The 144,179-nt window shown below is 46.3% G+C and overlaps 1 protein-coding gene and 2 pseudogenes across 1 annotated transcript; 1 reads left to right on the forward strand and 2 right to left on the reverse strand.

The window, feature by feature from the left end:
- Positions 1 to 32,208: 32,208 nt before the first annotated feature.
- Positions 32,209 to 34,592, reverse strand: LOC123058232 (uncharacterized). Its single transcript, XM_044481027.1, has 5 exons — positions 34,419 to 34,592; positions 33,485 to 33,595; positions 33,098 to 33,383; positions 32,786 to 33,000; positions 32,209 to 32,696 (listed from the first exon to the last, which is right to left on the reverse strand). Exons 2-5 carry the CDS (start codon positions 33,590 to 33,592, stop codon positions 32,442 to 32,444), a joined length of 864 nt encoding a protein of 287 aa, XP_044336962.1. The 5' UTR covers positions 33,593 to 33,595; positions 34,419 to 34,592; the 3' UTR covers positions 32,209 to 32,441.
- A 14,878-nt stretch (positions 34,593 to 49,470) lies between these two features.
- On the forward strand, positions 49,471 to 50,926 carry LOC123058233 (ERI1 exoribonuclease 2-like; annotated as a pseudogene).
- A 1,785-nt stretch (positions 50,927 to 52,711) lies between these two features.
- Positions 52,712 to 79,972, reverse strand: LOC123056876 (WPP domain-associated protein-like; annotated as a pseudogene).
- Between the last annotated feature and the right edge of the window lie 64,207 nt (positions 79,973 to 144,179).

Consider the following 144,179-nt stretch of genomic DNA (forward strand, 5'->3'; position numbering starts at 1 on the left):
AACTAAGCATATTCTAGAATATAACCTTGAGAAATTCCTCGATATTGATCTAGAAGAAATTTATATGTATTGTGCGGTGAATTGCATTGAAAATCCTTATATTGCCAATTACATAAAGAAAAGAAAACAAATAGAAGATGAAGAGAATACTAACGAAAGGGAAGAGACTTCCCAATATTCTCCTATTATTTCTTATGATGAATCAGGTAACGAGGAGGAGCCTTCTATTCAACCAATCTCATTAATAAGGAGCTCCAAAAAGAGGATTGAACCCACACATGATGTGAAGAAGAAAAAGAAAAGACAGAGAAGTAAAGGTAGAAAGGTATCTCTCCCAAATGATGTTGCTCCTATTTCTAATTGTGATGATGATAATTGCTATACTATTGGTGCTATCCATACTAGTAATGATGAGAGTGATTATGCTTATGATATGGAAAGGCCCAGGCTTGGGGATGCTATGTTTGATGAATATGATGTTTTTGAGAATATATTTACTGCAATTAATGTTTGTCCCAAGCTTGGGGATGCTACATTTAATGAAGATGATATTTTTAGTCTCCCAAGTTTTGATATGCAAATTTATAATGATGATAGCATGCCTCCTACTTATGATGGTTATATTGATGAAAGTGGGTTTGGAATAGTGTCAACTTTAGGAAGTAATGATCCCATGATACGTATCCAATGTATCTACAATTTTTGATTGTTCCATGCTATATTATATCCTGTTTTGGACATTATTGGGCTTTATTATACACTTTTATATTATTTTTGGTACTAACCTATTAACCGGAGGCCCAGCCCAGAATTGTTGTTTTTTGCCTATTTTAGGGTTTCGCAGAAAAATAATATCAAACGGAGTCCAGACGGAATGAAACCTTCGGGAACGTGATTTTTGGAATGAACATGATCCAGAGGACTTGGACCCTATGTCAAGCAATCAATGAGGAAGACACGAGGTAGGGCGTGTGCCTACCCCCCAGAGGCGCCCTCCACCCTCGTGGGGCCCATGTTGCTCCACTGACGTACTCCTTCCTCCTATATATACCTACGTACCCCCAAACTACCAGATACGAAGCCAAAACCCTAATTCCACCGCCGTAACTTTCTGTATCCACGAGATCCCATCTCGGGGCCTTTTCCGGAGCTCCACCGGAGGGGGTATCAATCACGGAGGGCTTCTACATCAACACCATAGCCTCTCCGCTCAAGTGTGGGTAGTTTACTTCAGACCTACGGGTCCATAGTTATTAGCTAGATGGCTTATTCTATCTTTTTGGATCTCAATACAAAGTTCTCCTCCTCTCTTATGGAGATCTATTCAATGTAATCTTCTTTTGCGGTGTATTTGTTGAGATCGATGAATTGTGGGTTTATGATCAAGTTTGTCTATGAACAATATTTGAATCTTCTTTGAATTCTTTTATGTATGATTGGTTATCTTTGCAAGTCTCTTCGAATTATCAGTTTGGTTTGGCCTACCAGATTGATCTTTCTTGCAATGGGAGAAGTGCTTAGCTTTGGGTTCAATCTTGTGGTGTCCTTTCCCAGTGACAATAGGGGCAGCAAGTCACGTATTGTATTGTTGCCATCGAGGATAACAAGATGGGGTTTATATCATATTGCATGAGTTTATCCCTCTACATCATGTCTTTTTGCTTAAAGTGTTACTCTGTTCTCTTGAACTTAATACTCTAGATGCATGCTGGATAGCGGTCGATGTGTGGAGTAATAGTAGTAGATGCAGGCAGGAGTCGGTCTACTTGTCTCGGACGTGATGCCTATATACATGATCATACCTAGATATTCTCATAACTATGCTCAATTCTGTCAATTGCTCAACAGTAATTTGTTCACCCACCGTAATACTTATGCTCTCGAGAGAAGCCTCTAGTGAAACCTATGGCCCCCGGGTCTATTCTCCATCATATTAATCTTCCAATACTTAGTTATTTCCTTTGCCATTTATTTTACTTGCATCTTTATTTCTCTTTATCATAAAAATACCAAAAATATTATCTTATCATATCAATTAGATCTCACTCTCGTAGGTGACCGTGAAGGGATTGACAACCCCTTTATCGCGTTGGTTCCGAGGAGTTTATTTGTTTGTGTAGGTGCGAGGGACTCATGCGTGGCCTCCTACTGGATTGATACCTTGGTTCTCAAAAACTGAGGGAAATACTTACGCTGCTCTGCTACATCACCATTTCCTCTTGAAGGGAAAACCAACGCAGTGCTCAAGAGGTAGCAAGAAGGATTTATGGCGCCGTTGCCGGGGAGTCTACGCAAAAGTCAACATACCAAGTACCCATCACAAACCCTTATCTCCCGCATTACATTATTTTCCATTTGCCTCTCGTTTTCCTCTCCCCCACTTCATCCTTGCCGTTTTATTCGCCCTCTCTCTCTCCATCCTCCCTCTCTTTCTCTATTCGCCCCTTTTTGCCTGTTTCTTGTTTGCTTGTGTGTCAGATTGCTTGCTTGTCACGATGGCTCAAGATAATACCAAATTGTGTGACTTTACCAATACCAAAAACAATGATTTTATTAGCACTCCGATTGCTCCTCTTCCCGAGTTGAATCTTGTGAAATTAATGCTGCTTTGCTGAATCTTGTCATGAAAGATCCGTTTTCTGGCCTTCCTAGTGAAGATGCCGCTGCCCATCTAAATAACTTCGTTGATTTGTGTGATATGCAAAAGAAGAAAGATGCGGACAATGATATTGTTAAATTGAAGCTATTTCCTTTTTCGCTTAGACATCGTGCTAAAGCTTGGTTTTCGTCTTTGCCTAAAAATAGTATTGATTCATGGAATAAGTGCAAAGATGCTTTTATCTCTAAGTATTTTCCTCCCGCTAAGATCATCTCTCTTAGAAACGATATTATGAATTTTAAGCAACTTGATCATGAACATGTTGCACAAGCTTGGGAGAGGATGAAATTAATGATACGTAATTGCCCTACACATGGTTTGAATTTGTGGATGATTATACAAATTTTTTATGATAGGTTGAATTTTGCTTCTAGAAATCTTTTGGATTCGGCCGCGGGAGGCACTTTTATGGAAAACACTTTAAGAGAAGGTACTAAACTCCTAGATAATATTATGGTTAATTATTCTCAGTGGCACACTAAAAGATCTAGTAATAAGAAAGTGCATGCGATAGAAGAAATTAATGTTTTGAGTGGTAAGATGGATGAACTTATGAAATTATTTGCTAATAAAAGTATTTCTTCTGATCCTAATGATATGCCTTTGTCTACTTTGATTGAGAATAATAATGAATCTTTGGATGTGAATTTTGTTGGTAGGAATAATTTTGGTAACAACGCGTATAGAGGAAACTTTAATCCTAGGTCGTATCCTAGTAATTCCTCTAATAATTATGGTAATTCCTACAACAATTCTTATGGAAATTTTAATAAGATACACTCTGATTTTGAATCTAATATTAAAGAATTTATTACCTCACCAAAGAATTTCAATACTTTGATAGAAGAAAAATTGCTTAAGATTGATGAGTTGGATAGGAACATTGATAGAATTTCTCTTGATGTTGATTCTTTGAAACTTAGATCTATTCCTCCTAAGCATGATATCAATGAGTCTCTCAAATCCATGAGAATTTCCATTGATGAGTGCAAAGAAAGAACCGCTAGGATGCGTGCTAAGAAAGATTGCTTTATAAAATCGTGTTCTTCTAGTTTTCATGATAATAAAGATGAAGATCTAAAAGTTATTGATATGTCCCCTATTAAACCTTTGTTTGTAATATGAATCTTGATAATGATGGGACTGAATATGATCCACCTTTACCTAGAAGGTGTTCCAAAAATTCGGAGTCTTTAGATCTTAATGCTAAAATTGTTAAAAGTGGGATTGAATTAGTCAAAACTTTAAATATTAATGAACCCACTATTTTGGATTTCAAGGAATTTAATTATGATAATTGCTCTTTGGTAGATTGTATTTCCTTGCTGCAATCTGTGCTAAATTCTCCTCATGCTTATAGTCAAAATAAAGCCTTTACCAAACATATCGTTGATGCTTTGATACAATCTTATGAAGAAAAACTTGATTTGGAAGTTTCTATCCCAAGAAAACTTTATGATGAGTGGGAACCTACTATTAAAATTAAGATTAAAGATCATGAATGCTATGCTTTGTGTGATTTGGGTGCTAGTGTTTCCACGATTCCAAAGACTTTGTGTGATTTGCTAGGTTTCCATGATTTTGATGATTGCTCTTTAAACTTGCACCTTGCGAATTCCACTATTAAGAAACCTATGGGAAGAATTAATGATGTTCTTATTGTTGCAAATAGGAATTATGTGCCTGTGTATTTTATTGTTCTTGACATAGATTGCAATCCTTCATGTCCTATTATTCTTGGTAGACCTTTCCTTAGAATGATTGGTGCAATTATTGATATGAAGGAAGGGAATATTAGATTCCAATTTCTGTTAAGGAAAGGCATGGAACACTTCCCTAGAAAGAAAATTAAATTACCATATGAATCTATTATGAGAGCCATTTATGGATTGCCTTCCAAAGATGGCAATACCTAGATCTATCTCCGCTTTTATGCCTAGCTAGGGGCATTAAACGATGGCGCTTGTTGGGAGGCAACCCAATCTTATTTTTATTCCTTGCTTTTTCCTCCTGTTTAGTGATAAAAATTTATCTAGCATATGTTTTGGTTTTGTTTTTTGTGTTTAATTAGTGTTTGTGCCAAGTAGAACCGTTGGGAAGACTTGGGGAAAGTCTTTTTAATCTTGCTGTAAAAAACAGAAACTTTAGCGCTCACGAGAACTGCTGCCATTTTTATTTGGAAAGTGCTATTTAGTTAATTATTTTTACAGATGATTAATAGATAAATTCCTCACGTCAAGCAATTTATTTTAGAATTTTTGGGGTTCCAGATCTTGCGTTAGCTACAGATTACTGTAGACTGTTCTGTTTTTGACAGATTCTGTTTTTCGTGTGTTGTTTACTTATTTTGATGAATCTATGGCAAGTTAAATAGTTTACAAACCATAGAGAAGTTTTAATACAGTAGGTTTGACACAAATAAAAATAAAGAATTATTTCATTACAGTAGCTTGAAGTGGTGTTTTGTCTTCTTTCGCTAACGGAGCTCACGAGATTTTCTACTTTAAGTTTTGTGTTGTGAAGTTTTCAAGTTTTGGGTAAAGATTTGATGGATTATGGAACAAGGAGTGGCAAGATTCTAAGCTTGGGGATGCCCATGGCACCCCCAAGATAATCTAAGGACACCCAAAAGCCAAAGCTTGGGGATGCCCCGGAAGGCATCCCCTCTTTCGTCTACTTCTATCGGTAACTTTACTTGGAGCTATATTTTTATTTACCACATGATATGTGTTTTGCTTGGAGCGTCTTGTATTATTTGAGTATTTATTTGTTAGTTTTCCACAATCATCATTTCTGAACACACCTTTCTGAGAGAGACACTCATGATTCGGAAATTGTTAGAATACTCTATGTGCTTCACTTATATCTTTTGAGTTATATAGTTTTTGCTCTAGTGCTTCACTTATATCTTTTAGAGCACGTTGGTGGATCTGTTTTATAGAAGCCATTGTTCTCTCATGCTTCACTTAGATTGTTTTGAGAGTCCTACAAAACAGCATGGTAATTTGCTTTAATTATGTTAGGCATTCAAGATTAATAATAAAATTTTCTTATGAGTGTGTTGAATACTATGAGAAGTTTGAAACTTGATAATTGTTTTGAGATATGGAGATGGTGATATTAGAGTCGTGCTAGTTGAGTAGTTGTGAATTTGAGAAATGCTTGTGTTGAAGGTTGTGATTCCCGTAGCATGCACGTATGGTGAACCGTTATGTTAAGAAGTCGGAGCATGATGTATTTATTGATTGTCCTCCTTATGAGTGGTGGTCGGGGACAAGCGATGGTATTTTCCTACCAATCTATCCCCCTAGGAGCATATGTGTAGTACTTTGCTTCGATAACTAATAGATTTTTGCAATAAGTATGTGAGTTCTTTATGACTAATGTTGAGTCCATGGATTATACGCACTCTCACCCTTCCACCATTGCTAGCCTCTCTAATACCGTGCACCTTTCTCCGGTATCATACACCCACCATGTACCTTCCTCAAAACAGCCACCATACCTACCTATCATGGCATTTCCATAGCCATTCCGAGATATATTGCCATGCAACTTTCCACCATTCCGTTTGCTATGACACGCTCCATCATTGTCATATTGCTTCGCATGATCATGTAGTTGACATTTTAGTTGTGGCAAAGCCACCGTTCATAATTCTTTCATATAAGTCACTCATGCATCATTGCTATCCCGGTACACTACCGGAGGCATTCATATAGAGTCATACTTTGTTCTAGTATTGAGTTGTAATCATTAAGTTGTAAATAAATAGAAGTGTGATGATCATCATTCTTAGATTATTGTCCCAAAAAAAGAGAAAGGTCAAATAAAAAAGGCCCAAAAATAATAAATAAAAAGGGGCAATACTACTATCCTTTTTTCCACACTTGTGCTTCAAAGTAGCACCATGATCTTCATGATAGTCTCCTATGTTATCACTTCCATATACTAGTGGGAATTTTTCATTATAGAACTTGGCTTGTATATTCCCACGATGGGCTTCCTCAAATGCCCTAGGTCTTCGTGAGCAAGCAAGTTGGATGCACACCCACTTAGTTTCTTTTGTTGAGCTTTCATATACTTATAGCTCTAGTGCATCCGTTGCATGGCAATACCTACTCACTCACATTGATATCTATTGATGGGCATCTCCATAGCCCGTTGATACGCCTAGTTGATGTGAGACTATCTTCTCCCTTTTTGTCTTCTCCACATCCACCATTCTATTCCACCTATAGTGCTATGTCCATGGCTCACGCTCATGTACTGTGTGAAGATCGAAAAAGTTTGAGAACATCAAAAGTATAAAACAATTGCTTGGCTTGTCATCGGGGTTGTGCATGATTGAAAAAGTTTGCGGTGTGTCTGTTGAGATCGATGAATTGTGGGTTTATGATCAAGTTTATCTATGAACAATATTTTAATCTTCTTTGAATTCTTTTATGTATGATTGGTTATCTTTGCAAGTCTCTTCGAATTATCAGTTTGGTTTGGCCTACTAGATTGATCTTTCTTGCAATGGGAGAAGTGCTTAGCTTTGGGTTCAATCTTGCGGTGTCCTTTCACAGTGACAGTAGGTGGAGCAAGGCTCGTATTGTATTGTTGCCATCAAGGATAACAAGATGGGGTTTATATCATATTGCATGAGTTTATCCCTCTACATCATGTCATCTTTCTTAAAGCGTTACTCTGTTCTCTTGAGCTTAATACTCTAGATGCATGCTGGATAGCGGTCGATGTGTGGAGTAATAGTAGTAGATGCAAGCAGGAGTCGGTCTACTTGTCTCGGACGTGATGCCTATATACATGATCATACCTAGATACTCTCATAGCTATGCTCAATTTTGTCAATTGCTCAACAGTAATTTGTTCACCCACCGTAATACTTATGCTCTTGAGAGAAGCCTCTAGTGAAACCTATGGCCCCCGGGTCTATTCTCCATCATATTAATCTTCCAATACTTAGTTATTTCCTTTGCCATTTATTTTACTTGCATCTTTATTTCTCTTTATCATAAAAATACCAAACATATTATCTTATCATATCAATCAGATCTCACTCTCGTAGGTGACCGTGAAGGGATTGACAACCCCTTTATCACGTTGGTTGCGAGGAGTTTATTTGTTTGTGTAGGTGCGAGGGACTCGTGCGTGGCCTCCTACTGGATTGATACCTTGGTTCTCAAAAACTGAGGGAAATACTTACGCTGCTCTGCTGCATCACCCTTTCCTCTTCAAGGGAAAACCAACGCAGTGCTCAAGAGGTAGCATCCCACTATTTTGGACGATGTTTAATCTTATTATGATAATTACGAATGTGGATTTGGAGAGGTCATGACTTTATTTAGTGATGATTCCACTATCTTGGAAGAGGTTTCAATCGATTATGATGAGAACAAAGTTGCTACTTATGATAATTTTTGTGATGATACATATGCTATAAAAAGTAGTGATGATTATATTTATAAAACTTGTCATGATTATGATTACCCTTTTACTGAACATTAATCTTTTAATGTCGAAACAATTTATAGTATTCAAGTCTCTTATGATACTCCCACTATCCCGAATGAGAAGAATTTTGCTTATGTGGAGAGTAGTAAATTTTCTATGCTTGTAGATCATGAGAAGAATGCTCTATGTGATGGTTATATTGTTGAATTCATTCATGATGCTACTGAAAATTATTATGAGGGAGGAATATATGCTTGTAGGAATTGCAATAATATCAAGTTTCCTCTCTATGTGCTTAAAATTTTGAAGTTATGCTTGTTTTACCTTCCTATGCAAGTTGATTCTTGTTCCCACAAGTTGTTTGCTCACAAAATTCCTATGCATAGGAAGTGGGTTATACTTAAATGTGCTATTAATATTCTTCTTGATGTTCTCTTTATGTTTCAATTCTTATCTTTTATGTGAGCATCATTGAAATCAGCATGCCTAGCTAGGGGCGTTAAACGTTAGCGCTTCTTGGGAGGCAACCCAATTTTATTTTTCTTACTTTCTTTTTGCTCCTGTTTAGTAATAATTATTCATCTATCCTCTGTTATGATTGTGTTTTTTATGTTTTAATTAGTTTTTGTGCCAAGTAAAGCCTTTAGGATCTTCTTGGGTGATTGTTATTTGATCTTGCTATAAAAAATAGAAAGTATGCGCTCACGAGAATAATTTTAATTTTTACCAGGGAGCGATAAAATACAAATTCCACTTGCAGCAGATTAATAAACAAAATTCCTAGGACTTCCTAATTTCTCAGGAGTTTTGGAGTTACAGAAGTATTCAAAACTTACAGCTTACTACAGACTGTTCTGTTTTTGACAGATTCTGTTCTCTATGTGTTGTTTGCTTATTTTGATGAATCTATTAGTATCGGAGGGTATGAACCATAGAGAGTTGGAATATAGTAGATATTACACCAATATGAATTTAGAATGAGTTCACAACAGTACCTAAGTGGTGATTTATTTTCTTATACTAACCGAGCTTACGAGTTTTCTGTTAAGTTTTGTGTTGTGAAGTTTTCAAGTTTTGGGTAAAGATTCGATGGACTATGGAATAAGGAGTGGCAAGAGCCTAAGCTTGGGGATTCCCAAGGCACCCCAAGGTAATATTCAAGGACAACTGACGGTGTCCTGGACTAGGGGGGTACTCAACACGTCATCTCCCGGTCTGTTAGATTGTGCCGAGGACCCCCATGGCCGTATACTCATGGGCCAGTTCGGACAGCTGCCGCATACATGGAAGATTCCACAAGACATTTCTTATATTAAATAGTAATATAACATATCTCTCTGTGTACCTTTGTTTATAAAACCGTATGGCCAGATTGCCTTGTTTGTCTTGCCCTCATAAAGGCTTTATAAAGTAGGACAAACACTCCTCGGCTACTAGCCGAGGAGGTGGAAGCCGATGGTCGGTCAACAAAGTTTTGTACAATGCGGATCCGAGCATTAATGACGTAAAGTACTTGGATACATAGAGTCATTACACATAATTTGTGATTTTACTATGGATATTGATCCTTAATTCGGCCACCCGTGCCCGCATTAAGGCTCGGGGGCTACTGGGCTTCGGGCGTATTATTTACAAATATTAAAGGGGCACATCGATCCCCTGATCTGGTGTTGCCACCCGACCAGTGTCTGGGGGGCTACTGCATTGCCTATTCAATGCAGAAAATTTTAAGTGCAATACAGTTTCCGACGAGATTTTGATCCTCGGGTTGGTCGGCCGCAACCAACCTGAGTCTCGAGGACTGAGCATGCTGTTTTTTGTGTCCCGAAGTATTCTGCCGAGCTAGGACTTGATCCTCAGGCCGATTTGACAAATCAACCTGAGTCTCAGCGGCTACTGGGATCAGCGGTCTTACGTCATCCTTCAGGTGCATCTCGGGTTTTAGACCGATACACACCTTGAGGGCTACTAGCTATATACCTCGGTAGAGAATAAATTGCACCAATCAAAAATATTGACAAAAAATCGGCCCACAGTCGGGGTGGTGCACCACCTCGGAAGCAGTCCGGCATAAAGCTCGGGCGCTAGTGGCTGGCTCCATAGAGGGCATTTCCGGCATTAAGCTCGGCTAAACTCCTTTAACTTTTCTGAACCAAGGTGATTTATGATAGTCCAGCGTTGGAGCTTGGACATAGTCCAGCGTTGGAGCTTGGACATAGTCCAGCGTTGGAGCTCGGATATAGTCCGGCGTTGGAGGTCGGATACATTCCGGCGTTGGAGCTCGGAAGTGGTCCGGCGTTGGTGCTCGTCTGCAAAAGATACCTCAAATGCAGTCCGGCATTGGAGCTCGGACGCAAGAGGACACTGCCTCCCGGGAACAACTTCAAACCCGAGGTGTGGCATAAAAATAACAAGGCATTGATAAAGGCTGGAAACTTAAAGGGGCTCCTCGGATACCCAACGTATAAACTCGTCGAATGCATTGCAGCGTTCCTCAAGATCGAAGATGAGAAGATGTGTTGAACCAGTTTTCAAGACCGACAACCGAAGATGAAGAACAGTTCGCAAGAATCGAGGAGCGTCCCTAACTTGAAGACCGGTTCAGGGGGCTACTGACGGTGTCCTGGACTAGGGGTACTCAACACGTCATCTCCTGATCTGTTAGATTGGGCCGAGGACCCCCATGGACATATACTCATGGGCCAGTTCGGACAGCTGCCGCATACATGGAAGATTCCACAAGACTTGGTGATCAAGACAAGGACTCCTCCCCACCGGCGTATTCGGCTAGGACTCTTGTTATCCTAGGCCTTTGGTGCATTATATAAACTGAGGCCAGGCTAGTCGATAGAGAACATATACATACAATCATACCATAGGCTAGCTTCTAGGGTTTAGCCTCCACGATCTCGTGGTAGATCAACTCTTGTAATACTCATATCATCAATATCAATCAAGCAGGACGTAGGGTTTTACCTCCATCAAGAGGGCCCGAACCTGGGTACAACATCGTGTCCCCTGCCTCCTGTTACCATCGATCCTAGATGCATAGTTCGGGACCATCTACCCGAGATCTGCCGGTTTTGACACCGACAACAACCAAGAGCCTAAGCTTGGGGATGCCCCGGAGGGCATCCCCTCTTTCGTCTTTGTTCATCGGTAACTTTACTTGGAGCTATATTTTTATTCACCGCATGATATGTGTTTTGCTTGGAGCGTCATTTTATTTTATTTTGCTTTGCTTGCTGTTTGAATAAAATACCAAGATCTAAAATTCTTAAATGTTAGAGAGTCTTCATATAGTTACATAATTATTCGACTACTCATTGATCTTTACTTATATCTTTTGGAGTAGTTTGTCATTTGCTCTAGTGCTTCACTTATACCCTTTTAGAGCACGGTGGTGGTTTTATTTTGAAGAAATAGATGAACTCTCGTGCTTCACTTATATTATTTTGAGAGTCTTTATAACAGCATGGTAGTTTGCTTTGGTTATGAAACTAGTCCTAATATGATGGGCATCCAAGATGGGTATAATAAAAACTTTCATATAAAGTGCATTGAATACTATGAGAAGTTTGATACTTGATGATTGTTTTGAGATATAAAGATGGTGATAATAGAGTCATGCTAGTTGAGTAGTTGTGAATTTGAGAAATACTTGTGTTGAAGTTTGTGATTCCCGTAGCATGGACGTATGGTGAACCGTTATGTGATGAAGTCGGAGCATAATTTATTTATTTATTGCCTTCCTTATGAGTGGCGGTCGGGGACGAGCGATGGTCTTTTCCTACCAATCTATCCCCCTAGGAGCATGCGCGTAATACTTTGTTTCGATAACTAATAGATTTTTGCAATAAGTATGTGAGTTCTTTATGACTAATATTAAGTCCATGGATTATACGCACTCTCACCCTTCCGCCATTGCTAGCCTCTCTAGTACCGCGCAACTTTCGCCGGTACCATAAACCCACCATATACCTTCCTCAAAACAGCCACCATACCTACCTATTATGGCATTTCCATAGCCATTCCGAGATATATTGCCATGCAACTTTCCACCATTCCGTTATTATGACACGCTTCATCATTGTCATATTGCTTTGCATGATCATGTAGTTAACATCGTGTGGAAAAGCCACCGTTCATAATTTTTTCATACATGTCACTCATGAGTCATTGCACATCCCGGTACACCGCCAAAGGCATTCATATAGAGTCATATTTTGTTCTAAGTATCGAGTTGTAACTCTTGAGTTGTAAGTAAATAAAGGTGTGATGATCATCATTATTAGAGCATTGACCCATGTGAGGAAAGGATGATGGAGACTATGATTCCCCCACAAGTCGGGATGAGACTCCGTACGAAAAAAAATAAAAAAAAGGAGAAGGCCCAAATAAAGAAAAAAAGAGAGAAGGGACAATGCTACTATCCTTTTTCCACACTTGTGCTTCAAAGTAGCACCATGATCTTCATGATAGAGAGTCTCCTATGATATCACTTTCATATACTAGTGGGAATTTTTCATTATAGAACTTGGCTTGTATATTCCAATGATGGGATTCCTCAAAATGCCCTAGGTCTTCGTGAGCAAGCGAGCTGGATGCACACCCACTTAGTTTCTTTTGTTGAGCTTTCATACACTTATAGCTCTAGTGCATCCGTTGCATGGCAATCCCTACTCACTCACATTGATATATATTGATGGGCATCTTTTGATATGCCTAGTTGATGTGAGACTACCTTCTCCTTTTGTTTTCTCCACAACCACCATTCTATTCCACCTATAGTGCTATGTCCATGGCTCATGCTCATGTATTGCGTGAAGATTGAAAAAGTTTGAGAACATCAAAAGTATGAAACAATTGCTTGGCTTGTCATCGGGGTTGTGCACGATTTAAATATCTTTTGTGGTGAAGATAGAGCATAGCCAGACTATATGATTTTGTAGGGATAGCTTTCTTTGGCCATGTTATTTTGAGAAGACATGATTGCTTAGTTAGTATGCTTCAAGTATTAATATTTTTATGTCAATATTAAACTTTTGTCTTGAATCTTATGGATCTGAACATTCATGCCACAATAAAGAGAATTACTTAGAGAAATATGTTAGGTAGCATTCCACATCAAAAATTCTGTTTTTATCATTTACCTACTCGAGGACGAGCAGGAATTAAGCTTGGGGATGCTGATACGTCTCCAGCGTATCTATAATTTTTGATTGTTCCATGCTATTATATTATCTGTTTTGGATGTTTATGGGCTTTATTATGCACTTTTATATTATATTTGGGACTAACTTATTAACCCAGAGCCCAGTGCCAGTTTCTGTTTTTCCCTTGTTTTAGTGTTCCACAGAAAAGGAATATCAAACGGAGTCCAAACGGAATGAAACCTTCGGGAGCGTGATTTTTGGAACGAACGTGATCCAGGAGACTTGGAGTTGAAGTCAAGGAAGCTTCAAGGTGGCCACGAGGCAGGGAGGCGCGCCTGCCCCCCTGGGCGTGCCCCCCACCCTCGTGGCTCCCCTGACCGACTTCTTTCGCCTATATATATCAATATACCCTAAAAACATCAGAGAGCACAATAGATCAGGAGTTCCACCGCCAGAAGCTTTCGTAGCCACCGAAAACCAATCTAGACCCATTCTGACACCCTGTCAGAGGGGGGAATCCCTCTCCGGTGGACATCTTCATCATCTCGGCGCTCTCCATGAGGAGGAGGGAGTAGTCCACCCTCGGGGCTGAGGGTATGTACCAGTAGCTATGTGTTTGACCTCTCTCTCTCTCTCGTGTTCTTGAGGTGATACGATCTTGATGTATCGCGAGCTTTGCTATTATAGTTGGATGTTATGATGTTTCTCCCCCTCTACTCTCTTGTGATGAATTGAGTTTTCCCTTTGAAGTTGTCTTATCAGATTGAGTCTTTAAGGATAAGAACACTTGATGTTTGTCTTGCACGTGCTTATCTGTGGTGACAATGGGATATCATGTGATCCACTTGATGTATGTTTTGGTGATCAACTTGCGTGTTCCGTGACCACGTGAACTTATGCATAGGGGTTGGCACACGTTTTTGTCTTGATCTCCGGTAGAAACTTTGGGGCACTCTTTGAAGTTCTTTGTGTTGGTTGAATAGATGAATCTGAGATTGTGTGATGCATATCGTATAATCATACCCACGGATACTTGAGGTGACATTGGAGTATCTAGGTGACATTAGGGTTTTGGTTGATTTGTGTCTTAAGGTGTTATTCTAGTACGAACTCTATGATAGATTGAACGGAAAGAATAGCTTCATGTTATTTTACTACGGACTCCTGAATAGATCGATCAGAAAGGATAACTTTGCGGTTGTTTCGTACCCTACCATAATCTCTTCATTTGTTCTCCGCTATTAGTGACTTTGGAGTGACTCTTTGTTGCATGTTGAGGGATAGTTATATGATCCAATTATGTTATTATTGTTGAGAGAACTTGCACTAGTGAAAGTATGAACCCTAGGCCTTGTTTCAACACATTGCAATACCGTTTGTGCTCACTTTTATCATTAGTTACCTTGTTGTTTTTATATTTTCATATTACAAAAACCTATATCTACCATCCATATTGCACTTGTATCACCATCTCTTCGCCGAACTAGTGCACCTATACAATTTACCATTGTATTGGGTGTGTTGGGGACACAAGAGACTCTTTGTTATTTGGTTGCAGGGTTGCTTGAGAGAGACCATCTTCATCCTATGCCTCCCACGGATTGATAAACCTTAGGTCATCCACTTGAGGGAAATTTGCTGCTGTCTTACAAACCTCTGCACTTGGAGGCCCAACAACGTCTACAAGAAGAAGGTTGTGTAGTAGACATCATGGAGGGATATACCTTTTGATCCACCACTTTACCATTGGGATTTATGTCAAGTTGGCATTTGACGGGCATTGGAGTGGAAGCTGGCTTGACTTCACTTAGCTTGAATCTCTTGAGCATGTCTTGAGTGTATTTGGCTTGGTTCATGAAGGTTCCTTCTCTTTGTTGCTTGATTTCGAAACCTGAGAAAGAACTTCAACTCTCCCATCATGGACATCTTGAACTTCGAGGTCATGAGAACGGCAAATTCCTCATTGAAAGCTTTGTTAGGAGAACCAAAGATAATGTCATCAACATATAGTTGGCACACAAACAACTCCCAATTTCAAACCCACGATCTTGCAACAACTCGGTAAGGTGGTCATACCATGCACGTGGGGCTTGTTTAAGGCCATAGAGTGCCTTATCGAGTTGGTACACATGATCGGGGAAATAGGGATCCTCGAACCCGGGGGGTTGTTTGACATACACCAACTCATTAATAGGACCATTAAGAAAAGCACTCTTCACATCCATTTGTTGCAACTTGAAGTTATGATGAGAAGCATAAGCAATCAACAGACGAATAATTAAAGGCGAGCAATGGGAGCAAAGGTTTCACCGTATTCTATACCCTCGACTTGGGAGTAGCCTTAAGCTACCAAGCGAGCCTTGTTGCGGACAATAATTCCATGAGCATCTTTCTTGTTCTTGAATATCCACTTGGTTCCAATGATGTTATGGTTCCCCATCGGCCTTGGCACCAATCTCCACACCTTGTTGTTCTCGAAGTTGTTGAGTTCTTCATGCATGGCATTAAGCCAATCCGGATCTTCGAGTGCCTCATAAACCTTTTGGGGTTCAACACAAGAGACAAACGCGTGATGTTCACAATAGTTTGCCAATTGTCTACGAGTGCTTACCCCTTTTGTATGCTTCCAAGCACATTTGTCATGAGATGACCCTTGGTAGATAGCTTGGATGCAATCTTGGCGGCATGACACCCCAATTCCTCCTCAGGAGTGAGTTGAGGGGCGGTTACTTCATCATCTTGAGCATCATCTTGAGCTTGTTCTTGATCTTGAACTTGCTCGAAGGAGAGAACTTGACCTTGGGCATCACTTGGTGGTTCAACTCCATCTTGAGGTTGATCTTGCCCTTGGTCTTGTTCATGAGGTTGAGGGCCTTCACTTTGTTCTTCAGAAGCGTGTGAGTCTTGGGTTGGTGATGGTTCCACTTGAGTGGAACATTGTCCTTCTCCTTCAGCCACAAGGGGTTCCTCAATGGGTAGGATGAAACCAACACCCATTCTTCTTATGGCTTGGGGAGGAATTTCATCACCTACATCACAAGTACCACTTTGCTCCACTTGGGAGCCGTTATTCTCATCAAACTCCATGTTACACGTCTCCTCAATAAGTCCCGTGGACTTATTGAGGACACAGTAAGCATGAGAGTTTGTAGCATAACCAACAAATATACCCTCATGAGCCCTAGCCTCAAATTTAGACAAACGAGCACCTTTCTTGAGAATGAAACACTTACACCCGAACACCCAAAAGTACATGAGGCTGGGCTTGTTACCGGTGAGTATCTCATATTGAGTCTTGTTCAAGCCTTTGCGGAGGTAGAGCCGATTGGATGCATGACACGCAGTGTTGATGGCTTCGGCCCAAAAGTTGTATGGAGACTTGAACTCCGCCATCATGGTTCTTGCCACATCCATCAACGTCCGGTTCTTCCTCTCCGCTACACCATTTTGTTGAGGGGTGTAAGGTGCGGAATATTGATGTTCGATCCCCTCATCACTAAGAAACTCATCCAAGGTGTAGTTCTTGAACTCGGTGCCGTTGTCACTTATTATTGTCAAGATCTTTGCATTTGTGTTGACGTTCAACTTCATTTGCAAAGTCAATGATGGTTTGTTGGGTCTCGCTCTTCCTCTTGAAGAAGTACACCCAAGTGTATCTTGAATAGTCATCCACAATCACCAGGAAATACTTTCTACCCCCAAGGCTATCAAAGGATGGAGGTCCAAAGAGATCCAAGCGAAGGAGCTCCAAAGGCCTCTTTGAGTAAATGATAGTTGTGGGAGGGTGAGCCTTCTCATGTAGCTTTCCTTCAATGCAAGCACTGCAAGCACGATCTTTGGCAAAACTAACATTTGTTAGTCCACGGACATGGTCCCCCTTGAGAATACTTTGCAAATATATCATATTGACATGGGCTAAACGGCGATGCCAAAGCCATCCCACGTCAATTTTAGCCATTAGGCATATCGCGGTCTTACTGGGTCGCCCCGAAAAGTTAATCACATAGAGACCGTTCTCGACATGCCCAACAAAGGCTACTTTAAGAGTCTTGCTCCACAAGAGGGCCACGGTATCAATATCAAAGAAAGTAGCAAAGCCCATGATTGCAAGTTGACGAACGGAAAGTAAATTGTATTCAAGGGACTCAACAAGCATGACCTTCTCGATCGTGAGATCATGAGAAATGACAACCTTGCCAAGCCCCAATACCTTAGAGGATGAGGCATCACCCCACTCGACATAGGTGGGCATAGATGGAATCTTTTGCACGTCCACCACCAAGTCCTTGCTTCCGGTCATATGATTAGTGGCTCCACTATCGAGCAACCATGACCCCCCACCGGAAGCAAACACCTACAAGAGATCAATGCTTGGTTTAAGGTACCTATTTTGTAATGGGCCCTTTGATGTTAGTGAAAAGGGTCTTAGGAACCCAAATAGACCATTCAATGTACTCATAAGGAGAACCAACAAATTTAGCATAAACATGCCCATCACTAGCACGACATAACACATAGGAAGGGTTAAAGTCACGACTTTGTTGGAAGGGGTGGCATTGCCCTTCTTGACACCACCACCCTTCACATTGTTCTTCTTCTCCTTAGAGGCACCCTTTCCCTCTTTGACAAAAGTTTGCATGAGAGGAGGAGGTCGTTTGGCCTTGTCATTCTTCTTCTTGTCCTTGGACTTGGGTGCGAACCCAATCCCTTCCTTGGACACAACTTCCTTTTGATTGCTCAAAAGATCGCTGAGGTTCTTCTCACCTTGTATGCATGACACAAGGCCTTTCTCAAGTTCCTCCTTCAACTTTGCATTCTCCTCAACAAGATGCACATGCTCACAACAAGGGTTAGTAGCATTTACGTTATCAATTAAAACCATATGAGGAAAAGTGGCTTTCTCCTTGGTTAGCCTCACTTGGAGTTGATCATGAGACTCTTTAAGACTAGCATGAGTACTCTTCAAGGCCTTGTGAGCCTTGTCAAGGATATCAAACTCCTCATTGAGTCTAGCAAGATCAACACCAAATTTGGCCTTCTCAGAATTTAGCACACAAGACACAACAAGAGCATGATCAAGATCTTTCTTTAATTTAGCATGGTCATCGTTGTGTGACTCCTCAAGAGCCAAGCGATGACCACACTCTTCCTCAAGAGCATTAGAGAGATCCTATATCTCATCGTCATAGTCACGACTATGCCCCTCCATCTTAGAGATGGTGTCTTCGTGAGCTTCGATCATGTAATTGGCTTCACCAAGTTGTTCCAAGAGAGCAACGAAGTGCTTCTTGGATTTACCCTTAAGCTTACTCATAAAAGACACAAACTCATTTTCCTCCACGTTGGACCCCCCACTTTCATCAATGCAATCCGTCAAACAAGGATGAGTAATGATGGTAGTTTTGATGTTGGGGGTTACCTTGTTGGTGGCTTTAGACATGAGGCACTTGGTCGTGATGTTCTCATTGGGTGAGTCGAAGAGGGATGCCCGTGGGGTTGTCGCAATGGCCACGGAGGCCATGGCAACTGTCTCACCATCTTCATCATCATCCTCATTGTACTCTTCTTGTGCCACCAATCCCTTGGGAGGAGCCTTCTTGGTGAAGTGGTTCTTGTTGGGGAAAGACTTGGCCTTGTCCTTCTGGATGAACTTGCCACCATTGTCTTCCCTCTTCTCATAGGGGAACTCCGCAACAAAGTGGCTCACATTGCCACAATTGTAGCAAGTCCTCACACGTTTCTTGCCCTTGGCGCCACTTGAGTTGCTCTTGTTGAAGTTGGGTCTTGAGTTCTTCTTGCTCCAAAATTGTCTTGAAGTGAGAGCCATGTGCTCATGATAATCATATTTCGTATCTTCGGGGTTGCTCTCCTCTTCTTCCTCTGCTTACACACTAGCCTTGGCTTTCAAAGCAAGGTTGGGCTTCTTTGCTCTTTGAGAACGCAATACCGCATTGTTGGCGGTCTTGTCCAAGATACTCATTGCCACAAACTCATCCAACACTTCACTTGAGGACAACGTGTGGAAGTCCGGCCTTTGACGGATGACGGAGAGGACATGGCCTTATGGTAAGACATCATGGCTTTGAGAAATTTTCGCTTGATCCAATTGTCATTTGATCCTTGCTCCCGTGATCTTGGAGTGAGACCTCGAGTGTGGTTAGTCTCCGGTAGAGCTCACGAGGTTCTTCACCTTAATTCATAGCAAATTCATCGGCTTCATCTTGCACCACTTCATAGTTGGAGCATTGAATGCTTGCGCTTCCCTTGTAAAGGGAAACAACATGGTGCCATGCTCCCTTTGCCATGGTGAAAGGTCGGAGATGCGCAATGTCTTCGGGGGGATTGCATCTTGGATGATGAAGAGAGCATTCTCGTCGAATTGATGATATGCGGCTTCTCTTGGGGTGAAGTTGCTTGGGTCATGCGGATAGAAACCTTGCTCAATGATTCTCCAAAGGTTAGTATTCACATGATTTAAATGACATTTAAAGTGATAGACCCAAGCGTCAAAATCCTCATTTTTCACAATCTTAGGAGGAGAACCGGCAGGATTTAAATGAGTGGAGGGAATCGGTCCTCCATAGGTAAGTGGAGGTTCCACATGGGCAAAGATGCCATTTCCACATTTACCACTAGACAAAGGAATTTATCACTAGAAGCTTCCCCCTTGTCGGAGTAAGCAACCATCACCTTGTTAGTGGGATCAACCGCTTCCAAAGGTGCGATGGATAATTTAAGACCATCAAGAAAATCCTTAAGCACGCCTTTGACCTCGGTCGTCATGGAGGTTTTAAATGTGTCCAAGGCCACATTGAGTTCCTCATGTGAGACCGAGGTTCCCCATCGGCCGTAGACGAGGACGGAATCACACCAGGGTGCTCCTCCTCACCGTCTACGGTGTCAACCATACTCTTTGGATGGCAAAGCCCTTAATAAAGAGACGAGGCTCTGATACCAATTGAAAGGATCGATATAGTTGACTAGAGGGGGGTGAATAGGCAACTGACAATTTTTAGCTTTTCTTTACCAATTTAAACTTTGCATCAAAGTAGGTTGTCTAGATATGCAACTAGGTGAGCAACCTATATGATGCAACAACAATAAGTAAACAAGCAAGCAAGGGATGTAACACAAGATAAGCTTGCATGAGTAAAGGGATGAGATAACCAAGAGTGGAGTTGGTGAAGACGAGGGTGTGTTACCGAAGTTCCTTCCCTTTGAGAGGAAGTACGTCTCCGTTGGAGCGGTGTGGAGGCACAATGCTCCCCAAGAAGTCACTAGGGCCACCGTATTCTCCTCATGCCCTCACACAATGCGAGATACCGTGATTCCACTATTGGTTCCCTTGAAGGTGGCGACCGAACCTTTACAAACAAGGTTGGGGAAATCTCCACAACTTAATTGGAGCCTCCCAACAACACCAGAAGCTTCACCACAATGGAGTATGGCTCCATGATGACCTCAACCGTCTAGGATGCTCAAACACCCAAGAGTACCAAGATCCGCGAGGGATTAGTGGGGGGAATCAAATATCTCTTGGTGGACGTGTAGATCTAGGCCTTCTCAACCAATCCCTAGGAGATCAACAAGTTTGATTGGTTAGGGAGAGAGATCGGGGGGAATGGAGTTTAGAGCAACAATGGAGCTTGGGGTGTAAGAGGTAAGTCAACTCGGAGAAGATGGCTCCCTTTTATAGTGGAAGAGCAAATCCAACCATTATCCACCAACTCAGCATGCGACGCATGGTACTACCGCACTGGAGACGCGGTACTACCGCAAGGCACTGAAGTACTACCGCCCACGCAGTAGTATCCAACACAGCCCTGATGCAACAAAGCAGAAGGCGGTAGAACTGCTGGCGCGATACTACCGCTCCACCTTGCGGTACTACCACAAGGCAGTGATAGTCCAGATTTGGGAAGGCACGGACGTATAAAAATACATCCATGGCAACTTCCGCTGAGTTAAGGTCTATGCAAAAATCCGACACAGTACTACCGCAAGCCAGGAGTGGTACTACCGCGTAGGGCGGCGGATGTAAAAAATTACATCCGCCCCTACTTCCGCTCGTGCTGCTGAGGCCTGGCTCGAGGCCACGGTACTACCGCGTCTGAGAAGCGGTACTACCATGAGCACCTGTGGTACTACCGCGCCCAAGGTCCGGTACTACCGCACCCAAGGCTGGTACTACCGCAGTCCTATGGTACTACCGCTTTGAGGAGCAGTACTACCGCCATGCCCCAGTCAGAAACACTAGAAGTCCTTCCTTTTGTAGAGATACGGAGAAAACGGAGGATGCTCCAAAGAGCCAAAGGAAAGGTGGTGCAAAAGGAAACAGGCGTGTATGTGTTGATTCCACCCAAACCTTTTCAACGCGAACCCCCTCTTAAGAGTACGGCTTTCCTATGACTCAAATCCACCAAAAAGAAACATAGAGAAATGCTGTCTTCAATAGTCTTCGAGGGGCACCAAATTGTCTTGTGCGTAGACATGAATATATTTGAAATGCTCAATGCACACGATTAGTCCGCCAAAGCATTGTCATCAATCACCAAAACTACTAAGGGATAAATATGCCCTTACACACCCGCGGCGGGGAGGGGACTTGCCGGAGAGGTACCCCACTATCTAATGTAGGGTTCAGGGTGGGGGCGGTGGTCGCCGGCGGTGGGGGCGCGGTGGTGGCGTGGGGATCGCTGGAGAAAAAGCTCGGCACGGGGGGCCTAGAGAGCTGGCTGGGGCGGCGGCAGACCGGCGGTGGGGAGTGGTTTCGGGGCAACAAGGTGGCGTGGGACCGCCGCCGGCCGCGGGCGGCGGGGGCCGACAGTTCGGCCGGTGGTGGCTGGAGGCTCAAGGGGTGGAGGTTTAAAATGAACTGCAGGCCCTCCCTAAAATACATGTGAAGTGCCTCTCTGCTACCATTGCGTTCAGTTTTGACAGTAACATTCAGATTCCACAGTAAATTTTATTTTTGACAGTTAAGTTTAGAGTCAATAGTTTTTACCTCATCTGTTGTAGTCAGGTGATTTTTGGTGATGTAAATTTTACATCTATCACTTTTTGGTAATGTATTTTACATCATCTATTGGAGATGCTACTAGAATCCCACTTGAGATTAACGATGTTTGTCTTGTACTGCTTCAGCCTCAACGTCTTATGGCTCGCCGGAGCTGCTCCAATGACGGAACCATCAATCACAATAGAGCAGTGCCCTGAACGCCATCTACAGATTCCTCAAATCTTTCTCCACACCTCCGATAACAACCTCTGCCTCAACTTGTTCAGCGACCAACCCAATGATGCTGAGGTCGACACAGCTACGGCAAAGAGGTTGTACACTTGTCGCATCACTTATTACTCTACATTCATGTCGATCCACTAGGGCTATTTTGGTTCAAAGGAAAAACATAGCAACAGGAAATTTTCCTATGGCACTCTACTATTCAATTATTCATGCATTTTGTTGAAAGGAATGGAGCAAAACATCCACATGGACCTACTTTTCAAAATCCTATGCATGAAAACAAGACCAGGTGCATTAGTGGCAGAATAACATTCTAACTATACACGCTTTCATATGGTTTCACTTTAATTTGGCAATGTTTCTTTCCATTCCTCTGCTCTTCGAATTCCTGTGAACCAAACACCCAAGTTGACAGAAATCATGTGTTTACAAATGCTCTGTTTCCCATGTGCATTCCTATCATATTCCGGTGTTTTTCCTATCCCAGTGTTTTTAGAATCCTGCAAGCCAAAGGATCCCTTACAGAATTACTTCAGTTACAGGTAGGTGTCTAAGAAAACTTTGTGTGGTTTATCCTGCTCCTGCTGCGACGTCGTCCACCTCACTTGAGCTGCTCCATCGACATAAGCATCCACCAAACCAGACATCACGACTCCTGACCGTCTTTCGCCACCTCAGATCTCCTTCCCAAGTACCGGCACCCACCGCAACTACATCACCATCATCAACTCAGCAGACGAACCTAAGGAGTACATGGGTCCACAAGAGATGTTGCACTCTTTTCTTTCTGCTTATGTTATGCATTGCTTAATATTACCTGCTACTTTATCGTCATGTTCACCTCTTAGACTCCAAGTCAGGTCCCAATTAATGTTCAAACCTGAGTTTTAAAATTACTTGTGAGGCACATATCGAGGCAGCTATCAATAGTATCTCTGTCTATTATCTGGTTCACCTATGGTATGCCTATGTTGTTCATCTTGGGTGGGAAACAAATAGTAAAGCAATCACCATCTGTCTTTTTATTAAATTAAAGCTATCATCAGCCTGCTATCATTATTTTTGGATCCATCCACTGGTTGTTACCATCACTCTAGATTTCTACATGCTCTCCTTACATAATCTCACTATATTTTTCGTATGCATGTCAGATATTGTACACAGTCATGCTGAACATGTAGAGAAAAAGAGAAGAGTTTTGCACGACAATACAATGTCATGCAGACATCGCTCCATGGTGGGTTCAATGGCAAACCCCTACCCCCTCTCCATATTGTAATCCAAAGGAATATATCTGTTCTGAGGCGGATTCAGACGCAGCTAACCACTCCCATTTACCCCCAAGGTGTTTGCTCTAACTTGGCATGATGATGTTGGTCATATCATGCATATGTTGCCTTGTAGTGCCTACTTTCGACATCATATATGTCATCTTCTTAGTTCATGCATGTTCTGTAATGCCACCTATTTAGTTTCTATATCATATATGGGAATTATGCAGTCTCATCTCTTTTAGCCAGCCATAATATATGTGAAATATGCAATGCCATCCTGTTTAACCAGGCATCATATATTTGAATGATATCTTGCCCATCCTTTTCTTCATTACATTTCCATTTGTCGACAATGTTTGTACATTAAACTACTCTTCATGTGAATCAGCCATTTGAGTGGGTAATGGAAAAATCTGGAGTGAAAACAAGGTATTCAGAGCAGATAGTGCTACCTGTCAAAGAAGTTCTCTTGATGGGTCCCGATAGCTCTTCAGAGATGGATTCAGGGACAGATGACCATTCCTATTCCCCCACCGAGGTGTATGCTCTAACTTGGCATGGTTATACTGCTCATATCATGCATATGGTGTCTTGCATTGCATAGTTTAGACATCATATACACAATATTCAACACCATGTTCTTAGTTCAGACATCATATATGTGAATGCCCTCTGCTTAGCATATAAATCACATATGTGAATTAAATCATGCGATCATGATTACTTAGATAACATGTATGTGAATTATGTCATGCGAACCTGTTTACTAAAGACATCATATAATTATCTCATGCCATCCTATTTAGTTAGTCATCATATCTTTGAATTATGTCATGCTATGCTATCCAGTTTAGATACACATCATATATGTGAAATTATGCCATGCTACCCTTTTTAGTTAAATAATATACATGTCAACTATTTCATGCCCTCTTTTTTCCACACTATCTATTGCATCTGTCTCTCATACAATGTCTGTACACTCAACTATGTTTCCTGTTTATCAGCCAGTTGAATTAGAGCAAGTGATGGCAGTATTTAGCGGAGTAAAAACACGGTCTTCAAATAAAACAGTGCTACCACTTGGTGGAGATAGCACCCCGGTTGTACATGCACGGGAACCAGCCCTACCACACATACCCCAGACTCTTGCAGATTATACCCCTGATGCGATGGACAGAGAACCAGCTTCACCCAATCTAACCCCAACCCCAGCAGATAGTAACCCAGTTCCTATTGACACAACACCATCTCCACCATAGAGCTCCCAAACAAGAGTAGTTAGTAAGGCAGCTCCAGTGCCCAAAGCGCCAGTACTACCACGGCGAACCCCAACTCCACCAGTTAGTACACCTATTCTTGTGGAGGAAGCACAACCAGCCAGTTGTAGTTTAGCATCTATCGCATTTGATGTTGTTAAATCCTATGTGTGTATCTTCCCATCATGGAAATATTATACTGAAGATGAAGGAAAATGCCAGTTGCAGGTGTTTGTCCAGGAGTTATGTGTAAGTAATGTTATTCATGGCAATTAATTTACTTTGTCCCATACATTCTACCTTCATGATGGTTATAATACAGCAAATTTTCCCATTTTTCTCTATAGAGAAGGACCAATTTGGAAACTCAGGATGGGGTAACCTGTGCTAATACCTCTGCTATCTTCAAGAATGCTTGGTGGCGGTATCAGAATTACCTAAAGAAAACATACTTCACTGGCAAAGAAACTCATCAAATTCCCTTACATTCTCCTGAGACACATTTACTAGACGATGACTGGAATGCCTTGTTCTGTACTGGCCCCGAACCAAGAATGTGGTAAGGTCTATGAGCTCATTTTCTATTTTAAGTACTATATTCTTGCATCTTATTGTACTTTGTTCATCTAGAACAAGTGCTTAAACTTGAAGAACAACTGTTCTCATTTAAGATTCCATTCCTATCGTGCATACTGCTTTGCTCTTGTATCACTATATTTACTCATACAAACTTATTTTTAAATTGAAGGACCCAATCAAAACTCCAATGGCACAATAGGTATGTTTACACATGTTTCTTTAACAGGTTTGCTCTTATAAATAGCTCTGTTGATTTTAATTTCAATTATGTATACAGTTGACTTCTCATATCATGCACATTACTAGCATCACAACAGAGCCAATAGTGTTGTTGTACATGTAGACTCATGGTACCCATCTGAAATCTTGTTGTGTCGTGTAGTTTCCCACGCTTTGTATTCTTTCGGTGCTGCTTTGTCTTGAACTGGTATGATTTGAACCGTGTCTCTATTTTGATTTGGCAAGACAATGCAGTGACCATAGGACATAGATATATGTTTGTTTGATGCTTCTATTATGTACTACTTGGCAATAGAAGACTTGGTAGTTTAATCCTGTCCACCTTACTAATGAACTGGTTCACCGAAATGAGTTTCATATACTAGTACATGCTAAACCTGTTATGTGTCTGCTTGTTTCTTATTTTAGAATGCTGAGAGAATATTGGGGAAGAGTGCCTTATTAAGCAATGGTAAAGGAAGTAATGCAGATAAGGTTCGGGATAGTGAGACATCCTTGTTGGTCTCCAACAAAGCTGATAAAACAGCTAAGGAAAACTATCTTGAAGACAGTGAGACAACCCCAAAGTCCTGTCTTGGTTTAGTGTTCGAGTTACTGGCCACTACTGCTTGCACAAGCTATTCAAACTCACTGTCTGAATCAGTTCGGTTTCTTGAGTCTCAACTACAAGCTGAAAGACATTGATCAACTGTGTTGCGACAAGAAGCGGAAGGACCACGGAAGTCCCTAGAGCATACAGATGCATACTTTCTGGTGCAACAACAAGCGTTGGAGGATTTTAGCGCCAAACAGGACAAAGCTAATAAGATTGCTAAGCTTATTGCCAGCATGGTGGATACCTAGGATAACGTTTCTTGAGCTCTTCTAACGTTGTTTCAGTTATGGACTTGTTTTGCTGCCGCATTTATTTGCACTGGTGTCCAATTTAGACGGCCGGTGTATGTAATATGCTGCTTTGTTCCCTATATTTGCACTGGTGGCGAACTTTGATGCCCAGTGGATGTAATATGTGTAATCGCCGTAATAGCCTAGCATTAGTTTCTTGCTTATTTATTTCCTTATTGTCTTGTTTAGTTGTTTGCTTGTAGTCACTGTGGTTCTTTTTCCGTGTTTTTCTAGTGGCCACAATAACCTATTTTTATAACTAGGCCACAATAACCATGGCAACACACGAACTATTGTGACCATGGTCCTGCTACCTGCTGTAGTGACCATGGCCCTCCACGGGCTATACGATCCATGGGCCTTCTACAGGCCGTAGGATCCATGGCCCTTCTACAGGCTATAGGATCCATGGGCCTTCTACGGGCTGTCTCATCTATGGGCCTTCTACGGGCCGTATAATCATTTCGCCAAAAATGGGCCATACTATTCATGGACCAATAACGGACCGCAAAATGGGCCGTAAATGGGCTAGAGTGGAAATCGTCTGTTTTATGGCCCAACCATAACAGGCCGTTAATAGGCCGTATTTGATGATGCTATGAAAATAGCCCAATGGGTTAACGGGCCACAAACAAACCGACTGTAACCACGGGCTGGATTTGGCCCACAAGCGAAACGGGCCAGTAACTAACCATAAGTAATCGAATTCTGGAAATGAGCCCAAGAATAAATGGGCCCTTAGAAGGCCGGAAGTTAACACGGGCTGGAAACAGCCGACGGACTAATGGGCCGTTAATGGGTATAAAGCGATACATTGTTCATTACGGGCCAGTTTCACCACGGGTCGTGAATGCCAAGAGTTACAAAGGGCCTCATATGGGCCTAAAGACGTCATGGGCCATACATGGGCCGGAAGTTACAACTGGCTGGAATCATATTGGACGGCCAAGATGATGCTACTGGGCCTAATTCGGATAAGTTGTAATGGGCCATGACTTAGCAGGCTGTAAATGGGCTATATGCGAATAGGCCGTTAACAGGCTTTCCATGGGCCGACCCGCTACCTTTTGACCAAGTCAAACGGGCCGGCCTTTTCACCAAAATGGGCCTCTGTTGGGCCGTGCCATGTGTCGATATATCATAGGCGCCTTCGGTCCAATGAGTGGATGTGACGCCCCGAGTCCAATGCGCCAGGTGTCTTCCAGTTATTCGCCGTCATTGCCATGTCTTTTCTTATGTGTTGCATCTCTCCATGACATCATGTGCATTGCATCATCATGTTTTCAAAACTTGCATCCGTTCGATTTCCCCCAGTTCTCTCCGTTGTCCGTTCTGAGCCCAAACACACTTGCAAGCGCCCGCGGCACGTCCGAAATTCTATTTTATAAGTGGCCGGAAAATGTTCTCTGAATGGGTTGAAAGTTGGCAGTGTTGTTATAGTGTAGATAGGCCGCCTGCCAAGTTTCATCGCATTCGGAGTCCGTTTGACGCCCCAACGAATAACTATAGCGACAATATAGTGGGTCAATTCGTCGAACGTTTTCGGTCTCCGGAAACAGTTGTCGGGCTGCACTCCTTCCCTCTCATCTCACCCCAACCCCTTCTACACAGTCACAACCAGCCCACCTAGGCCTACCTATCCCCCCTCTCGATCGGATCCGTCGGATCGTGGTCGGAGGCTCCGATAACCCCCCTAACCCTAGCTCATGTCTATATATAGACATCCCACCTTCCAAATATGGACTAACCCTAGCCTACCCTACCCCTAGCCTTCTCCCACCTCGCAGCCGCCGCCCCCACCTCTGTTTCCGCGCCGGCCACCTCGTCCCTGCCACTTGGCACGTAGCCATTGGCTGCGCGGACACCCCGCACCGCCCGTGGCCAATCGGGCAAGGCCACGTCGCCCCCTCAGCCTCCACCACCACCACCGCAGCCCTCCAGGTGCCCGAGCCCATGCGCGCCGCCGTCCGCCTGATCCCGCAAGCCCGCACGCGCCTGGCTCGAGAGCTCCTCCGCCCGAGCTCCCTCACCGCGAACCGCCGACCGCTCAGTCCGCTCGCAACCTCCCCACCGACCAGACCTCGCCGGAGTCGAACCCCGCGCCGTCTGAGTTTGCCGAGCCCCGTCCAGGCAGTGCCTCGCGCCTCCTCTTCTCCTCCTTTCTCCCATGCTCTCCTTCTACTCTAAGACCTGCGCCGCCGCCATTTTTTTGCAGGAGCCACCGCCGAGCTCGTCGCCGGCCTCCTCGGCCTCGTTCGTTGCCGAATCCGAGCTCCCCACGCACAGATTTGCTCGTTCCCGGCCTTCCCCGCCTTGCCCCGTCGACGTCCTCACCGGACCGCCGCCGCCGCTGCGCCTGTTACTACCTCTGCTTCGAGCAGGAGGACGTTCGCACGTGTCCGTTGACCCGTCGTTCCGCGCCTGGGCCATGAGGGCGCCGAGGCCCAGCAGCGTTTTTCGTCCCCCAGGCCGGCCCTTCTCCCCCGATCTGGGCTTGGCCCATGGTGAGGCCATCCCCAGTGCCTCCTTTTTTCCTTCCACTGTTGGGCCAGCCTCTGTTTCGGCCCGTTCATGTTTTTTTCCAGTTATGCGAATTTTTCTAATATCCAGGAGTTTGGCAGTTTTATAGAAAAGTCCTCCTAGTTCATGCATGTAATAACTCACAAATGGTGCATCGGATTAAAATGATTTATATATGAAAAATGACTAGAATTTCATCTAGTTTCACAATATCCAAATTTCATGCATGTTTGAAATGTTTAAATTGCTATTTGCATTAATTTGCGTAAATGCCATGCTAAAATGTTTTATTTCATAACTTAATAATCGTAGCTCGATTTTATATAAATTATATATGTAAATGGGGTAGAAAAAATGCATAAGTTAACATGGTGGCAGTACTTTGCATGTTTAACAACTCTAAAATTGTGTATAGGGCAGAACAATACCAACTTTAAAATATGCACATGAGGATTTTTCCGGACTTGTTTCTTGTTGTTCTGGCCTCATTTATGCTTCACCTCTTGCCATGTTTAATAACATTTAATATTGTTGGGTACATAAACGAGAGTGAACTAAATGATTGAATGTGGTGTTTCGTCAATATGCAACTCGTTGCATATTGAGGTCCACTTAATTTGTAGTATTGTTTGTGCACTTTGTCATGCCATGCCTCATTAAACCGGACATGCATCATACTTCGTTGTGCATCATGCCATGTTTATGTGATGGTTGTTTACTATGTTGCTTGCTTCTTTCCAGGTTGCTTCTCTCGTTAGCTTCGGTTTCGTTACAGAGTTGTGAGGATTCGTTCGACTACGTTGGGTCGTCTACTTCTTGGACTCGTTCTTCTTCCTTGCGGGATCTCATGCAAGATAACCATACCCTCGATATCACTTCTATCTTTGCTTTGCTAGTTGTTCGTTCTAACGCTATGTCGCGCTACCTACCACTTATTATATCATGCCTCCCATATTGCCATGTCAAGCCTCTAACCCACCTTCCTAGCAAATCGTTGTTTGGCTATGTTACCGCCTTTGCTCAGCCCCTCTTATAGAGTTGCTAGTTGCAGGTGAAGCTGAAGTTTGTTCCATGTTGGAACATGGTTATGTTGGGATATCACATTATCTCTTATTTTAATTAGTGCATCTATATACTTGGTAAAGGGTGGAAGGCTCGGCCTTATGCCTAGTGTTTTGTTCCACTCTTGCCGCCTTAGTTTCTGTCATACCGGTGTTATGTTCCTTGATTTTGCGTTCCTTACGCGGTTGGGTGTTATAGGAACCCCTTGACAGTTCGCTTTGAATAAAACTCCTCCAGCAAGGCCAAACTTGGTTCTACATTTTCCACCTAAGCCTTTTCCCTTGGGTTCCGTGGACTCAAGGGTCATCTTTATTTAACACCCGGGCCAGTGCTCCTATGAGTGTTGGTCCAAACTAGAGCCCCTTGCAGCGCCACCTCGGGGAAACCTGAGCGCTGGTTTTAGTTGTACAGATTGCTCATCCGGTGTGCCCTGAGAACGAGATATGTGCAGCTCCTATCAGGATTTGTCGGCACATTCGGGCGGCTTTGCTGGTCATGTTTTACCATTGTCGAAATATCTTGTAACCGAGAATCCGAGTCTGATCGGGTCTTTCCAGGAGAAGGAATATCCTTCGTTGACTGTGAGAGCTTGTGATGGGCTAAGTTGGGACACCCCTGCAGGGTTAAAACTTTCGAAAACCATGCCCGCGGTTATGTGGCAGATGGGAATTTGTTAATGTCCGGTTGTAGAGAACTTGACACTTAACGTAACTAAAATGAATCAACCGCGTGTGTAGCCGTGATGGTCTCTTTTCGGCGGGGTCCGGGATCGGAAGTGAACACGGTCTTGTGTTATGCTTGAGCGTAAGTAGTTTCAGGATCACTTCTAGCTTCTCGATTGTTGCGTTGCTTCTCTTCTCGCTCTTATTTGCGTATATTAGCCACCATATATGCTTAGTGCTTGCTGCAGCTCCACCTCATTACCTTATCCTACCCATAAGCTTAAATAGTCTTGATCTCGCAGGTGTGAGATTGCTGAGTCCTCATGACTCACAAATACTTCCAAGCAGTTGAAGGTGCCGATGATACCAGTGCAGGTGCCGCAACGAGCTCAAGTGGGAGCTCTATGAAGATCTTGATCGTTGTTATGCGTCTTTTCTGGTTGATTACTAGTGGTGCCTAGTTGGGACGATCGGGGATCTAGCATTTGGGGTTGTCTTCTTTTATTTTGGTTCCGTAGTTGGACCTTGATTGTACTCTGGACGATGTATGTTTAACTTGTTATTTGTGTGAAATGGCGATTGTAAGCCAACTCTTTATCCCTTTCTTATTCAGTACATGGGATTGTGTGAAGATTACCCCTCTTGCGACAAAACCACCATGCGGTTACGCCTCTAAGTCATGCCTCGACACGTGGGAGATATAGCCGCATTGTGGGTGTTACAGTGGATGACATCTGTCCCAACGGTGAGCCGACACGTGGTTCCTCTGGCCATTCCGAATTTTACACGTGGAAAATCCTAATTGGTCTGGGCTGTTAACGGGTTATCGGATCCAAACCGAAACTTGATAGCTTAACGGCGACCCATTACGATGGATGCCACATGTCGGTTACCCTTGACGAAAGCACTTCTATGACGCACGATTTATCGTCATGGAAGTGGACACTTCCATGATGATAATTTTGGTAATGTCATGGAACACTTCTATGACAGCACATGTATGACTATCTTGATTTCGTCATGGATATGCATGCATGACAGAAAACGTGACCTACTGTGACAAACACGTATCATCACGGAAGTGCATTTTTTTGTAGTGCAAGGTTCATGTAGAGTCCCTCCGTGATCGAATCCCCCTCCGACAAAGTGCTGGAAAAGGCCTCCAGATGGGATTAACTTTTTCACGGTAGCATTTTGCTTCCACTGAAGTGTTTCACACACAATACATACATATTATGTTGATACCCATAAGAAATAGCAATACGCTGCAATGTCACATTGCTACCCATCGTTACATGCATGCATTTTGCTACCTTATCCACTAGTTAATTAGTACCATGAATGAACAACACATAATTCAACCATTGAATACTACATATTAAGGTTTAACCTAAAACAATGTTTGATAGGGACTATGACTCTAAAGGTCATTGACAACTTCTAACTAGTCCTCTCTTTTTGGAATGGATGTCAAGAATAGGAAAATCCCCGCACTTCCATGGTGGAGCACAGAGATCAACCTAGCTCCAATTTCCAGGTTGCACTCCTTCAGTATTCTCCTCCACCCATTAACTAGGAGGCGTCCATCTGGTAGGGCTGCAGTCGAGTAGGTGTCTTTGAAATTGGTCTTGTCATCATAGATAAGTGTCATCTCACCATTGCCATCCATAATATCAGGAACAACACATCTTGGGAGCTTCTGTTGCAAGAACACAATAGTAATATAGTAAGCACTATATTTAATTTATGAAGAGTATATGAAAAGATGAAACTGAATACAATTCTTACCAGACATTTGTTTTGAATGTTGGTCTTGTTCAAGGCATGCACTAGTGGCACGTATGATGCATAATGTTTCCCAGCATTGTGAGTGTTCGTAGGCCACTCGATACCATTAACAAAGGAAACGAGGTAATTCTTCTCTTTCCAAGTAAGCGCGCTGTCAGCAGTATAGTAAATGTTGTCAACTATCTCCTGGGTTGTTTTTGGCGCTAGGAAGTAATCTGTCAAAGAATATGAAAACAACATTAATTAGTTATAGATAACAACTTGTTTTGACTAATACAAATATTAATTGCCAAGTATGTTTAAGAAACTTACACGGAGGAAGGATTGGAATGTTTTCCAAATCTACCAAGATGTCAGGATCAGGATCAGAATATTTGCTAAAATCAAAGTGGATAGCCATCCCTTCCTCAAATTTGTAAGCTTTGGCAAATGCCCCCCAATTAGAAGAACCAAAATATGTTCGCTCTTTTTCGTTAAGGATCGTAGTCTTGAAAGAGAAGCCCTCTTTGGTGCGCAGGTAGGCAGTGGTGCTTGTTCCCTTATCCATGGCAACATTAAGCTTCCTTAGGAGGTCAGGCCTTGCAAAACAGGGGATGCACTGAAGCAAAAAAAAGAAGAATGAAATTTAGATTTGTTATGCAAAATCCTTAAGACATGCTTACCAATGAATGATATGCAATAATTGTAGAAGATATATACCACCATCCATTTGAAGCCCTCCAAAAGCGTCAAGTAGAAGCAACCGTTCCCCAATTCAACATTCCCAACGCACAAATCCCTAGTGTGGAAACAATTGAGGCACTCCATTTGCTATGTTCAAAATTGACAAACAATGACAATAAATTATTAAATGACACCAAATATTAGCATGAGTAAAATGTTGAAATGTTGAGTGCCGAAAAATTGAGAAAATGAAAATGAATCAACTTTCGCCAAAACATTGACACTCATTTTGAATCCCTGCAAATTTTAAAGACTCATCCTCAATGGACATTTTGACTAACACTTGTTATCTAGTAGTTGCTATCTATAGGTTAAACAAGGAAGAAATCTGAATACCTGCGCTCGACTACTAGAATATCATTGAGCAAAATAGGGAAGACAATTTCTCTAGGGCCAAACAGGGAAGCATATTTTTAAAAGGGCCAAATAAGGAATCCTATCCATATAAGACCCTTGCCAAGCTAGCGTATCTAGGGAAGAGAATATTACTATCTAGCTATGTGAGTAAGCAATGTAGAATGATTCCATATTCATGCGGATTATGTTGCCACTGATTTCTATTGGGCAACGACAATGAATGGTAAATCTCATAAAATTGTGGCGGCATATATCCAAGTAACTCAATCATTTATCAACCTTATCTGCACTACTTGCGTAGTAGCAACTAACTACTTTGCCAAAAGAACCAAACAACAAACTAACCAGATCCAATCAAAAATTCACCTTTCCTAGCAATTCGAATGACACAATTCATTGTATCTCCAGAGCAAACATCTAGAAACTACCGATGGGAACACAAACTCAACCAAACCTACCAAACATAAAATAGATCAAGAAGCAATGAGAGATACGACTACGAGATTGGATAATCAAATTAGGAAGGAAGCTACCGATAGGAGGAGAAGCAAACCTGGCAGCCGTGGGGCAAGGACTTGAGGCGGACAGAGAAGGACCGGCCGATAGGATCAAGGGTAAAGTGGGCGGTGTTAGACTCAGAGGCGATGGTGGTTGTGGCGATGGCAGCGATGGCGGCGGTGCTAGAGATGTGGGTGAGGGGAAAGGGATCAAATGCGGCCGAGTGGGATCGACTTGGAAATGATAAGGCTGCGTGAGCACATGGTCCGGGCCCACCTCTGGTGTGCGGAGGTTATGGCCCACCACTGGATAGCTCACACTAGGAATCAGACACATACGCTACCTCCTATTGCTTCTATTACTTGACTACTTCACACATAAATGTTGGAAATATGCCCTAGAGGCAATATTGTATTTCCTTGTTCATGATAATTGTCTATTGTTCATGCTATAATTGTATTAACCGCAATACATGTGTGAATACATAGAGCACAACATGTCCCTAGTAAGCCTCTAGTTAACTAGCTCGTTGATCAATAGATGGTCATGGTTTCCTGACCATGGACATTAGATGTCATTGATAACGGGATCACATCATTAGGAGAATGATGTGATGGACAAGACCCAATCTTAAGCGTAGCACAAGATCGTGTAGTTCGTTTTCTAAATCTTTTCTAATGTCAAGAATCATTTCCTTAGACCATGAGATTGTGCAACTCCCGGATACCGTAGGAATACTTTGGGTGCACCAAACGTCACAACGTAACTAGGTGGCTATAAAGGTGACCTACAGGTATCTCCGAAAGTGTCTGTTGGGTTGGCACGAATCAAGACTGGGATTTGTCACTCCGTATGACGGAGAGGTATCTCTGGGCCCACTCGGTAATTCATCATCATAATGAGCTCATTGTGACTAAGTAGTTGATCACGGGATCATGCATTACGGAACGAGTAAAGTGAGTTGCTGGTGACAAGATTGAACGAGGTATTGGGATACCGACGATCGAATCTCGGGCAAGTAACGTACCGATTGACAAAGGGAATTGTATACGGGATTGCTTGAATCCTCGACATCGTGGTTCATCCGATGAGATCGTCGTAGAACATGTGGGAGCCAACATGGGTATCCAGATCCCACTGTTGGTTATTGGCCGGATAGTTGTCTCGGTCATGTCTGCATGATTCCCGAACCCGTAGGGTCTACACACTTAAGGTCCGATGACGCTAGGGTTATAGGGAAAGTTTGTACGTGGTTACCGAATGTTGTTCGGAGTCCCAGATGAGATCCCAGACGTCACCAGGAGTTCCGGAATGGTCCGGAGGTAAAGAATAATATATATGAAGTGAGGTTTTGACCACCGGAAGTGTTTTGAGTGTCACCGGTAATGTACCGGGACCACCGAAGGGTTCCGAGGGTCCACCGGGCGGGGCCACAAGCCCCGGAGGCTTGCATGGGCCAAGAGTGGGAAGGGACCAGCCCCTGAGTGGGCTGGTGCGCCTCCCACCAGGGCCCAAGGCGCAGCTAGGAGGAGAAGGGGGAAACCCTAGGCGTAGATGGGCCTAAGGCCCACCCTAGGGCGCGCCCCCCTCTCTCCCCCTCTTGGCCGCCCTCTCCATCCCATCTAGGGCTGCCGCCCCCTAGGGGTGGGAACCCTAGAGGGGGCGTACCCTCCTCCCCTCCTCCTATAAATAGTGGGGGTTTTGGGGCTGCCCAACACACGAATCTCTCTCCCTCTTGGCGCAGCCCTACCCCTCTCCCTCCTCATCTCTTGCAGTGCTTGGCAAAGCCCTACTGGCATGCCACGCTCCTCCACCATCACCATGCCGTCGTGTTGCTGCTGGACGGAGTCTTCCCCAACCTCTCCCTCTCTCCTTGCTGGATCAAGGCGCGGGAGACGTCACCGGGCTGTACGTGTGTTGAACGCGGAGGCGCCGTTGTTTGGCGCTTAGATCGGAATCGACCGCGATCTGAATCGCTGCGTGTACGACTCCACCAACCGCATTCTTGTAACGCTTCCGCTTAGCGATCTTCAAGGGTATGAAGATGCACTCCCTCTCTCTCATTGCTAGTATCTCCTAGATTGATCTTGGTGACACGTAGGAAATTTTTGAATTATTGCTACGTTCCCCAACAGTGGCATCATGAGCTGGGTCTATGCGTAGATTCTATGCACGAGTAGAATACAAAGCAGTTGTGGGCGATGATTTGTTCAATTTGCTTACCATTACTAGTCTTATCTTGATCCGGCGGCATTGTGGGATGAAGCGGCCCGGACCGACCTTACACGTACGCTTACGTGAGACTGGTTCCACCGACTGACATGCACTTGATGCATAAGGTGGCTGGCGGGTGTCTGTCTCTCCCACTTTAGTCGGATCGGATTCGATGAAAAGGGTCCTTATGAAGGGTAAATAGCAATTGGCATATCACCGTTGTGGTTTTGCGTAGGTAAGAAACGTTCTTGCTAGAAACCCATAGCAGCCACGTAAAACATGCAACAACAATTAGAGGACGTCTAACTTGTTTTTGCAGGGTTTGCTTTGTGATGTGATATGGCCAAAAGGATGTGATGAATGATATATGTGATGTATGAGATTGATCATGTTCTTGTAATAGGAATCACGACTTGCATGTCGATGAGTATGACAACCGGCAGGAGCCATAGGAGTTGTCTTAATTTATTTATGACCTGCGTGTCAATGAAAACGCCATGTAATTACTTTACTTTATTGCTAACCGTTAGCCATAGTAGTAGAAGTAATAGTTGGCGAGGCAACTTCATGAAGACACGATGATGGAGATCATGATGATGGAGATCATGGTGTCATGCCGGTGACGATGGTGTTCATGCCGCGCCTCGAAGATGGAGATCAAAGGTGCAAGATGATATTGGCCATATCATGTCACTTTATGATTTGCATGTGATGTTTGTCATGTTTTTACATCTTATTTGCTTAGAACGACGGTAGCATAAATAAGATGATCCCTCATTAAAATATCAAGAATTGTGTTCCCCCTAACTGTGCACCGTTGCTAAGGTCCGTTGTTCCGAAGCACCACGTGATGATCGGGTGTGATAGGTTCTAACGTTCGCATACAACGGGTGTAAGCCAGATTTACACACGCAATACACTTAGGTTAACTTGACGAGCCTAGCATGTACAGACATGGCCTCGGAACACGGAAGACCGAAAGGTCGAACATGAGTCGTATAGTGGATACGATCAACATGAAGATGTTCACCGATGATGACTAGTCCGTCTCACGTGATGATCGGACACGGCCTAGTTGACTCGGATCATGTATCACTTAGATGACTAGAGGGATGTCTATCTAAGTGGGAGTTCATTGAATAATTTGATTAGATGAACTTAATTATCATGAACATAGTCAAAAGGTCTTTGCAAATTATGTCGTAGATCACGCTTTGGTTCTACTGTTTTAGATATGTTCCTAGAGAAAATTTAGTTGAGAGTTGACAGTAGCAATTATGCGGACTAGGTCCGTGAACTGAGGATTGTCCTCATTTCTGCACAGAAGGGTTATGTGCCTTAATGCACCGCTCAGTGTGTTGAACCTCGAGCATCGTCTGTAGATGTCGAGAAACATCTGACATACACGTTTTGATGACTACGTGATAGTTCAGTGCGTAATACTAACAGTTTAGAATTGTGGCACCAAAGATGTTTTTGAAACATCGTAGAACATATGAGATGTTCCAAAGACTGAAATTGGAATTTCAGACTAGTTCCCACGTCAAGAGGTATGAGACCTCTGACAAGTTTCTTAAGCCTGCAAACTAAGGGAGAAAAGCTCAATTGTTGAGCATGTGCTCAGATTGCCTGAGTACTACAATCGCTTGAATCGAGTGGGAGTTAATCTTCCACATGAGATAGTGATGGTTCTCCATAGTCACTGCCACCAAGCTATTGGAGCTTCGTGATGAACTATAACATATCAGGGATAGACATGATGATCCTTGAGCAACTCGCGATGTTTGACACCGCGAAAGTAGAAATCAAGTAGGAGCATCAATTGTTGATGGTTAAACCACTAGTTTCAAGAAGGGAAAGGGAAAGAAGGGATACTTCATGAGACAGCAAATCAGTTGCTGCTCTAGTGAAGAAACCCAAGGTTGAACCAAACCCGAGACTAAGTGCTTCTATAATGAGGGGAACGGTCACTGAAGCAGAAGTACCCTAGATACTTGGTAGATGAGAAGGCTGGCAAGGTCGACAGAAGTATTTTGGATATACGTTATATTAATGTGTACTTTACTAGTACTCCTAGTAGCACCAGGGTAATAAATACCGGTTCGGTTGCTAAAGGTGAGATGACGATATGTTGGAAGTGTTTCCAAGGTTGATGTGATCAAAAATCACACGCTCCCTCTACCATCGGGATTGGTGTTAAACCGGAATAATTGTTATTTGATGTTTGCGTTGAGCATAGACATGGTTGGATTATGTTTATCACCATACGGTTATTCATTTAAGGAGAATAATGGTTACTCTGTTTATTTGAATAATACCTTCAATGGTCTTGCACCTAAAATGAATGGTTTATTGAATCTCGATCGTAGTGATACACATGTTCATGCCAAAAGATATAAGATAGTAATGATAGTACCACATACTTGTGGCACTGCCATTTGAGTCATGTTGGTATAAAACGCATGAAGAAGCTCCATGTTGATGGATCTTTGGACTCACTCGTTTTTGAAAAGATTGAGACATGCGAACCATGTGTATTGGTAGATATGCATGAAGAAACTCCATGCAGATGGATCGTTTGGACTCACTTGATTTTGAATCACTTGAGACATGCAAATCATACCACATGGGCAAGATGACTGAAAGGCCTCGTTTTCAGTAAGATGGAACAAGAAAGCAACTTGTTGGAAGTAATACATTTTGATGTGTGCAGTCCAATGAGTGCTGAGGCACGCAGTGGATATCGTTATGTTCTTACTTCACAGATGATTTGAGTAGATGCTGAGTATATTTACTTGATGAAACACAAGTCTGAATTATTGAAAGGTTTAAGTAATTTCAGAGTGAAGTTGAAGATCGTCGTGACAAGATGATAAAATGTCTATGATATGATCATAGAGATGAATATCTGAGTTACGAGTTTGGCACACAATTAAGACATTGTGGAAATTGTTTCACAACTAATACCGCCTGGAACCACCATAGTGTGATGGTGTGTCCGAACATCATAACTGCACCCTATTGGATATGGTGCATACCATGATGTCTCTTATCGAATTACCACTATCGTTTATGGGTTAGGCATTAGAGACAACCGCATTCACTTTAAATAGGGCACCACACAATTCCGTTGAGACGACACCGTATGAACTATGGTTTAGAGAAACCTAAGCTGTCGTTTCTTAAAAGTTTGGGGCTGCGATGCTTATGTGAAAAAGTTTCAGGCTGATAAGCTCGAACCCAAAGCGGATAAATGCATCTTCATAGAATACCCAAAAATAGTTGGGTATACCTCCTATTTCAGATCCGGAAGCAAAAGTGATTGTTTCTAGAAACGGGTCCTTTCTCGAGGAAAAGTTTCTCTCGAAAGAATTGAGTGGGAGGATGGTGGAGACTTGATGAGGTTATTGAACCGTCACTTCAACTAGTGTGTAGCAGGGCACAGGAAGTTGTTCCTGTGGCACCTACACCAATTGAAGTGGAAGCTTATGATAGTGATCATGAAACTTCGGATCAAGTCACTACCAAACCTCATTGGTCGACAAGGATGCGTACTACTTCAGAGAGGTACGTAATCCTGTCTTGGAAGTCATGTTGCTAGACAACAATGAACCTACGAGCTATGGAGAAGCGATGGTGGGCCCGGATTCCGACGAATGGCTCGAGACCATAAAATCCGAGAGAGGATCCATGTATAAAACAAAGTATAGACTTTGAAAAGAACTACTTGACGGTCGTAAGGCTGTTGGGTGCAGATGGATTTTAAAAGGAAGACGGACAATGATGGTAAGTGTTACCATTAAGAAAGCTCGACTTGTCGTTAAGATGTTTCCCGACAAGTTCAAGGACTTGACTACGATGAGACTTTCTCACTCGTAGCGATGCTAAGAGTTTGTTGGAATTATGTTAGCAGTTACTGCATTATTTATGAAATCTTGCAGATAGGATGTCAAAACATTGTTTCCTCGACGATTTTCTCGAGAAAAGGTTGTATGTGATACAACCAGAAGGTTTTGTCAATTCTGAAAGATGATAACAAGTATGCAAAGCTCCAGCAATCCTTCTAAGGACTGGAGTAAGCATCTCAGAATTGGAATGTACGCTTTGATGAGATGATCAAAGATTTTGGGTTTATACAAAGTTTATGAGAAACTTGTATTTCCAAAGAAGTGAGTGGGAGCACTATAGAATTTTTGATGAGTATACGTTGTTAACATATTGTTGATCAGAAATGATGTAGAATTTCTGGAAAGCATGCAGGGTTATTTGAAAAGTGTTTTTCAATGGAAAACCTGGATTAAGCTACTTGAACATTAAGCATCAAGATCTATAAGGATAGATCAAAAACGCTTAATAGTACTTTCAAATGAATACATACCGTGACAAGATTTTGAAGGAGTTCAAAATAGATCAGCAAAGAAGGAGTTCTTGGCTGTGTTACAAGGTGTGAGTATTGAGTAAGACTCAAGACCTGACCACGGCAGAAGAGAGAGAAAGGACGAAGGTCGTCCCCTATGCTTTAGACGTAGGCTCTACAGTATGCTATGCTGTGTACCGCACCTGAAGTGTGCCTTGCCATGAGTCAGTCAAGGGGTACAAGAGTGATCCAGGAATGGATCACATGACAGCGGTCGAACTTATCCTTAGTAACTAGTGGACTAAGGAATTTTCTCGATTATGGAGGTGGTAAAAGAGTTCGTCGTAAAGGGTTACGTCGATGCAAACTTTGACACTAATCCGGATGACTCTGAGTAGTAAACCGGATTCGTATAGTAGAGCAGTTATTTGGAATAGCTCAAAGTAGCGCGTGGTAGCTGCATCTACAAGATGACATAGAGATTTGCAAAGCACACATGGATCTGAAAGGTTCACACCCATTGACTAATAAACCTCTCTCACAAGCAAGATATGAACAAACCCCATGGGTGTTGGATTCATTACAATCACATAGTGATGTGAACTAGATTATTGACTCTAGTGCAAGTGGGAGACTGTTGGAAATATGCCCTAGAGGCAATAATAAAATGGTTATTATTGTATTTCCTTGTTCATGATAATTGTCTATTGTTCATGCTATAATTGTATTAACCGGAAACCGTAATACATGTGTGAATACATAGACCACAACATGTCCCTAGTAAGCCTCTAGTTGACTAGCTCGTTGATCAATAGATGGTCATGGTTTCCTGACCATGGACATTGGATGTCAATGATAACGGGATCACATCATTAGGAGAATGATGTGATGGACAAGACCCAATCTTAAGCGTAGCACAAGATCGTGTAGTTCGTTTGCTAAAGCTTTTCTAATGTCAAGTATCATTTCCTTAGACCATGAGATTGTGCAACTCCCGGATACCGTAGGAATGCTTTGGGTGCACCAAACGTCACAACGTAACTGGGTGGCTATAAAGGTGCACTACAGGTATCTCCGAAAGTGTCTGTTGGGTTGGCACGAATCGAGACTGGGATTTGTCACTCCGTATGACGGAGAGGTATCTCTGGGCCCACTCGGTAATGCATCATCATAATGAGCTCATTGTGACTAAGTAGTTGGTCACGGGATCATGCATTACGGAACGAGTAAAGTGACTTGCTGGTAACGAGATTGAACGAGGTATTGGGATACCGACGATCGAATCTCGGGCAAGTAACGTACCGATTGACAAAGGGAATTGCATATGGGATTGCTTGAATCCTCGACATCGTGGTTCATCCGATGAGATCATCGTGGAACATGTGGGAGCCAACATGGGTATCCAGATCCCGCTGTTGGTTATTGGCCGGAGAGTTGTCTCGGTCATGTCTGCATGATTCCCGAACCCGTAGGGTCTACACACTTAAGGTCCGATGACGCTAGGGTTATAGGGAAAGTTTGTACGTGGTTACCGAATGTTGTTCGGAGTACCGGATGAGATCCCGGACGTCACAAGGAGTTCTGGAATGGTCCGGAGGTAAAGAATAGTATATAGGAAGTGAGGTTTTGACCACCGGAAGTGTTTCGGGCGTCACCGGTAATGTACCGGGACCACTGGAGGGTTCCGGGGGTCCACCGGGAGGGGCCACAAGCCCTGGAGGCTTGCATGGGCCAAGAGTGGGAAGGGACCAGCCCCTGAGTGGGCTGGTGAGCCTCCCACCAGGGCCCAAGGCGCAGCTAGGAGGAGAAGAGGGAAACCCTAGGCGTAGATGGGCCTAAGGCCCACCCTAGGGCGTGCCCCCCTCTCTCCCCCTCTTGGCCGCCCCCTCCATCCCATCTAGGGCTGCCGCCCCCCTAGGGGTGGGAACCCTAGAGGGGGCGCACCCTCCTCCCCTCCTCCTATCGATAGTGGGGGTTTTGGGTTGCCCAACACACGAGTCTCTCTCCCTCTTGGCGCAGCCCTACCCCTCTCCCTCCTCGTCTCTTGCAGTGCTTGGCGAAGCCCTGCTGGCATGCCACGCTCCTCCACCATCACCACACCGTCGTGCTGCTGCTGGACGGAGTCTTCCCCAACCCCTCCCTCTCTCCTTGCTGGATCAAGGCGCGGGAGACGTCACCGGGCTGTACGTGTGTTGAACGCGGAGGTGCCGTTGTTCGGTGCTTAGATCGAAATCGACCGCGATCTGAATCGCTGCGTGTACGACTCCACCAACCACATTCTTGTAATGCTTCGCTTGGTGATCTTCAAGGGTATGAAGATGCACTCCCTCTCTCTCGTTGCTAGTATCTCCTAGATTGATCTTGGTGACACGTCGGAAATTTTTGAATTATTGCTACGTTCCCCAACAATAAAATCGTATGCATGCACTTCTACCAACTACTACACAACTATTTTTACATTTGACATGTGGTGTCACCCTTGTGGAGGCACACCATATTTAGGAGCATGATCTTGACATGTAGGCGGCAGTAGTGATGGCGGTGACAAGCAAGCAATTCATATAATCACCATATGTGGCTACTACCGGGATTTCCACCACTCTCACCGATAGATCAACAAAGCACGGGTCACTCTTCTTCCTCTAACTAGTAGACTTATAAATTTGTTATTATTTTTAATTGAAGTAAATCATCGAGATTTTGTTGTTACGAAGACAACTCATATTTTAATTGTTGCGATTGTACTAGTACTATATTTTAGTGTTTTTATTATCACATCCTTTGGTTTTGTATTAAAAACACGACCAAATGTTCTTCTGTAAAAAGACTCAGATGGTTGATCTCGTGGGCTGCGGAAATCTAGTTGTGTGAACGATTGAGAATTGGATCAAGAGTCAAAACTCGTCAACTGTTCTCCCGAAAGTATCGAAGCACTTCATAAGGTTGGTTGTCGCCAACCGTGCAAGCCCAAACATGACAAGCCACTTCTTTGGACACCAACACGATCTTGCTGCAACGGTAATCTGGCACAGTCGCGCTCTGCTCTGCTTCAAGTTCTTTGCATGGCTGGCTATGAAGAATAGGTGTTGGACCTCAGACAGACTTGCTTGGCATGGACTCTCGCATTAGGCGACATGCCCTCTATGCCACCAAGAACAGAAAACGACTGATTACGTCTTGATATCATGTGTGTTTGCCAGATCAATTTGGTACTTGATTATGTCAACATGCGGCAAGGTGGTCTGAACTCCATTGGTGAATGACTTGTTGCTACCTTGATGTGTACCACTATTGACATAACCACATAGCTGGAAGGATTTGTGCACCTTGTTGTTATTGCAGGTTTCGTGAAAACGGTGGAAGCACTAGAATGCTATTGTTTTATGACGCCACATTGTCTATGCGTGTGACCGTTGAGAATTTCCAATGAAGGGAAGATATGGATGGCGACTCACCTACTTAGGGGAGAGAGCCATGGTCTATTTGGCGAGTTGTATAGGCGGTCTAGTAGCCATTAGATCACTTGTATATTATGAATGTGTGTGACGGCGCACGAGATGTAATTTGGTGGATGAGTTTTCTCCCTTTCTTCTAGCAATATAGAAGGAGAGGATACGCACAAAAACCAAAATCAATTAAACATGTGAAGGTCCAGAAGAGTCGAACGAATCTTCTATCACAGTCATTGTGTTTTTTCGTCAATCACAGTGTAAGCAACGAGCTAGGGTTCACTCAATTTAGGCCACCATCGTTGTTCCTCCCATCCTCCCTCACAACCACGAGCTACAGTGTTGGCCGAAGCCACCAACTCCAATCCCAACTCCACACGCTATCCACCCACACGCATATAAACTACTGTTACATCCCTTAACGGGCCCAGTTCGGGCCTGCAATCCACTAGGGAAGGTTACGACGACGAGTGGGCCGCAGCTGAGACCCACGAGTTGAATTCTTCTTGCCCCGCTCCTGGTCATCCTCTTCAGTGTCGCTCGCTGGCACGCAGACACTGACATCCCCCTGTCCTTGAGAAACGGCTTGTCCCCAAGCCGGTGCTCGCGGAAACATCTGTCGAAGAGAATCCTTATCTTCCCAGGTTGCATCGTCTCACGTTGCACCACTCCATTCCACAAGCACCTGCAGAATAGATTTCTTGCCCAGCTGGCAAACTCTCTGCTGAAGAACACGAACTGGGATCTGCAGATGAACGTCAGCTGATGGTAAAGACATAGATACCTGATGGTGAGGTCGGATGAATTGTTTCAGCTGAGATACATGGAAGACAGGATGGATCCTGCTGGAATCTGGTAGTTGTAGACGATAAGCCACTTCCCCAATCTTCCCAAGCACGGTGAATGGCCCATAATACTTGAAAGCCAATTTATGGTTCGCCCTATGAGCAACAGTGGCCTGCACATATGGTTGCAGCTTCAGAAAAACACTATCCCCACCAGCGAACACCCGCTCATTTCTCTTTTTGTCAGCTTGGTGTTTCATCCTCTGCTGGGTTCGGAGCAAATGCTGTCGCACAGACTGTTGGACTACTACTCGGGCATCAAGCCATTGCTGCAGATCAACTGGCGCCAAGGTATCATCAGAAGTATTACCAAAGTACCGCGGGCTCTGGCCATAGAGCACTTCGAAGGGAGACTTATTTAGAGCAGAATGCCAATTTGTATTGTACCAGAATTCACAAAGAGACAACCACTTACTCCATTTTTTGGATGAGCACTGATAAAACAGCGAAGAAAGCATTCCACTTGCTGATTCACACGTTTTGTTTGGCCGTCAGTCTCAGGATGATAGGCTGTACTCATATTTAGTGTAGCTCCAGTCCTCTTCACCAGAATTTGCCAGAACCGACTTGTGAAAACCGGGTCTCGATCAGACACAATGTAGCTAGGCATGCTGTGCAATTTATACACATTATCCAGGAAGAGCTCGGCAATCTTTTGTGCATTATAAGGGTATTTGACTGGTATAAAGTGGCCATACTTCGTGAATTTGTCAATGACCACCATAATATAGTCAAACTGATCTGATGGAGGTAAGCCTGATATGAAATCCATGGTGACTGTCACCCAAGCTTGAGTTGGAACTGGTAATGGTGATAGAAGACCAAGATAAGCTACCCTCTCAGGTTTGGCCTGTTGACAAATCACACATGACTGAACAAATTGTTTGACAAAAAGCTTCATGCTAGTCCATTTGAACAAGGAGTGAACACGCTTGAAGTCATAGGAAATCCAGAATGGCCCCCAATGGGGCTGTCATGGAATGCTTGACAAATCTTGAGGTGAAGAGCAGGATTATTCCCAATCCAAATAACACCCTTATATCTGATAAGTCCTTGCAGCAACTGATAGTTGGGTTTAGACTGGGGAGCCACAGCTAATTGCTGCAGCAGATCTTGAGCTTTTGCATCCTGCGTATAACTGTTTAGAACTTCCTCCAACCAAGTAGGTTGCACACAAGAAAGGGCCAAAACCAGCTCTCCTGAATGGGGTCTCGTGGATAGGGCATCAACAGCAGAATTCTCAGAGCCTTTCTTGTACATAATTTTGTAATTGAGCCCCATTAACTTTGTCAAAGCCTTCTGCTGCCAAGGAGTGTGGATTCTCTGCTCTGTCAAATTAGACAAGCTTTTCTGATCTGTTCTAATGATGAACTCTTGGAACTGTAAGTAAGTCCTCCAATGTTCAACAACAAGCAAAATAGAAAGATATTCCTTCTCATACACCGATAACGCTATGTTCTTGGGGCCCAGAGCTCTGCTGACAAATGCTATAGGATGGCCTTCTTGCATCAAAACAGCTCCGATGCCCACATCACAGGCATCGGTTTCCAAGATGAATTTCTTTGAATAATCTGGAATAGCCAAAACTGGTGCATTAGTGAGTGCCCGTTTGAGTGTTTGGAAGGCAGTGTCCACTACAGAAGTCCAACAAAATGGCACTCCCTTCTTGAGCAATTCTGTCATGGGTTTGCTGATAATCCCATAGTGCTTAATAAATTTGCTATAGTATCCTGTCAAACCCAAGAACCCTCTCACTTCCTTGACATTCTTAGGAACAGGCCATTCCTGAACTGCCACAATCTTGGAGTTGTCAGTAGAAACACCCTTGCTGCTAATGACATGGCCCAAGTAAGCAATCTCTTGCTGTGCAAACTCACATTTGCTCATTTTAACTCTCCACTATTTCTTCAGCAATATACCCAATACCTCTTCTAAGTGTAGGAGGTGATCCTGGAAGGTTTTGCTGAATATAAGGATGTCGTCAAAAAATACCACTGCACATTTCCTGGTGACCGGGGATAAGTCACAATTCATAGCTCCTTGGAATGTGCCAGGACCCCCTGACAATCCAAATGCCACAACTAAAAACTCAAAATGGCCAAAGTGAGTTTGGAATGCAGTTTTATACTCTTCACCTGGAGCTAGTCTAATTTGGTGGTATCCAGCCTTAAGATCCAGTTTGGAGAACTAGTAGGCTCCAGCCAATTCATCTAAGAGTTCTTAAATTACTGGAATAGGATACTTGCCCTTGACCGTGAGAGCATTAACATGCCTGAAGTCTATCACCATTCTCCAATCACCCTCTTCCTTCTTCTTGCCATAAGTGCAGACGAAGAAAAAGGACTGTTGCTAGGCCTGATCATGCCTTTCTGTAGGAGTTCAGTGACCTGCTTCTCCATTTCAGTTTTCAGATGAGGTGGAATTCTGTAAGGTCTGATGGAAACAGGTCTGGCACCTGGCACTAATGGAATTTTGTGGTCATATTGCCTTCTAGGAGGTAGCCCAGTGGGTTCTGAAAAAATTTCCTTGTACTTGTCCAGCACTGCTTGTATCTCAGGCTGATGCACCACTTGTTGTGTTGTGTCTGCAGAATAGATGGCAATAACTATGAAAGCTCATTCCTCAGGCATTTCCCTATGCAAGGTAACAGTGCCCTTTTTGTCTTGGAAAGTAAGCCACTTTTGCTCCCAATCAACTCGCATTGGACTGTGTTTGGCCAACCAATCAAGTCCCAATATTCCATCATATGTACCTAATTGCAGCAGTTTAAAATTTGTTACAAAAGTGTGTCCCTGGCAAGACCATAAACAGTTTTGGACCTGGTGGGTGCATTCCAAGGTTCCTCCTCCCGCTACTGACATAGAAGATTTCTTAATTGTCTCCACATTGCTTAACAAAGTGATCCAAGCCTCGTTAAGGAAAGAACGGGTACTCCCCGAATCTACCAGGAACTGCAGCAGTGTGTTATTGAGTTCAACATTGATTTTAAAGGCCAATGCAGACTTGCCTTTATCACACGCAGCGGCTGACAGCAACATCAAATTGTCAGAATCACTGTCAGAGTTATCAGTGATGCTATTGTTTGGGCCCTGAAGATGTTCAATGAGTTCTTGTACAATGTGCAGTTGCATAGTGGGTTTACATTGGTGATCCTTGGACCACCTTTCTCCATAAATGAAACAGAGCCCCTTGGCCTTCCTATAATTCCTCAGGGCAGTCCACCTTTCCTTTGTGTTCCCTTGTTTGTTGTACTCAATTGACCGTTTATCTTCAGAAGTACGCCCCCTTGAGACATTGGAGAAGGAAACACTGGAGGTTCTTTTTTGAGAGGTAGTTGCTGGAGGTTGCAATCTCTCCCCCAATTCCTCATGCAGTAATGCTAACTCATATGTTGTGTCTAGATCCCGAGGTTTTTGCATGGCTATGGCCATTCTGACGCCCGGTTTCAAGCCATCAATGAACCTAGTAGTATAGTGCAAAGCATCTGGATTATCTTCATATGCCGTCAGCTGGTCATACAGTTATGCAAATTGCTCTACATACTCTTCTACACTGCCAATTTGAGCAATTCTGAACATCTTCCTCAACAAATTCTGATGTTGGTTGCGCCCAAATCTGCTCTGCAACAGCTGACAGAATTCAGTCCAGTTGAGATTCGGTGATCGCCTCTGAACTGACTCCAACCATCTAGCTGCAGCTCCCTCAAATTGGGTTGTAGCATAAGAGATCCATCTGCTGTTGGAAGTGCTGGTCATGGATTTGAGGAGATCGTCACCGTGTACCTTGAATCGCTGGTCGAGGTCGTCGGAGATCGTCGTTTTTAGGATCTCATGGATGCTCCTCCCCTCCACCGAGAGACTCTCCATGGCCTCCCGATGGCGACGGAATCGAAATCGCGTAGCGTGATGGTGGTGTGGAATCTCCAGGATCGAAACAACTCTGATACCAGATGTAAGCAACGAGCTAGGGTTCACTCAATTTAGGCCACCACCATGGTTGTTCCTCCCATCCTCCCTCACAGCCACGAGCTACAGTGTTGTCCGAAGCCACCAACTCCAATCCTAACTCCACACGCTATCCACCCACACGCATATAAACTACTGTTACATCCCTTAACGGGCCCACTTCGGGCCTGCAATCCACTGGGGAAGGTTACGACGACGAGTGGGCCGCAGCTGAGACCCACGAGTTGAATTCTTCTTGCCCGATCCTGGTCATCCTCTTCAGTGTCGCAAGCTGGCACGGAGACGCTGACACACAACCTTTGTTTTGTTGATTAGATTATAAAAATAGCGCCAACCACGTAAAAAAGGCGCCAACTATTGTTCCGAAGAGCATCGGATTGAAATTGGATTGGAAATCCCGCCCGGATCGAGCTGCGGGATCCAGCTGTGCCTGCCCTAACTTTCGATCCCAACTTTCCCCAATCTGCCCTAGTTTTGGATCCCAGCTTTCCTCGATCTCGACTCTCGGTCTCGAGTTTGCGCACACTCCGGCGGCCATGGCGGCGCGCGGGCAGGGGCTTGAGCAAGATTTTGATTTCTTCGTGGTGGTCGACTTCGAGGCAACGTGCGTCAAAGACGCGCGGATCTTCCCCTAGGAAATCATTGAGTTCCCCGCCGTGCTCGTCGACAGCGCCACCGGCCGCATCGAGTCCGCGTTTCGCAGGTACGTTCGTCCAAAACATCACCCTGTGCTGACCCAGTTTTGCAGGGAACTCACCGGCATCCGGCAGGAGGACGTCGACGGCAACGTGGATCTCGGCGAGGCGCTCTGGTTCCACGACGCTTGGCTGAAGGCGGCGACGGCGGGGGCAGGGAAGAAGAGACGCGTCCGCTTGGCCATCGTGACCTGGGGTGACTGGGATTGACGGACCATGCTGGAGTTCGAGTGCCGCTTCGAGGGCATCGAGAAGCCCTCCTACTTCGATCAGTGGATCAATCTGAGAGTCCCCTTCTAGGAGGCGCTCGGCGGCGGAGGGAGGGTCAACCTACAGGAGGCGATCCGGGCGGCGGGGTTGGACTGGGAGGGCCGCCTGCACTGTGGACTCGACGATGCGTGCAACACGGCGCGGCTGCTTGCTGAGATCATGCGGCGCGGGGTCAAGACGACCATCACCGGCTCGCTGGCGCCGCCGCCGCCGATCCAGCAGCAGCAGCCGCAGCTTCTCACAAGCCGTTGCGGTGGCTCATCTGCGCTGGCGCCGCCGCCGCCAACGAACCAGCAGAAGCAGCAGCAGCCACAGCCTCACATGATAAGCCCCTGTGGTGGCACATTTGCGCTGGCGCCGGCGCCGATTCAGCAGAAGCAGCAGTCGCCGCAGCCTCACATAATAGGCCCCTGCGGTGGTAAGCCCCTGCGGTGGCTCCTCTGAGACGTACTGCGGGGTGGCGACCAGAGGAGGCATGTGCCAGGGCCGATGCAGTCTGGATGCGCCAACTGGACGCCGGCCATGGGAGCCGTGTGCCCCTAATTCCTGTGGACCAACTGAACCAACGATCCACGACATGAGACTCAGATTCAGAATGGTGCTAGCCATTAGAATCAGAGTGTAGCTCAGCTGTCAGTGTTAATCGTGCTAGCCATCAGAATCAGAGTGTAGCCCGGCTGATTCTAGCCTATTCTAGGAGTGAATTTGGTATTTAGGGCTATACGTGTCCGAATTATTATATTATCAATAGAAATTTCATTTTAATTATGTTCCTTCTCCGTGAATTTGCCTTCATTTTCTCTGCAATGCACCGAGCACGACCAGGAAGCCATCATGCTTGCGTGATGCTGCCGGCCGGTTCAGAGGGATGGTCAGTGTTAGACAACTGCCGTCGCCGCATATCACCATCATATAGGCAATCTTATATCAAGAGTGAAAGAAAAGACAGCCAACTGTGGATTTCTGAGATAAGAGCTAACTAAAATTGTTTCCTCGAACACAAATGCCTCATCATATTTGATATTGAAACCCCAGGTTTAATATCATCAATAGAAGATTTGTTTATGAAGTGAAATTCTATGGCCACATCAAGAATCTGCTGCGGCAAAGGGTTTGGGACGTCAAGGCGGAGGGGAAAATCAAATTCTTTCTTTGGCTTATCCTACAAAACATAGTTTGGACAGCTGACAGACTTCCCACGGTTGGCCACATCAGTTCCCTGTGCGACCAGAAAATTGAATCGGTTAACCACCTTTTCTTGGACTACCCTTTTGCAAAGGAGGTTGGTTCTCCTTCAACTCCTCCCACCCCCATGGTTTGGGATCGCTGTGCGTTGTTTCTTCTATCAATGGATGGTGGAGAATGATCTCCAGGAACATCAGAAAGAAGGAGGCCAGAAAGAAAATCACGATGGCGGTAATACACAGTTTGTCATATATGGAAGGGGAGCAATAGGAGAATTTTCGAGGGTAAGAAGGCCAAGGTAGAGGATGTCGTTTGTTTGATCCGAGACGACATGATGGTTGTAGGTCCAATCTTCTGCGAGTAGTTTCTCCTCTGTGTGTTTAGTATCTTTTTTCTTTCCCTCTGTAACTGGGTTTCCAGTTAATGTACAGATTTCCACCCTGCTTTAATGAAATAGGTAGAGCTCCTGCCGTTGCCCGTCAAAAAGAAGATTTGTTTAGTTGCGTTCCTTGTCTGCAAATTTCTTCAGTATTGATCGACTTGTTATTAAAGTTTATTAATAGCTGACGAAAGATAAATGGATGTGTTCAACAAAAAAGAAAGATAAATGACAGTTAGAGAATTCAGATCATATATGCCACCTTGTATATCAAGATAAAAGAAAACAGCGAGTCGTAGTCCTGAGACAACAGCAAATTCAGACCATTTCCTTGTCAAACTCTTACATAAACGGAATATTTGGTCAATCAAGTCTCACCTTTGCAGAGGTGACACAGCCCCATACATCAGAGTGTAGCTCAAAGACAAGCACAAAGAAGGACTAACCATGGTTTGGGTGGGTCAGTTACATGGTGCTCAAAGACTAGCAAAATCTACTGCCTACGGAGGGGAACAAGCTACTTTGCACTACCTAGCCCTTGGTTTCTACTACAAGGGCTATATCAACCACCTAGAGAAGTTGTCGCAGACCACCTGAAGTGCGCCTTCATGCCAATAAAACCAAGGTTGCTGTTAGCGTCACACCAGCTGATGTGAATGTGCATAGGCATTTCGCTTTGTTGTGCTTATGTGTTTCCTGATCATGTTTAAGGTCTCCATAACCTGTGAAGCAAGACTACAATAAGTACCCGACAAAAACATCAAAATCATAGTAATTTGTAAGGGTGCAAGAAAATCATGCTGTCCCGATGGATACCAGCAATTCCTAGCACACTAGCCTAATATGGAGCAATAGATAATCAGACGAGAAAAATCCACTTTACAACCCTCAACTTGCCACTCGGTGTCTACAGCAAGGCTGCCTTCAGGCCAATAAAACCATGGCTGCTGTTAACATCTCACCAGCTGATGTGTATGTGCATTGGCATTTCACTTTGCTGTGCTTATGTGTTTCTTGATCATGTTCAAGGTCTGCATAACCTGTGAAAGAGGCTACAATTAGTTTTTTTTAAAAGGAGGATGACCCCTGGCCTCTGCATCTAGGCGATGTATGCAGCCATCTTATTAATTATTCACAAAGACCTTACAAAGTAATACATCAGTAAGTCTGAAGCCACCATCTTGGCAACATCTATCGCTACTCCTATCCACTTGATGAAGGGGTGCCGAATTGTCCGAGCCGAATGCCAAACAGACCTCGCACCAAAGCCTAACATCTAAAGCCGAAGGCCCCAACCAAGGCGTTGCCGGGTCTGGGGCACACACCGGTCTGGCACACTCTCAAAGGCCGCCGCCGCCGTCTTCCACCAATCCATCTTCAGAGAAGGTACTGACGCATCGGCCTTGCAAGGCCTGGCGTCGACGCCACCATAGCACCAGACAGCGCCACCTCCCTACACGTGTCCATCATCACACATCCATCGCCGAGGCCCTGCAGTGCCACGCCGCCAAGACTCCACGTCGTCGATGCGTCACATGGAACGCCGCTCCACCACTGGTCCCTTAGGCCAATGCATACTTCCAAGAATGACGCCCCCACTAGAGGAACAACACCTTAGTACCGCCATCATTTGATCGACTGATCAAGGGTTTCCCCCAAAGGTAGTGGAAGGAGTCGGGAACTTCACCTTGATGATGCCTCCAAGAAGGAAACCACCTAGGGTGTCACCATCACCTGCTCCGGCCACCTGCCGTAGACAAGGTTTTCACCCGGATCTTGTCCCAAGAGCATCCATCTGACATCATGTGCATTGGCCAGACCACCTTCAAAGCCCCAGATCTGGCCTCCCAGATCCGACGACCACCCATAGCAGCATTGCCACCGTGGGAGCCCTGGCACACCAGCCACTTCCTGTGTGTGCCATCATTGGAGTTCGAGGGAGGGCTGCCACCCCACCTCGACAAACCACGAGAGCTGCCAGGAAGGATCCCGCGCGTGCTCGTCACCGTCACTGATCTGATCTAATCCGGAGCCAAAGCCACCGGATCGCCAGTGGAGTTCCGCCTTGGCCAGGGAAATCACCATGCCATGCCGTTGCGGGTTGCTTGAGCTTCACCCGCCGCCACCTTCCAGGGCCGCCGCCCCAGGATCCCGATCTGGCCAGCCCAAACCTCCACGCCGCCGCACGGAGCATGCTATCGCGCCGCCATCGATCAGATCGCGGTCACGCCGTCACGCGTGAGGAGGTCCCGCCCCACCCCCTCCTACGCGATCCAAGGAGGAGAACCCCCGCAATCGCCGTCGGCCACCGAGCTTAGCCCAGCGGCATCCTCCGGCGGCGGCGGAGGGAAGGGAGGGAGGTGGTGGTGACCCTGGCGGCTAGGGCTTGAGGAGCCGCCCGAGACGGGGCGACGCGGGGGATTGGCCTATTCTCATTCGTGGCTCCTGACAGTTAAATAAAAACCAAAATTTGTATGGGTGCAAGAAAATGATGTTGTCCCAGTTGGAAGCCTGCTATGGAGCAGTAGGCAATCCTAGGCACCCTCAAACTTGCATGCAAAGAGAAAATTTATTAGTGAAGAAATATACCAGTAGATTGGAATTTCTGTTACCATCCATGTTATATGAATTCGTGCATTTAGCAAATAACTTTTGCCAACGTCAATCAGAGATGGACCATTTTATTGAGACTTACCCCAGTACAGTGTTACAAAACTGGAGAATAGTGGTCCAGCGCAATATAAATTTTTGCAAGAAGATCCGTTAAGGCCTCAACCTCATCACCAAGTAAATCCACCTGCAGAAAAATTCAGAAATCCTAGCTCATTACATCACTCGCCTCCCATGCTCCCACTTTACGGCATTATCAGGGCTATAACCTTGTTGCATTTTGCAGGCAAAGCAATATACAAGGAACATAAGCAATAATTAATTAATAGTCGTTAGGATCTGAAATTATATTTACCTCGAGCTCAGCCTTTTAAAGATTAGAGCCTCTTAACTCGGATATCTCCTTTTATCACAATGTCTTCCTTTTTAGAACATTGCCTTCCGTGAGGTGTTTACATTGGTCTTTCAATAAACAGAACATGTGAAAGAAAATGATACCATCCTTATTCACAGAAATACAACATAGAATAGTCATAAGTAGTTAAGTACTATAAACTACTCCCTCTGTTTCTACATATAAGCCCTTTTAGAGATTTCAGTTCTGACTACATATAAATGTATATAGACATATTTTAGAGTGTAGATTCACTCATTTTGCTCCGTATGTAGTCCGTATTGAAATTTCTAAAAGGGCTTATATTTAGGAACGGAGGGAGTATAAAGGTAATCATATGGCAAGATTCGTTAAGATAAAACTAATTATCATCAAGAAATCTAGTTTTACAAAAATAAAAAGATACCCCCATTACTGAATGCAATGCAAATACAAGCACCTTGATTCACTGTGGTGAATTTTGTTTGCAATGTTAGTTTGTTGATCTGTATACTACTAGGAAAAGGCCTACTAATGGTGCACCGGTTTTGCCTACTAATGGCGCATCACCGGTGCGCCATAGTAGCACGCCACTAGTAATTTTTACTAATGGCGCACCAGCTAGTGCGCCATTAGTATGTAAAAGCATGCGCCATTAGTGTGCCTCCCGGGGGGCCATACATAAGCATGCCTTTGTCATACTAATGGCGCATTCTCTGTTGATGCGCCATTAGTATCCTTTGGCATACTAATGGCGCACCTGGTGGTGATGCGCCATTAGTATGAATATTTGTTTTTTTTCCTTTTCTGATTTTTGCGCAGGTTATAAAATATATTATTAGACAGAATATAAAATATATTATTAGACAGAATATAGACAGCAACATCAGATTCATCGAATACAATAGAAGATTAGTCTCCGAATACAATTCATCATATTAGTCTCCGAATTCAAAAAACCGAACAAAGATAAAACACTATAAGTCTCAAGACCGCGAGTATCGAGTTTGTCGGAAGTAATACTAATCATAACAAGTCATACTAATCATCATCATACAACTTCTACTCGTTATTCATAACAAGTCATACGATCATCATCTTGATAGTCTTCGAACCAACCCTACTTAATTGTTCATCAGCACATGATCATCAGTATTAGGCAGGACCTAAATACCCTATTTAAGCTAAAATAGCATAAAACAATATAGACCCTGACTCTCCATTATGGAGAATGGAGAACATCCTGTCTCCAATTCTTGCGCTTCGCTTCCTTTTGCTTCCAAGAAGCTCCTTACGACTGTCCATACATTTTTTCCATCCTTTGATTTTCATGTCTCCACTTCTTTTAGAAATCTCGTATGGACAGTTGAGATTCGTAGGACGACCTGGCTGTATGTTCAAAACATTAACACTACCTTTCAGATACATCATATGAGGCACACAATTCTCTAGGATTATCTGTTGAAAAACATAGTAATAACTTCATAGTTAGCAATGATGTACTAGTTTTAGAAGTATGCAAAAGATGCACGGATGTCGTAATAGTAAAAATCTTACCAGGGTATCTCCATGGTAGTTATCGTAGTTGAACACATGCACTAGTGGCACGTATTTACCATAATGTTGAGGAGTTTGTTTATGAATAATGTAATTTTTAATGTCAGTACAAAATTCGACCAGATGATTTTTCTCCTTGTAAGTTGTTAATTCGGAGCCATCGGTGTAGTGGGTTTTGTCTACCATTTCCCGCACATTCTTTGAACAATAAAAATAAGCTGTCAATGGAAATAAGCTGTCAACTATTTTGAAATAAACAATATAAATTAGCTAATAACTATGTTTGAGAAACTCACATAGCGGTAGAACTGGAGACGTATCAACAAGGACCCAAATGTCCATATTGTCTTGGTTGATGTCAGGATTACCAAGATCCATGGTGATAAGCATACCCTCATCAACACCATACATCTTGCAAAATGCTTCCCAATTTTTGCAACCAAAATGGGTTACGCTCTCAGAATTATATAGATTTACTTCAAAGTCCACATCGTGATGAGTCCTTAGGTGAATTTTCTTTGTTTTAGAAATTTCATGGTCTTCAAAATCCATCCTCTCCAAGACATAGCGTCTTGCATGGCATGGGATAAGCTATACTCGAATTGTAAAAGATGAAAATTACACGTTGAAATAGTTGAAGTCATGCTTAATTATGAAAATAACACTTGTCGTCGTTGTGTACCGTTCCAACTTTGAAGGTCTCCTCAAGCTTAATGCTGAAGCGCCGATCATCGTCCAGGTGAGGCATGTCGCACAGACCTCGATTGTCGTGGCACCAGTCGCACTCCGCCGGGAGACTTTCGTCGTCCGATGATGATGACGACATATCCTGGGACAGCTCCCAGAATTTCTTGCCGCCCGAACCACCGGGCTCATCGTTGTGGGCCATGTTTCGCTCTAAATAGGAAAAAAGTTTGGTCAAAAAGTTGGTTATTGTCAAGGAACAAGATCATGGTCTCATCATTTAGGGTTTGTCGACACCGAGGCACCCTAAAAGCCTAAGCTTTCATCATTTAGGGTTTGTCGACGCCGAGGCACCCTAAAAGCCTAAGCGTACATCATTTAGGTTCTCATCGACACCGAGGCATCCGGGGCAGCCAAGTTAAGTTTTCATCATTTAGGGTTTATCGATGCCGAGGCACCCTAGGTTGGGCCTAATCACTTGGTGAAGGAAATATGCCCTAGAGGCAATAATAAAGTTATTATTTATTTCCTTATATCATGATAAATGTTTATTATTCATGCTAGAATTGTATTAACCGGAAACATAATACTTGTGTGAATACATAGACAAACAAAGTGTCACTAGTATGCCTCTACTTGACTAGCTCGTTAATCGAAGATGGTTATGTTTCCTAACCATAAACAAAAGAGTTGTTATTTGATTAAACGGGATCACATCATTAGGAGAATGATGTGATTGACATGACCCATTCCATTAGCTTAGCACCCGATCGTTTAGTATGTTGCTATTGCTTTCTTCATGACTTATACATGTTCCTATGACTATGAGATTATGCAACTCCCGTTTGCCGGAGGAACACTTTGTGTGCTACCAAACGTCACAACGTAACTGGGTGATTATAAAGGAGCTCTACAGGTGTCTCCAAAGGTACATGTTGGGTTGGCGTATTTCGAGATTAGGATTTGTCACTCCGATTGTCGGAGAGGTATCTCTGGGCCCTCTCGGTAATGCACATCACTTAAGCCTTGCAAGCATTGCAACTAATGAGTTAGTTGCGGGATGATGTATTACAGAACGAGTAAAGAGACTTGCCGGTAACGAGATTGAAGTAGGTATTGGAATACCGATGATCGAATCTCGGGCAAGTAACATACCGATGACAAAGGGAACAACGTATGTTGTTATGCGGTCTGACCGATAAAGATCTTCGTAGAATATGTAGGAGCCAATATGGGCATCCAGGTCCCGCTATTGGTTATTGACCGGAGACATGTCTCGGTCATGTCTACATTGTTCTCGAACCCGTAGGGTCCGCACGCTTAAGGTTACGATGACAGTTATATTATGAGTTTATGCATTTTGATGTACCGAAGTTTGTTCAGAGTCCCGGATGTGATCACGGACATGACGAGGAGTCTCAAAATGGTCGAGACATAAAGATTGATATATTGGAAGCCTATGTTTGGATATCGGAAGTGTTCCGGGTGAAATCGGGATTTTACCGGAGTACCGGGAGGTTACTGGAACCCCCCGGGAGCTATATGGGCCATAGTGGGCCTTAGTGGAAAAGAGAAGAGGCAGCCCAACATGCGCCGCGCGCCCCTCCCCTCCCTTGGTCCTAATAGGACAAGGAGAGGGGGCCGGCCCCTCTCTCTCTTTCCCCCCTCCGCGAATCCCAGAGGGAGTAGGACTCTCCTGGCGCGCCTCTCCTAGGCCGGCCGCACCCCCCCTTTTAGTCCTTTATATACGGAGGCAGGGGCACCCCAGAAACACACAAGTTGATCCACGTGATCTTATTCTTAGCCGTGTGCGGCGCCCCCAGCTACCATAGTCCTCGATAATATTGTAGTGGTGCTTAGGCGAAGCCCTGCGACAGTAGTACATCAAGATCATCACCACGCCGTCGTGCTGACGGAACTCTTCCCCGACACTTTGCTGGAACGGAGTCCAGGGATCGTCATCGAGCTGAACGTGTGCTAAAACTCGGAGGTGCCGTAGTTTCGGTGCTTGATCGGTCGGGCCGTGAAGACGTACGACTACATCAACCAAACGCTTCCGTTGTCGATCTACCAAGGGTACGTAGATCACACTCTCCCCTCGTTGCCATGCATCACCATGATCTTGCGTGTGCGTAGGAATTTTTTTGAAATTACTACGTTCCCCAACACTTGGCACTAATCACTTGGCTCTATTGCCACCTATGGTTTAATGCAGCAAGAATAAAGGGGCAGTTGATCCTACTTAATTAAGTACTAAGATACCCCGGCCCATGCATTAGTAGCAAGTACCTCATATGTCCGATTTTTAGCAAAGTCATGCTAAAATTCACGGAAAATTTCAGCACGACCTTTGCTGAAAATAGGACATATGGAGTACCCGAATTTGCCGGAACGGAAGTTAATCGACATTCTGGCAAACTCAAGGGCCTCTCGGGGTACCTGCAAAATCATCACGACACGACGGTCGGAGACAAAACCCAGCAAACTAGCACCACAATGTGCCTCTACTTTCATATGGATGAAAAGGCCACAGACCATATGGTCCTCTGCTTTCATATGGACAAAAATCAGCTCAACTTATACATACATATCAAGTGTGGTACTACCGAACACATATCAAGGGTATAAAGTATGGACTGTGACTATTGTCAAGTGTGGTACTACCGAACACATACATATCAAGATTCAAGAGCACATAGCTATTAGTCTTTGGACTAAGGGGCACTAGCACACTAGTAAGTGATAGGCAACCATCCTACATGGAAATGTGAAGAGTTACATGGATGAGTACCAGCTCTAAGTGAAGGCTCAATGGATTCAAGATCAACCGACTGAAGTTGCCCAAACCTGCAAGGAAAAGAGAGAATAATGATTTCGAACTGCTTCTGATGGCATACATAAGCATAAGTTCAGTCCCCCAAATCAAGCATGGTTTCTTACTGCCCACCTAAACAACCACCACCACAAGGAGCAGATGCAGATAACTCACTCAAAAAGACTAATAAACACCAGTTGCAGATGGAACACTTCCTTTTAACCTTACTAATGATATATATGTTCCCTTATTGCAACATTGCTAATAGAGGATGACATCAATTTGCTGAAATAGCTATAACAGAACACGCATAATCAATCAGCTAGAGAGCTTTTTGCCCTTTCGCTCTCGGGGATAATTCAATGATCCAGTAAAACCATGAGGAGACTTACTTCTAGGCTAGCAACAACTAAAGGCAGAAGGGTCGACAACTCCCAGGATACTTGTCACTAAATGGCCAGTAAAATGATCTAGTTTTGAAAACTCTGCTGCTTTGACACTCCATCAGAAACAGAACATCTAAAACTCGATTCAGTTGACTAACTAAAACATCTGTACATGGAAACATGAACTAAAACACCTGAGTCAAACAAACCCACAAGCAAACCATCACAACTAAAACTAGAACAATACCAGCATCTAATAGCACATAGATATCATTACCAGCATCGGTCTGAGGGTGAGACCAACCTAATGCATAGCAAGTTAATTCAAGAAACTATAGTTGGACAAAACATGAAATTTAGAAGCATTCTACAGAGAGCACAAGGAAGCAGAATGAAATCTCAATCTACTTCAGATGCATTTGCAACTGAACAATGTCCAGAGGTTGAGCAACTTGCATGCTTATAGCCTCCTGAAGAGTTGTATCACACACTGCCATGTAAACAGTTTAAATTCTTCCATGAAGCAATTGCAGCAAACCATTCGTGGTAGTTTAAGCTGGAAAAGAAAAAGCATTTGGAAGCAGCAACTTCCTGCCTACTCAACTAAACTCATCTTTCACCATGCATAGGTTGGGGAGGGAGGAAGGGTGGAGAGGGAGGAAGGAGGAAGGAGGAGAGGTACCTGGGCGGGCGCAGGGCAGGGGCCGACGCGGGCAGGCGATGCAGTCAGAGATCCGGGACGGTGAACTGCGCGCGAAGGCCAGGGGAGTCGAGTCAGTCTAGGGGAGGGAGCTTATGGGCGGAGGGGGACGGGCGGAGGAGGAGGGGGCTTACGGGCGGCGGCGAGACGGTTGCGGGTCGGCGGCGGTCGTCGTCCTGCACCCCGTGCGGTCGTCGGCGGCGGGATGGTTGGGGGCCGCGGCGGCTTGCTGTCCGGTGGGCGGCGGAGGAGCTTTAGTGGTGGGGGCGCGGGGGCGGCGACGCACGTAGGGGCAGCGCGTCGTGGGTTGTCGTGGCTGAGAGATGTGAGATGGGATCGGCCGGGGATTGGGGCCAAGATTTTAGTCGGGGGAGGTATAGCAATGGCGCACCACCTAGCGGTGCGCCATAAGTAAGTTTTTTTTTCTGATAACAATGGCGCACCCACCTCTGGTGCGCCATTAGTAACTTTTTTCCTGACAGCAATGGCGCACCCTCCTCTGGTGCGCCAGTAGTAACATTTTTTTCATTATTTCTTGTTGCATCTAATACTTTGTTTTTTATCAAATTTGTTATTTTCATGAGGACTAGAACAGAAGATATCATCAAATATCATCAATTTTTTTTTAAATATCATCAAATTTGTTTTTTATTTTTAATTGAAAATATCATCAAATTTGTTATTTGAAGATATCATCAAATTTCTTATTTCAAAATATCATCAAATTTGTTATTTAAAAATATCTTCAAAAAGTGGGGGAGGGTGCGGGTGTCGCGGCGGCGGCGGAGCGGGCCGGGGGAAGGTGCGGGGTGTCGGCGGCGGTGGTGGAGCGGGGGAGGGTGCGGTGGGTCGGCGGCGGCGGTGGAGCGGGGGAGGGTGCGGTGGGTCGGCGGCGGTGGAGCGGGGGGGGGGGTGCGGGGGGTGCTCGGCGGCGAGGGGGATCTGGCGAGGGGGATAGCTATCGAGAGGGAGGGGGATCGAGATCGAGTGTCCTCATGAATATTCAATATTTTTTCATATTGAATACAATCGATCTTCTGTAGGCCCGAGAAATATTTTTTCATATTGAATACAAAAATATTCATGATATCAAAAAGTGCCTGAGAAATGAAGGCTACAATTTAAATACAATCGATCTTAGCTAGCTATCTGTTCACAGTCTTCTTGCCCTTCTTTTTCGCAAATGGAGTTCTTCTGTGGAACGGACGTCCTTTAGATAGGGTGGTCCTGCTTCTTCTTGTGGTGTATGCTGCTACTTCATCGTCGTCGTCATGTTCGATCTTCGGGTCGCCGTACTTGTCGAAGTCTTGCTCATTGGCTACTCCATCCATTCCGATGATCTTCCTTTTGCCTCTCCTCACGACAACACGACTGTGCTTTGACGGATCGGTAATGAAGAAGCATTTGTCCACTTGTGAAGCCAGTACCCATGGCTCATTTTTCGCGGTGACGTTTGCGCCCGCGGTCTTGGATTTGGCTTCGGGTATAACCATGGTGGTGAAATACCAGTCTTCTTTTAGGACGCTCTTGGCCCATCTGACACGGAACATCGGGACCTTCTCTCCAGCGTAGCTCAGCTCCCAGATCTCCTCGATCCTTCTGTAGTATCTGTCCTTGTCGTTACCGGTGTAGGATTCCATTGTTACCCTGGAGTTCTGATAACCATCGCTCTTCATGTCCTTGTCCTCGGTGTAGAATGTGTAGCCGTTGATATCGTACGCCTCATAGGTCATCAGGTTGTGCTCGGCGCCCTGTGACAAGGCGAATATGAGTTGTTCTTCCGCGGAAGAATCCTCATGTAAAGGGTACGACAGAAGCTTCTGCTTGAACCAACGCGTGAAACATGAGTTGTGCTCTTTGAGTATATCTCCGTCCGTCCTCTATTGGCCTCGGTCATTGTACGTCTTCTCAATAAAGGTTTTGTGCTCTACCACCCAAGGATCGACCACGTCTATGTGTTGTAGCGCGACTAGGTTTGCTCTTTCAAAGTCGGCGAGTCGACCCTTGAAGTCGACATGCATTTCGCGGCGACCCTCACGGTGACCCCATCCAGCGAGCCTGCCGAGGTGCCTATTGACGGGCAGACCAACGGGGTTCTCGATGCCTAGATAATTCGTGCAGTAGGAGATGCACTCTTCGGTCAGAAAGCCCCTGGCTATACTTCCCTCTGGACATGACATGTTGCGAACGTATCCTTTAATGGCACCATTCATCCTTTCGAACGGCATCATGCTGTGCAGGAACGTCGGCCCGAGTTGGATGATATCCTCCACGATATGGACCAGCAGATGCACCATAATGTCGAAGAATGCGGGCGGGAAGTACATCTCAAGATCGCATAGTATCACCACGATCTCTTCCTGTAGCCTTCTGAGTTGCCTCACACCAATCGACTTCCGAGAGATGACGTCGAAAAGGTTGCATAGGCCAAATAGCGTTTCACGGACGTGCGCGTCCATAATCCCACGGATTGCAACTGGAAGTATCTGCGTCATCAGCACGTGACAGTCGTGAGACTTCATTCCGCTGAACTTCTGCTTCGCTGGGTCTAGGTATCTGCTTATCTTCCCCGCGTAACCGTAAGGAAGTTTTACTCCTAGGAGGCAGGTGAAAAACTGCTCGATCTCCTCCTGACTTAGAGTGAAGCACGCGGGAGGGTAGTCATTTCCGGTCTTCTTGGCCTTTTTGCCTTTGCGACGACTTTCTGTGTCCTGCTTCGCCTCATCATCATCATCATCATCATCATCATCATCATCATCATCATCATTAGCGTGAAGCTCCTGCCTGATGCCCATTGATTTCAAGTCTGCCCTTGCTTTCGGCCCATCTTTGGTCCTCTCTGGCATGTTGAGCAGGGTACCAAGCAGACTCTCGCACACATTCTTCGTGATATGCATGACATCAAGGCTGTGAGGCACATGGTGGATCTTCCAGTACAGCAAGTCCCAGAAAACAGACCTCGTTTTCCATACCTTCAGCAGCGGCTCTGGTGCCTTTCGCTTCTTTCCCGGCTCTGGCGCCTTTTTCTTCTTTCCCGGCAGTGGGCAGTCTTTCCAATTTTTCAACAGCTCGTCTATTTCCTCGCCGCTCCTCGTACACGGGCGTTTTCGGGGTTCGGTTTCACCATCGAACAGATCCTTGCGTTTCCTCCACGGGTCATTGTCGCGAAGCCACCTTCGATGTCCCATGAACACGGTTTTCGAAGACCCGGGATCTCTATCTAGCTGGCGATACGTTGTGTCATCCATGCACCTTACGCATCCAGAAAATCCGTGGACTACCTGCCCCGCGAGATATCCGTAACCGAGATAGTCGTGCACTGTCATGAGCAGTGCGGCTCTCATAGGGAAATATTCTTTCTCTGCGACGTCCCACGTATTGGCTGGCGTTTTCCACAGCGTGTCTAGCTCCTCCTTCAGCAGCCCCAGATACAGATTGATATCGTTCCCTGGTTGTTTCGGCCCTTCAATTAGCATACTCATGTGAATGTACTTCCTCTTCATGTACAACCAGGGGGGAAGGTTGTACATCCACACAAACACAGGACAGGTGCTATGTGTGCTTCTCTGGCTGCCAAACGGATTGACTCCATCGGTGCTCGCGCCCAGCACGATGTTCCTTGGATCCTTCCCAAATTCTGGGTATTCGAAGTTCAACGCTTGCCACTGGCTCGCATCCTTAGGGTGACTCAGCATCTTGTCTTTTTTTATCTCCGGATCATTTCCGTCATCTTCCCGCTTCTTCTCCTCCCTATCCGCGTGCCAACGCAGGAACTTTGCTACCTTAGGGTCCGCAAAATACCGCTGCAGACGAGGAGTGATCGGAAAGTACCACACCAATTTTCGAGGAGCTTTCTTCCTCTTCTTGTATCGAGTGACGCCGCACACCGGACATATGGTAGACTCCGCGTGCTCGTCCCGATAAATGATACAATTGTTCATGCACACATGGTATTTCATGTGCGGTAAATCCAGAGGACACACGATTTTCTTCGCCTCCTCGAAATTGGTCGGGCACTTGTTCCCCTTGGGAAGATGTGACGCCCGGATAATTAAGCTACAGTAACCCTCTGCTAAGGATGCCACGTCCCCTCGGTTACTGTTGATAAACTCGAGTTAGTTCAAAAACGATTCAAATTCAAATTTAAAATATAGGCAAACAGTAAAAGTTTTCAAGCATTAAAACTAAATTGTTCATCATGTGGCAAATAATCCCTAGCAAATTGAGGTGAAGAAACCACATTCTTATAGAAAATTTAGATGCATTTGAATAATTGAAACAGTAGGTAAAACAATGAAATAAATGTCTTTTGCATTTTATAAAATAATAAACTGTTTATTTAGTTGCCCCTAAGTTAATGGGACAGTAGCATAATTATTAACTCTAAATTAGTGACTGCTTTTATAATTTATAAAACTAATACAACTGAGAAATTAAAGGAAAACAAAAAAATAAATAAATAAAAGAAAAGAAAATACAAAAGAGAAAAACTAAACTAACAAAAAAACAAAGAGAAAGCCCCCCCCCCCCCCCCCGCTGGGCCAAGTGGCCCAGCTGGCCTTCGCCGCCCGAACGGGCCGGCCCAACTGGCCCAGCCGGCCACACCTTATCCCCACACCCCCCGCAAACCCTAATCCCCAATCTCCCCCACTCCTCCCACCCCCCCCCCCCCTGATTGGATCGGGGGCTCGAACCGCCCCGACCCCGTCGCCTCAATGCCGCGCCGGCGCCTGCCCGACGCTGCCCTGTGCCCCGCCGCCACCCTGGCTCCGCAGGGTGTCGTGTTCGGGCCCCACGTCACCCGACGACCCTGCTGCGATGGACGAGCCGCCCGCCGGCGATGACCCCCCGCCCTCGCGCCTGTGCCACGGCCTCCTCCTCGCCTCGACGCCGCCGCCGCACACCGTCGCCGCTTCGTCCCGCCACTGCTTCGCCGGAGCCGCCCACAGCCGTCGTCGCCTCCTCGTCCTCCTCCTCGAGCACGCTGCCGATTCCCTGCACCATAAGTGAGGCACTGCCTCTCCTCCTCTCTCCCCTGCTGTCGCTCGAGCTCGCTGGAGCCCGTAACCCCACGGCGCTGCACGCGTTCTGCCGTGCCACCGCGCGCGGCACCCCCTCCCAACCGTGCCCGCGTCGCCCTGCTCCCGCTCACGACCACCGTCGCCCTGTGTCGTCCCACTGCGCCCCGCCACCGCCATCCGTCGCCGTCCGTGCCCAGCACTACTGCAGCTCGCCGGACTCGCGGCTCCGCCCCGATTCCAGTCGCCCGCTGCTTCTCCTCGCGCGTGCACGTCATCCCGCTCGCCGTCTCTACTCGGGGTCACCCGCAGCGACCCCGTCGGCCACCGCGGCCATCTACGCCGGCCTCCCGCTCCAGTTCCACCCCTCCGCCGCCTTCCCTTGCCCTGGCTGCCGGCGTCGGCATGCGCCGTGCGCGCCCAGCCCCCTCGGGCTCGCGCTGTTCGGGCGCCCCGCCCCTTTGCTCGCCCGTAACCGCTAAGCCCAGGGGGCCACAGACAACTGGGCCCGCCCCCCTGTACCTATGACAAATGGGGCCCACCCCTGGAACAAAAAATTTTTTTTATAATAATAATTAAATTAATTATAAATAAATAAACAATAAATTAAAATATTAATTAATTAATTAATTAAATTATTTAATCCTAATTAGATTAGCCTAATTAACTAGTTTCACCTAATTAACTTTGATTAATTAACATAACTAATCTGATTAACTAAACTAATTAACCTGGTTAATTAGATAACAGACAATGACATGTGGGTCCCACTGGACCCACCTGTCTGTTTGACTGGTCAACCGACCAGTTGACCTGCTGACATCACTCTGATGTCATGCTTGCGTCATCATTCACTGTTCTGGATAATGTTGGGTTTAAATAAATAATTAAAATTAGAAAATGATTTAAATCTTTAGAAAATCATATCTTTTAATCCGTAATTCGGATGAAAATACTTTATACATGAAAGTTGCTCAGAACGACGAGACGAATTTGAATACGCAGCCCGTTTATCCGCCGCGCATCCCTAGCATAGCAAACACGCAACTTTCCCCCTCCGGTTTGTCTGTCGATAACGCGAAACACCGGGGATACTTTCCCGGATGTTATTCCCCTTCACCGGTATCACCTAATACCACGTTAGGGCACCCCTAGCACCGTTACTTGTCTTGTCATGCATCGTTATGCATCTGTTTGCATTATATTCATTGTTTCTTCCCCCCTCTTCTTCCGCTAGACACCGAGACCGACGCCGGTGCTACCCAGTACGACTACGGAGTTGACGACCCCTCTCACTTGCCAGAGCAACCAGGCAAGCCCCCCTTTGATCACCAGATATCGCCTACTCTTCTCTATACTGCTTGCATTAGAGTAGTGTAGCATGTTACTGCTTTCCGTTATTCCTATCCTAATGCATAGCCTATTCTTGCTACTACTGTTGATACCATTACCTGCTATCCTACTGCTTAGTATAGGATGCTAGTGTTCCATCAATGGCCTTACACCTCTTGTCCGTCTGCCATGCTATACTACTGGGCCGTGATCACTTCGGGAGGTGATCACGGGCATATACTATATACTTTACACAGTTACATTACTTATGATACTGTTCGGAGATGGGGGCTGAAGGGGCAGGTGGCTCCATCCAGGTAGTGGTGGGCCTGGGTTCCCGACGCCCCCCCCAACTGTTACTTTGAGGCGGAGCGACAGGGCAGGTTGAGACCACCTAGGAGAGAGGTGGGCCTGGCCCTGGTCGGCATTCGCAGATACTTAACACGTTTAACAAGATCTTGGTATTTGATCTGAGTCTGGCTACTGGCCTATACGCACTAACCATCTACGCGGGGACAGTTATGGGCACTCGACGTCGTGGTATCAGCCGAAGCCTTCGTGACGTCAGCAACGGAGCGGCGCGCGCTGGATTGGACTGGAACGCCTACTACGCTAGGTCTGCTTCCGGCCGCCCACGCAACGTGCAGGTGTGCTAAGGGCGATGGGCCCAGACCCCTGGGCGCTTAGGTTTAGACCGGCGTGCTGACCTCTCTGTTGGTCTAGGTGGGGCTGCAACGTGTTGATCTTCCGAGGCCGGGCATGACCCAGGAAAGTGTGTCCGACCAAATGGGATCGAGCATGTTGGGTTATGTGGTGCACCCCTGCAGGGAAGTTAATCTATTCGAATAGCCGTGATCTTCGGTAACAGGACGACTTGGAGTTGTACCTTGACCTTATGACAACTAGAACCGGATACTTAATAAAACACACCCTTCCAAGTGCCAGATACAACCGATGATCGCTCTCTCACAGGGCGTCGAGGGGAGGATCATCGGTTAGGATTATGCTATACGATGCTACTTGGAGGACTTCAGTCTACTCTCTTCTACATGCTGCAAGACGGAGGCTGCCAGAAGCGTAGTCTTTGAAAGGACTAGCTATCCCCCTCTTATTTTGGCATTCTGCAGTTCAGTCCACATATGATATCCTTATTCCATTTGATACCCATGCATATGTAGTGTAGTTCCTTGCTTGCGAGTACTTTGGATGAGTACTCACGGTTGCTTTCTCCCTCTTTTCCCCCTATCCCTTCTACCTGGTTGTCGCAACTAGATGTTGGAGCCCAGGAGCCAGACGCCACCTTTGACGACGACTCCTACTACACCGGAGGTGCCTACTACTACGTGATGTCCGCTGACGACGACCAGGAGTGGTTAGGAGGATCCCAGGCAGGAGGCCTGTGCCTCTTTCGATCTGTATCCAGTTTGTGCTAGCCTTCTTAAGGCAGACTTGTTTAACTTATGTCTGTACTCAGATATTGTTGCTTCCGCTGACTCGTCTATGATCGAGCTCTTGTATTCGAGCCCTCGAGGCCCCTGGCTTGTAATATGATGCTTGTATGACTTATTTTATTTGTAGAGTTGTGTTGTGATATCTACCCGTGAGTCCTTGATCTTGATCGTACACATTTGCGTGCATGATTAGTGTACGGTCAAATCGGGGGCGTAACAAGTTGGTATCAGAGCCGACTGCCTGTAGGAATCCCCCTTCCACACTCCTTGGCCAAAGTCGAGTCTAGTCATTACAAAAACTTTTATTAACATGGCTGTGTGTCTTACGGGCCCACGTCGCCATTGGGTGATATTAGGATCCTTTATTTCTCGTCTATGCTCTGGGACTCTAATCTCTCTTCTATTCGGGTTAAATGATTTTACGAACTCTGACTCTAGGATCTCGTAATTACTTCCTCCCGGAGAGCCCCTCACTCCAGATGATTGCATGGTGCGCCGAAGGATTCCGTGGCTACTCTCCGATGTTATCCTGAGAACTTTTGTTCATCATGTTTGCATTTCCCCTTCCACCGTCAACCCTTATGGATAACTACTTGCAGTTGTTATTCTTACTTTCATCCCCAGTTGGTCTTGTTATTACAAGATACCCAGAAATACTCGTCGTTGTTTCGATAATCCTTTAAGCTTACTGCCTTGCTGTTCTTTGTCACCTGAATACCCCTATGGGTAATTGTCGCACTTATCGAGTATCCGCTCATCCCCCAGTTGTTCATGTGTTTCACAATGGTCTTCGAAATACTATTCGATCCTCCAAAAATCCTTAGTAGCTTATTGCTCTGCAATACTTGTCTGCTTGCATTATGGATGCTTTCCATATGTCTGACAATATTCATCAGTATCCTTAGAAACCGTCATTTTGATCCTATTGATTCAACATGAGTGCGAATGCACGCAATCATCAGTTGATCCTTTCAAATTATCTTTCTGGCTCAGACGTCATTTTTGAACATGAGCTTGTTCTCGACCACTCTGTTTGCCGTCAATTGTAACCTTAGGACTATTGAACTTATCCACCCTTGATCAGAGCGTCTGCTTCTGATCCTTCTATTTGGAAATCATAATTCCTTTGATATCTAAGCATCGAATCATTCAGGTGTTCTATAATCTGATGCCCTTGCATCCTTTCTTCAACTGATTGTGTGCCAATGCTCACATCAGCTCCTCTATGGACTGTCAGATCCTTTATTGGATTATTATTCGACAGTGTCCCCCTTAATCAATAACCTCGTGAGCCTTTCCTCTGATACATAATGCTTTTGGTAAATTGTATCCTCTGTTTTATCAACCATGCTCTGTTTTTGAGCTGGTGGTATTTACGATTGAAGCTTGTGGTATATGTTTCCATGATACCCTGACGGGTTGAACCTATGCCTTACTTAATCTGTGTGAACCCGAAAGTTTTCACGGGTCATACTCCTCTGGTAATTCACCAAGTAGGTTTTGACACTGAAATCATTTTTATCTAGAGCAGTGAATGAAAGGTTATGCATTGAAGAATGGGAGTCGACCTTGAACTTTGTGTTCATGCCCATGGACACGATGTAGATCTTATTGTTAAAGCTTCTCTTAAATTAAATTATTCCTTTGGTATAAGTTCATCTTATATCTGGGATCTGACCTTTTGCAATCGTGGTTCCGACCATGTTCTCCTTTAAATACCGTTTCGCGTGCAAGTTTAAGCGCTTGTCTTCTGTAGAGAAATACCCCAGTCCAACCTCTACTTTGATCTGTCATCAAGTATTACCCCCATTGGTATCTCGAGATTATCACGGAACTGCATAACTTCTTATGAGTTCTTCTTCAAGTATTATTTGACTTCCGCTGCACCATCATTTGACTTGATGTCATCGCCAACCGATTACATCTTCATGAAATCTCTCGACAATTGTGTCGTGGTCATCATCAACATCCTGAGCTCTTACAAGATATCTATCGAATTCTTGATGAGAAATACAATCCTCGCCCCTCAATGGTTTGTGTTATCACCGACCACTTTATTGCCTTCCGTTCAACACAAACTTATTCGTGTTTTGTGTTATACCTTGAGATCCTTGCTATCCAGCATTTGTTCTTCTTTACCTTGGAATATTACCACCTTTTATGTCAAGAATGTCGTGGTAATTTTACCACCTCTTGAGAATTCTTGATATAGTAATATCTCTCGCCTTTTGCGTTCATTTCTTGGTCTCCGTGTTAATTCTAACCGGAATACCGACAAATGGTCTGCGATGTGTAAATTCTAAACTTCTAGCAACCCTATTGCTTTGAAGTTATTGGTCTACAGTTCCATTCTAAGTCTATTGCTTATTGAATCATCATTCGAACATTGATCGTGCTACCTAGTCCAGATTCCTGGGTGCACCCTTCTATCATTGTTCAGTTGTGTATGTTTCCCTCGAGCATACATCATTATATCATATGATCCGACAAATGATATTTCCTTGTTCACATAATTGTGGAAATCAATCCTTTGGAAATCTCGATGATTTGTTGCTGAGCCTATCAGCCACCTCATCCTGTCCTGGGTTTAATGATGAACTCCTTTTGCGGAACTCGCTTCCATAGTTCAATTCCCGAGAATCTTAAAATGTCATCTTGACAATTTGTGTTGCACTTTCTTCTCAGGTATCCTGAAATCTGAGTTATCCTAACACCATTCAGATCTGAATCTCAGTCAGATATGATGGTTGGAACATATTTTCAAGAGTTATAACATTGGTCTTTATGTGACCCAGTAAGGTGATGTCATGCCTAGCACACCTGCCCCGAGGCCCTATTGTTATAATTTCCTTTTTGGCAAGGTTAGTCATTCTTCCGTGAGGAAATCGTAAGACTTATTCTATAAGTTGTCCCTGATGGATCCATTGTGTTTCCAAAGTCTGATCTTCACCTGATGACCATGTTAATGCTATCTCATAGCATGTCTATGAGACTCCGATTCTCAACAAGAACATCTGAAGCCCAATGCTAAATGTTTCCTGCTCAGTTATCCAAACACCGCTGTATGTGTAATGTCATGAAATTCTCTCCCCTACCTAAAGAGTTTTCTACATTATATCCTGACATGGATATCATGCTCTGATTGTCCTTGGGGAGGATATACCCTTGAAATATGTGTTTAAACACATTTTCCTTTCCATTGTTCTGTTAATCTGATGCTCACATTTCCTTTACATTGGTTTGTTTAGCCTTTCCGGTGATCTATATGATCTAAGCAGCAATATTCTACTGCTTATGTAAACACATAGGTGCCCAACCGTGTCGGTAAGACCCTGTTACTATTGTTGATGACTTCCCGGTAGCCACCGATGGACGAGAACTTTGCCTATTGGTCCGCCTCGTATCAACGAGCAGGGAAAATGGTTCTCTTCGTCCCTCGCCCTTGGTACCGACGTTGTTGCCGACATAATCGACAGGTTACCCTCTGACAGGCCTTGCTATCATGACCATGCAAGATGTCACCACTCCTCCTACTTTTAACCCACATGGTGGGCCCATAACCCACAGTTCCACAGGATCGAAACCTGACTCTCTTGTACACCCTGTTTCAAAGTTATCCCTTGCACTTGGTTTCGTGTGTAATTCGTGAGCCACCTTCCGAGTGATCTATTCTGGCATCACACACAATACTTGGTCCCATTGCTCTGAAACCTTTCACACTCTATTTCACGCAATGAAAGATTGCCTATCCGCCCGAAACTTTTCATGATACCTTCTTACTTCGCTCTCGATATTTTCTAAGGTTTGAATTCGAGAGTTACTTTCCGCCACCTTCACTGGTGTTATCTACCAGATAAGCAACACTATAGTGGCCGTTCTTCCAAAATGCCCCTTACCTATTCGTAAGTACGTTGGAGTTCCCGAGAAAAGGACGACATCACCATGATGACCTGAAGCAGAGAAATGAAGACGTCAATGTAACGGATCGACCTCTTCAAGAAGAGCAACCAAGACTGAGAAGATTCGTTAGCATTTCATAACCAGACCTTTCCCCCCTTAGTCCCCCTCTTAAATCTCGGGACGAGATTTCTTGTAGTGGAGGAGAATTGTGACGCCCGGATAATTAAGCTACAGTAACCCTCTGCTAAGGATGCCACGTCCCCTCGGTTACTGTTGATAAACTCGAGTTAGTTCAAAAACGATTCAAATTCAAATTTAAAATATAGGCAAACAGTAAAAGTTTTCAAGCATTAAAACTAAATTGTTCATCATGTGGCAAATAATCCCTAACAAATTGAGGTGAAGAAACCACATTCTTATAGAAAGTTTAGATGCATTTGAATAATTGAAACAGTAGGTAAAACAATAAAATAAATGTCTTTTGCATTTTATAAAATAATAAACTATTTATTTAGTTGCCCCTAAGTTAATGGGACAGTAGCATAATTATTAACTCTAAATTAGTGACTGCTTTTATAATTTATAAAACTAATACAACTGAGAAATTAAAGGAAAACAGAAAAGTAAATAAATAAAAGAAAATAAAATACAAAAGAGAAAAACTAAACTAACAAAAAAAACAAAGAGAAAGCCCCCCCCCCCCCCGCTGGGCCAAGTGGCCCAGCTGGCCTTCGCCGCCCGAACGGGCCGGCCCAACTGGCCCAGCCGGCCACACCTTATCCCCACACCCCCCGCAAACCCTAATCCCCAATCTCCCCCCCTCCTCCCACCCCCCCCCCCCCCGATTGGATCGGGGGCTCGAACCGCCCTGACCCCGTCGCCTCAACGCCGCGCCGGCGCCTGCCCGCCGCCGCCCTGTGCCCCGCCGCCACCCTGGCTCCGCAGGGTGTCGTGTTCGGGCCCCACGTCACCCGACGACCCTGCTGCGATGGACGAGCCGCCCGCCGGCGATGACCCCCCGCCCTCGCGCCTGTGCCACGGCCTCCTCCTCGCCTCGACGCCGCCGCCGCACACCGTCGCCGCTTCATCCCGCCACTGCTTCGCCGGAGCCGCCCACAGCCGTCGTCGCCTCCTCGTCCTCCTCCTCGAGCATGCTGCCGATTCCCTGCACCATAAGTGAGGCACTGCCTCTCCTCCTCTCTCCCCTGTTGTCGCTCGAGCTCGCTGGAGCCCGTAACCCCACGGCGCTGCACGCGTTCTGCCGTGCCACCGCGCGCGGCACCCCCTCCCAACCGTGCCCGCGTCGCCCTGCTCCCGCTCACGACCACCGTCGCCCTGTGTCGTCCCACTGTGCCCCGCCACCGCCATCCGTCGCCGTCCGTGCCCAGCACTACTGCAGCTCGCCGGACTCGCGGCTCCGCCCCGATTCCAGTCGCCCGCTGCTTCTCCTCGCGCGTGCACGTCATCCCGCTCGCCGTCTCTACTCGAGGTCACCCGCGGCGACCCCGTCGGCCACCGCGGCCATCTACGCCGGCCTCCCGCTCCAGTTCCACCCCTCCGCCGCCTTCCCTTGCCCTGGCTGCCGGCGTCGGCATGCGCCGTGCGCGCCCAGCCCCCTCGGGCTCGCGCTGTTCGGGCGCCCCGCCCCTTTGCTCGCCCGTAACCGCTAAGCCCAGGGGGCCACAGACAACTGGGCCCGCCCCCCTGTACCTATGACAAATGGGGCCCACCCCTGGAACAAAAATATTTTTTTATAATAATAATTAAATTAATTATAAATAAATAAACAATAAGTTAAAATATTAATTAATTAATTAATTAAATTATTTAATCCTAATTAGATTAGCCTAATTAACTAGTTTCACCTAATTAACTTTGATTAATTAACATAACTAATCTGATTAACTAAACTAATTAACCTGGTTAATTAGATAACAGACAATGACATGTGGGTCCCACTGGACCCACCTGTCTGTTTGACTGGTCAACCGACCAGTTGACCTGCTGACATCACTCTGATGTCATGCTCGCGTCATCATTCACTGTTCTGGATAATGTTGGGTTTAAATAAATAATTAAAATTAGAAAATGATTTAAATCTTTAAAAAATCATATCTTTTAATCCGTAATTCGGATGGAAATACTTTATACATGAAAGTTGCTCAGAACGACGAGACGAATTTGAATACGCAGCCCGTTTATCCGCCGCGCATCCCTAGCATAGCAAACACGCAACTTTCCCCCTCCGGTTCGTCTGTCGATAACGCGAAACACCGGGGATACTCTCCCGGATGTTATTCCCCTTCACCGGTATCACCTAATACCACGTTAGGGCACCCCTAGCACCGTTACTTGTCTTGTCATGCATCGTTATGCATCTGTTTGCATTATATTCATTGTTTCTTCCCCCCTCTTCTTCCGCTAGACACCGAGACCGACGCCGTTGCTACCCAGTACGACTACGGAGTTGACGACCCCTCTCACTTGCCAGAGCAACCAGGCAAGCCCCCCTTTGATCACCAGATATCGCCTACTCTTCTCTATACTGCTTGCATTAGAGTAGTGTAGCATGTTACTGCTTTCCGTTATTCCTATCCTAATGCATAGCCTATTCTTGCTACTACTGTTGATACCATTACCTGCTATCCTACTGCTTAGTATAGGATGCTAGTGTTCCATCAATGGCCTTACACCTCTTGTCCGTCTGCCATGCTATACTACTGGGCCGTGATCACTTCGGGAGGTGATCACGGGCATATACTATATACTTTACACAGTTACATTACTTATGATACTGTTCGGAGATGGGGGCTGAAGGGGCAGGTGGCTCCATCCAGGTAGTGGTGGGCCTGGGTTCCCGACGCCCCCCCCCCGACTGTTACTTTGAGGCGGAGCGACAGGGCAGGTTGAGACCACCTAGGAGAGAGGTGGGCCTGGCCCTGGTCGGCGTTCGCAGATACTTAACACGTTTAACGAGATCTTGGTATTTGATCTGAGTCTGGCTACTGGCCTATACGCACTAACCATCTACGCGGGGACAGTTATGGGCACTCGACGTCGTGGTATCAGCCGAAGCCTTCGTGACGTCAGCAACGGAGCGGTGCGCGCTGGATTGGACTGGAACGCCTACTAGGCTAGGTCTGCTTCCGGCCGCCCACACAATGTGCAGGTGTGCTAAGGGCGATGGGCCCAGACCCCTGGGCGCTTAGGTTTAGACCGGCGTGCTGACCTCTTTGTTGGTCTAGGTGGGGCTGCAACGTGTTGATCTTCCGAGGCCGGGCATGACCCAGGAAAGTGTGTCCGGCCAAATGGGATCGAGCGTGTTGGGTTATGTGGTGCACCCCAGCAGGGAAGTTAATCTATTCGAATAGCCGTGATCTTCGGTAACAGGACGACTTGGAGTTGTACCTTGACCTTATGACAACTAGAACCGGATACTTAATAAAACACACCCTTCCAAGTGCCAGATACAACCGGTGATCGCTCTCTCACAGGGCGACGAGGGGAGGATCATCGGTTAGGATTATGCTATACGATGCTACTTGGAGGACTTCAGTCTACTCTCTTCTACATGCTGCAAGACGGAGGCTGCCAGAAGCGTAGTCTTTGAAAGGACTAGCTATCCCCCTCTTATTCTGGCATTCTGCAGTTCAGTCCACATATGATACCCATATTCCATTTGATACCCATGCATATGTAGTGTAGTTCCTTGCTTGCGAGTACTTTGGATGAGTACTCACGGTTGCTTTCTCCCTCTTTCCCCCTATCCCTTCTACCTGGTTGTCGCGACCAGATGTTGGAGCCCAGGAGCCAGACGCCACCTTCGACGATGACTCCTACTACATCGGAGGTGCCTACTACTACGTGATGTCCGCTGACGACGACCAGGAGTGGTTAGGAGGATCCCAGGCAGGAGGCCTGCGCCTCTTTCGATCTGTATCCCAGTTTGTGCTAGCCTTCTTAAGGCAGACTTGTTTAACTTATGTCTGTACTCAGATATTGTTGCTTCCGCTGACTCGTCTATGATCGAGCTCTTGTATTCGAGCCCTCGAGGCCCCTGACTTGTAATATGATGCTTGTATGACTTATTTTATTTGTAGAGTTGTGTTGTGATATCTACCCGTGAGTCCTTGATCTTGATCGTACACATTTGCGTGCATGATTAGTGTACGGTCAAATCGGGGGCGTAACAGAAGACGTTCGTGCGAGAATGACATGTTCTAGTCGAAGCATGCGTCGGTCATTTTGTGTTTTACCTTCATCTCCAGAGCCATGAGCGTTATTTTTAGGCGGGTATCCTCGGGCCTGCATCCTTCATACAATGGAGTAACCGCGTCTATCTCCAGTTGATCCAACTTGGCTTTCTCTCGGGCGGCAGCTCTTGCGTTATCCGTCTGCTTGAGAAGCAGCTCTTGAATATGAGGGTCCTGCACCCAGCCTCCATCATCGTCTGCTCCGGCATCTTCATCTTCATGATCATGCCCTTCGTCTTGATCTTCCTCATCATCATGTACGACATCTTCTACATGATGACTGTGTACAGCATCACCGTCGTGATCATGTCCTGGAGATTCTTCGTCTTCTCGCCCGCCCTCGCCGCGGTGGTACTTGTCTTGTTGCCCTTCCTCATTTCTTGCCCGGCCCCGGCCATGGACGACTTCATAGTCATCTTCATCACCTTGCCACCGATAGCCATCCATCAAACCACGCAAGAGCAGGTGGTCCCGCACCTTCCCGAAATCCGGGTCCGCAATAAGGCTCTTCAGATTGCATCTTCGACACGGACATCTTATCTCTGTCTCGTTCTTTTGAAGCATCTCGGCCTTCACAGAGCTCAAAAACCTATTCATGATGCCTTCAGTCATCGTGCGGACCATGGTCGCCTGCGGGGTAGAGCAAAACGATATTTTAGAACCAAGAAATTTTTTGGCATGACCTTCCCTAAAAATAGGACCAAAAAGAATGCATAGTGCCAAAATTCTCGCCGAAACGGAAATGAATCAAAACATTCCGGCAAAATATTGGCAACTATCGCATTTCAAATACCGGTACCTTCAAACATAAATATATATGCAACACCACAAACACATGCAACACCACAAACATACATAGATCTAGCTAGGCCACAAAAAGTGCATGTGCACGTTGTTGGAGCGAGCTAGGGAGAAAAAAAGTAGATCTACACCATGAAGATAGCTTTCCCCTTACTTACCTATCAAAAAAGGTAATTTTACCACTCAACTTTGATGAATCTATGGTGCAAATGAGGTGAGGAGGAGGAGGCAGCCGAAAGCTTGGAGAAGGAGGTGGAGGGAATGAAGTGGGGAAAGTGAGTGGGTAGGTGTGGGGCTGTCCAAAATATCTTGTTGGGGTCCCAGGTTACTAATGGCGCACCACAAGGGAATGCGCCATTAGTAACCCTGGTTACTAATGGCGCACCTGCAGGTGATGCACCATTAGAAGTTTTGCAAAAAGTAAAAAATATAAATATATATACTAATGGCGCACCGTCTAATAGTGCGCCATTACTAGTTTAAACTAGTAATGGCGCACTGTGAGACGGTGCGCCATTAATAGTTTTGCAATAAAAAGAATAAGAAAAAAATTACAGTAATGGCGCACTCACTGCCAGATGCGCCATTACTAGTTAGAACTAGTAATGGCGCATTGTCTACCTGATGCGCCATTAGTATGTATGGAAAAATGGAAAAAATGTAATACTAGTGGCGCACCTTGTTTCTGGTGCGCCATTAGTGTCTTCCACACTAATGGCGCATCACCAACAGGTGCGCCATTAGTATATAGTAGTGGCGCACTGCTTCCCTGGTGCGCCATTAGTATCAATCCTATCTATAGCCCTTTTCCTAGTAGTGCGTAACAAGATTCTAGAACTCTCTAATAGACCCAACAAGATTTGTCATGCATTCTTTGAACTCCTTTTCTTTATAAATGGTTGATGTGAATATTTTCTCCCTTTCTTCGACGACGTTATGTAAATACTGATTTTATTTCTCCAGCACCTTTAGAGAGTCTGTAGCATTTCTAAATCTGTCATGTAACTCACTGAAATTGATCTCATTTTGACGTACATGCTGCAGAGCTTGCTCCAGCCTGCCGACAATCATATCAAACTCCTTGTCAGATATACATGAGTCTTGCTTTTCCACTTTGTCTGCAAGTAAATCAAGTTGATAGAATAATAAATCCATATGACCCTTCATTGCTCCGAATTCGATCTGACAGGCCTGCTTTTCCTTCACTTACTGTACTGAAAGAGTCAACAGCTCGCTTCAGATTCTCAATCTCCTGCTTTTGTAGAGTCGATGCCGCTTCAGAGCAGCTCTTTTCCTCATTGTACTTTAACAATTAAGAATTGAGGTTTAACACTGCTTCCGCTACAGCTTCATTCTGAATGACTGAGCAAATCTCTTGCTTCATGTTATACCCCATCTCATTACCAAGCTATTTCGTTAACGAACTCTCTTAGTTCAATCATCTGTATCTCTTCTCTAATGATGGTTGCCATCCTGGCATCTTCGATATCAGATTCTAACATTCCAATTGTCTTTGCGTGATCTGCCTCTATGGATGCAATGTGTGATGTCTGGGTAGGAAAAGCACACGCTTCTACTTGACTATTAGTGGCAGCACCTTGTATTTGCTGGATTTCAGAATCTAAAGCATTGCTCTTGTCTTGTTGGCCAGCAAATGTTTCTGCCTTGATGCCATCCAATCTTGTCATTACTTCCCCGGCTTTATTTCTAATTTGCTCGAAATCTTTGTTGTTCCGTAAATTTCATGGGCTGGATCCTTATTTTTTAGGAGCTTTCCCTTATGATTATCTCTTCTGTGTTTTCTTGCACGACCGTGTCATGCTGCCTTTTCATACGGTTCATCTCTTTATTAAAACGGTCTATCAGAGCTTCCCTATCCAAGTGCTTCAAACATGACGCATCAGCGAAAGCCTCAGGAGAGGCTTCAGGACTTTCATCCTTTGCAGGACTCACATCTTCTGCACCATCAAAGTTATACTGGGACCCTGAAAACCCCCACTCAGAATTTTCTATCCCGACCCCCGGACAAACTTAAGCTGTCATTTCCAAGCTGCAGCAACCTTTTTTTAGCAACTTTATCTCTTCATCTTTGTAAGCAAGCTGCTGAACTATTTCATCCAACAGATGGGCGCTGTAAATTGATGATGCAGTGGTTCTGCTTGATCCCCCGAAGGCTTCTGCGGCGCACAACAACTTTGATGTGCATTTTACCAGACAGTTTTAATCAAAACACTATCCGGCTTTATTCATTATAATCAAATTTTCCACTGTCAATATGACGACCCCACGCAAAAATACCCCAGCAATGTTGTGAACTTTGAAATTATTCTCCCGTCTTTCATGTAAAAGGAGACCGTACAACGCAGCCATGTGGGTTAAGATCTCCTACAAAAATGGCACCATAAGGACATGAGTTGTTCAGATTTATATCGACCAGTACTCTACCGACGGCCATTGGTTCATCGTGACACCGCTGGACATGCTACAACTTCCCTGCATTCCATTTCCTCGAAGCAATTCTATCCACGACAACGACCAAGACTCCACAAAGTGTGGCCTTAGACGACACTTTACTTTCCAAAAGGGAATCTTTGCCATTTCTGATGTGAATGAGGGAGGTTGTCTGCTCAAGTCATCGCTCAAGAAAGCATCAGTCACATGAAAAAGAGTTTGGACTATGACGAAGACGAGCAAGCCTTTGTCAGGAGTGATCGAGGAAGATTGAATGATGGTAGTAGAATGCGCCCTGAAGAATCTCAACTATCTTTCTTTCTTACTACAAGTTGATTTACCACAATTCCAAGAGAAATATGGTTTGAAGCAACATGGAGGCCAGTTCATCATTGACAAGTTCAACATGGAGGCAAGTTCTTTTCTAGTTTTGTCCACCATAAACTGTTACTTGTTGGGAGCTAGCTTGAACAGACATGTTTTGATCAAATTGACAGGCTTCTTGCGTGGCTCAATCTGATGATTGCGTGCTTTGTGCATGTGTATTGGCACCCGGTAATCCATCACTAATTTTCAGGTGATGTTCTGTTAACTTATCTTGGGTTCGTTTAAGCTGCAAATCAAGATAAGAAATGTGAGCTCCTTTCATTAGATTTGACAACTGAAATGATTTTTCCAAGAATACCTGGCATCCGCAAGGCCGGTGGTGCCAGGGATGATAGTTCTAATCGAAGATTTTGCAACCTGAAGAGCTCTGAAATTTTCATCTCAAACCTGCCAAAATGCTCATCTCACAAGCTGATTTCAGGAGAGCAAAATATAAAGGCTTCCTCATAACAAAAGACCAAAAACAGGAATAAGCTAGTTAATGTCATATGTCATACAGTGCCGTAAGAGTCATCCACAATCTAGTAGTAACCATGGATTGCACACCCAACATGAATTAACTTAAGTGCCTATCCTCCCGAGTCAACATAGCAAACTACATAGATGATGCCCTCTGGTATCCGAGTTACTCCCATACAACTGCAATGGGTCTCTATGCCGTCTTCCCTGGTGAATGTTAATGGCCTAATGACCATGCTCACAAACAGTTCTTCAGGCACTGAGAGATGTCCTCGGGAACTCGAACAGGCAGCATATGTCCAGCAGGGCGTCATCCATGGTCTTCTTTGGCCCCTTGAAGAGGTCATCATCTTTGCAAATTATTAGTGCACTGCAGCATAGGAATTCGTGTCTGTAAACATCTACGGTAACCAGTGCACAATTTGACTTACATGACTTAGTTTGTTGCATCATCTATCAGCATGAATAGAAGAGTTTCTTGACATGTTTGTGTGGTCTGACTTCAGTGGGTACCTAAAGTTTTAGTTATCAGTATTTTCGCTGGCTGAATTCAATAGATAGGTACCACTGTCACGACTAGGATTTCATGCTTTTTGCAATGTGATCACACTTTTCTACTGAATATTCTTTTCTAGCCATTCGTAATTATTTTTTCTCTGCTGAGCAGAAGCACAATTTAACTTACAGGACTTTGTTCTCTGCAGCATCTATCAGCAGGATGGAAGTGTAGTATGGCAGAGTTTCTTCAGACGCTTGATCTTTTGCTTAGTCTGATTACACCTAAAGTTTCAGCTATGTACCCTGTGTTACTGTAACAACTAGGATTTTATGCTTTTTGTGATGTGATCACACTTTTGTACTCCTTCTGTCCCAAAATATAAGAACGTTTTTAACACTACACTAATGTCAAAAGCGTTCTTATATTATAGGATGGAGGGAGTAGTTTCTTAAATGGTAGAATGTACCTTTCTTTTTTCCATGTCAGTTCAAACAGATAAAATACTTTCTATAGTGCGAGACACCATTGAGTTCTTTGACTTTTAAAAATAAATAAATTTATGTATGTATTCCTCTTCGTTGTTAGCCAGATAGAATTAACTTAACTAACATTTGAGGTTTGGTTCTATCAACCAATTTGACTAAAAATAAAAAATCCACTTCTACTCTTGCAACCCATTCCCTTCCAACGTGACCTAATAATTTAATTTCATGCATGGATGCGGAATACATCTTTTAGTTACGGAAATGTTAACGCTCACACGTGTGGGCGTTTGCATCTCGCCCACACGCGTGGATCCGCGTCCGTTCGTGAGCGCATGAATCTTGGCATGTTTCTAGTGCCACGTAGTACTGGCCTGGTGTGTGTGCGTTCAGCCGGTCGCCCACACGGCCGTTTCACCACACAGGAGGGGCTGGTGTGTGGGCGTTCAGCAGTTCGCCCACACGCCACTTTGCACGCACACACAAGGGCTAGTGTGTGGGCATTTGGCATCTTGCCCACACGCCCTTCTCCTCTCCCACACCCAAGCTGCTAGTTGCCATGTGTTTTTGCACTGCACATGGCAACTGCCCCTAGTGTGCTTTTATAAGCAGGTGGCAACTCTTTTTTTTACCTGAGTTTGCCATGTGTTTTGCAGGGTACACGGCAACTGCCTAGTGTGCACGTAAGCAGATGGCAACTCTCTTTTACTGAATTGCCATATGTTTTTGCATGGTACATGGCAACTGCCCTAACGTGCATGTACATGGCAACTGCCCTAACGTGCACGTAAGCAGATGGCAACTCTTCCTTTTTACATGGCAACTGCCCTAGCATGCTTGTGAGCACATGGCAACTCTCTCAACTGCCTAGTGTTAGTATGTGGCAACTCCTAAAATTATGAAATCATGGCAACAACATTAGATCAGACCATACATGGCAACTGCAGTTGAGCAACCATGGCAACTGCAGTTGTCCGACATGGCAACCGTAGTTCAGCGACATGGCAACTGCAATTAAATGAACATGGACGAGGGTCTGGACCATGGCAACTGCGGGCGCGCGGTGACCGTCACGCGTGGCGTGCGGGACCAGGAGGTACGAGGCCTGACATACGGGCGTGTGGGCGTTATCAACTTCGCCTACACGCACGCGTGTGAGAGGGACCGGGAGAAAAAAAGAGAGGCGTGTGGGCGCTAATTGTTTTGCCCACACGTAGGTGTGTGGGCTGTTCCTCTTATACACCACACAAAATGTGTGGGCGGACTCCCTAACGCCCACACGTGTGGCACTTATCGGCGTCCTTTAGTTATCTCAGGTTGCTATTTCACCCTGTATTATTTTCTTTTATTCATTCATATTTTTTCGGCGCACTCTTTTTATGATTCATTTTCATAAAAGAGAAAAAAGAAAAGAAAAAAAGAAAGTGGTTTCAGATAAACTGGTCCTTCTGAGGCACACACATGAAATAGATATTTGGCCTGGTCCACAAACAGAAATATAAAAGGACTAGCATGAATAAAAAGAATCTGCAAAACAAAAAACAGAGCCAAGAAATAAGCAGATTAATCTATGTTGAGATAAATATAGAAGACTTGCATGAACCGAAAAAGGAAACAGACTAGCGCTACCAACACATCGCTAAACCCACTAACTCCATTTTTTCTTGTTAAAACAACAAACAGCATACAAAGACGGAAACAAAAATCAGGACGTGCGCGGCGTGTCACCACGCTTCCGCCTACTAGTGAATGTTAGTGGCCCAATGACCATGCTGACACAGTTGTTCAAGCACACTGAGAGATGTCCTCGTGCACTCGAACATGCATCATCTTCCCTACTCCCTAGTGTAGTGAATGTTAGTGGCCCAATGACCATGCCGACAGACAGTTCTTCAAGCACATTGAGATATCCTCGTGCACTCGAACAGGCAACATATGTCCAGCAGGGCGTCCTCCATGGTCTTCTTCGGCCCCTTCAAGAGGTCATCATCTCTGCTCTAGTCCTCCTGGTTCTCTATTTTTCGGGATTTTTGCATCGTGCGGTTTTGCGTTCAATTCGATTCAGCTCTAGTGGGCCGGCCCAATCGTTGACCCCCTGTGCGGCGCCTGCTTCATTCGAAATCCCGGAAAATAGAGTCGGGAGGACTTTTTTTTTGGTGAATACGCATTGTTGCGTACCGTTTCATTGATAGGGGAAGAAAGTACATGGTGCAACTCTAGGGGTCGTGCGCCGAAGGCGACCCGAAGAGTGCAGCATGAGCGCCGGGGGGGGGGGGGGGGGGGGGGGGAGGGGTTCGCCTTATACTGCAAACACTTAAGAATAGAAAGCAGTGGCAGATTTGAGACATTTATTGAAGTTTTTAATATTTCTTGGAAATAATGAACAATTTTCAGATTCTCACTCTTTTTTCAAATGCAAACAATTTTTTAAAAAACAAGAACAAATTTTGTAATTCCAAAGATATTTTGAAAAACAGGAAGAAAGGGTGAACAATTTTTGGCATCCAGAATAGTTTTCTAAAATTTGAACAATTTTGAAAATTTCGAACATTTTTCTAAAAACATGAACAAATTTTGAAATACTAACGTTTTATGAAAAAAGCGAACAAAATTTCGTAAATACGAAAAATAATTGAAAACATGAACAATTTATGAATCCTGAACATTTTTTGATTAAGTCAATTTTTTCAAGTTTTTGAATTGTTTTGAAATATGTGAATTTTTTTAAAAATTATGAACACATTATGGAAAACGCAAACATTTATTGAATTTGAGAACAAATTTTATAATCACGAATAGTTTTTTAATTTGAAAAAATAGTACCCCTCATCTTATATAGGGACCGGGGTAACTAGGGTTACATGTAGGCCAGTTACATCTAGGGATAAACTCTGATTATGTGCCAAGTCTTCGAAGGATTCAATCTTGAGCACGCCTAGGGGTATTGGCAGTCTTGGCCCATTCGTTGATGATCCAGGTGTCCTCGGCCAGCCCACTATACGGGGCCAACGGTTATCACCCTAGTCCAGGACACCATCACCAGCCCCTCCAACACCTCATCACCACCGGAGGAGCGGCCGGTGAAGCCCACCGGCTCCCGGGATGGCGGCGGCGGCCTCCCTGCCGGCGGGCCCGTCCGCTGGCAACTGTGCCCTCTATCAGCCGCTTCGCCCTGCGACAGTGCAACTCCACCTGTGGCCTGCTCCCTACCCCTCCCGGCCTCCCTACCACCAGCCGCTACAAGCTCCTACAATCGACGAGGTTTGTCCTCCCCCCTCTCCACGTCAAATCTCTCTTCCCGACGAGGTTCATCCTATCACCAGCTTTTCCTCTCTGTCGGCGCTGAACTCGGGGTTGGGGTGGTGTGCGTGTTGGGGGACGTAGTATTTCAAATTCCTACGATCACGCACGATCTATCTAGGAGAAGCATAGCAACGAGAGGGAAGAATGTGTCCATGTACCCTCGTAGACCGAAAGCGGAACCGTTTAGTAACGCGGTTGATGTAGTCGAACGTCTTCGCGATCCAACCGATCCAAGTACCGAACGTACGGCACCTCCGCATTCAGCACACGTTCAGCTCGATTACGTCCCTTGATCTCTTGATCCAGTTGAGGACGAGGGAGAGTTCCGTCAGCACGACGGCGTGGCGACGGTGATGATGAAATTACCGGCGTAGGGCTTCGCCTAAGCACTACGACGATATGACCGAGGTGTGTAACTGTGGACGGGGGCACCGCACACGGCTAAGAGAAGACTTGGTGTGCCTTTGGGGTGCCCCCCTCCCACGTATATAAAGGGGAGAGAAGAGGTGGCCGGCCCAAGGGGGCGCGCCATGGGGGGAGTCCTACTTGGACTCCCGATCCAAGTAGGATTCGCCCCCCCCTTTCCTATTCCCACTAGGAGAAGGAGGGAAGGAGGAGGAGAAGAGAAGGAAAGGCCCCCCAACCCTAGTCCAATTCGGATTGGGCTTGGGGGGGTGCCACCACCTGGCCGCCGCCTCCTCTCTCCACTAGGGCCCATGAAGGCCCATTAACTCGTGGAGGGGGGGGGGTCCGGTAACCCCCGGTACTCGGGAAAATGCCCGAACCTTTCCGAAACCATTCCGGTGTCCAAACATAACCTTCAAATATATCAATCTTTATGTCTCGACCATTTTGAGACTTCTCGTCATGTCCGTGATCTCACCCGGGACTCTGAACAAACTTCGGTTCATCAAAACACATAACTCATAATACAAATCGTCATCGAACGTTAAGCGTGCGGACCCTGCGGGTTCGAGAACTCTGTAGACATGACCGAGAGGGCCCAGAGATACCTCTCCGATACACAGAGTGACAAATCCTAATCTCAATCTATGCCAACTCAACAAACACCATCAGAGACACCTGTAGTGCATCTTTATAATCACCCAGTTACGTTGTGACGTTTGATAGCACACAAGGTGTTCCTCCGGTATTCGGGAGTTGCATAATCTCATAGTCAGAGGAACATGTATAAGTCATGAAGAAAGCAATAGCAATAAAACTAAATGATCATTATGCTAAGCTAACGGATGGGTCTTGTCCACCCGTTCATCAAATGACAACACATGTCTACGGCTAGGAAACATAACCATCTTTGATTAACGAGCTAGTCAAGTAGAGGCATATTAGGGACACTCTGTTTGTCCATGTATTCACACATGTACTAAGTTTCCGGTTAATACAATTCTAGCATGAATAATAAACATTTATCATGATATAAGGAAATATAAATAACAACTTTATTATTGCCTCTAGGGCATATTTCCTTCAGTCTCCCACGTGCACTAGAGTAAATAATCTAGATTACATAGTAATGATTCTAACACCCATGGAGTCTTGGCGCTGATCATGTTTTGCTCGTGAGAGAGGCTTAGTCAACAGGTCTGCAACATTCAGATCCATACATATCTTGCAAATCTCTATGTCTCCCCCCTTGACTTGATCGCGGATGGAATTGAAGCGTCTCTTGATGTGTTTGGTTCTTTTGTGAAATCTGGATTCCTTCACCAAGGCAATTGCTTCAAAAGATTTTCATTGGACCCGATGCACCAGGTATTACACCTAGATCGGATATGAACTCCTTCATCCAGACTCCTTTATTTGCTGCTTCTGAAGCAGCTATGTACTCCGCTTCACACGTAGATCCCGCCACGACGCTCTGCTTGGAACTGCACCAACTGACAGCTCCACCATTCAATATAAATACGTATCCGGTTTGTGACTTAGAGTCATCCGGATCAGTGTCAAAGCTTGCATCGACGTAACCATTTACGACGAGCTCTTTGTCACCTCCATAATCGAGAAACATATCCTTAGTCCTTTTCAGGTATTCAGGATGTTCTTGACCGCTGTCCAGTGATCCACTCACTACTGCAAGATGCTGCTAACGTGACACTATGATCAGAGGCCCTTCGACGAAACTATGTGCGATGCAATAATCACAAACGGTGGTGTAAAAGAACCGTCAAAAAAGGTGCAAAACGTTTGCGATGGTGGAGCCATCAAACACGGTTCAGATTTTTGTTGCGTGTGCGATGCAGGGCATACTGTTCAATCCAACGAACTGTATGCGATGAGGCGGAACAAAAGAAACGGGCAGCCTGATGAAGGCGTGTGCGATATACAGCATACGGTTCACTCGAATGAACTATTTGTGATTAGGCAACGCAAAAGAAATGGTCAGCCAGATCAAGGTGTGTGTGATTGAGGGCATACTCTTTAGAAGGATTAACTGTTTGCGATTAGGCAACAGAACAGAAATGGGTCAGCTAGATCAAAGTGTCTACGATTGATGACATACACTTCACATGGATGAACTGTTTGCGATTAGCCACAACAAACTAAAACAGTTAGATAGATCAACGTGTGTGCGCTAGACGGGCACACACATTCTAATTAAAAGAAGCGTGCGCGATGGTAATAACGAGCGCGCATGGTTGTTGGAACAAGACGTGTGCTGACATTGCCTATTGCGGTGCACCCTATGGTGCAAACGCCATGTACGCGGCCGAGAAGGCATAGGTGCCCACGTTACGCCTTCTGGAAATAGTGCCGCATTTATAACTGTCAGTAAATTTTGAGCATGCTTCCCGTCACATTCCAAATTGCAAACCTGTTCACACCGATCAAAACCTAAACGGTTTCCCACTTAGGAGCGTATTACTACTCGGTTATAAATACTAGTACTCCAAGATGACTGCACATTCCTCCTCAACTCCTCATCCACAAAAACAAAGTCATTCATTATAGTTCCCTTTGCGTCTGCCATGGCCAGCGTGAGTTCTGGGTCGAGATATTGCCACCAGGGAGATGCGAGCATGGAAGCAGAATCACGAGAGATGTCCCGCCTCGCCGCGAACCCAGTCGGCATGTCCTGCCATGTCGCCGAAGCAGCACGCAGGTCCTGCCGCGCCGTCAATGCGGCAGACTGGTCCGGCCGCGCCGCGGAAGCAGAAGAGATGTCCCTCCGCGCCGCGAATGCAACAGAGATGTCCTCCTATGCTGCGGCAGCCTGGGAAAATGTCTCATGGGCAGGCGAGGACTCTTACAGGCGCATGCATGCGATCGTCCATAGCTAGATGGATCAGATCTCCGGCTGGGCGAGGTTGTAGGACGACATAAAAGCCTCTTTTGCCGGCGTCATTCGGCAACTAAATGAGAGCAATGCCAAGCTCTAGGCCGAGCGCGACCTGCTGAGGGCGAAGATCGCCGAAAGTGCAGAGTAGCAAGAGGAAACCGCTGCCTTGTTGAAGAGGACCGGTGTCATCGTCGAGAAACTTATGGACGAGAATGCCATGTTGCGCATCGATCGCAGAAGGTTGGTGGAGGAATCCGTGGATGCTCTCAATCAGCATCTTGGGGACAAGAAAGAGCTCATCGCCGCTCGCCGCGGAGACTAGTTCCCGTGGCCTGCAGCAACGTAGAGATCAGCGAGCCAGATCGTTGTCTTCCTTCTTCTTTTGCCCTTGTGTATTTCGGGCGTTGCCACATGTGGCTTTTTTAATTATGTTCCTAAATATGTAAGACAATTATTATCCACTTTCATCGTCCTTATATTCATCATGCTTGCTATAAGTCGCAGTCGATGCTATATAGGTCCGTCAGATCTTACATCAACATCCGTGTAAAATTTTCTTTCCAGATTTTCATTTTTCTCTCTTAAATCTCAGTTCAGTGAGACATATAGCCACGCCGTAGAACAGGGGCTCGAGCGCCATTAATGGAGACGTTGGGCGGTTGGGAGGGAGGTGCGCGACGGGTAGCGGTCAAAGGGCTCTCCTTCCGATGGGCATGCGCAGGGGTCTGATCACATGCCTCCCGTACTCAAATAGCTACCCTGCACTGCACCTCCTAGCCAATAAAAAGGGGATGCTTGGCGGCACGTAATTGGTAAGTAGAACGCCCACAGTTTCAATAATACATGTGTTTCCGATTTGTAACGTGACAACACTTGTTCCAAAATGACTTTGTTGATTGTTAATGTGTGCGCCTTCGCAAATCGGATAGAAAAATTACCACAACATGTTGGTGCCATGTCATGACACCATGCCAAGTTTCATGATTTTCAGGCGTGTTTTTGATTGTCACATCCCTAGCTTTACCTTGCACCAGGCTAGCACTTGTTTGTTGCATCATGTTTAAATTTTTTGTAAAGCTGAATGGGGATTGATCAAACCCTAGCACCAGTAAGAACTCAAATAGGTTCAAATAAAATCTTTTTTAGAGAACCCAAAATTCCTTTGAAAATGTTCATGATTTCTGATAAAGGTGAAAACCTCTACCAAAAATGATGAGCATATTTCTTGGCCATTTATGGACTTTTGAGTTAAATCATATTGTATTTGAATTGGAGCATTTAGTGCCTATAAATATTTTAAATGATTCAATACTTCTGAAAACAATTGGGAGCTGTTGGAAATAATTCAAATAGTGTCACAATTATTTTTAGGATTTTACAAAAATGCTTTAGTATTTTTACTAAAGCCAAAGCAGCAGCAAAAAATAGAAAACAGAAAACAAAATAGAAAAACCAGAGAGAGAGAGAGAGAACTCACCTGGCCTCCTAGAAGCCCACTAGCGGCCCAGTAGACAGCCGGCCTGCTAGGCCCAGCCCCTCACGCGTCGTCTTCCTCGCGCCTACTGGCGTTGCGCATGGCGCGCGCACAGCCGAGCCGCGGCCACCTCCTGCTAGCCCCACAGCTGCTCCCCCTCGCCCTGGACGTTGCCACGCGACCCCCTCTCACTTTCCTCTCTCTCCCTGGACCTCTTCCCCTCCTCTGGCTCTCTCTCCCGCTCAGCCCGAGAGGAGCCCGTCGCCATCGTCCACCACTCGTGTGGCCACCGGCCTCCACACGCCTCTCCGACGAGCCAACAAGCTCCGACGCCGACCTCTACGCCATCTCCGTCGATCCAGTGAGCGGACGCGCCCTGCAGCAGCTGCCCCGACCTTTCTTCCCCGCCCACGGCCATCGGACGCCGTCGTCCGATTCGCTGTCTCCGCCGCCTCCCCGAGGCCACTGAGCTGCTCTACGACCTCCCTGTGAGATCCCTCCCCGTCTCTCTCTCCCCATGGTCGTTTGCTTTCCCTAACCGCACCAGCTGCCACACCCATCGGCCGTGTCGCCGCCGTGGCCACACCCACCGCAGCACACTTCTGAGCGCGGAACCGTGCTCCGTACCTCACCAGGAGCACGTAGCACACACCAGCGCCTCCCCTACTGTACCGCAACGACGAACCTGTCATTGCCCGAACTCCGGCCGCCACCACGAGCTCTGCTCCGGCGAGCTCCGACCACCCTGCGACCTCCCACCTGCTTTGTTGGATGCGAGCGAGTGAGGGCTTCCTCCCAGTGCCCTTCTCTCGCCTAGCCGCCTCCTGTAGCGCCGCCCCGTGTGGACTCCGCCGCGCTAGAAGGTCGCCCGCGGCTTAACTCCGGCCGTGCCGATGTGGCAACGCCATTAGCGGCTAATGGCACCACTTTTTGAACGCACACCCACTGACACTATGCCCCACACGCTAAATTAACCCCTGGCTAATTTAGTTTAACAAAACTAACTCTCTGTTAGTACATAGCCTATGACATGTGGGTCCCAGTGTCAGGTTCGACCTGGGCTGACGCTGTTGACCTGATGACGTCACATGATGTCAGGCTGACACAGTAAATCATTTTCTGGGTTAAATTTAATCCAGGAAATTCCAGGAGATGTTTAAACTTCTAAAATCCATAGAAATTCAACCGCAACTCCAAATGAAATAATTTATATATGAAAAATGATTAGAAAAATCCAATCTATCCATCTGTACCTTCTCCATGCATGTTAGAAAAACTTTTGGCTACTGTTTAGGACAACTGAACTAAATGGCATTTAATAAATCACATGTGGAGTTTGAATTTGAACTACGAGTTCAAACTAACTTCATTTAAACTGCTGATAGCTGCATAGCTCAAACCACAACATTTTGCCATGTCATGATCATGCATCATATTGTTGCATTGCATGGATTGTGTTCTTTCTCTATTGCCGGTGGTTGTTCCCCCCTGAGTAGACGTATGTTCCAAGATGAGTTCGATGACACCGATGAAGAGCTATACTATCTTCAGAAGTGCCAGGCAAGCAAAAACCCCTTGTTCATTCCGATACAAACCCACTCTCTCGCTTCTGCTCTCTTTTACCACATTGGGACAACAATGATTCAAGTGTTACATGCTGCGGTAGTTGAACCCCTTTCCTCTGCATGACCTGTCATTGCCACAGTAAATAGATGAAACCCACTAGCATGAGTAGGAGTTATTTGAGCCATGATGTGCCTACTCATTCATGCTTGTTTGCCATGCCTGCTACTGCTTAGAGTTGAGTTGGATCTGATTCATCGGGGATGAATAGGGGGTGTGTGAACTTGTCCTACTGTTGTGAGCTAAGTGTGTGAACACGATTTGGTAAAGGTATCGATGAGAGGCCATGTAGGAGTACATGGTGGGTTGTCTCATTGAAGCCGTCCTCAGGAACTGAGTTCTGCGTTTGTGATCCATGAACAGCTACTACCACGCATTGGAATGCTTAAGTGCCCCTCTCGACTTATTAATCAACCTGATCTCTGTCCAGGAGTTGCAACTTGTTTCTGGTGTTTGTAGGTTGTGTTAGTAGTCTACCAAGTGGTACCCGGTGCAGGTGGGCTTGGGAGAGACTAGGCACCGTGGCACGGTGTTGTAACGCCCCGAGACCGATGCGCCAGGTGTCTTCCAGTTATTCGTTATTTGTTGCCATGTCTTTCGCTTGAGTGTTGTATCTTGCCATGTCATCATGTGCATTGCATCATCATGTTTTCAAAACTTGCATCCGTCCGGACACGACCCAGTTCCGTCCGTTGTTTGTTCTGAGCCCAGACACACTTGCACGCGCCCGTGGCATGTCCGAAATATTATTTTATAAGTGGCAGGAAAATGTTCTTGGAATGGGATGAAAGTTGGCATGCGGTGTTGTTTTGTTGTTAGTAGGTCGCCTGCCAAGTTTCATCGCATCCGGAGTTCGTCTGATAGCCCAACCGTTAAACTATAGCTGCATTATAGCCGGTCTAACGTCGGACGTTTTCGGTCTCCGGAAACAGTCGCCGAGGCTCTCTCTCTTCTCTTCTCTCAGCTCGAGACCGTCTTTACATTCCACTACTCACCGCCAGGCCCTACCTAACCTCTCTCATCAGCCCGCGACCCTCCTCGCGCGCGCGCCCGAAAGCTGTTCTGGACCCGACCCGGGCAGTCGTCACCGTTGGATCCGGATCATCCCCAAACGTTTACAAAACATCACCGTTTTGTTTTTTGGACTACCTAGTGTATTTTTCTCGACCGCTCGATTTTAATTGGAGGGACGGATTAGCCCCTAAACTCTCTCTCTTTCCTTATATATATAGTCCCTAGTCTAAATCTGGACAAAACCCTATTTTCTAGGGATCCTACCCTAGCGCCGCCACCACTCTCTCTCGGGATTTCCCCCAGATCCGGTCCATCCAATTCCCCCAACCAGCGCAATCGTCTCCCTCCTCGATCGCCCACGACCCCGAGCCACTTCTCCCGCCGGCAACCGAAGCCACCGACTCGGACCCCGTCGTCCTCCGGCAGCAACCAGGAGCTCAAGCTCCCTCTCTCGGTCCATGGCGCCCTCGCCCCGAGCACGCAGGACCGCGCCCTTCCTCCCTGCTCTCCCTTCCCTTTCTCTATTTTCTTCTCTGTTCCCCGCTATCTCTCTCTGTCGCCTCCACAGGACGCCATGGCCGGCCTCTTCTTACGATCCATCGCCGCGCCTCCGTCTCCTTCAAGCAGCAGCAGCGTCCTCATGTCGTTCGCGGCCTCATCGACTCCAGCAAGCCTCGCCGGAGTTCTTCCGACGACCACCTAGGGCATCACCATCATGAACCAGAGATGCCGGGCCATGGAGCCGAGCTGCCCGATGCCTTCCCTTCCTCCATCGGGTCTCCTTACCTTGCCGCCCGGACCCGCCGTCCTGTGCCTCGCCCGTGCGCCGGCGTCGTCAGCTTCGCCCTGCACCTCCAGTCCAGGTCGCCGCCGCCTTGCTCTGTTTCCGTCGATGACTTCCTCTCTGCTCTTTCTCCTCACCAGCTCTCTCTCTCCCTCGCAGCAAGACGCTGCCGCTGGTGCTCGTCGTCGTCCTAGTCCCGACCCCCGCCGGATCCGGTCGGTCCCCCGCCTCGCCTCACCGCTGCTCTGCCTCGTCGTCGCCAGAGTCCATCGTGCGCCTGCTAGCTCCCTCTGCTTCAAGCAACAGGACGAGTACCGCCCCTGCGTTGACCGGTTCCAGTGCCAGCGAGAACGAGCGACCGGCCCAGCCGCAAGCCCCGCGGCCCGGCTTCCTCCTCCACAAACTGGGCCTCAGCCCAAAGTGAGCAGCCCCTCTGTTTTTTTCCTGTTGTTCGGCCAACAGTTTTGGCCCGAGGTGTTTTTTTCCTGCTGTGAATTTGTCTAATTTCGAGAGAAAGACAGTTTTGCAGAAAAGCCCCTGTACATCATGCATTTTATAACTCAACAACCATGCATCGGTTTAAAATGATTTATATATGAAACTTGCTTAGAATTTTGTCTAGTTTAATATTATTCAACTTTCAACCATGTTTAAAATGTTTAAAATGATGTTTGTTTAAATTTGTCCCTATGCCATGTTAAAATGATTTAATTCATAACTAAATAACCGTAACTCCAAATTTAATAAACTTTATATGTAAATGGGGTGGAAAAATGCCTAGTTTAACATGGTTGCCTCACTTTGCATGTTTAATAACTCTAAAATATGGTTTAGGGCAGAACAGTACCAAACCTTAAAATATGCACATGAGGATTTTCCGGACTTGTTGTTTTGTTGTTCCGGCCTCATTTAAACTTGCCTAGATAGGTAATTTTGTTTTGCTTCACCCTCTTGCCATGTTTAACAACATTTAATATTGTTGGGTACATAAACGAGATCGAACTAAAAACTTGTCGTGGTGTTTCGTCAATATGCAACTTGTTGCATATTGAGCTCCACTTAATTTGTAGGATTACTTGTGCACTTTGCCATGCCATGCTTCATTAAACCGGACATGCAACATACTCGATTGTGCATCATGCCATGATTATGTGACGGTTGTTTATTATGTTGTTTGCTCCTTTTCGGTGTTGCTTCTCGGGTGAGTTCCGATAACGTCGTGTTGTGAGGATTTGTTCGACTACGTCCGTTTGTCTTCTTCATGGACTCATTCTTCTTCCTTGCGGGATTTCAGGCAAGATGACCATACCCTCGAAATCACTTCTATCTTTGCTTGCTAGTTGCTCGCTCTTTTGCTATGCCTATGTTGCGATACCTACCACTTGCTTATCATGCCTCCCATATTGTTGAACCAAGCCTCTAACCCACCTTGTCCTAGCAAACCGTTGTTTGGCTATGTTACCGCTTTGCTCAGCCCCTCTTATAGCGTTATTAGTTGCAGGTGAAGATGAAGTTTGTTCCTTGTTGGAACATGGAGATGTTGTTCCTTGTTGGAACATGTTTACTTGTTGAGATATCACAATATCTCTTATTTAATTAATGCATCTATATACTTGGTAAAGGGTGGAAGGCTCGGCCTTATGCCTAGTGTTTTGTTCCACTGTTACCGCCCTAGTTTCCGTCATATCGGTGTTATGTTCCTGGATTTTGCGTTCCTTACGCGGTTGGGTTATAATGGGAACCCCTTGACAGTTCACCTTGAATAAAACTCCTCCAGCAATGCCCAACCTTGGTTTTACCATTTGCCACCTAGCCTTTTCTTTCCCTTGGGTTTTGCAGACTCAAGGGTCATCTTTATTTTAACCCCCCTGGGCCAGTGCTTCTCTAAGTGTTGGTCCAACTAAGCGATGTCCGGAGCTACCAGGGGCAACTCTGGGCTGGCCCACCTGACGTCTTGCTCATCCGGTGTGCCCTAAGAACGAGATATGTGCAGCTCCTATCGGGATTTGTCGGCACATCTGGGTGGCTTTGCTGGACTTGTTTTACCATTGTCGAGGATGTCTTGTAACAGGGATTCCGAGTCTGATCGGGTCTTCCCGCTAGAAGGAATATCCTTCATTGACTGTGAGAGCTTGTGATGGGCTAAGTTGGGATACCCTGCAGGGTTTTGAAATTTCGAAAGCCGTGCCCGCGGTTATGGGCAGATGGGAATTTCTTAATGTCCGGTTGTAGAAAACCTGAAATTGATCTTAATTAGAATGCATCAACCGCGTGTGTAACCGTGATGGTCTCTTCTCGGCGGGGTCCGGGAAGTGAACACGGTGTTGGAGTAATGCTTGACGTAGGTTGTTCTAGGATCACTTCTTGATCATAGTGGTTCGACCGTGCTTTTGCCTTCTCTTCTCGCTCTCTTTTGCGTATGTTAGACACCATATATGCTAGTCGCTGCTGCAGATCCATCTCATACCTTTTACCTTACCCATAAGCTTAAATAGTCTTGATCGCGAGGGTGTGAGATTGCTGAGTCCCCGTGACTCACAGATACCTCCAAAACCAGTTTGCAGGTAACGATGTTACCGAGCAGGTGACGCAGCCAAGCTCAAGGAGGAGCTCGATGAAGATCTTGTCCTTTGTGTTGTTTCGTTCTAGTTGATCAGTAGTGGATCCTAGTTGGGGTTGATCGGGGACCTTGTCGCATTTGGGGTTCTTCTTTTATTTTGGTTCCGTAGTCGGACCTTGATTGCATTTGGATGATGTAATGCTTTATTCATGTATTGTGTGAAGTGGCGATTGTAAGCCAACTATGTATTCTTTTCCCTTATGTATTACATGGGTTGTGTGAAGATTACCTCACTTGCGACATTGCTTTCAATGCGGTTATGCCTCTAAGTCGTGCTTCGACATGTGGGAGATATAGCCGCATCAAGGGCGTTACAGGTGTACCAAGCATAGATCCATCCGTCGAGGCGGGATTGGGAACCCTGCACACATCGTTTGGGGCTGTAAGCGACACCCCGGCCGGATCTCCTTGCGGATGGAATCCGAATAGGCGATAAACCTGGACTAGAGACTTGTGTGGTTAGTCAGGTTGTGGCCGACTCCCTTGCCAGGCTTCCGCTTGAAGGTTGCCGAGATACATGATGTGTACATGGTGGTAAGTGGCGAGAGCGTGTGTGAAGAAGTACACCCCTGCAGGGTTAACATCATCTATTCAAATAGTCGCGTCCGCGGTAATGGACTTCTGGGTTGCCTGTACAGTTCATAGATAACTTGAAGTGGATACTCTAAAATGCGCAAGATAAGCGTGAGTGCCATGGATGGTGTTCTCATAGGGAGACGGGAGCGGATCCATAGTGGTGTATTGATTTGGTGAATATGTGGACTCGTGTGCGCCACCTCAAAAGAGTTACTTGTAGTCGTAGTTCAGGATAGCCACCGAGTCAAAGCTGGCTTGCTGAAGTCAAAATCCACCTCCCCTTTATTGATACTGATACATATGTAGCTAGTTCTGATGTAAGTCTTGCTGGGTACATTTGCACTCACGTTTGCTTAATTTATGTTTTTGCAGAGAGACTTCAGTCTCACTAGTAGTTCCGCGTGGACTTCGACATTTAGCTTGTTACCTCAGCTACGATCTTGTACCCTTGGGAGGGTCTTGTAGATAGTCAGGCTTCTCAGCTTTTCATTTGTAGTTGCCTGTACTCAGACATGTTTATGCTTCCGCTCGATGCTTGTATGCTCTGTATGTTGGGTCATGAGACCCATGTTTGTAATACTTGGCTCCTTGGAGCCTAATGAATAAATACTCTGAGTCATAGAGTCTTTTTGTGATGCCATGTTGTACTTGCACATATCGAGCATATTGTGTGTATGATTTTGAAATGCTTGGTATGTGTGGGATCCGACAACCTAGTTGTCTATCCTTGGTAGCCTCTCTTATGGGGAAATGTAGTCTGGTGCTTCCACTGAGCCATGGTAGTCCGCTACAGCCCGGATTACTGGAGTCCTGCTAGCCCAGTTACTACTGCTCCGGAACACTTAGACTGGCCGGCATGTGTTCCACTTCGTTACTATGTCTGTCCCTTCGGGGAAATGTCACGCGGTGACTTCCGGAGTCCTGCTAGCCTACTACAGCCCGGGTTCTTAGAGTCCTGTTAGCCCAGTTGCTACAACCCGAATTCACCCGCTGATGACTGACACGTTCGTTACTGGGTCATGTATGCCTGTCCCTATAAGTTAGTGCCACTTTGGGTTCACGACTAGTCATGTCGGCCCGGGTTCTCTGTCATATGGATGCTAGCGACACTATCATATATGTGAGCCAAAAGGCGCAAACGGTCCTAGTCCAGGTAAGGTGGCACCCGCGGGGATACCGTGCGTGAGGCCGCAAAGTTATATGATGTGTTACATGCTAGCTCAATGTGGCTTAGGATCAGGGTCCTGACAGTTTTGGTATCAGAGTCTGACTGCATGTAGGATTACTAAGCCAAACTGGTCGAAGTTGAGTCTAGAAATGCTTTAGTTATACAAGGGAATTGATTGTGGAAGGGAACGTAAGGCTCTTTTTACTCCTTTACCTTATGCCCTTCTGATCTAAGTCAACCTCTTCTTTTCTACAGGGATTAATAACTAGGCTTCTCATCTTTCTATCAGGATCACATGTTACTAATCCGTAGACTCTTAGGATTGACGGATTCAATTCCCAGTTTAGTTTCTACTACTTCCGTATGTTCATAGTTGGCCTCAGAACCTTGATATTGTGATGTGGAGTGGTCATGCCACTATTTTGCAGGATGCCTCAAATAATTTTGAGCATTTACAGCCGTTATGCTGTCCGAGTCATCCAAGGTTTCTAATTAGTCTCATGCTTTTGCAAATCCCTTCTTTCCATTCCCGATGTTCCTTTGGGCCAGATTAGGCACACTAAACGGTCTGTTGAGGTACTTCATTGCCTCGACATATATGTTGGAGCTATTATTACGACCCTAGGTGTCTTAGAGGATCACCTAGTAATCTAGCCATGTTTTGTGTTCCCAGTGTGATGATTCTGGCCATCATTCACGGAAGCATCCCGTGATGCCATTTAGTTACTAGGCATTCTATTTCTGGGTTCTTGAGCCTGAGATTCACACTACTTACTTCGTGTAGATAGTGTTTGCTCGTTCCTTTAGGATATTAGTAACCTTTTGTGACGCCCTCGATTTGACCGCACACTAATCATACACGCAAACGTGTACGATCAAGATCAAGGACTCACGGGAAGATATCACAACACAACTCTACAAATAAAATAAGTCATACAAGCATCATATTACAAGCCAGGGGCCTCGAGGGCTCGAATACAAGAGCTCGATCATAGACGAGTCAGCGGAAGCAACAATATCTGAGTACAGACATAAGTTAAACAAGTTTGTCTTAAGAAGGCTAGCACAAACTGGGATACAGATCGAAAGAGGCGCATGCCTCCTGCCTGGGACCCTCCTAAACTACTCCTGGTCGTCGTCAGCGGCCTGCACGTAGTAGTAGGCACCTCCCGAGTAGTAGTAGTCGTCATCGACAGTGGCGTCTGGCTGCTGGGCTCCATCGTCTGGTCGCAGCAATCGGGTATAGAAAGGGAGAAAAAGGGGGAGCAGAGCAACCATGAGTACTCATCCAAAGTACTCGCAAGCAAGGAGCTACACTACATATGTATGCATTGGTATCAAATGGAAAAGGGGTATCATATGTGGATTGAACTGCAGAATGCCAGAATAAGAGGGGGATAGCTATTCCTATCGAATACTACGCTTCTGGTAGGCTCCATCTTGAAGCAGAAGAAGAGAGTAGTTGGTAAGTTAACCAAGTAACATCGCATAGCATAATCGTAACCGATGATCCTCCCCTCGTCGCCCTGTGAGAGAGCGATCACCGGTTGTATTTGGCACTTGAAAGGGTGTGTTTTATTAAATATCCGGTTCTAGTTGTCATAAGGTCAAGGTACAACTCCAAGTCGTCCTGTTACCGAAGATCACGGCTATTCGAATAGATAAACTTCCCTGCAGGTATGCACCACATTTCCCAACACGCTCGATCCCCTTTGTCCGGACACACTTTTCTGGGTCATGCCCGGCCTCGGAAGATCAACACGTCGCAGCCCTACCTAGGCACAACAGAGAGGTCAGCACGTCGGTCTAAATCCTATGGCGCAGGGGTCTGGGCACATCGCCCATTGCACACCTGCATGTTGCGAGGGCGGCTGGAGAGCAGACCTAGCAACCTCCATTACAAAGGAAGTTGCGTTACATGGTCCAACCCGGCGCGCGCCGGTCAGTCGCTAACGTCATGAAGGCTTCGGCTGATACCACGACGTCGAGTGCCCGTAACTATTCCCGCGTAGTTGGTTAGTGCGTATAGGCCAGTGGCCAGACTCAGATCAAATACCAAGATCTCGTTAAGCGTGTTATTTTGAAATAACCGCGGACGCCGACCAGGGCCAGGCCCACCTCTCTCCTAGGTGGTCTCAACCTGCCCTGTCGCTCCGCCACAAAGATCCACCCAGAGGGCCGTCGGGACAAAGGTCCTTTCAGCCCCCAATCTGTGAATCACTCGCGGGTGCTCCACGAGCCGACCCGTCTTTAGTCACCACATGTATCATGTATAAAGTATATAGTATATACCCGTGATCACCTCCCGAGTGATCACGACCCGATAGTATAACACAGCAGACAGACAAGAATGTAGGGCTTCAGATGGAATACTAGCATCCTATACTAAGCATGTAGGATTGCAGGTAAAGGTAACAACAATAGTGGCAAAGACATGCTATGCAGCAGAATAGGATTAATGGAAAGCAGTAACATGCTACACTGCTCTAATGCAAGCAGTATAGAGAAGAATAGGTGATATCTGGTGATTAAGGCGGGGGAGGGGGGGCTTGCCTGGTTGCTCTGGCAAGAAGGAGGGGTCATCGACACCGTAGTCGAACTGGGGTCACCGGTAGTCTCGGGGTCTACCGGAAAGAAGTAACGGAGGGGGAATACAATAAATAAAAGAGCAATCAAAGTATCACGAAGCATAACAAGACGAAACGCGGTGCTAGAGGTGACCTAACGTGGTACTAAGTGATACCGGCAAAGGGGAGAAACATCCGGGAAAGTATCCCCGGTGTTTCGCATTTTCGGGCAGATGAACCGGAAGGGGAAAGTTGCGTGTTCGCTATGCTAGGGATGTGTGGCGAACAAACGGGCTGCATATTTGAGTTCGTGTCGTCGTTCTGAGCAACTTTTCATTTATACAACTTTTTCATCCGAGTTACGGATTATTTTCTATGATTTTTTAAAAGATTTAAACAATATTCTGGAATTATCTTAATTCGAAAATAAAATATAAATTGCTATGTGTACCCAGCTCTGTGTACACAAGGGTACACAGAGGATGACATGTGTGCCAGGGGGACCAGTTGACCAGTCAACGTTAACTGGTCAATAGGGGTTGGGGCCCTCCTGTCATTAACTAGGTCTAGCTAATTAATTCCAGTTTTAACTAATCCGGTGATTAGGCTAATTAATCCTAGTTAATTCAATTAATTAATTAATTAAATTATTATTTTTAAAACCCTTTTTTATTTCTCCTTTTTTCATTTTCTTTTAAAGCCAGGGCGCTAGGGGCCCCACTAGGGAGTGGCCCAGCGCCTTAGCGGGTGTTGGCTTCACGGGCGCGGGTGTAGGCGCCCGACGCGGCCAGCGGGGGAAGGAAGGGGGCCGACACATGGCTCGGGGCTGCGGCCGGAGCAGCGGTGCGGTGGGGCACCGGTGGGCGCGGCCAGCGGCGGCCGGAGACGCGCGCCCGACCAGAGCGACGACAGTAGGAGGCAGCTGCAGGAGCGGACGTGGGAGGCGGGCACGGTCGGGGGCGGCTGCAGGGACAAGAGGGAGGCAGCGCGGGCGTGCGTGGGTGCAGGCGGTGTGTGCCGGCGTAGGCGAAGTGCGGTGGTGTGCGAGGGTGCCGGCGGCAGCTACGGAAGTGGGCGAGGCGAGGGAATGCAGCGGAGCGGGCGGGGCAGGGTAGCAGGCAGGGCGGCGCGTGGGGACCTACCGAAACACGTGCAAACGGGAGGTGGCCGGGGCGCGCGGGGCTGGCGCGGCCCTGCCGCAGCCGGGCAGGGGCGAGTGCGCAGGGAGGCGGCTGCAGGGGAGCGCCCGACGGTGAGCTCGACCATGGGGAGGGGGAGGGGCGCACGCAGGGAAGGTAGGAGCGGGGCGCGAGCGAGCAGCAAAGTGGCGATAGCGCGGGCGACAACGTGAGCAGCTTCAGGCGCAGGCGGGGAGTGCTGGTGCAGCCAGATGCGAGCGGGGAAGACGCGGGCGTGGCCATGGTGGCCAGCGTCAGGCACGCACGTGGGGGTGGATGCAGGCACGAGTGGTGTGTGAGCGTGCGAGGGAGCAATGTTTCAGGCGCGGCCACGTGAGGAAAAGGGCGGCGGCTACGGCGACTGAACGAGAGGGAAGCAAGGAGGTTCGAAGGGGGGGCTCACTTTGGATTCGAATGAAGTGCTCGGGGAGCCAGGGGGTGCCGGAGTTGAGGGGATCGACGACGAGGTTTCGGTTGCCACGGGCTTTGACGAAGACGACGAGGTCGATGCACTGCTCCCCGAGACGATGCAGAGCACCAGCTCGACGGAGGTGAGCGAGGCGGAGCTCGTGGACACGAGCTGCGGTCAAGGAAACGACGGTGGCCGCGGGATCTCGGAGTGCACGGCGACGGCAGCGTCCGGGGAGGAGCGAGCATGCGAACGTGAGGGGAACGAGCGAGGGGGGAGGGAAAAGATCTGGGGTGCCGATGAGGCTGAGAGACGGGGGCCTTGGCCTTATCCCCTCAGCTGCGTGGGTTGGCTCAGGTGGGCTGAGGCCCATGGTAACAGGGAAAGGGGGGGTTTTTCTCCTATTTTTATTTGGTATTTCCTTTTTAAACTTTTCTGTTTTTTTCAAAAAGCAAAATATTTTTATAAAATACAAAGCTTGCATCTAAAATATCATTATAACTATGGCCACTGCTATAATTAATGTGGCAACAAAATAAAGTAGTTTAGAATTTCTACAATTTAAAATGCAATTAAATTATTAATTAGGCCACAGTTTTATTTATTTTAGGTCAATTAAACAATTTAGAAAAATGTGGGTTCACTACCAATATTATCAAAAGATTATTCGCAACAACTCGGACATTTTAGTTTTATTGTATGAAAACTTATGTTGTTTGCCTTTAATTCAAATTTGTATTTAAATCGTTTTGAACTAACGTGAGTTTAACAACACTAACGCTGCTGACGTGGCATCATTAGCAGGGAATTACTGGAGCTTAATTACTCGGGCATCACAATTCTCCTCCACTACAAGAAATCTCGTCCCGAGATTTAGGAGGGGAGTAAGGAGAAGGGATTTGGTTACGAAATTCTAACGGGTCTTCTCGGTCTTGGTTGCCCTTCTTGAAGAGGTCGATCCATTACGTTGATGTCTTCATTTCTCTGTTTCAGGTCATCATGATGAAGTCGCCGTCCTTTCTTCGGAAACTCCATCGTACTTATGAAAATGATAAGGGGTAACTTTGGAAGAACGGGCCTCTACAAGGTTTATTAACTGATAGATATCTCAGGGGATGTGGCAGAAAGTAACTCTTGAATTAATCTTAAGAAAACATCGAGAGCAAAATAAGAAGGTACCACAAGAAGTTTCGAGCGGGTAGGCAATCGTTCGATGGCCTAATCAGAAGGTGAAATGGGTTCAGAGCAACTAGTATAAGTATTGCGTCTGATACCAGAATAGATCACTAGGAAGGTGACCCGTCAATTACATACGTAGCCAGGCTCAAGGAATAACTTTGGCAACAGGGTGTACAGGAGAGTCAGGTTTCGATCCTGTGGAACTGTGGGTTATGGGCCCACTATGTGAGTTAAAATAAGGAAGGGCGTTGACATCTGGCACGATCATGATAGCAAGGCATGCCAAAGAATATCCGGTCAGTTATGTTGACTGCATTGTTGGTACCAAGGGCGAGGGACGAAGAGAACCATTTTCCTGCTCCTTGAACAAGGCGGACCATTAGGCAAAGTTCTCGTCCATCAGTTGCTACCAGAATGTCATCAACAATAGTAACACGGTCTTACTGACAGAGTTGTACACCGAGGTGTTTACCTAAGTAGGAGAATATTACTGCTTAGATCATATAGATCACAAGAAACGTTAACCCAACAAATGGAAAGAAAAATATGATTATCAGATTAAACAGAACAATGGAATGGAAAATGTGCTTAAACACATATTTCAAAGGTATATCCTTCGGAAAGACAAGCAGAGCATGATGTCCATGTCAGGATATAATGTAGTAAACTCTTTAGGTAGAGGAGAGAATTTTCATGACATTACCCATACAACGGTGTTTGGATAATCAAGCAGGAAACATTTAGCATTGGGCTTCAAATGTTTTTGTTGAAAATCGGAGTACCATGGAAATGCTTCGAGATAGCATTGACATGGTTTTCAAGCAAAGGTTAGACTTTGGATTCACAAAGGATCCATCAGGAACAACCTATAGAATAAGTCTTACAATTTCCTTATGGAAGAATGGTTAACCTTGCTATAAAGGAAACTATAACAATAGGTGCTCCGGCCAGGTGTGCTAGGCATGACATTAGCTTAACTGGTCATGTAAAGATGTTATAACTCCTGGAAATATGTTCCAACCATCATATCTGATTGAGATTCAGATCGAATTGGTGTCGGGATACCTCAGACTCGGGATGCCTGAGAAGAAAAGGTGCAACACCAATTGATGAGATGACATTGCAAGATTCTTGGGAAATGAACTATGGAAGCGAGTTCTGAAACAAGAGTTCATCATTAAACCAAGGAGAGGATGAGGAGGTGGCTGAGGGACTCAACGTCAATTCATCGAGATTTCCGACAAGATGGATTTCCACAATTATGTGAACAAGGAGATAACATTTGTCAGATCAAATGATATAATGATGTAGGTTTGAGGAAAACATTCAAGATTAAACATTGGTTGACAGGTGCATCCGAAATATGGGCTGGGTTGCATGATCAATGTTACAATGGTGACTTAATGAACAAAATATTAAAATGAAACTATCGACCATTCACTTCAAAGCAATAGGGTTGCTAGATGTTTTAAATTCGCACATCATAGTTCAATTGTCAGTTTTCCGGTTTGAAACAACACGGGGACCAAGGAATGAACGGATATGGTAAGAAGTATCACCTGTATTAAGATCTCTTAAGAGGTGGTGAAATTCTCACGACTTTCTTGACATAAAAGATGGTAATACTTCCTAGGTAAAGAAGAACAACTGCTGGTTAGCAAGCAAGTCAAGGTATTACCTAGAATACGAACAAGTTTGTGTTGGAGGGAAGGCAATAAAGTGGTCGATGAGTACAAAAATCATCGAGGGCAAGGATGGTATTTCTCATCATGAATTCAATTGATATCCTGGAAGAGCTCAGAATGCTGATGATGATCACGACACATTTGTCGAGAGATTTCATGAAGATGTGATCGATCGGTGATGACATCAAGCTAAAGCAATGGTGAAGCGAAGGGTTATTGGAACCAACGGTACGACACAAACTCGAAATCAAGCTTGCTGTTTAAGGCGAAATGATATGATGAGGAAGATCAACGTAAGGTTAGCTCATCGTTAAAAATTGTGCTCCGGAAAGAAGGACCAGGTAGCATAGTTAAAATTTAGTACAACAATGATATAGCCGACCGGGCAAGGAATGACCTGACGGATTATTAAACTCATAAGCAACGAAAAATTACTTAGAGTTAATGAATCGGATTATGGACTCGATTGACTATCGGTGTCCCTCAGTGTCTAACAACTCAGAACCTGGGGAAAAAATGGAATCGGTGAGAAATAATACTTGAAGAAGAACTCATAAGAAGTAATATGGTTCTGTGATTTTATCAAGATACCACGGGGTAATACTCGAAGGTAGAACATAATAGCGGTTGCAGAGGTGTATTGATCTGCATAAGACAAGTGCTTTAGATAGTCAAAGAAATGGAATCAAGGAGAAAATATGATCGGAACCACGATTGAAAAATGCCAGATCCCAGATATAAGATGAACTTATACCAAGGGAATAATTAATTTAAGGGAAGCTTCCATGATAAGGTATACATCGTGTCCATGGGCATGAACACAGGGTTCAAGGTCGACTCCCACTTGTTCAACGCATAACCTTTCATTCACCTCTCGTACTTCGAAAATGACATTAGTTGTTGAAAATTTTACCTGGTGCAATACCAGATAAGTATGACCCGTGAAATCTTTCGGGTTCACACGGATTAGGAAAGGCATAGGTTCAACCCATCAGGGCATCTTAGGAACATGTACCACAAACTTTGGAGTAATAACACAAGCTCGAAAGTAGAGCATGGTTGGTCAATCAGAGGATAGGATTTACCAATGGAAAAAGAACTTCCAAAGTGATTGAATATGAAGGACGCTATCAGATAAAATCCAACAAAGGATCCGGTGGTCCTCAAGGGATCTGGTGTGAGCATCGGTACTCAACCAGACGAAGAAATAATGCAAGAAGATCATACTTTAGAAACAACTGACTAATTCGAGGCTCAAATGCAAAGGAATTATTAATTCCAAGACAAGGGATCAGAAGCAATGCTCTGATCAGGGATGGATAAGTTGAATAGCCTTAGGGGTACGATCGATGGCAATTTGATTGGTCGAAATCTAGCTCATGCTTAAAATGACGTCTGAGCCAAAAGGATGAATTCTAGGATTTTATTGAGGATTGCGAGCATTCGCAACACATTGAATCAATGGACTCAAAATGATAGTGACAAATGCTGCCAGTAAGATTACTATACTTATGGGATTAACCATAATGCAAGCAAGCAAGAATTTCAAGAGCAATAAGCTGCTAAGGATTTTCGGAAGATCGAATACAATTCAAAGACCTTTGTGAAATACATAAATCAACGGGGGTGAGTGGATACTCGCTAAGTGCGAGAAAATTATCCGTAAGGGTATTCAAGTGGCAAAGAACTGCAAGGCAGTAGGCACAAAGTATTCTTGAAACCATAGAGAAAATTTCGGGGTATCTTGTAATAACAAGATCAACGGGGAATGATTATAAATGGAAAGTGTACGTGATTATCCATAAGGGTTTATCAATGGAAGGGAATTGCAAAAGCGATGGGCAAAAGGGTCTCGGAGAAACATTGAATAGCATCTTCAGAACCTTCTAGTGAAGCAGTCGATCATTTGGAATGAAGGAGTTCTCCGACAGGAAGTGGTAACGAGAACCTAGAGTTATAATTAGTAAAATCATTTAACCCGAAGAGAAGAGAGATCAGAATCCCAAAGTATAGACGAGGAATAAAAGATCCTAATACCACCCAATGGCGACGTGGGCCCATGGGCCACACAGTCATGTTAGTAAAACGGTTTTCATCGACTAGACTCAACTTCGGCCAAGGAGTGTGGTAGGGAATTCCTACAGGCAGTCGGCTCGGATACCAACTTGTGACGCCCCTGATTTGACCGCACACTAATCATACACGCAAACGTGTACGATCAAGATCAAGGACCCACAGGAAGATATCACAACACAACTCTACAAATAAAATAAGTCATACAAGCATCATATTACAAGCCAGGGGCCTCGAGGGCTCGAATACAAGAGCTCAATCATAGACGAGTCAGCAGAAGCAACAATATCTGAGTATAGACATAAGTTAAACAAGTTTGCCTTAAGAAGGCAAGCACAAATTGGGATACAGATCGAAAGAGGCCCATGCCTCCTGCCTGGGATCCTCCTAAACTACTCCTGGTCGTCGTCAGCGGCCTGCACGTAGTAGTAGGCACCTCCCGAGTAGTAGTAGTCGTCATCGACAGTGGCGTCTGGCTCCTGGGATCCATCGTATGGTCACAGCAATCGGGTATAGAAAGGGAGAAAAAGGGGGAGCAGAGCAACCGTGAGTACTCATCCAAAGTACTCGCAAGCAAGGAGCTACACTACATATGTATGCATTGGTATCAAATGGAAAAGGGGTATCATATGTGGACTGAACTGCAGAATGCCAGAATAAGAGTGGGATAGCTATTCCTATCGAAGACGACGCTTTTGGCAGCCTCCATCTTGAAGCAGAAGAAGAGAGTAGTTGGTAAGTTAACCAAGTAACATCGCATAACATAATCCTAACCGATGATCCTCCCCTCGTCGCCTTGTGAGAGAGCGATCACCGGTTGTATCTGGCACTTGAAAGGGTGTGTTTTATTAAATATCCGGTTCTAGTTGTCATAAGGTCAAGGTACAAGTCCAAGTCGTCCTGTTACCGAAGATCACGGCTATTCGAATAGATAAACTTCCCTGCAGGGGTGCATCACATTTCCCAACACGCTCGATCCCCTTCGTCCGGACACACTTTTCTGGGTCATGCCCGGCCTCGGAAGATCAACATGTCGCGGCCCTACCTAGGCACAACAGAGAGGTCAGCACGCTGGTCTAAATCCTATGGCGCAGGGGTCTGGGCACATCGCCCATTGCACACCTGCACGTTGCGAGGGCGACCGAAGAGCAGACCTAGCAACCTCCATTACAAAGGAAGTTGCGTTACGCGGTCCAACCCAGCGTGCGCCGCTCAGTCGCTGACGTCACAAAGGCTTCGGCTGATACCACGACGTCGAGGTCCCATAACTGTTCCCGCATAGTTGGTTAGTGCGTATAGGTCAGTGGCTAGACTCAGATCAAATACCAAGATCTCGTTAAGCGTGTTATTTTGAGATAACCGCGGACGCCGACCAGGGCCAGGCCCACCTCTCTCCTAGGTGGTCTCAACCTGCCCTATCGCTCCGCCACATAGATCCACCCAGAGGGCCGTCGGGACAAAGGTCCTTTCAGCCCCCAATCTGTGAATCACTCGCGGGTGCTCCACGAGCCGACCCATCTTTAGTCACCACATGTATCATGTATAAAGTATATAGTATATACCCGTGATCACCTCCCGAGTGATCACGGCCCGATAGTATAACACAACAGACAGACAAGAATGTAGGGCCTCAGATGGAATACTAGGATCCTATACTAAGATTGTAGGATTGCAGGTAAAGGTAACAACAGTAGTGGCAAAGACAGGCTATACAGCAGAATAGGATTAATGGAAAGTAGTAACATGCTACACTACTCTAATGCAAGCAGTATAGAGAAGAATAGGCGATATCTGGTGATCAGGGGGGGCTTGCCTGGTTGCTCTGGCAAGAAGGAGGGGTCAGCGACACCGTAGTTGAACTGGGGTCGCCGGTAGTCTCGGGGTCTACCGGAAAGAAGTAACGGAGGGGGAATACAATAAATAAAAGAGCAATCAAAGTATCACAAAGCATAACAAGACAAAACGCGGTGCTAGAGGTGACCTAACGTGGTACTAAGTGATACCGGCAAAGGGGAAAAACATCTGGGAAAGTATCCCCGGTGTTTCGCGTTTTCGGGCAGATGAACCGGAAGGGGAAAGTTGCATGTTCACTATGCTAGGGATGCGTGGCGAACGAATGGGCTGCATATTCGGATTCGTGTCGTCGTTCTGAGCAACTTTCATGTATACAACTTTTTCATCCGAGTTACAGATTATTTTCTATGATTTTTTAAAAGATTTAAACAATATTCTAGAATTATCTTAATTCGAAAATAAAATATAAATTGCTACGAGTACCCAGCTCTATGTACACAAGTGTACACAGAGGATGACATGTGGGCCAGGGGGACTAGTTGACTAGTCAAGGTTGAGTGGTCAACAGGGGGTGGGGCCCTCCTGTCATTGACTAGGTCTAGCTAATTAATTCCAGTTTCAACTAATCCAGTGATTAGGCTAATTAATCCTAGTTAATTAATTAATTAAATTATTATTTTTAAAACCCCCTTTTTATTTCTCCTTTTTCCTTTTCTTTTAAAGCCAGGGCGCTGGGGGTCCCACTGGGCTGTGGCCGAGGGCCTTAGCGGGTGTTGGCTTCATGGGCGCGGGCGTAGGCGCCCGACGCGGCCAGCGGGGGAAGGAAGGGGGCCGGCGCATGGCTCAGGGCTGCGGCCCGGAGCAGCGACGCGGTGGGGCACCGGTGGGCGCGGCTAGCGGTGGCCAGAGACACGCGCTCGGCCGGAGCAACGGTAGCAGGAGGCAGCTGCAGGGGCAGCAGCAGTAGGAGAGGCACAGCGAGCGGATGTGGGAGGCGGGCACGGCCGGGGGCGGCTGCAGGGACGAGCAGGAAGGTAGCGCGGGCGTGCGTGGGTGCAGGTGGTGTGCGCCGTCGTAGGCGAAGTGCGGTGGTGTGCGAGGGCGCCGGCGGCAGCTACGGAAGCAGGCGTTGCGGGGGAATGCAGCGGAGCGGGCGGGGCAGGGCAACAGGCAGGGTGGCGCCTTGGGACCTGCCGAAACGCGGGCGAACGGGAGGTGGCCGGGGCGCACGGGGCTGGCGCGGCCCTGCCGCAGCCAGGCAGGGGTGAGTGCGCAGGGAGGCGGCTGCAGGGGAGCGCCCGACGGTGAGCTCGGCCATGGGGAGGGGAGGGGCGCACGCAGGGAAGGTAGGAGCGGGGCGCCAACGAGCAGCAAAGTGGCGATAGCGCGGGCGGCAACGTGAGCAGCTTGAGGCGCAGGCGGGGAGTGCTGGTGCAGCCAGATGCAAGCGGGGAAGACGCGAGCGTGGCCATGGTGGCCAGCGTCAGGCACGCACGTGGGGGTGGATGCAGGCACGGGTGGTGCGTAAGCGTGCGCGGGAGCAATGCTTCAGGCGTGGCCACGGGAGGAAACGGGCGGCGGCTACGGCAATTGAACGAGAGGGAAGCAGGGAGGTTCGAAGGGGAGGCTCACTGCAGATTCGGATGAAGTGCTCAGGGAGCCAGGGGGTGCCGGAGTCGACGAGATCGACGGCGAGGTTCCGGTTGCCGCGGGCTTTGATGAAGACGACGAGGTCGATGCACTGCTCCCCGAGACGATGCAGAGCGCCAGCTCGACGGAGGCGAGCGAGGCGGAGCTCGTGGACACGAGCTGCGGTCAAGGAAACGACGGTGGCCGCGGGATCTCGGAGTGCACGGCGACGACAGCGTCCGGGGAGGAGCGAGCATGCGAGCGTGAGGGGAACGAGCGAGGGGGAGGGAAAAGATCTGGGGTGCTGACGAGGCTGAGAGACGGGGGCCTTGGCCTTATCCCCTCAGCTGCGTGGTTTGGCTCGGGTGGGCTGAGGCCCATGGTAACAGGAAAAGGGGGGTTTTCCTCCTATTTTTATTTGGCATTTCCTTTTTAAACTTTTCTGTTTTCTTTTTTTCTTTCAAAAAGGAAAATAGTTTCATAAAATACAAAGCTTGCATCTAACATATCATTATAACTATGACCACTGCTATAACTAAATTGGCAACAAAATAAAGTAGTTTAGAATTTCTACAATTTAAAATGCAATTAAATTATTAATTAGGCCAAAGTTTTATTTATTTTAGGTCAATTAAACAATTTACAAAAATGTTGGTTCACTACCAATATTATCAAAAGATTATTTGCAACAACTCGGACATTTTAGTTTTATTGTTTGAAAACTTTTGTTGTTTGCCTTTAATTCAAATTTGAATTTAAATTGTTTTGAACTAACGTGAGTCTAACAACAGTAACCGTGGTGATGTGGCATCATTAGCAGGGAATTATTGGAGCTTAATTACCCAGGCGTCACACCTTTGTGATAGTCCTCGAGGTCCGTGGTATTTCTTTCTTCCAAATACCATGAACTGCTTATGGCAGAAGTTCTTTTGAACCAAAAGATCACAACTAGAGTGCTCTTGATGAGTTCTCCATTCTACATTGTTAATCTGCCAGTTCTACTTTTCTGCACGGGTTATCCAGAAGAAATGTTGAGCTTTGCTCGACATACTAATCTATGCATCCACAACTCAGAAAGATATATGTTCCTTGGAGTTGTCCCTCTCTTTAGTTGTATCCCGATCTCCGTCTATCATTTGATAATCAGGAGCATGTCATGCATTCATGTTCATCGATACCTCATATCCTTATGGTTTGTCAAGCCATTCTATTCTGGAATGACTAGGAGAAACAAACTCCCGTACCTTATCCATATCTAGGATTGGGTCAAAGTAGTTGTATTCCGCAAATCAACATGCCAACCCAACTTTGTTCTGTTCTACCCCGGAGTGTCACCCTCTTTCATATCAAGAATGACGTGAGAATTGCACAATCTCTTATGAATTCTTGATGCAGTGATACTTCCGCCATCACTATTCATTCCTTGGTCCCTGTTGGTGTCAAAACCGGCGGATCTCGCGTAGGGGGTCCCAAACTGTGCATCTAAGGCGGATGGTAACAGGAGGCAGGGGACACGATGTTTTAACCAGGTTCGGGCCCTCTTGATGGAGGTAAAACCCTACGTCCTGCTTGATTTATTCTTGATGATATGAGTATTACAAGAGTTGATCTACCACGAGATCGGAGAGGCTAAACCCTAGAAGCTAGCCTATGGTATGATTGTATGTTGTCCTACGGACTAAAACCCTCCGGTTTATATAGACACCGGAGGGGGCTAGGTTTACACAAGGTCGGCTACAAAGGAGGAGATATCCATATCCGTACTGCCTAGCTTGCCTTCCACGCCAAGTAGAGTCCCATCCAGACACGGGACAAAGTCTTCAATCTTGTATCTTCATAGTCCAACAGTCCGACCAAAGGATATAGTCCGGCTGTCCAGAGACCCCCTAATCCAGGACTACCTCAGTAGCCCCTGAACCAGGCTTCAATGACGATGAGTCCGGTGCGCAGTGTTTTCTTCGGCATTGCAAGGCGGGTTCCTCCTCCGGATACACCACAAAAGAGTTCGAATAAAAGGATAGTGTCCGACCCTGCAAAATACGTTCCACATACCATCGTAGAGAGAATAATATTTCCACAAATCTAATCTGCTGACACGCTTTGGCAACATGACATCATGCCATGGCTTGGTGATTACTCGAACCGTTTTTCTTTAACTAGCCCCGCACATAACGGGAGGCAGTTTCTTGACACATCTTGTCAGAGGAGAGATCGTGTCCCCCTTATCACGGGATTCTCATCAATACGGTCGTGGGTAACCCAACCGCGCCTAGGACTCCTAGATTTTAGGCAAGTCCCAAACGGCCACGAGGAGGACGCTTGATATTCACCCTCTTTATAAAGGGTCAAGGTTTTTACTTTTTTCCTCTTGTGCTCAATCGAATCCTTCCCCCGCCTCGAGTTCTAACACTCAAAGCCCAAGTCAGGTGCTTCAGACCTTCAATCATGTCCGGATCCAGCCTCCAGGGCCGGTGGATGCCCTCCTCCGTCATGGAAGAGGATATCAAGAAGTTGAGGGAGGCAAGATACCTGACCGCCAAAGTATCACATCGGCTTCCCGCCCGAGGGCAGGTCGTCCCTACTCCTGAACACAATGAAGACGTCGTGTTCATTTTCCACTTCCTCAGAGGACTAGGCCTCACTCTGGATCCCTTCATTAGGGGTTTGATGTTCTATTACGGGCTTGATTTCCACGATCTAGCCCCGGATTCCTTTCTCCACATCTCGACATTTATTGTCGTATGTGAGGCCTTCCTCCGCATTACCCCTCAGTTCGGCCTGTGGCTCAAGACCTTTGATGTGAAGTCGAAGATGGTCGAGGGAAGTATGCACCGTGCGGGGGTGCATTAATAAGCAAGATTGCTGGAGCTCCGTGCCAAAAGGTTCCTTTCCAGAGGTGTTCGGATTATGGCAACGGGAGTGGTTCTACATCACCGCTCCCAGAAGTGCCAAGTGGGTAGCTTCCCCCGCCTTTCGCTCGGGCCCTCCACCACAACTAATGTTCCCATACTGCAGAGCCGCATCCGGGATCTCTTCGAGGGAGATTTTAGTTTGGTTATGGTAGTGCAAGTCATGCTGGTTTGTCAAGTCCAGCCTTGCAAACGCCGGCCCCTCCGCTTGTGGGAATTCAACCCAGAAGGACCGCACGCTATTCAGAATTTCCTCGGCCTGACACACGAGGAGATGTACAAGTCGTTCTTCGGACCCCAAATAGAGTGTCCGGACACCTCCGAGGACGTGGGCCTGAGCAGCAATCGCACCGCGACCCAAGTAAGTAATCCTCTAGCCGAACACACTATATTTCATCTATCATGACGTTATTCTGAAGAATTGCTTTTTGACCAGGACTGGATAACAAAGGCGAAGATGATCCGGTGTTCGGCCCCCCTTCCCGAAGGCTTGGACAATCCGGTGCTGGAAAAGATGCTCGAGCCAGCACCTTGTCCGGTGCCCTCAAAGGAAGATGAAGGGGGGAATAAAGAGGGCGAAAGCGGGCTTCCACCACTACCTATTCCAACCGAGGGAACGAGCGCCTCCATGAGGGAGGATAGCCAAGGGAAGGAATCTGACATTCCCTCACCCCGGGGGAGGAAGAGAACTACATCTGATGATCCGGAAACCAAGGTTTCCAAACGGGAGAAGAAAACTCCACCAGAGGGTCCCACCTCGGAGGGTGCTCTTGCCACACAAAGTCTGTGCGGGGATCAGCCCTCTAACGAGCTGTAAGTAATCAAAAAGTACTTAATAGTGAAGATATACTACCTTATTTCTGAGGAAGATAACCGAAGCATTTATCTTGCAGTTCAGATCTGAGCCCTTCTCAGCAGAGCTCGTCTTCGGGGGATCTTCTTCCGGAGATGATGGAGAGCGAAACGCCTCCCTCGGACTCCCTGGCTCAAGAAGCGGGCGACCTTGAAGTGTCATCACGGAGAGTTTCTCCGCAAGGCCAGAAGGTAATCCCATGGTCACCCGAAGCCCTCAGTATCCGACTCTTGAAGAGAGCAATCAAAAGAGTCCGGCACCATCTGGTATGCGGTCGGATGTACTGAAGGGTCTGTTAGAGCCTGCGACTATCTTAGAAGAGCACCGTACATTAATGTGTACGGTGATTGAAAGGATTTCGTCTGCCGAAAACGGTTGCATGAAGCCTTTATGATTCTACTGACGGGCTTTGAGGTACGTGAAATGATATACATTTGTGATGGTACCGTGCATTTTAGGTGTGCCCTGTGTAGATAGTAGCCCCTGAGACTCTGGTTGTCGTCGAGAACGGCGGCGAATGGAGGATCATATTCCCAGGTAATAACCAGACCGCCTTTATGTGCACGTGTCTGAAGCTCCGGTGGCTAGCCGGATTGATGGGGTTGCCGAACTAAAGCGACAACTGGATGCGGCGGATGCTGACATCGAGCTTGTTAACAAGCGGCTTGACGAGGTCCAGGGTAGGTGATATTTATAGTGGATGTCACATAGTAAGAGCAGCGTGATGCCAGTATCTTTAATATGTTGTGACTGCAGATGGAGCTGCCACCATGGAGGCCTTGCGGGCGGAGATTGCCTAAGCCAAGGAGCAAGCAATGAGTAGTAATGTGGCCGCTTTGAAGGCGGCCGAAGAGTTGAGAGCCGAGAAGGCCGCTCATAGTGAGAGCAAAGAGAAATGGCCAAAATGGCTGTGAAGTTAAAAGACACTGCCGACCGCTGCCAGTTTCTTGAAGAAGAGAACCGGGTGAAGGCTACGGACCTTGAAAAGGCCACAATGGCTACCAAAGACACCCCTCTGCAATGAGAGCGAAGAAGGAGGAACTGCGTGAAGCTGGGGACATTGTGGCTGGGAAGCCCTTTATGCTGCGGAGGAAGTTCAGCGATCCACGGTATGCCCCTCTGGATCGACTGTGGAGTTCGGCCGACACATATATGGACTTAGCGGTGAGCGTTATCGATGCGGCCGAATACTTCCGAGATCAAACAGATCATGAAGTGGACAAGCTGTTCTGGTCGCAATTTAACGTTCCAGAGCATCCGCTTCCATTAACTGATCAACTTGCAGAATGGGCCGAACTCAATAGATTGTCCAGACTCGCCATGAGGTCATTCGTGGATCATCTGTGGCCGGAAAGGCCAAAGCCGAACATTTATTTTAGTTTGGTGCATCAGTTCCTTGGTGCGGTGCCACACATTAATGCGATGAAGAGGTCGGCGTGCATAGAAGGCTCGCGGATGGCCCTTGCCCATGTCAAAACATACTGGGCGGAGATGGATGCCACCACTGACGTGGCGCCGGGTTTGGCCATAGGCCGAGTGGCTGCCGAGCACTATTTTGAAGAAGTTCTTGAGGGCGCTCGTTCGATAGAGGCCCAGTGCTCAAAGAATGTTATGTTTGAGTGACATGTATTGCCATTGTAAAAACAATGTTTTATTGAATTTATCAAGGCTGTATTTATACTTTTGCCCGAAAGTATTGTGATGCCTCCTGTGCGACCGTTTATGTATACATGTATATAACCTGAAAGATTGCAGTCGTCGGCTTCAGCCCCCATGCATATAATGCGGGGGTGTTCGCAGAAGACGCGTATTCACACTTAATCCAACGTCTTGGTCCTAATAAGGAGGTGATAGCGCAGCGAACTAGGCAACCGGACTATAATGCTTTAACACTTTCACTTAGCCATAGGAGTTTGACAGTGGGGCTACTAGATAGCCCCTGGTGGCTCCGCACTCGTCCGGATTCGGGGTGCGTACATGCCTGGCCGGGAAACGGCCCTTCGTTAATGTGGAGGAATCCCGAAGATTCCAATAAGTCATCGAGTGGTTGACCAGTCTCACGCTATATCATGACAGTCAGTTTTCGGCTTTCTCTACTGAGGTGCTCGTCCGGATGAACCAGGGCACAATCGCAGTAGTTCTCCTGGTGCCGCCTTAGCCGATAGAGCGGAACGTAAGGCAGCAAAACACAGGAGCCGGGCAAACCCAACATTTGACCAAAGACATGATTCGGAGCTGATGCATATAAGGCCAAACTCGCGACGCCGAACACTCCCTAAGGTATTCAGTCTTTATGGTGTAAACCGGGTCTAAACAATACCCTTTGTAATAAGCCCCTGGTGTCCAGGTACGTGCATTATTCTGGCGTGGCCACATGCCAAGACGTCAGCATCCTTCTCGATTATACTAAGAATCCGAGGGATGTAAATCAACAAGAGACAGTAAAAAAGGTTTACGCAGGGTCTTAATCTACAAAGAATCCTTGGAACGGGTCCCTGCTACACGTCTGCGCCTGTGTCTCCATTGTGCCGTATCCTGGACGGGTGTAGCACAATGGTCATCTGAAAAAGAGAGGAACTTAATTGAAAAGTTGCCGTGCAAAAGTTAATTTATACTAAATAAATAGTATATAGTTGAAAATGAGTAAAGGTGAGCCTTATTGCCACTTTTGCGCGCGCGTTGAGCCCCTTGTATTATAATAGGGGTATAGCCATCAAACCTGTATTAATTACATATAGCTGAGCCGGACTCATCTAGCCGTGTCCGTGGTCTTAACGACCTGTCAAATGCTTGAGTTGGTGAGGCCGCTTAGTGTGCAGCGGCCAAGGCGGCCGCACCATCTTCGGCGTGCAAAGGGCGCTCAATATTTCCATTTACTGTAATGATGCCGCATGGACCGGGCATCTTGATCTTGAGGGAAGCGTAATGCGGTATTGCGTTAAAGCGAGCAAAAGCTTCGCGTCCGAGTAGTGCTTGATAGCCACTTTGGAACGGAGCGACGTGGAAAGTTAAATTTTCACTGCGGAAGTTATTGGGGAAGCCGAATATAACCTCTAGTAGCAAGGAGCCCCTGCAGTGAGCCTCCGGGCCTGGCGTTACTCCTTTAAAGGTAGCATTGCTGCGACAAATTTTTGTTGTGTCTATCCCCATTTTGTGGACTGTGTCCTGATATATCAAATTTAAACTGCTGCCGCCATCCATTAGGACTCGGGTGAAGTGTTATCCATCAATCATTAGATCTAATCCAAGGCAGCCCATCCTGCATGCCAGATACTTGCCGAGTAATCCCGATGGTCAAAGGTGATCGGTTGGGGCAACCAGTGGCGGAGCTCCACGGTGATAGGCCCTGGGGCATGTTCCTCTAAAGATGCCGCCTTGTTTCTCCCTTTTATCACGTGTAACACATTGACTGTTTTGACTTTTGGTGGGAATTTCTTCTGCTCCCCTGTGCTTTGCTTACGAGGTTCGTCCTCGTCTTCACTTGGTGTATCCTGCCCCTTGTGTTCGGCGTTGAGCTTGCCGGACTGTTTGAAGACCCCACATTCTCTGTGGGTATGATTTGTAGGTTTATCAGGGGTGCTATGGATCTGATATATTTGGTCCAGAATTTTGTTTAGGATGGACAATTCATCTCTGTTGCCTTTGGAGGGCGGCTTCTGCTGCCCTGGCCGAGAGCTTCTAAATCCGGCGTTTACCGCCGTGCTCTTCGGGCTGTCTTCTTTATTCCGGCGCTTATTCTTGCTGCGTCGTGATTTCCCGTTTCCATCCCTGACTTCGGATGTACTTGGGTTGCTGGTGCTGCATCTGGCTAACCAGCTGTCCTTGCCCGCGCAAAAACGGGTCATGAGGCTTGTTAATGCTGCCATTGTTCTCGTCTTTTCTTGACCAAGGTGTCTGGCAAGCCATTCGTCTCGGACGCTATGCTTAAAAGCTGCTAAGGCTTCGGCGTCCGGACAGTCGACTATTTGGTTCTTTTTAGTGAGGAACCTGTTCCAAATTTTTCTGGCTGACTCACCGGGCTGTTGAGTTATATGACTTAAATCGTCTGCATTCGGTGGTCGGACATATGTCCCATGAAAAGCCCGAAAGGCATCTTCGAGCTCTTCCCAGCTTCCGATGGAGTTTTCAGGGAGGCTTTTAAGCAAGTGCCGAACTGGCCCTTTGAGCTTGAGGGGTAAGTACTTGATGGCGTGGAGATCATCTCCTCGAGCCATATGGATATGGAGGATGTAGTCCTCAATCCAGACCCCAAGGTCTGTTGTTCCGTCGTATGCCTCTATGTTTACGGGTTTGAATCCCTCTGGAAATTCATGATCCAGCACCTCGTCGGTGAAACATAGAGGGTGTGCGGCACCCCTATATTTGGGTGTACCGTGGTGTTTGGATGTTTGTTGTGTTGTATTGTATGTTGGAGCGCGCTTGCGTGGTCCATATATGGATCTAGTTGCACCGTCCTTTTGATGCGAGCCCTTACGCGGATCGCATACTGGTTTATGTGCAGCGTCGTTTGCTGCTTTATGTTGGCAATGAGGTCGTCTATCCGGCCGAATGTTCGTTTTTTTAATTGTGGAGGATCTAAGGCCTCCTCATCAAATTCAGGTAGCAACTTTCGCTTCAGATAGCTCTTGGTGTGGCGATTACTGTCGTACTTCGCTGCAGTGTTGAGTACTTCACTCCATTTGATTTTGAGTGTGTCTTGTGCAGCCTTGAGCCTTTGCTTCTTTTTTCAGGCTCCTTGCCGTAGCGACAAGCCTTTGGTGGGCGTTATGTTGCTCCTGGCGCATGTCCGGTGTGGTGTCGTCCGGACTGTTATCTTCGACGGAGTCGGATTGTTCGGTTTGATTCCCCGTGTTGCCTTGGTCGGGCGATGGTTCACCCTGCTCTATCGCTGGGTCCATATGAACGTTATTTCTGCTGAGGCGGGATTTGGAGCGGCATCTACGCTGCCGCTTTGACTGCTTCTCGAGGGAACAACCCTTTGTTGCGTCCTTCCGTTCCTCGTCGTTGCTTTCTTTGGGTGTGTCCACCATGTATACGTCATGTGATGAAGTGGGCGTCCAGTGCACTGTGGGCAGTGGTTCCTGTTCGTCTCCTGCATCGTCGTCCATACCGTCGATGTCTTCGGAGTCGAAGTTGAGCATGTCGGTTAAGTCATCGACAGTGGCTACTAAGTGGGAGGTGGGTGGGTGGAGAATTTCTTCGTCATCCGCATCCCAATCCTACCAGACATAGTTCGGCCAGGACCCTCCTGACAAGGAGAGCGACCTTAATGAGTTCAGTATGTCGTCGAAGGGCGAGTGCTGAAAAATATCCGTGGAGGTAAACTCCATGATTGGCGCCCAATCGGATTTGACAGGAACGGGCGCAAGCGGTTTGGATTCCGTGGCCGAAGAAGGATCCGACAGTTTGGAAACACGGCTCTCGTGAAGGGTAAGGTCGATATTCGGCTCGATCGCCGCTGATGATACGGCCTCTGTGGCGGGGTCTATCCACCCGTCCATGGATGGCGCAACTGGCTCCGAATTGAAGGTCGGAGCGGCTGCCGGTGCGATTTCTCGAACACTGTCCGATGGTAGAGCTAAATTGTACTCATCGTGACCGCGCGGCGCACAAGGCAGGGGCTCGAATCCGTCGAAGATCAAGTCTCCGCGGATATCGGCTGTGTAGTTTAAGCTTCCAAACCTGACCTGGTGGCCAGGGGCGTAACTTTCGATCTGCTCCAGATGGCCAAGCGAGTTGGCCCGTAGTGCGAGGCCGCCGAACACAAAGATCTGTCCGGGGAGAAAAGTCTCACCCTGAACTGCATCGCTATCGATGATCGTAGGAGCCATCAAGCCTAACGGTGACGACATAGAGGAACTCTCAATGAAAGCACCAATGTCGGCGTCAAAACCGGCGGATCTCGGGTAGGGGGTCCCGAACTGTGCGTCTAAGGCGGATGGTAACAGGAGGCAGGGGACACGATGTTTTACCCAGGTTCGGGCCCTCCTGATGGAGGTAAAACCCTACGTCCTGCTCGATTTATTCTTGTTGATATGAGTATTACAAGAGTTGATCTACCACGAGATCGGAGAGGCTAAACCCTAGAAGCTATCCTATGGTATGATTGTATGTTGTCCTACGGACTAAAACCCTCCGGTTTATATAGAAACCGGAGGGGCTAGGGTTACACAAGGTCGGTTACAAAGGAGGAGATATCCATATCCGTACTGCCTAGCTTGCCTTCCACGCCAAGTAGAGTCCCATCCGGACACGGGACGAAGTCTTCAATCTTGTATCTTCATAGTCCAACAGTCCGGCCAAAGGATATAGTCTGGCTGTCCGGAGACCCCCTAATCCAGGACTCCCTCAGTCCCCGTGTTATTGTAACCGGAATGCCGACAAGTGAATTGTGATGTGCGAAATCAATACTCCTAGCAACTCCGTTGCTTGGTAGTTAACGGGCAATAGTATCGTTCTTAGCGTGTTGGTTATTGAATCATCATTCTAAGATTGATCGTGCTACCTAGCCCATCTTTCCTAGTGCACACTTCGATCAATGAGTTAGGGTTGTGCCAATCCCTCGCTTATTTGATCATATCGTCTTGCCCCGAAAGACAAGATTGTTCTCGAGCTTAGTAACATATCGGTGGTTCGTGATTTTCTGAATATCCTCTTGGAAGTATCACCTGGTTGTCCCCTGACCGTTATATTGAGCTCGCGATCAAGTTGGTTTTCTTGTAAGCCACCCCTTCTCCAAGAATATGTGTTGGATATCCCTGAGCTAGTTGGTTGAGCTTTATTTGACTTAGTTCATTCCAAAGGTATATCTTTTGTGTGTGTGTGTGTTGAAGCAAGATTAAATCTTCATCCATTGACCTTCGTGTTTAGTTGTTGGATTTATTGTCTTGTTGAAACTTTGATTTGAGTATGGGCTATTTTCAAATCAAATCAGAACCAATGATATTCGTAATGTTGTCTTACTCATGGTTGTTTCCTCGAGCATACACCATTATATCCTTTGAGTCTGACCAATGCTATCATCTTGTTCACATAATTGTGGAATTCCACTTATATGGAAACCTCGATGAATTGTTGTTCATCCCATCAACAACATTTTTATCTCCTCCATGATTCGTGTTAAACATCCAACTAGTGTTGGAAACTTTTATAAGCATTATCTTCGTGTCCCGTTCATGAAGCATATGTTCGGATGAAAGAAGTGACTTCTCCTAATACATGTGCATTTGATGCAAGTTGCCGCCGTGAATTCGGGAAAGTCAAAGTTGCTTCCTCTGGAATCATCCCAAGCTAGCCATGCATGTGCGAAGTATTCTATGGTCTGATAGACTGATCATCTTCATTCCATATGCATCCCTAGCACACCAAGCCACTGATTGATTTGTTCAAGATAAAGGAGTCTGTTCTAAGGTGAATTCTTTGGACTTCCACACATGGAGACTTCGATGTCATTAATGATGGTTCCCCACCTGAACTCGGTAGCGTTTTGTTGTAAGACTACTATGTGGTCATGCTTGTCTTGGACAGCGTGTTCACCGGTTTGTAGTAGAACCAGCTCATGTTTTGGAGCTTGATATCATAGTTCATTTCCCGAGAATCTCGCAATGTCATCTCATCGATTTGTGTAGCAGCCTCTCCTTTTCAGACATGTTGTCTGAACTATCCTGTTACCAACCAGATCTGAATCCCAGGCAGATAGGATGGTTGGAACTTTTCCAAGATCTATGATGTAGGTTCCGGCGAGGTTGATGTTTTGGCTGACACACCTAGCTGGAAGATCTATTATTGTAGCATCTTGATTGAGCGATTTGGTCATCTTCTCCATGAGGATTCTCTGTAACTCATTTTAGAAGTTGATTCCATATGGATCCTTTGTGCTCCCGAAGTCCGACCCTTACTTGATGGCCATGTTGATGCTTTTAGGCATGATCGTGGTACCTAGAACATCAAGGAGAACTTTTGAAGCGGAGTGCTAAATGTCTCTCGGTCGATCATCCAAATTATGTTTCGTTGGCATTGCTAAGGTGAAATCTGACAAAGTAGTGTCTTCCTTTCCATCTGCACCTTCCATCACTATTCATCATGGTAGTATGATGTGTTGCAAGGATCCTTGGCACGGATGTTGGTAAGACCTTGATGAATATGGAAATGCTCAAGTTCTTGAAAGCACGCTCAGTCACTAGGTTATATCTTTGGTATCAATGGAATGTGCCTTCCATTAACCGAGTTGTTCTATAACTGTAGTTTCCTTTTCAAACTGAGTTTGCCATTCCTTCCAATTCCTTCAAACGATCGTTTGCGAATTGTCTTAGGATGGTATAGAGAGTTTCAATGATCTTTGTATCAAAAGTAATTCTTTTTGCCACTTAAGGGAATAATTCTTCGAGTCACCTCCCCTAAGGTGCCCCAATATGGAATCATTGCAATTATTTCATTGCTATCTTGAAATCATGCACCATCCTTTTCGGCATGGAATTTTTGCTTACCCATTAGAACCTTGTCATCTACCTCTTTCCATCACTCTTGATCTGTATTTCATGTCTCGGCTCAAGAGATGTTCTAACGACTCACTCCATGAGTTGATCTTGAGTGCTCGATCTTCGAGGAGATCATTTCCTATAGAGTTTTCCTTCTGTCGTCATCGTGTTGGATGAAGATCTCGAAAGCAAAGACGTCAAGATCAATATGAAGCAATGAATCAACATCTTCGAGAAGGGAAGGTGGATCATGAGATCGTGTTAGCTTTGTGTCCCCTCTTTCTACTTACCTCATGTCTTGAATCTCGGGACGAGATTCTTGTTTAGTGAGGGTGAGTTGTCACATCCCTAGCTTTACCTTGCATGTAACACCCACGATGCGGCTATATCTCCCACGTGTCGGAGCACGACTTAGAGGCATAACCGCATAGTAGGCATGTTGCAAGAGGGGTAATCTTTACACATCCCATGTACTGAATAAGATAGAGATACAGAGTTGGCTTACAATCGCCACTTCACACCATACATAAATATAGCATTACATCATCCAGATACAATCAAGATCCGACTACGGAACCAAAATAAAGACAACCCCTAATGCAATAGGTCCCCGATTGCCCCAACTGGCCTCCACTACTGATCGAAAGGAAAAGAAACAACACAACGAACACGGTCTTCATTGAGCTCCTCCTTGAGCTCGGTTGTGTCACCTGCACGGTTATCATCGGCACCTTCAACTAGTTTTGGAAGTAAACTATGAGTCACGAGGACTCAGCAATCTTACACCCGCGAGATCAAGACTATTTAAGCTTATGGGTAGGAAAGGGTAGTGAGGTGGAGCTGCAGCAAGCACTAGCATATATGGTGGCTAACTTAAGCAAATGAGAGCGAGAAGAGAAGCAAAGCACGGCCATGAACTAGAATGATCAAGAAGTGATCCTGAAACTACTTACGTTCAAGCATAACACGAGACCGTGTTCACTTCCCGGACTCTGCCGGAAAGAGACCATCACGGCTACACACGCGGTTGATGCATTTTAATTAAGTTAAGTGTCAAGTTTTCTACAACCGGACATTAACAAATTCCCATCTGCCCATAACCGCGGGCACAACTTTCGAAAGTTCAAAACCCTGCAGGGGTGTCCCAACTTAGCCCATCACAAGCTCTCACGGTAAACGAAGGATATTCCTTCTAGCGAGAAGACCCGATCAGCCTCGGAATCCTGGTTACAAGACATTTCGACAATGGTAAAACAAGACCAGCAAAGCCACCCGATGTGCCGACAAATCCCGATAGGAGTCGCACGTATCTCGTTCTCAAGGCAACACCGGATGAGACTAGCTACGAGTAAAACCAACCCTCAAGTTTCCCCGAGGTGGCCTCGCAGGCAGCTCGGTTCGGACCAACACTCAGAGGAGCACTGGCCCGGGGGCGGGGGTTTAAAATAAGATGACCCTTGAGTCTGCAAAACCCAAGGGAAGGTATATGGTGGTGGGTAGGCAAAGGGTAAAAGCAAGGTTGGGCCTTACTGGAGGAGTTTTATTCAAGGCGAACCGTCAAGGGGTTCCCATAACACCCAACCGCGTAATGAACACAAAATCAAGGAACATAACACCGGTATGACGGAAACTAGGGAGGCAAGAGTGGAACAAAACACCAGGCATAAGGCCGAGCCTTCCACCCTTTACCAAGTATATAGGTGCATTAATTAAATAATAGATATTGTGATATCCCAACATATCCATGTTCAAACATGGAACAAACTCCATCTTCACCTGCAACTAACAACGCTATAAGAGGGGCTGAGCAAAGCGATAACATAGCCAAACAACGGTTTGCTAGGACAAGGTGGGTTAGAGGTTTGACATGGCAATATGGGAGGCATGATATAGCAAGTGGTAGGTATCGCGGCATAGGCATAACAATAGAGCGAGCAACTAACAAGCAAAGATAGAAGTGATTTCGACGGTATGGTCATCTTGCCTGAGATCCCGCAAGGAAGAAGAACAAGTCCATGAAGAAGACAACCGGACGTAGTCGAACGAATCCTCACATACACGACGTTATCGGAACTAACCCGAAGAAGCAACACCGGAAAGAAGCAAACAACATAGTAAACAACCACCACATAAACATGGTATGATGCACAATCAAGTATGATGCATGTCCGGTTTAATGAAGCATGGCATGGCAAAGGGCACAAACAAAACTACAAGTTAAGTGGAGCTCAATATTCAACGAGTTGCATATTGACGGAACACCACATCAATTATTTAGTTCTCTCTCGTTTATGTACTCAACATTATTAAATGTTGGTTAACATGGCAATAGGTGGAGCATAACAAAACTATACTATCTAAACAATTTAAATGGGTCCGGATATAACAAACAACGCATCCGGTAAATCCCCATATGCATTTAGCAATTTAAAGCAAACAACAATTTTAAACATTTTAATTGTTGTTTTCATGATGTGGATGACATGAACAAGTTTATGCAATGTTTATTAAAAGTTGACAAGAGCATTATGAAACATTTGTCACTGTGGTGGAAAGAAAGGGTGCCACATCGACGAATCCGAAAATGACGCCACGGCAACATATCGGTTCCGGTAGCTCATAGAGATACCGGTGTAAAGGAAGGGTGGAGGGAGCGTGCAAAAGATGGTGGGGAGATCCCGGTTACCGGGTTCCCACGGATGGACGGCATGGCAACGTGGAGGACCGAGCAAGTGACAACTCGGACACGGTGCAAACATAGGGTGCAACTCATACATCGCAAGCATTCATCCACGGGCGTCGTCTCGATGTTATACCTTTGAAGCGTGCAAACGGGACGGTTCTTGTTCGGTGCAAAGTAGATGAAGTAGACGTTCTCGGGACGTTCATAGTGGAAGTAGTCGTTCTTGCTTCGTAGTTGTACACACCCCGTAGGTGTTCGGGGTCACAACATGGATGTTGACGTCCATGGGGTCTTCGAGGGTCAACGGTAGTGGTACTCGGTCGTTTCGAAGAGGTACTTGGGGTCTTCGAACTTTCTGGTCTTGTCAACTCGAAGGGGTACTTGGCTTTTCTGCTACCCGGATCGTCGGCGACGGTAGTTGTTCTATGCATCGGGCGTCAAGGTACTTGTCGTTCTTAGCGATTCCGAAGACGGCGGTAGTCGTTCGGGCGGAGAGCATCGTCGAACTTGGCGGGCATCATGTAGTCGTACATCTCGAGGGTAGTCATCCACGTTCGTACTGGTACTTGGCGCCATTGTGTCTCGAGTACTTGATGGTTCCGGTCGGGACAGCAAAACGTAGTCGACCTTGAAGATGTTTCGGTGCAGAACTTGGCGAACCCAAAACAAGGCAGCACAAGGCGGTCTTGGCGGACAACGAAGAGGGCCGTCATGCCTCGGTCTTGCGGGCAGCGAGGGAAGGAGCATGGGCTCACTGGGCCTTGGCGCAAGCTGCAGCCAACAACGAAGCAGAGAGGAGGCGAGCGGCGCTGCGGGGTCGAAGCGGAGGGCATAGTGGCGGCCCGGCGCGATGACGAAGCACAGTGGCTGCAGGTCTTGGCCAGCGACGGGGAGGTCCATGGCGTATGCTTGCCTCCTGGATGAGGCAGAGGGAGGCAGCAGCGCTGAAGAACCGCGGCGGCGGTGCTAGGACTCCGGCGATGAGCAGGGTGTGGGAGGAGGAAGGCCATGGTGCGGCTGCTTGCCGGAGGCGAACGGCGGCGAGGCAGGGCAGCGACCTGCTGGCTCGAGGGGCACATGGCCATGGCAAGGAGGTGGGGAAGAAGACCAAGTCATGGGGCTTCAAGTCCAGGAGGAGGCCACGGCAGGAGGTCGGAGGTGGGAACGAGCACGAGGGCTGTGGGGGAGAGGTGTGGCGCCAGAGGACTAAGGGGAAAGATGGGGATCGGGAGATGGGGTCGTTCCTCTCTCTCTGGCGGCGCTGGAGAGAAAGACGAGAGAATCGGCCGCGTCGTGCAGAAGATGCAGCGTGAGGGAGAGAGCGAAGGGAGAGAGGGGATCGAGCAGGGGAGAAAAGGGTCACGGGCGAGAGGAGAGGTCGAGCGCGGTGCCTCCTCTCCTGGCGGCGCGAGGGAGGGATCGAGAGGGAGAGGTGCGCGAGGGATCGGGCTAAGGTAGCGCTAGGGTTAGGATTAGGTGGGCTTTGGTGCAAATGGGCCTGCAAGGCTGGTTGGGCTGCGGGGAAGGATGGCCTGGACTCTCTCCTCCCTCTCTCTTTAAAGACTTATTCCTTTAACAGAAAAGAAATTAGAGAGAGGAAAAGAAAGAGAGAGTTAGGGAAGGATTTTGAGCATGGGGATAATTTTCCCGAACTCACTTATGCTCGTTCTGAGAAAAATAGAAAAAGCCAGATCGAACAAAAGATTTCAAACTCATTTGAATTTAATTCAAATGGGTTTGAACTGGGACGAGGTTTTTGGAGTGACCAAAATGTTGAAATTTTAGGTGGAGCTCAGGAAAATGATGAAACGATATAAGGCAAGGTTAGAGAGTCAACACTTGAAGAAGAAAAGGCCAAAGGAATTAATATGCAAGTGCGTTAAGGTAAATTCCAAAAGAATGGAAATATTTATAATAGCTCCCTAATATTGGGAGGATATGTTATAAAGAGAATCACCATGTGAATTCCCTCAGTTTAAATGGACCGAAGATCCATGCAATTTATTTAGTTGAGTTTTAAAACGGGTTGCATGATGACATGATGCAATGCACATGATGCAAAGATGAATGCAACAGACGAAACAAATCACACAACGAAACCCGGAAACCCTGGAAGGCATTCGAAGCTCCGGTCTTGGGGCGTTACATTGCACTAGGCTAGGACTTGTCTGTTGCATCATGTTTAAATTTTATGTAAAGCTGAATGGGGATTGATCAAACCCTAGCACTAGTAAGAACTCAAATAGGTTCAAATAAAATCTTTTTCAAAGAACCCAAAATGCCTTTGAAAATGTTCATGATTTCTGATAAAGGTGAAAACCTCTACCAAAAATGATGAGCGTATTTCTTGGCCATTTATGGACTTTTGAGTTAAATCATATTGTATTTGAATTGGAGCATTTAATGCCTATAAATATTTTACATGCTTCAATACTTCTGAAAAAATTGTGGGTTGTTGGAAATAATTCAAATAGTGCCACAATTATTTTCAGGATTTTGCAAAAATGCTTTAGTATTTTTACTAAAGCCAAAGCAACAACAAAAAAATAGAAAATAGAAAACAAAATAGAAAAACCAGAGAGAGAGAGAACTCACCTGGCCTTACCTGGCAGCCCACTAGCGGCCCAGTAGACAGCCGGCCTGCTAGGCCCAGCCCAGCCCCTCGCGCGTCGTCTTCCTTGCGCCTACTAGCGTTGTGCGTGGCGTGTGCACAGCCGAGCCATGGCCACCTCCTGCGAGCCACGCAGCTGCCCCCCCTCGCCCTGGACGTCGCCATGCGACCCCCTCTCACTTTCCCCTCTCTCCCTGGACTTCTTCCCCTCCCCTGGCTCTCTCTCCCGTGCAGCCTGAGAGGAGTCCATCGTCGCCGTCCACCATTCGCGCGGCCACCGGCCTCCACACGCCTCTCCGACGTGCCAAGAAGCTCCGACGTCGACCTCTATGCCATCTCCGTCGATCCACGTGAGCATACGCGCACTGCAGCAGCTGCCCCGACCTTTCTTCCCCGCCCACGGCCATCGGATGCCGCCGTCCGATTCACCGTCTCCGCCGCCTCCCCGAGGCCACTGAGCTGCTGTACAACCTCCCTGTGATATCCCTCCCGTCTCTCTCTCTCTCCCCACGGTCGTTTTCTTTCCCTAGCCACACCAGCCGCCGCACCCGTGAGCTCGCAGACGCCGGCCGTGTCGCCGCCGTGGCCACACCCACTGACGGTGTCCTGGACAAGGGGGTACTCATCGTGTCGTCTCCCAATCACTTGGATTGGGCCGAGGACCCCCATGGCCGTACGCTCATGGGTCAGTTCGAACAGCCGATGTATACACGAGGAAGATTCCACAAGACTTGGTGATCAAGACAAAGACTCCTCTCCACCGGCGTATTCGACTAGGACTCTTGTTATCCTAGGCCTCTGGTATGTTATATAAGCCGAGGCCAGGCTAGTCGATAGATTATGACATTACTCATCATACTTGTAGGGTTTAGACCACAACATTACGATCTCGTGGTAGATCAACTCCTGTAATACTCATACCCATCAATATCAATCAAACAGGACGTAGGGTGTTACCTCCATAGAGAGGGCCCGAACATGGGTAAACATCGTGTCCCCCGTCTCCTGTTACCATCGATTCTAGACGCATAGTTTGGGACCCCCTACTCGAGATCCACCGGTTTTAACACCGACATTGGTGCTTCCATTGAAAGTTCCGCTGTGTGATTAGCAAAGGATCAATGGCTCGCCCATAGATCAACTAAGACGCCGGTATCTTCGTCGCCGGCTCGACCGGCCACCTTGGCTCGACCAAGGACCGCGCTCCATCTCCGATCATCATGTTCAGACAGGGGCCTTCATCAACATCAACTCCGATCTCTATCAAGATCATCATCCATGGAGCTCGGGGGCTCAACGTCAACATTGCTCTCGGGCGACCGTGCTGTTTTTCCAAACAGCAAACTAGTATCCGCTGCCACCACCTCCTCAAGCATCGCTTTGACGATTACTTTGGTGGAATTGTGGGGAATTGAGTCTACAACAACCATGCAAAATTTCGTCGAGTTCTGATGGAGGAATCTCCGGCAATCTATGATATACTGGAGCCGTGTCAAATCTGGATGGGAATCTGGACGAGTTTATGGCGTGGTCTCCAGCACCTAGTTCGGACGTCCTTTGGAAGATCCAACCATTGGTCGGCTGCGTAATTCCTATATCTACCATCCCTCAAAATTTCAGCTCGATCCGACCGTCCAAACTCCGGGAACCTTCCGATTAGTGCATCACTTTTCGGATCTATTTTCTGCGCGAATACGGATCTGACCAGAATTCATGTTTCTTTATGAACGTGATATTGGACAACCTTTTTAAAGGAATTTTCATTTATGGTATTGTGCATTGTTTTTAGCACGTGCCCATAAAATTTGAAGCCTTCTTTGAGGCACTCTTCACCATCGCGCTAGTGTCACACCAGTCCGGTAACATTGCTCCACGTCTGGCGACCTACGCTAGACAGATCGTCGCTTCATCGAGCCGAGCCTAACCTTATCGGATCATCAGCTCGGCAAGCCGAACAAGAGTTCGGCATCGCTAAAGATAAATCATCACCAACACCATCGCCCAACCTATTTCACGGGTCAGGAGTGCTGACATCGCTGCTCGGTCACTTCATCAATATGGAATTGACCGCGTCACAAGTTATGACCAGCGTCGGCATGGCCGCACTGTTGCTTTTTCAAGACGATGTGAGATGTCCATCACGCCGAACTGCTTCAACACATTGGCTGACATGGCAGATGCAACGTCTCCTTACTGACCCGCTCCGTCATCTCGGCTAGACCGGGGACTTTGCTATTTTCATCAACATACTCCGGTGACTTCGGCGTCATGAGCCGACCAGCTTCGTCACGTTAGCTGGACCGGGGGCTTTGCCTCGGTGAGCCCACCTTTGCCAGCATCGCCATGCCGTCGCTTTATCTCCCATCAGGCAATGGGTGTGTGGCTCGAGTCCCAATTTTGGAACTAACCTTTCTTCAGATTGCTACAACAGATAAACCAGGTGCTATTAATCCTAGTATTTTTTTGTTGCTTGAGTTTATTTTTCCCAAGGAATTATCACTCTAGTTTGTTTCATCATCTGTACACAGGTCTATCAAATGGTGGCCGCATTAACAACGGTCGTGTGGTGGTTTGGTCAGTTTCCGTATACAGTTCGGCGAATGCCGCATCCGGAACTCAGACCAGCCTACGAATTCAGGCTTGGCCACGCCTTCACCGCGTGACGCCGACGCCCTGCATCGACATGACTTCGGCGCCAGGCCACATCTCTTTCAATAAATTATTTTTGCAAAAAGCAATTATCCTTTTTGGACCACACTATTTTTGTGTGTAGGTGATCGACTTCGACTGCGTCACGCGGTCACTTTGGCAAGCCGACGTCATTGTCCCAATCGGCTCGCGTGATCACCTTGTTGGTCGAATCGCCATACCGACATGTTCGGTTGCCTCGGGGACATCGGCATCGCTGAGAGAGCTATACCTCATCGAGTGTTCGGCACACATGACATATTTCTTTTATTACTCACTTTGCGTAAATTATTAATTATGCAACATTTTTTTATTATTCCTATTATCTCCGACTTGCACTGTTTTTTGTGCACAGGTAAAGGATCCGGTTCGGGCAGCGCTGTCACCTTGGCATACCGACGTACCAGGTCACCTCCGCTGGACCGAGGGCTTCGTCATTACTTCATTAAGCCACACCGGGGACTTCAGTGTCACACTACCGGCCTGCATTGGCCGTGCTATGTTGCCACTTCGGAGTGCCGAGCTCTTCGCTCCGCCACCTCGGGACCGGCTTGGGGGCTGGGACCTTGTCCCGCCTTAAGCTCGGGCCGTGCATCGACACCGAGCACATTAACCAGCTAAGTCACTTCCATGCTTAAAAACCTTTAGTTTTAAATTTCGTTTGGTTTCACCAAGCATTATGCTTTTTTGACAAAAAGTAATTTGCTTGGGGGCTTCCTTTATTAAGCCTTCCCTCTTGCATATGATTATACTTGTACGGCTTCGTTCCTTGTTCGTGTATTATGCCACAATATGCACCATGTTGACTTAAGTGTTCCGCAAGCTGGGTTGCCTGGCTCCTGTGCTTACCCCTACGTTCCCGATTGTTCGGCTAGGCGGTAAAGGGAGCACCTCTGCGATTGTTACTACCGGGTCATCCGAGTTAGTACCTCAGACTGGGTGAAGCTGAAAGCTAGCGCTCTTATTATTTTCAATAATGGTCGGCACACTATGGAACTCATGAGTACAAAAAATCTATTGCACAAGTCTCATAGTAACAATGAGCAACCGAAGAAAGGTATCGGTGGAGGTACTATTTTCTTTGAAGATGCTTCTTACACTTCGTTAGTAATATAGCATAAGTTCTCTGAGCGCGCTTTGTCTGTTACAGCCTTATGGCCTGATTGCTTGGTTATCGGAAACAATGTCGATGCTTTCGACAGGTGGAGTACATGACAATTTTCGGTCCTTGACCGAAGAGGGAGAAGCCGACGGTCGGTTAAGACGCATTTATAGTTCGGGTGAACACATATAAGATATAAGTACATCGGTACATACAATCATTATACATAAAATTCTTTTACCCAATCACTTGGGGGCTCTTAAAATTTATATGAGCTATTTTATAGTAAATATGTTTTCTTCTTGGTCGTTGCAACGTCTTTTTCTATTGTTCCTTTTTCGACTCGAGTGTATGGTCAAGAGTCAGATGGCCTGTCTTCTCTCTAAAAAGCCGCTCGAGTTTAGTTCACTAAACTGGTCTCGAATAAGTTTTCTGCCTTTGGGATAAGGAGGTTGAAGCCGTACGCTGGCCCGCTAGAAGTGTTGAGATCGGGTGTGTCATGTTAAAGCACGGCAGAAGCACACCGAACACTTGATCTTGTTCGGACGTCAAGTTTTTACTGACGTTTTTTGGTTTTCCAAGCTTATGGCACTTTTAAACTATTAGTGTGTTTTTAGCACAAGTCTCGCAGTGCAATACCGGACACCTTTAGAGATTAGACAAAAACATTCTCGGATATTACTATGCATCGGTTTCGAATTGTGTATTCAGTCAATAGTTGGGTTTCCCAGCTCTTGCGCTTGCCTCCTACGTTCCACTTTGTTCGTCTAGGTGTGCAAAGGGAGAACCACTGCGATTGTGCTTCCAGCTCACATGGTTAAGCACCTTAGTGGAGAAAGCCAAAAACTGACTGTCACAATAAGCGTAAACTGGTCAGCGATCCGATGACTGTGTTAAATGATGGGCCGTTCATAACATTGGCCGAAGTGTTTACGGCTTGACCTCGGATGTCGCCGAACACTAACCGGGGGCTCATAGCTAGCTTCCCCAGTTTAAAGCTCCTATGACTAAGTGAAAGTTATAAAGCCCGCATATCTGATTGCCTCGTTTCCGCTAACACAACCGCCTCTGGGCACCGAGACATCGGCTAAGGGTTGTCTTGTTATCGCGAAGACATCCTGCGTAGTATCTACAAAGGGGTAGAAGCCGACGATGGGCCACTTTCAACTGATAAACGGTCGCAACGGAGTCAAAATAAACATATCATCGTCATTTGTATTTAATATACAAGGGCTGCCTTCCATAATCATCGTTATAAAGCCATAAATATGCATCAATTTGACTTAAGATTTTTGCCAAGCTGGGTTGCCTGGCTCTTGTGCTTACCCCTACGTTCTCGATTGTTCGTCTAGGCGGTAAAGGGAGCACCTCTGTGATTGTTACTACCGGGTCATCCGAGTTAGTACCTCAGACTGGGTGAAGCCGAAAGCTAGCGATCTTAAAGGATCACATTTGTCGGCAACAACGGAAGTAAATTTTTTGGTTCATTAACACCACAGAGTTCGAGAACTTTCCCCGAACTAAATCCTCAATATTTTCCTCCCACATTGACTGGAGGTGAGGTTTCATGATCATGATAAGCATGACGACCCAAAGAAAGGAATCGATAGCGGGACTATTTTCCTTGGAAGATGTTTCTTACATTAAGTAATATAACATATCTCTTCGCATACCTTTGTTTATAAATCGTCTGGCCGGATTGCCCTATTTTCCATAAACCTTTGCCCTTATAACGGCTTTATAAAGTAGGACAAACACTCCCCGGCTTCTGGCCGAGGAGGTTGAAGCCAATGGTCGGTCAACAAAGTTTTGTACAATGCGAATCCGAGCATTAATGATGTAAAGTACTTGGATATGTAGAATCATTACACATAATTTGTGGTTTTACTCTGGATATCGATCCTTAATTCGTCCACCCGTGCCCACATTAAGGCTCGGGGGCTACAGGGCTTCGGGCTTATTATTCACTAATATTGAAAGGGGTGTATCGATCCCCTGATCTGGTGTTGCCACCCAACCAGTGTCTCGGGGGCTACTGCATTGACAATCCAATGCAGGAAATTTAAAGTGCAATATAGCTTTCGAGGAGATTATGATCCACAGGTTGGTCGGCCGCACCTAACCTGAGTCTCGAGGAATTTGCACATTGCTTTTTTGTCCCGAAGTATTCCCCCGAGCTAGGAGTTGATCCTGAGGCCGATTTTTTGAATCAACCTGAGTCTGAGGGGCTACTGGGATCAGCGGTCTTATGTCATCCTTCAGGTACATCTTGGGTTTTAGAGCGATACACACCTTGAGGGCTACTGGCTATATATCTCGGTAGAGAATAAATTGCACCAATCAAAAATATTGACACTGACACCCACCGTAGCTCACTTCCGAGCGCGGACCCGTGCTCCGTACCTCACCAGGAGCATGTAGCACACACCAGCGCCTCCCCTACTGCACCACAATGACGAACCCGTCGTTGCCCGAACTCTGGCAGATGCCACGAGCTCTGACCACCCGGCGACCTCCCACCTGCTTCGTTGGATGCGCGCGAGTGAGGGCTTCCTCCCAGTAACCTTCTCACGCCCAGCCGCCTCCTGTAGCACCGCCCCGTGTGGACTCCGCCACGCGCGAAGGTCGCTGGTGGCTTAACTCCGGCCGTGCCGATGTGGCAACGCCATTAGCGGCTAATGGCGCCACTTTTTGTACCCACACCCACTGACACCAGGCCCCACACGCAAAACTAACCCCTGGCTAATTTAGTTTAACAAAACTAACTCTCTATTAGTATAGAGCCTATGACAAGTGGGTCCCAGCGTCAGGTTTGACCTGGGCTGACGCTGTTGACCTGATGATGTCACACTGACGTCAGGCTGATGCAGTAAATCATTTTCTGGGTTAAATTTAATCTAGGAAATTCCAGGAAATGTTTAAAACTTCTAAAATTCATAGAAATTCAACCGTAACTCCAAATGAAATAATTTATATATGAAAATTGATCAAAAAAATTCAATCTATCCATCTGCACCTTTTCCATGCATGTTATAACAACTTTTGGCTACTGTTTAGGACAATTCAACTAAATGGCATTTAATAAATCACATGTGGAGTTTTAATTTGAACCACGGGTTGAAACTAACTTCAGTTAAACTGTTGATAGCTGCATTAGCTCAAACCACAACGATTGTGCATCATATTGTTGCATTGCATTGATTGTGTTCTTTCTCTATTGCCGGTGGTTGTTCCCCACTGAGTAGACGTATGTTCCAACGATGAGTTCGATGACACCGATGAAGAGCTATACTATCTTCAGAAGTGCCAGGCAAGCAAAACCCACCCTGTTCATTCCGATACAAACCCACTCTCTCGCTTCTACTCTCTTTTACTGCATTAGGACAGCAACGATTCAACTGTTACATGTTGCGATAGTTGAACCCTTTTCCTCTGCATGACCTGTCACTGCCACAGTAAATAGATGAAACCCACTAGCATGAGTAGGGGTTATTTGAGCCCTGATGTGCCTACTCATTCATGCTTGTTTGCCATGCCTTCTACTGCTTAGAGTTGAGTCAGATCTGATTCATCGGGGATGAATCGGAGGTGTGTGAACTTGTCCTACTGTTATGAGCTAAGTGTGTGAACACGATTTGTTAAAGGTATCGGTGAGAGGCCATGTGGGAGTACATGGTGGGTTGTCTCATTGAAGCCGTCCTCAGGAACTGAGTTCTGTGTTTGTGATCCATGAACATCTACTACCACGCACTGGAATGCTTAAGTGCCCCTCTCGACTTATTAATCAAACTGATCTCTGTCCAAGAGTTGCAACTAGTTTCTGGTGTTTGTAGGTTGTGTTAGTAGTCTACCAAGTGGTACCAGATATAGTTGGGCTTGGGAGGCACCGTGGCACGGTGTACCAAGCGTAGATCCATCCGTCGAGGTGGGCTTGGGAAGCCTACACACATCGTTTGGGGCCATGAGTGACACCCCGGATGGATCTCCTTGCAGATGGAACCTGAATAGGCGATAAACCTGGACTAGAGACTTGTGTGGTTAGTCAGGTCGTGGCCGACTCTCTCGCCAGGCTTCCGCTTGAAGGTTGCCGAGATACACGACGTGTACATGGTGGTAAGTGGCGAGAGCGTGTGTGAAGAAGTACACCCCTGCAGGGTTAACATCATCTATTCGAATAGTCGCGTCCGCGGTAACGGACTTCTGGGTTTCCTGTACAGTTCATAGATAACTTGAAGTGGATACTCTAAAATGCGCAAGATAAGCATGAGTGCTATGGATGGCGTTCTCGTAGGGAGACGGGAGCGGATCCATAGTGGTGTATTGATTTGGTGAATATGTGGACTCGTGTGCGCCACCTCAAAAGAGTTACTTGCAGTCAAAATCCCCCACCCCTTTATTGATACTGATGCATATGTAGCTAGTTCTGATGTAAGTCTTGCTAGGTACATTTGTACTCACGTTTGCTTAATTTATGTTTTTGCAGAGAGACTTCAGTCTCACTAGTAGTTCCGTGTGGACTTCGACGTTTAGCTTGTTACCTCAGCTACGATCTTGTACCCTTGGGAGGGTCTTGTAGATAGCTGTGCTTCTCAGCTTTTCATTTGTAGTTGTCTATACTCAGACATGTTTATGCTTCCGCTTGATGCTTGTATGCTCTGTATGTTGGGTCATGAGACCCATGTTTGTAATACTTGGCTCCTCGGAGCCTAATGAATAAATACTCTGAGTCGTAGAGTCTTGTTGTGATGCCATGTTGTACTTGCACATGTCGAGCATATTGTGTGTATGATTCTGAAATGCTTGGTATATGTGGGATCTGACAACCTAGTTGTCTATCCTTGGTAGCCTCTCTTATGGGGAAATGTAGTCTGGTGCTTCCATTGAGCCATGGTAGTCCGCTACAGCCCGGATTAGCGGAGTCCTGCTAGCCCGGTTACTACTGCTCCAAAACACTTAGACTGGCCGGCATGTGTTCCACTTTGTTCCTGTGTCTGTCCCTTCGGGGAGATGTCACGCGGTGACTTTCAGAGTCCTGCTAGCCTTCTACAGCCCGGGTTCCTGGAGTCCTGTTAGCCCGGTTGCTACAGCCCAAATTCACTCGCTGATGACCGACACGTTCATTGCTGGGTCATGTATGCATGTCCCTGTAAGTTAGTGCCACTTTGGGTTCACGACTAGTCATGTCGGCTCGGGTTCTCTGTCATATGGATGCTAGCGACACTATCATATACGTGAGCCAAAAGGCGCAAACAGTCCCGGGCCAGGTAAGGTGGCACCCGTGGGGATACCGTGCATGAGGCCGCAAAGTGATATGATGTGTTACATGCTAGATCAATGTGGCTTAGGATCGGGGTCCTGACATCGATTTACAGGAATTAAAAAACCAAGTTTCTAATTCTTTCCGGCCGAGCCACTACGCCCAGATGTTTGAATTTCATTCCCATTTCTTGCATGGGACCTAGAAATTCACCCAAGGACACACATGTGATTTTTCAACCAACTTCGGTGCACTGGAGCCTATGCTTGTAGTTCGAATTTGAATTATGCATATTAAATGCACAAAAACTCAATTAATGTATAAAAAGGTCAAATGAACCCGGAATAATTCCCAAATGTAGCACGATACTTCTATTTGGTCTAATCTGCATGTGTAAAAAAAATTAAGGCGGGAGAAGACAGTGTACGTATGTCATTTCGCACACGGAGGTGACACGTTCCCTCTCGGAACCACGAGCCTTCTTGAGGGAAGCTCCGGTTTGCAAGAAGCTTACACCAAATATTGTCCAAATTCGGCCAAAAAAATTACCGCAACATGTTGGTGCCATGTCATGACACCATGCCAAGTTTCATGATTTTCAGGCGTGTTTTAAATTTACAGGAATTAAAAAACCAAGTTCCTCAATCTTTCCGGCTGAGCCACGACGTCCAGATGTTTGAATTTCATTCCCATTTCTTGCATGGGACCTAGAAATTCACCCAAGGACACACATTTGATTTTTCAACCAACTTTGGTGCACTAGAGCATGTGCTTGTAGTTTGAATTTGAATTATGCACATTAAATGCACAGAAACTCAATTAATGTACAAAAAAGGCCAAACGAAAACGAAATAATTCCAGAATTTAGCACGATACTTCTATTTGGTCTAATCTGCGGGTGTAAAAAAATTAAGGCAGGTGAAGGCAGTGTACGTATCATTTTTCGCACACGGAGGTGACACGTTCCCTCTTGGAACCACGGACCTTCTTGAGGGAAGCTCCGGTTTGCAAGAAGTTTAGACCAAAGCTTGTCCCAATTCGACCAAGAAATTTACCGTAGCATGTTGGTGCCATGTCATGACACCATGCCAAGTTTCATGATTTCTAGGCGTCTTTTGGATTTATAGGAATTAAAAAACCAAGCTTCTCAGTCTTTCCGGCCGAGCCACGACGCCTAGATGTTTGAATTTCATTCTCATTTATTGAATGGGACATAGAAATTCACCCAAGGACACACATGTGATTTTTCAACCAACTTTGGTGCACTTGAGCATGTGCTTGTAGTTCAAATTTGAATTATGCACATTAAATGCATAGAAACTCAATTAATGTATAAAAAAGGCAAACGAACCCGGAACAATTCCAAAATTTAGCATGATTCTTCTATTTGGTCTAATCTACTTGTGTAAAAAAAATTAAGGCGGGAGAAGGCAGTGTACGTATCTCGTTTTGCACACGGAGGTGACATGTTCTGTTGGGGATATGACTATTGGGCATGACCCGACCAGGAGGGGCCGGGTTATCCCAATGGCGGTTCATCAAACTGAAGCCCGTGAATATGTTAACGATGGCGGTTCATGAAGCAGATTCACTAAAGGTCCTAAGGCCCAAGGGGGGCTTAAGGCCCGTAGGGATAAAACCGCCATATATGTATGACTTGTATTATAAGGCGAGTGTAATCAGTCACCGGACCAGACACGTTTATGAGCCAGCCGGGACTCTATAGGCTGCTGGGCGTGAACCTATGTATATAAAGGGACGACCCGGAGGCGGCTTAGGGCAAGAGACAACAAATCGAAAACTAGGTCAAGCATATTCGCTCCCTGGTAGTCGAGACATAAGCAATACCATCTCAAAATAGATTAGGCCTTTACCTTCACCGCAAGGGGCCGAACCAGTATAAATTCCTTGTGTCCTTTGTCCGGTTTAACCCCTTTAAGCTAACTCTATAGCGATGGTCCACGACTAAGTCCTTCTGCGAGGACATCTACCATGAAAATTCCACGACAGTTGGCGCCCACCGTGGGGCTAGCGCACGGTGGTTTTGAGTTCTTAAAGGGCAACTTTGAAGGGATCAAGGGATACGTTGTGGTCCGGATGACCAAGAGTCGCTGTGGTAAGCTCTACATCGACGATGCAGGCTGGGGCCCCGAGGCCGGCTCAATTGAGTATGGGTACCGGGTCCCCTTTGGCGGAATTCATGTTTTCATCGGCAGGATTGACAAGCCGGGCCCTGAGCCGGACATCTGCACCGACATCATCAAGACGGCTCAGCGTGCAAGACCCGCCCGGGTTCAACCCGCCATGAAGCACGCCTTTGTTGGATTCATCCATGGGGCGGAATTTGAGGAAGGATCCGTGTCTGGTGGTGAGACGACCATCTATTCAGATGGTGAGTCGCCCACAGGCGAGACTACTTCATTGTATCAACTGCAAGACGGCAGGCTTGGGGGCTGTTTCGATGGCGATAGTATTCCGGACCCCCATGAGCCGCCAAACCGGGCGATTTTCATGGCCGGTACACAGCCAGGGCAAAATTCTTCGACTGAAGCGACAATGGTTTCCGGGTCAGTAGCGCGAGGGCGGCTGGGGCAAGAGGCCCTATTCACCCGCCGGCTTAGGTCCTGTCCGACTTATTGGACACCTTGACAAACTTGTTAACGGTAGAGGTAAACCCGGCAGATCAAGTGCAGCATAATGCGGAAGTCGCAAAACTGAGAGATGAGATAGCTCAAGCTAAGGAAGATCTGGCAGCTGAGAACGCGAGGATGACTGCGGAGGGAGCTGCTCTGGATGCTCAGGCACAAAGGATCCAGGCTGATTACTGTCAGGACCCCGATTCTAAGTCACACCGATCTAGCCTGTAACACCTCATATCACTTTGCGGCCTCACGCATGGTATTCCCACGGGTGTCGCCTTCCCATGGCCCAGCACCATTTGTGCCTTTTGGCTCACGTATATGATAGTGTCGCTAGCATCCATATGACAGAGAACCCGGGCCGACATGACTAGTCGTGAACCCAAAGTGGCACTAACTTACGGGGACAGGCATACATGAATCAACATCGAGCATGTCGGTCAGCAGCGTGCCAATCCGGGCTGTAGCACTGGGCTAACAGGACTCCGGGAACCCGGGCTGTAGCAGGCTAGGCAGGACTCCAGATATCACTGCGTGACATTTCCCTGAAGGGACAGACACAAGAACGAAGTGAATCACATGCCGGCCAGTCAAGTGTTCCGGAGCAGTAGTGCTGGGCTAGCAGGACTCCGGTGAGTCGGGCTGTAGTGGACTACTATGGCTCATGGAAGCACAAGACTACATTTCCCCATAAGAGAGGTTACCAAGTATAAACAACTAGGTTGTCGGATCCCACACATACCAAGCATTTCAATCATACACACAATATGCTCGATATGTGTAAATACAACATGGCATCACAACATAACTCTACGACTCAAGTATTTATTCATTAGGCTCCGAAGAGCTAGATATTATAGACATGGGTCTCATGAACCAACATTCAGAGCATACCAGACAAAGCACATGTGAAGATTAACATGTCTGAGTACAGACATCTACAAATGAAAAAGGCTGAGAAGCTTGACTAACTACCAGATCCTGCCGAGGGAACAAGATCGTAGCTGAGGTAACAAGCTAAATGTCGAAGTCCACGTGGAACTACTAGCGAGACTGAAGTCTCTTTGCAAAAACATAAATTAAGCAAACGTGAGTACAAATGTACCCAACAAGACTTACATCAGAACTAGCTACATATGCATCAGTATCAATAAAGGTGTGGTGGAGTTTAACTGTAGCAAGCCATATTTGACTCGGTGGCTATCCTGAACTACGACTGCAAGTAACTCTTTTGAGGTGGTGCACACAAGTCCACAAATTCACCATACCAATACACCACTATGGATCCGCTCCCGCCTCCCTGCGAGAACGACATCCATAGCACTCACACTTATCTTGCGCATTTTAGAGTATCCACTTTCACTTGTCTATGAACTATGCAAGGGGTCCAAGTTTCCATATCCGAGGAATCCGGCTATTTGAATAGATAATGATAACCCTGTAGGGGTGTACTTCTTCACACACGCTCTCGCCACATACCACCATGTAGATGTCGTGTATCTTGGCAACCTTCAAGTGGAAGCCTGGTGAGGGAGTCGGCCATGACCTGACTAATCACACAAGTCTCTCGTCCAGGTTTATCGCCTATTCGGGTTCCATCCGCAAGGAGATCCGGCCGGGGTGTCACTCACGGCCCCAAACGATGTGTGCAGGGTTCCCAAGCCCACCATCCGGGTGCCACTTGGTACACCGTGCCACTATGCCTAGTCTGTCCCAAGCCTATCTGTACCGGGTGCCACTTGGTAGACTACTAACACTACCTACAAACACCAGAAACTAGTTGCAACTCCTGGACAGAGATCAGGTAGATTAATAAGTCGAGAGGGGCACTTAAGCATTCCAATGCGTGTTAGTAACTGTTCATGGATCACAAACATAGAACTCAGTTCCTAAGGACGGCTGCAATGAGACAACCCACCATGTTCTCCTACATGGCCTCTCACCACTGCCTTTACCAAATCATGTTCACACACTTAGCTCACACACAGTAGGACATGTTCAACACCATTCCAATTCATCCCCGATGAATCATACCTGACTCAACTCTAAGAAGTAGCAGGCATGACAAACAAGCAGGAATGAGTAGGCACATCAGGGCTCAAACAACTCCTACTCATGCTAGTGGGTTTCATCTATTTACTGCGGCAATGACAGGTCATGCAGGGAAAAGGGGTTTAGCTACCGCAACATGTAACAGTTGAAACGTTGTTGTCCTAATGCAGTAAAAGAGAGCAAGAGCGAGAGAGTGGGATTATATCGGAATGAACAAGGGGGTTTTGCTTGCCTGGCACTTCTGAAGATAGTATAGTTCTTCATCGGTGTCATCGATCACATCGTCGGAACATACGTCTACTGAGGGGGGAACAACCACCGACTAGCAAAGAAGGAACACAATCAATGCAATGCACGTTCACATGAATGACATGTCATGTTAAGGTACTGAATTCACCTAATGCAATATCTAGCCAATTTAATTGAAGTGGAACTCAAACAAGATCAAATTCCAACTCCAAATGTTATTTCATAAATTGCCCTAATCATCATTTTTCCTATTCAGTGAGGTTAACTTGTTCAAACATTCATGATCATGGCACAGATGGATTCCTTGAATTTTTCTGATAATTTTTCATATATAAATTATTTCATTCTGAGCTACGGTTGTATTTCTATGATTTTTAGAAGTTTGGGGTATTTTATGAAATTTATAAATCATTTCTGATTTGTTTTAATTCCAGAAAACTTCACCGCGTCAGCATTACGTCATGCTGACCTCAGCAGGTCAACAGGCACAGTCCAGGTCAAACCTGACCAGTGGGACCCACTGGTCAGTGATCCAGTCAACTAATTAAGTTAGTTAGCACTAACTAACTGGGCAGGGCCCACTAGTCAGTGACTATAGTAACTAACCTAACTAGTTAATTAGTGCTAACTAGAGTAATTAGTCGGGCGGGCCTGCAAGTCAGTGAGAGAGAGGAGGAAGTCAAACCGGGCAGTGGGGTCAACCCACGCCGGTCAACGGGTCAGCGGTCGCCGGCGTTTAGCCGCCGGCGAGTCCAGACGCGGCGGAGGGCTTCGGAAAACACCCACAGGGCTCGGTTTTGGACGCGGTTTGTGGCTACAGAAAGCTGAGAGTCTCGCGCATCCAACGGAGGCAACAGCTCGCGCCAGAGTGGACTAAATCGACGGCGGCGGCAACTTTTGCAGCGCCGGAGTTCGGGCGAGCTCGGGTTCGATGTTAGGGAGCACGGCAGGAGGAGCTGGTGCATGTGTTCGGCTCCTGGGAGCACGGTGAGAACGGCGACACACTCAAAAGGGGGCGGAGGCAGCTCTGGCCGCGGCAGTGACATGGCACGGCGGCGGCGAGCTTCGGCCGTGGTGGCCAGCGGGGTTAGAGGAAGAAATCGAGTGGGAGGAGAGAGGGGTTGGGAGCAGAAGCTCACGGCGATCACGTAGGGAAGGTCAGTGAGCTCGGGGAGGTCCTGGCGGCACTGAATCGACCGGAGATGGGCTTAGGTGCCCAAGGTTGAGGACGAAGGCAAAGACGGCGTTCGGCGGCGTTTGGCGTCGCGTGAGTTGATAGAGAGGCATAGACGTCTGTGGTGGAGCTCCTGGGCATGTCGGCGAGGCGAGGGGGAGGCGGTGGCCGCGGTGGTGCACGTCGGCGGCGATGAGGCCGCTCGAGTGCATGCGAGTGAGAGAGCAGAGGAGGGGAGAGGCCACGGGTGAGGGAGAGAGAGGTCAGGGGGGGTGCGTGGCTACGTTGGAGGCGTCCAGGCATCGGCGGCAAGCAGGAGCTGGCGAGGCACATGCTCACGAGCGGCGGCCACGCGCGCTGCATCCTCCTGGCAAGAGGAGAACGATGACTGGCCACTGGGCCAATCGGGTCGGTTGGGCTGTCATAGAGCTGGGCCGGTTGGGCGCTAGGTGGGCTGCGCCAGGTATGTGGCCCAGGTAGGTTCTCTCTCTGGTTATTTAATTTGTTCTCTTTTTCTATTTTTGCTATTATGTTTTGATTTAGTTCAAAGACCAAACCATTTTCAAAATTCATGAAAATAATTGTGTGAACTAAATGGACTTCTCCAAAGCTACACAACAATTTTCAGAATTATTGAACATATATTTATTATATAATAAATATAGATCCAATTCAAATAGTTATTGAATTAATTTCAAATGGCAAAAATAAATATTTCAGAAACTCCAAAAATATTGGTTTGAATTTTACCTCTTGCCAATATTTTTACAGAATAACAGGAACATTTCCTTGGACTCATTTGAAAAGATTTTTAACGTTGATTATTTCTGAAGTGATTTCTGAGGGTTTCAACTAACCTAAATTCAACGTCCAGAATTTAGACATGATGCATGGATGCTCTCTTATGCAACTATTGCAAATAATTCTAGGGCTGTGACAACTCACCCCCACTAAACAAGAATCTCGTCCCGAGATTCAAGTTGTGAGGTAGGAAGACGGAGCAACACAAGCTAACACAATCTTCATGATCCAGATGTCCTTCTCGAGGATGTTGATTCATTGCTTCCTATTGACCTTGACGTCTTTGCTTTGAGAACTACATCCAACATGACAACAAGTAGAAAGGGAGAATTTAAGAAGAATCGACTTCTTGAGGTTTGAGCAACTTAGGATCATCTTAATGATCACAAGATCAACTCATGGAATGAGACATAGAAACATCTCTGGAGCT

Source organism: Triticum aestivum, chromosome 3A (genome assembly GCF_018294505.1).
Source record: "Triticum aestivum cultivar Chinese Spring chromosome 3A, IWGSC CS RefSeq v2.1, whole genome shotgun sequence".
Classification (NCBI taxonomy): domain Eukaryota; kingdom Viridiplantae; phylum Streptophyta; class Magnoliopsida; order Poales; family Poaceae; genus Triticum; species Triticum aestivum.

Coding starts and splice junctions, on each gene's coding strand:
- LOC123058232 (XM_044481027.1), bottom strand. CDS start 33,592: ATGGAGTGCCTCAATTGTTTCCACACTAGGGATTTGTGCGTTGGGAAT. Junction 33,001..33,097: donor CATTCCAATCCTTCCTCCGT/GTAAGTTTCTTA, acceptor ATTCTTTGACAG/ATTACTTCCTAGCGCCAAAA. Junction 32,697..32,785: donor ACATTCAAAACAAATGTCTG/GTAAGAATTGTA, acceptor TTCTTGCAACAG/AAGCTCCCAAGATGTGTTGT.